Source organism: Agelaius tricolor, unplaced genomic scaffold, assembly GCF_023055355.1.
Source record: "Agelaius tricolor isolate 1412-34295 unplaced genomic scaffold, bAgeTri1.0.p SCAF_8, whole genome shotgun sequence".
Taxonomy (NCBI): Eukaryota; Metazoa; Chordata; class Aves; order Passeriformes; family Icteridae; genus Agelaius; species Agelaius tricolor.
The window spans coordinates 18,958,022-19,079,917 of NW_027269268.1; the positions used below are offsets into that span (position 1 = coordinate 18,958,022).

A 121,896-nucleotide genomic window follows, 5' to 3' on the forward strand; every position below is an offset into this window, starting at 1 on the left:
ATCTACACTACTGAAGTCTACCCCATACTCACACCTGAGTATCATAAAAAGACACTGAGAGAAAGCTTACACAGTACCTGAGCTATGTATAAAGTGGTATCTGTAAGCAACTTCCATTAACTCCATATAGGAAGAATGCCACTTCTTCCTGTGGGAACCAAAATAGTCCAAATGGGCAAAACACAATTAAGGTTTGTTGCTATTTTTCATACCTAAGAGAGAAGGAGCAGATGCTTTAAGTTTGCTAATCTTTCAATTTTTGAGAGGGTTTGTATGTCACTCATCAAGCTGACCTAGACATGTGGAAAAAAAAAAAAAAGATGGTCAGGAAAAAGAATAGTTACAGATGTTGAAGAAAACTGTGTGAGAGACAGTAAGGATTGGTGTCTACAGAAGGCAATTTTTTCTATGGCAGATTTCTAAGAGCCATCACTGTTTTTTTCCTTAGTGCCATAAGTTGTACCTATTTAAACTTATTTAAGTAACTGCACTATGAATGTCAACAAATGACACTAATACAATGTGGGGTTTCTTTAATGTTTTTGTCATTATGCACTTTTGTTTCATGCGAACCAAACAGACAAGAAAAGTGCTTTGAGTATAACAAGAAAATTCTTCCTTTCAAGTGACTTCAAGGTGTGTATATGTGAAGGAGAACAGGAATTGAGTCTGAGTAGAAAGACCAATTAATTAAAGACATATTAACACTGTAAAGAAGACAGAAGAACAGGTCCCCAGTAGATGCAGGAGCCAATTCTAGCTACTAATTCCAGTGCTAAGCCAAGGAATTGCTGCAAAACAAGTAGCTGACTTCATAGGCAGTAATAAAGACTTCAAGACAGCTTTGGTCAGACACGTTATAAAGGAAAAGAAATTGCACAGGTAAGGAATCTTACCCCTAACAAGGATTTGTCTGTATTTGCTCCTTTAGAAGCCAGGAAAACTACTCTTATTAAACCACACATCTGTTGAATCAGGTGTTAAAGCACACCTTAATGTTACCCAATAAGGACACGAAAAATGAAGTGCTACATATCACAAACTGAAACTGTCCTTTATGTCCAGCCATCCGGCTTTCCTATGCCAGTATTCAGCTTTGTGCTTAGTTATATATGCAACAAATGCACTTGGGATATGCTTCCACATGAAAATCATTGAACAACTGCATTGAAAAACAGGGAAATACACACGAACATAAGAAGCACTAGAGAAATCCTAGAAAAATCAGCTACCTGCAGATTCCCAGAAGACATTCCAATACTGAGAAAATACCAGAAGCGGTTTTGGAGCAGGAATGAAAGAAGACAGTCAGAATTTCTGATCTGGTGTTAATGATTTCTATGAATTAACTGGCTGCCTCTCTGTAATAGAAATGCAATTTGTTTATAATAAAAATTTAAAAAGAAAGCTATTCATGTCTCCTGGTTACTGAGGGGGAAGTGAGAATATAAATGATCTTTCTAGCAACTGCAACAATTTCAACATAGTCTACAGAGGATTTTTTAATTTGTTTTTTAAGGTTCATATAAAGATTTTATGACCTTCTCCTTACCTGGATGAATACGCAGTCCAGTTTGCAAAAGGAGATTTTTTTTCCCCAAAACAGATTGTTAACAATCTATTTACTCTTCCATATGCTTTTCTTATCTAGCTATTTGAACAAATGAAGAGTATTTGTGAAATCATTCATTTAAAAATGGCAACTTCTTATACTACTAAAATCAGAGGAAAAAAACCATTAGCAAGTTCACAAAAATCTGAACACCAGAAAGTCCTAAACAAGGCAAAATACGAAAATGTTTTGCATTTTTGCTCCCCCAGCATTCACTTTTTTTTGCTTAAATTTAAAGTGGATCTCAAGCCAGCAAAAATGAAGATGATTCTTTCTCCAGTGACTTTCTGTCAAAGCCACTAACCAACCAAAACATATTTGGAAGTTTAATTCCATAAAGTTTATTTTGCTATTCCAATTATATCAAGAAGACTTATATGGCATTACCTGAAAAACAAAAAAAACAGGACAGCTGACTGGCATAATTTATATGACACTTTCAATAGCAATAATGATTCTTTTACAAAACAAGTATCATATTTCAAGTACTATCTCTCATATTTTTGGAATTTTACTGCATTTTCCCCCCATATGTCAGATTCTACATCACTAGTCTAAAAGATCAGATTTTCTCTCAGTTTCAACTTCTTGTTGATTCAAACATTCTGTTAGCAGTAAACAGATTAGTAGAATAATGATAAATTCAAAGTATTGCTGTGATAGTAAGTAAGGATGGGAGAGCAATATCTTGGCAGTTTTTACTCTGAAAGTAGAGCAGATGCATGAAACAGGACCCAGAATAAATAATAACTGCAGTCACAACAGAGCAGAAATTCTGTAAAATCATAAGGAGGTTGAAGAGGGAGAAAATACCCTGACTTACAAAAAAGCACAAGCTGAGACCTACTGAATGCATGGCATCCAAGATAAGAGAGGCTGTGAAGACACAAAGGAATTTCTATTCAATTCTCAGCTTGAGGAACAATTTCAGCAAACAATTCACCATATTTCTGTGAAAAAGTATTTCCCTGTCACCCCAGAGAATGTGTGGGTACGTGTCTAACCAAGTCTCCACATCTTCACACAGGGGACAGTAATGATTCCTGGTTCCCATTTCCAGACCTGTGACACAGAATACTCCTGTATGCTGATTAAAGGTGATCCAAATGAATAAGACTCAGTGCAACATATCCTGGAAGATATAGATAATATTTTTTCCAAAGAAATAGAAAAAGAAGTTCTCAAATACTGCCACAGGAGAGACTGACAAACTTTTCTATAAAGTAATTTTGCTACCAAATAAAACTACTTGAGAAGAGTTACAAGCAACTTCCACAACAGCAGTAGCTACAGGACAAGAAATAAAATTGGTAACCCCCAGCCAAGAAATAACTTGTGTCATTCAGACCATATGCTTAGCTTGCACTTAAGCATCCATATTGCCCAAAAACAAAAAAAAAAAAGGGGGGGGGGGGGGGGGGGTCTGTCTCTAGATATTATTGTTGCTGGCAGGAAGATTTGTGAAGGTATCTTCCAAAACAGCAGTATTAGAGAACTGATTGGAATGGAAAAGAATTAAAAAAAAAAAAAACAACTCATAATCAATTGAGCAGGGTTTATTCTCCAAAGAGAAGACTGAATCATTGCTGAAAGATTAGTTCCATTAATGAGGATATGAGGGAACACAGATAAGAATAAAAGCCATGGAGCAGCAATTGCAGGGTTAAGATAGTTCAAATAGCTCTCTTGTTCAAGGTCAAATTAATAGTTCCCAAGTCAATGTTCCTGTCAAACTGGGATAGCCACTGTCTGAATCTTCTCATAGTTATATTCAAAGTCCAATTAAATCCCAAGGATTTTCTTTCTCCAGATTTTTTTCCAGGTAAAAAGCACATCTTTCAGACAGGAGAGACAGAACAAGTAATCTTTCATGCCTAAATCTGGTGTTTGCTGTAGTCATTCAATTGAGTGCACTTTTTTCCTGCATGGTTATTAAAAATCTCCTCTCTATATATTATTTGTATCATCTTTAAACATGGATTTCTACTTCAGAGGTTATTTCCCTCTTGTTCCCTTTGGTAGGCTTTTATGCACTAACCACTTAAAAAGAAGACTACAAAGTAGAAAAGAATCCTGGTAAGTCAGTTTGCTGTGTAAGTAGTAACCAGAGCTGTGAATGTCATTCTCAGACTCACTGGCTACATATTTATTCTTCACAACAACCTGCTTGCTTTTGAAAACCAAAAGCAGGACTATTTTTAAAAACCAATTATCTGTCTGCTAGAAAACCCTGCTGGTCTGCCAGCCCTATACAACTATCAGGCATAAGCCCTGTCTGGTTTGTCCCTGGATCTCTCTATTCAGCACGTAGCCTCCCATAGGGCTTATACCCCTCAAGAACATTGTATGAAGAAAAGATACCAGGTTTGGGGCACAGGCAAGACTACAGTGAGATCAAGAACTACCAACCAGGAGCTGGCAGGACAGAAAGGGGTAAAAGAGAAGAGGAGGTGGGACTGGAATGGAGATCACTGGTGAATGGCACCATACGAGTGCACAGGTACATCACAAACAATGTAAGGAAACTGCAGGGGGAGTTGACCAGCTGGAGTAGTTGAGCACTGCCAGGACATGCAGGGCAGAAGCTCCTTGAGCTCTTGCTCATCAGTGCAAGATGCCATTTGTGTTGCCAAGCACCGAGGCTTTGGAGTGCCTTGAGTTACTGTGTCAATCAGCCTGTGTCACCAGGAACCATGCATGGAACTCAGGTGGGGCTTCTCCCTCATGGCACTGCAGCCCCTGTCAGCACTGTGCTGATATTCCAGCAGCAGGCAGAACATCCTAACATCCCTTCACATCCCACACACCACTTGGCTTCACAAATACCACCCTAATTACATTTCCTTGCAAAACAGTTTGTAAGCTGCTGATGCTCCTGTCTTCAAAGTGAAGAAACCTATTTTGATGGATTTGAACACTGAATTTGGCCTGTGCCCTTGCCTCAGGCTACGTTTTTCTTTACAAAAATTCTAGAGTAAAAATTTCTAAAGCAGCTAGTAAAGTAGCTACTTTACTAGGTCTGTTCCATCTCATAGCACAATCTGTCTTCACTTTTCATGTCTGCTTCACAGCTTAGCATTTTAGAGAGCTAAACAAAAGTTGTCTTCCCTCCTATGACTTGATAGAAGTATTTACACTGCAGACTTATGCATGCTCAAGGAATCAATGCTGGTATATTCCTATTCTGAATTAATACAGACACTTCTAGCAGAGACAGATACTCAGCAATTTGTCTGCAAAAAGATTCTAAGAAAGAAAAACAGTAAAGAAATTACTTTATATATCTCCTGAATAATGCACAGGGAAAAAAAAAGCTATAAAGCATCTCCATGAAAATAATTTCCATAATTTTATAGTCACTTCTCAGGAAAAACACATTTTCATTGACGAAAAGAGCATCAAGTTCTGTCTTGCCCTTGTTCTAGAATTCCCTTGCACCAAAAAATGGAACAATTGCATTACCTTGACAAACATGTATCCAGGATACACCATCTTCCAGCAGTAAAAACGCAGAATTTAGTTGCAATGCTTTTATAATTTAAATGGTGAAGAAATAAGAACCTCCACTAGGTTGGTATAAGAGATAAAGCTTGAAATATTTAAGTCAACATGAAGTTAAAAACAAAGCCTGCCTTTAGGCTCATCATAGCACAGCACAAGGGCTAAAGGGTTGTCAAAAAATCTGCTTAGACAGAAACTGCACTGACAAAACTATTTTGTGTTTTCACCAGTTGCTACACCAAGTCTTTCAGACAATGGAGCAGAGGGTAATTGCAAAAGTGAAACCAGCAGAAACCTCCTCCTCTCAATGGACTACAGAAAATATCCAAATATGATAAAATTTCACATGGAATAATTGAATATAGCAAAAATAATGAGCTGAAAATAAAAATGCACCTTATGTGAAGTGCCCCATAGTAGCATACTCCAAAGAATGAGATTAGTTCTTGTCTGCATTCTGCAACATTAAAAAGTCCTTCTGCAAGTGATGCTCATCAAAATAGATGCCATCTTCAATTAACACAAAGACTCCTCCTTATTATAAAAATATCATTGCTTCACCCTCAGAAATAACAAAGAAGCAGCTCTGTAGACACAGCTGTTTCAGGATTCTGTGAATCCTGGCCACCAAGAAATGCAGATATATAAAGTTTACAAGATATATATATAATAACATAAACATACTGCAACTTCTTATTTTTACACTGGAGAATAATGCGCTATTCTCCAGCAAATTTCCACTTATAACCAAATCATTACAATGAAAATTCTCATCTCACACACAGCAATGGATGGACTTCATCTTTGGAAACTTCTCCAACTTAAATTTTTCTATGATTCTATATAAATTTTTAATCAAAACCTCCTGATGGTTCTATTCCATCGATCCTAAAGAGATGAAAAGGGTTCTATTTTACTGTTCCAAACACAATTATGTAACATAGTCTAAAATCAATAAATGCTTTGAAAAGAGATGCCATCATCTCACTCTCTTACCCCTGGAAGCCTCTTCTGTGTAGACACAGTTTTATGTTTGCATTAAAGTGGGCAAGGAAAACTTTACTTAAATACACCATTGCTAAATAAAGAATAAAACTATTCTGTCTCTTGGAATATGAGCACCTGTCCTTCTCAAGGGAGTTTTTAAGATTTCCACTAAATTAAATCAGTTGGTAACTGAGATACTTGAATTAAGATATTACCATTCTGTCTTCTTCCTGATTAATTCTGGTAAGATTTGAATTACTTTGTTTGAACAGCCATAATTTTCTCTTCATACACTGCCTTTGAAAATCATTCAGCACAGTTGCCTATGAACAATTTAAACTTAACCTCCAGTCTATTATTTTAAAGTTTACTATTTAAAAAAAAATCTTACCTTTAATCCTTATGATTCATTTACTGTCGAGTTATATTACTCAAAAATATAATTTCTAGCTTTGATGAATTAGTGTCTAAAGGCTGAATTGGTACATTTATATTCAAAAACAGTTCAGAAAAAAAATTTTTATCCAACAACAATAAACCTGCTGCTACTACACTATCCAAAATGTATAGCCTGCCTCTTTCTGTAGTTTTTCTCTATTCCCACTTTCTTACTTGCTCAATCTTTCTTAGTTCTTACAGATGCAAATAGAACAAAAAGCTGAAAATGACACGTGAACTCACTACAATTTCTTATGAAGGACTCCTTGCTGATGTTCATAAGTGGCTGCATTACCAGCATAGGTTTCAACCAGTACACTGTGTTCTATACTGGTGAAGTAACCTGAAGACTAAAATTAAAATGGGAGGTGAGGATTAGAGCCACACACAACTGCAAGAAAAACCAAAGAAAGAAGAAAAGGCTTTTTGTATTAATGTCATAGCATATGTCACAGTTGAGATAGCCACAATGCACAGAGTATCGTCATACCATTTCAGAAAGCTAAAACCCATACAGAACAACCCCAGACCACTGAAGAAGGCTTCAAGTGTCAGCCCTTCTTGTTCTTTAGCCCAACCTTTTATAACCCTCATTGTTCATGCATTGCACCTGTGTGCCCTCTGTTCCCTTTGGTGATGGGTCAGTGCCCCTGGGCACTCCATGGCTCATTGCTTTCAATGCTGCTCACCTGCTTTTCACAGCTGCAGCCCATTGGGGATGAGGCTCAGCCACAGTCCCACCCCAATAACCACAAACTGTGTGTACCTACAAATTAAGCTAGTTATTTATAAATATTGATAATTATTAATACATAGTAATACAACTCCACTCAATGGATTTGAGATGCATACAGGCTCTGTATTTATTTTAAAAGTCTATAGGTCACATGCCTTCTGTTTGGATCCACATAAAGGCAGTAATTCAAACCTCTATTTATAAAGACAGTTTTATCTCCTAGCCTTTCCTTGTATTTACACTCAGTTAAAAGAATTCTTTTCACAGATTAAATCTATTGCTATTGTATTGGGAATCAATGCTGCCTGCACTACTAGCAACTCTCCTGTTGCCCAATTAGGCAGCAACAAGAAATCACATAACACAACTCTACTCATAATTACTAAGCTTTAGCAGGGAAATTTCATAGACAAGGTAAAATCTGGTGCTTCTGTGAGTTTCACCTAAGCTGCTGTACTTTCCATCAGTCCAAGATTTGTTCTTACTCAGTGAAAAAGCTAGAAGAACAAACAATAGTTCAGGGTAAAATTTGACATAAACCAGCAAGTAATCCTTAAGACACAAAGCTTTATTTTAAACAGGCATTCAAATTTCAGTACTAATGACCAGATTCTTGGCTTCTAAGGATTTGACTAACAGGGCTGCAAACAATGGAACAATTATCAGCTTTTGTGTTCCAGCACCTGCTCCTTGTAGACCAGATGACAAAGGGTCTACTCCTTCACAAGTATGTAGTAGACTCTATGGACAACGGTCAATTAGAAAATGATGACCCTGGATATCATCACCTGCACTGCTAAACTAAGAATTAATTACAACTGTACATCTGTTTTGAGCTCAAGAAACGCAGACTGCTCATAGATCTCTCATTTAATGACTTCAACTCAAGCCCCTTTTCTTCATAAAGGGTGAAAACAAGAAATGGGATTCCCTTTGGCTTTATCTGGAGTGCTGCAAGCAAACCCTCCTTAGGCATTTTGTAAATCTGCAGTATGACCAGTCCTGTACTGTCCTGTAAATTAGCAGTAATTAAGCAGTTACACTGATACTAGAGGTTGACATGTCACTGAGGCTGTAACTCAGCACCTGCTATCATTAAGCCATTATTCAATAGTTACAGATTCAAGCAGAGAATATTACACCAGTGACTCACATCCTGCAGATTTATGCCTAATGACAAGGATCATACTGTTCTTTAAATAAAGACTACACTCATCATAAAATATCCACTTATTTGCTATAAGATGTTGAAATTCATTTAGCAATAATAATTTTGTCCTTTCTTCCTCCCCCCAGAAAAATTTGCATTCAAACACTCCATCATATCTTGAATTGGAATGGATAGTTGTTCTTCATGCACAATAAAAGAACTATGGTATTTTACATGTATGGTTGAGCTGTCAGGCCTCTCTCCAGCCTTCCTGACAGAAAAGCACCTTGTCCAAGTGAGTAGTGACAAGCACAAAACTTTTCCTGAACACAATGTCACTCAAACTACCTAAAAGGAAAACATGTACACATAGAATATCAATAACCATGAGAAGGAAAGGAAATTTAACCTTTCTTGAGACAGCAGAAACAAAATAAAGTTTCTTATGCATCAGCCCTCATCACACTCCCCAAACCCAAGTTGAGGGACTTCTAACCCTAATGACAAAAAAAATGTACAGTCCCCTTGCTTTCTTCAAAATAGTTCAAGTGCATTCTTTCAAGTTTTCATGCTGGGAGAATGTACAGGCTAAAGCTTTTTCTTCAGGAGTAAAGAAGAAATAATGAACAAACAGATTCAGGAAGAGGCCAACAGAGAACCAGCTGGCTATAATCTGTGTCCTTGCACATGATGACCTGCTGGTACATTTAGTTAAGGATTTAGATCAAGGCATTGTGAGGAATTGTAGCATTTATTTCATTTTAATTTTATGTTCTTCTAAATCACCTGCCTTTTATAAATGTTCTGCCTCAAATTGTCAAGCATTATATTACAGCAATAATAAAGTGACTTATTGCTGACCTGTTATCTTTGAAGTTCCAGAAAGTGAAAAAGGGCTGAAAAATGGATTTTATGACATCCATTTCCCTTGTCTGAGAACAGATCCGACTTCTCTGATTTATTGATTCTTTTTTCCAGAAAACTAATCATCATCTAACTTATCCATTCATATATCAGTTCATGACTGTTTCACATTACTACCCACATGTGAGGAAAAAGTCTATTAAGAAATAATAAGAAAAATAATTTAAAATGTGTATTGCACAAACCACAAAACTGTTTGTGTATTGCACAAACCACAAAACTGAAGAAAAGTGGAAACTGAGTAAGAACAGAATAAATTAAAGGAAAAAAATAAAACAGGAATTAATTTATATATGCAAAACCCAGAAAAACAGATTTCAACTCTAAATCAAAATGACAAATCTGAATTATTTCTATGTTGATATAAACTTTAACTACAGAATCTTAGATATTTAAATGGCAACTCAATACAACACAACTTCAACCATAGCTTGTTGCTGTTGAGATTGAGCAGTTCATTTTACATAGCAGCATAAGGAACACCACACAGCCTGAGTTTACAAGGGTTTTTCCAAGTGAGTAGTGACAATTTGTCAATCTTTTTGATAAGTAACTCTTCATAGGTTACATGTAGTGCATTTGAGAAAAGTTTACATGACTAAAGTTCATTTGAATTAAAAATTTAGAGTTATAGGAGCAACAGGTCTAGACTAAAACAATTTTTTTTTTCAAATTTCATTCATGCATTCATCTGATAAATTTTCCATATGTTCATTACTTAGCTCAAAGAAACTCCTCCTTACTCTCATAAACTCTGTTTCACAGCTTCACTTGTGACAACCACTACTTTGCTAGCTTTGCATATAACAGCAAAGTTCCCTGCATGATCATATTTTCCAGGATTTTAGTTGCCTTGTTACCCAGATGGACCTTTTCAACAGCAGAATGTTACAGTTTGCCCAAAGTTTTAATTACTCTGGTACTATTAATTGAATCATTGAATCCCCAGGCATTCCACAAAGCCAGGCTCCATTTTCACCACCCTATTCTATGAATCCTTTTAATAATCTCTTCTATCTGGATTACTTTTTTCCATTTTGCCATTTCCTCTGTCATCTTACCTTACCCTCACATCACTGTAATTTTTCACCCTATCATCAGTACTGGTAATACCACTGTTATTTATAAACATTACAGGAATAAAAATTACTCCTCACTCCCCCACTGAGACTGCTGCTTATTTTCCATTGTTAATTACCTTATGATTTTTTTTTAAAAATCTAATGAGGATGACAGTCATAATTAGGCCTTACCATATAAAGGAGTTATCTAGAACTTTATCACAACTTAATTTTACACTTTATACCCAACTGAAATGGATAATTAGCTCATCATGCAGGGAAACAGACAGCAGTGTTCAAGGGAAGTAAACAGCAGGAAAGCAAGCTTCAGCTGTCACCACAAACCATGAAACCTGACATTATACATTATGCTTTTCACTCTTCTAGTGCAGATTCCTTTTGTATACTATTACCCTTTTCCTACATTAATGACTTCCTGCATTAATTGTCAGATAGCAATATCATGCTGTTTGTGTCTTAAAACTAAAGTTCACGCAGAGACACACAGGTCTCTGGGTGTCATTTTAGTGTCATTGCTGATGAACTAAACTGGGAGAGACTGTTGACTTGACTGTCTCCAGGGAGGACAGGCCCTGCAGAGAGACCTTGACAAATTAGAGAGATGGACAATCAGCAAGTGTATGAAGATTAAAAAGGGCAAATGTCAGATTCTGCACATGGGACAGGGCAACCCTGGTGGTGTGTATAGGCTGACGACTGAGAGGCTGGAGAGCAGTGTCACAGAAAGGGACCTGGCAGTCCTGACTGATGGCTGAACATGAGTCATTGTGCCCTGCCAGCCAGGAGGGCCAAGCACGTCCAGGATGGATCAGGCACAGCACCTGCAGGGCAAGAAAGTGGGGAATTGTCTCCCTCTGCTCTGCACTGAAGCAGCCTCACCTTAAGCACTGTGTGCAATTTTGGGCTCCACAAAATAAAAACAAAAAATGTACTAAACTATTAGAGAGTCTACAAAGAAGGGCGACGAGGAGGGTGAAGGGTCTGGAGGGGAAGCCATATGAGGAGCAGCTGAGGTCACTTGGCTTGTTCAGCCTGGAGGAGACCGAGGGGCAGACACTGATCTTTTGAGTCTTGTGACCAGCGACAGGACCTGAGGGAACAGCCTGAAGCTGTGTCCGGGGAGTTTTAGGTCACATATCAGGAAAAGGTCCTTCACCCAGAGAGTGGTTGGGCACAGGAACAGGCTCCCCAGGGAAGTAGGCACAGCACAGCCTGTCCAAGTTCAAGATGCATTTGGACAATGTTCTCAAGCACATGGTGTGACTCTTGAGGTGTCCTGTGCAGAGCCAAGGGTTGGACTCAATGATCCTCATGGGTCCCATCCAACACTGCATATTCTATGCTTCTGTGGTGAGTTGCACTGGAGTGATTGTCCACTTTCTTTCCAAAGCAACGTTCATGCTAATTTTATATGCAAAACTATGCTTTGACTTTTCAGTAAGAAAAAAAAAAACTATTAAAGAGAATAGCCTCTCCAGTAAGTAATATGCAATTAGCCCAAACACAGCCAATGTCTCTGCTAAAAGGTTGTAGTAATATATGTCAGATATTGCTTCATTGCATTTCATTAGAACATTGCATTTTGTTAAACATTACTTCCACTGCAGTATTTACTTATCTCAATATGTAGAAATAAACATAGGCCAAGCTGCTAGAACATATCATTGACAGAATGATTGCTTCAATCATTAGTTTAGTTCACCAACCCCATAGCTTCAGGCTAGAAGTTCCTTCTCATTACACCTCTATGCTCATAACAATTCAGAAAACATTTACCCCTACACTTCCACAGGAAATATTAGTTTACACTGCATGAACAAAATTTGTAGCAAGTAAGTTTATTACCATAGATTCAGACAGGAATTAGAAAATTGTCTTGCAACATTTCCCACAAAATAATATTCTGCAATGCAGAAGAGAAGTGCTCTTCGCATTTAGTTACTACTCCACAGGGTTAAGTTGCTACCTGCTTTTTCTATTGGCCTGTCCACACAGCATAATCTACAGACAGAAAAGAAAATATTCCTCTTCCCTCAAACAAAGTCACACAAAGCACCTGTCAGCATTCATCTATACAGTTAGTGTGCAGCAGCAGCCAACCAGGCTTCAGAAGCTTTTCTGGTAACCATTTGGACAGTCTTTGAGGTACTGTGATGGACATGTTGGCAATCCAGAAATTGATGCATTTGTGCTTTCTCTTTACATACAGCTTTACATGTATTGACATCAACTACCTATTCCAGGAAATGCAGACTAAGACCACTGCAATGAATCTATCATCTGTCAGGTATTTTTTCACTCTGGCAAGCAACTGACAACACTTCATATAAATCCAGGTTTATTCTATAAGGTGCACTGGCCACTAAAGAAAAACCTGAACTGCAATTTAAATTTTTCCTATACTTTGGAGTTGGACTCTTGACTACTCATCTTCAGTTGCTGCTTCATATCATGGTTGGTTCTCAACAGTTTTTCACCTATTTTGTGAGGAACAGAGGGACTTGGCAACACTAAATGCTGAAGAAGGCCAGACCCTGTGCTTTGTCTGTAGGATGATATGAAAGATCTTCAGCAACAGGATTTGAAAAGTGACCATCAGCCTACTACACAAAGGCAGGGATGGACAGGGCTTCATTCCAAGAAACAGGGCTTGTGGAAAATAATCTATCCTTTTATCTTGCCAACAAATAATCAGAGATTAAAGGGAAGTGGCAAAAAAAGGATTAATTCTTCTTTTGCTTACCTAATCTCCTTCAGTCTACTGACCAGCTTCTGTATATTCTTTATGAAGAACTTTGATCTGCTTCAGGTTAAAAGAGAGTAAAGGCATGTGAAGTGAATACAAATCAGATAATTTCATTCAGAACTAACCAAAGGAAGAGACAAAAAGCCTTAAAAGTTCTGACCATTACAAAAAAACAGCTTCAGTTTTCAATGATTTAGTGGATTTGATATCAAGGCAGGCTGTGATGGACCCAGAAGCTAATGGGACTTTGAGAAAGAAAGTCCCATTGTCTAGGTGGGACACAAGTCCAAGTTTTCAACTTCTTATGACTTTTTTGCCTTTGAACAAGTAATTTCAGATTTTACTCAGGATTCACTGCAATATTTAAAAGCAAGAATTCAAACAGAAACTTGAAATGCTTTAGAGGACTAAAGAAAGCTGAGGTTTCCCAGCCAGTGTCCAAAATGACAGGGTTGTATCTGCTATCTGTGAACAGAGGAGGACTGAATTTATCTACTGTGTAATTCAAATTTCAACTTAAGGTTTTTCCAATACCACATGGCTTGGTGCAATCTGTTTAGAGTATTGTTACTCTTATCTTTTGGTTAGGTATGAGAAATTAATGATTGAGAAGTAAAAGACACTGAATCTTATTCCGTGTTCCCCAACTATACTAAGACCCTCATCCATAATTATTATATGGAGGGTAATATATATGTCTATATCCCTGTATATTTTTATACAAGAATTTATTTCTTAAGGCAACAAAGTAAGTATTTCAGGGAAGAAGAGAACTGACAGGTGCTAACATATAAAATCACGAAGTTTTCCCTTCAAAGATCTAAAATGCTACATTCATATATATGCAATTTGGGAAATGACAGCATTCAACAGAACACATCAATTTAGGCAATGACCTCTTAAAATAACGTTACAGATTTAAGATTGCTGCAGCTATTTGGAAGAATTGCCATCCAAAGACCTAAGTGCTCCTTTAGGACTTAGGAGATCTTGTTATAATTCCCTCTTTCATCAGAGGCTCTCTGTAAACAGATTCGCAAAATTATTTCATAAATCCAAATTAATGGAATAAAGACGTTTAAAAGCATCTCAGCTTCAGGGCCTCATTTTTTCCAGTGTTCACAGAAAGATGTCATCTAAGCATTCTCCCATTTCACCCGTGCTAGGAGGGAATAAATATATCAGAGAGTGAAAAGTGTTCATATCATTTGAACACATTATTTTATGTATAATAATAGGAACAAGCATTACACGTAATTTGGAAACTTACACATGTTCCAATGCAGAGGAAAGAGCAACTAGAGCCTTACTATGAAACACTGTAAACAGACAAATCACAATATGGTTCTCTATTAAAGAATTCCCAGTGCCAGATGATGCTCCTGCCATTACTTATGCATAGGCATAACTCTAAGAACATAAGTAGTCCATTTACTGATTTATGACTCCAACAAGTGTTTCCACAATCAAATCCAAACTATTTGATGACAGGCAACAAGTGGATTACCACCCAGACAGGGAGAAATAATTTCTGAATCATTTCTGAGCTGAAGCACATTAATAAAATCCCCTTTAAAACATTTTCATTTTGATTTCCCAAGAGACTACAAAATATCTATGCACCCAGGTTTTGATTTAACAGGATTCTAACTAGCAGTCTCCCAAATGCAATAATGGAATTCTCTAGCATAGAAGCTAATTATCCAAAATACTGCTAATTGTGACTTTTATGCTATACTAGTCAAATCAAAAAGAGTTCTAATTAATTCGTATTGCCCTGGAACTTGTCTGCACACAAGCAACGAAGGAAGATGCCATGTGGCACCAATGAGTATGAAAGGAGAATTACAGCACCCCCAGCTGTTCATCCACAGATAAGCTCTGCTCCTCAGGACACAATGCTGCACTGGGACTTGTCCTCTGACACTTTGTTGACACCAACACCTTTAATAATAATAACAACACCTTTATCTTCCACAACTGATGTTCAGATGTCAAAGCCTAACAAATCTCATAATGAGGAAAGAGACTAGGAGTTCTATTAATAAGACTCTCTACTGCTCTATTTATACTCATCAAGAATGTTGCAATCCCTAATTTTCAGACCAACCTTTTTCAGTAAGACCATTTTAAAACTAACATATGTTCACATCATATAAACTATGGACAGTCAATTTTCATAACTTTAAATGCATAGATGTTTTAGCACTTGTCACAGGGAGCTGTAGTAGTGTATTGGTTCTGCAATGCTTCAGAGACAACTCAAGAAATTCTGTAACACACAGTTATCTAGTAGCATCCAAGTACAGATGCTTACTTCAGGCTAGTTTATGTCATCAGTCACAAGGTTGTGAATTTAAGCCAATTCAACTGGCCTTCCCACAGCTTTTCATCACCAACCCCATATGCTTCACTTTCTCCACAGTTTCAAAATGCAGTTTACACAAACTGTTACTCAGCCTATCACATTCAGGCATTTCCTTGCTTTCCTTCCTGTCTTTCAAGTCAGGATTTCATTCTAATTCATGCAAAATACATTATTTCTTTTTGTTGTTGTTGTTCCAGTGAACACAGCTACTCTAAAAATAAGACCTCCAGACTTCCATCTCCAAGCACGATACTTTTAAAAAACAAGCTCACTCAACTCCTGTTGCAAGATGAAACCAGCTTGTATATGTGACTACCCACTGAAAATTTTTTCACTTATATTTTTCATACTGTTGCTGCTTTTTAGATAGACCATTAGTCTGTTCTTTTTCTAGTATTTACTTCTCAAATTACCTCTTTTCAATTAAAAAAAGTTACTGAAATATAAGGAACTAGGGATGGAGAACCATCATACATCTCAATATACTACTTCAAGGGTGCATTTTTGTAAAAAATAAGAGAACAATTACAAGTAAATGGCTTACTTCAGAGCTGTTAAGTGCCTTGACAACACAAACACACTAGGCCTTCCTTTTCCTATGTTTTCCCTCTCCCTGTTTGACAATTTTAATCTACAGACAGCTACAGAACCACATCAATGTGCAGTGTGGTCACTGCAGTGGCTGCACAGGTCAGTAAGAGAGGACCCCAAATGTGACTTCAGGACTCTCAGATGATTCAGGACAAGTTTCCCTGCCATTCATTCTTGTGGCTTCTGCTGCACAAATCTTTGTGCATTTAAGTATCAACAACTTAAATGTTGCTATGTTTTAATATGTTAAAATAATTACACCCAAAAGCATCAAATATATACTATCTTGATAAGACAGCAAGTTTACCACATGAAAAATATTCACAGTAATTTTTCCAAAGAATGTTCTTGAACACATTATAAATTAAATGTTTACAGATGAAGTGTCAGAAAGCAAAACAGAGCAGAAAGGCCATAAAGGACTAGAAAAATTAAGTTTACCAAGTACAGCAAGTAGAATCTCATTTATTTCACCATTTTTACGAGATTTTTGAGCTTTCTAGTAGGCAAGCAGAAACCACTATCTGATCTGAACATTTCAGAGAGCTCCTTGTTTAGTTCAGAACTGATTTCTACTATTTGTAATTATTCCATCCAAAGATCTCAGTAACATCTTCTGGAAATACCGAGTTCTCAATATGCCTCTCCCTCTTCCAGGCAGGCAGAAAACCATGAGCTTCAGTAATCAGTTACATGTAATGACTTCACTGCATTTAAAATTCCCTCCTTGCAACTAACCCTAATAAACCTTACCTGCCAGTAAGGTCAAACCATGGTCAGCTCCAATTTCTGTCTGTTATCCAACCTCCCCTGGAGTGAACATCCAGAAACATTTAAAATTCCATCCTAGCTCACTAACCAAGTGAGAAATACGAGGCCACAAAAATTGTAACTGAAAAGTAATTCAGTACTAACATTGCCAAATAATCACAAAGACCAACACAAAACTTCCACTTTGTTTTATCCATGGACAAATACAAATAAACACACCAAATATACACCATTTTAGCTGCCTGCTGGTACACCACAGTGAATAATATACCACAATACACAACATTCAACACGTACTCTGGAGCAACACACCAATGGCAAACTCCATGCAAACATTTGGCATAATCTGACTGCTGTTGATCAAGCTGAACTGAGACTTAATGTGAGAAAAAAAGCCTGTTTGTTTTTAAACACTTCATTTTCTTTGCATATATACTAAAGTCAATATGTTTTAGGTAGTCATTCAAACATGGAAATGAAATATGCAAGAAAACCTGAACAACAGAGCAGGTGCACTCTGCTTTGACATGCCCCTGTCTTAGGAGGCATCTTGCTGAGGAATACAGATTGCTTTTATTTAGTTCAAAACTTGATAAATCTGGTAAATAGGTGATGCAATTCCCATTTCTTACACAAAGTAAAACTAAGTTGAAAAAATCAAAGGTCAAATTTATGTATTAGTTTTATGTTCATGCTTCAAAGCGTAATACAACCCGAAGCTGACAGTTCTTATGTGACATACTTTTAATGTGTCCAGGGGAGCATAGAAAAATACATTATTATATTGCTTTTTTTAAAATGTGTTAAATACCTGCCCACTCTGAATAACTTACCTCCATGTGGCATTTTAACTGCTGGAAAACTGTTCTGCTATCCCTTCCCTCCATACTGCAAGGGACTTCACAAAGACAACATGAAGGAAAAGACTAACTTTCCATGAGTATGGATCAAAGCTTACTAAACTTTCAGAGTCTTTTGCTACAAACTCCACAGCAATATCTTTAGAAAGCCAAGAAACAGCATTAAAGCCATTTTCCCAAGTCACTGATAGTCAAACACAACAGCACTGGAGAAACAAAGAAAACAGTAAATCAGACTCTGTGACTGAGAAGAAACACCTGAGTTTAACACCACTTTAGCACAACTATTGACATCTTATTCTTTGCTTTCAGCAGCATGCAACATTTTAAAGAACCAGAACCTGAGCCAAGGGTAATGACAAAATGCTGTCACACCAATCACATTTTGGCAGAAGGTCTTCACACCTTTTCTTATCAACTTAGGGTGCCAAGAATTTGGGCTTTCTCACAGGCTCTTTTATATTACACTTCTCAGCTTGCCTACTATTATTAAAAAGAATTATCTCAGCTACAAGCTCCAGTTGAAGGTCTCATTGAGATCTATTTGCTTTACACCACCACTGGACATGAATTCATTAATAGCAGGGATGAGAAAGCAACCTGTATGTGACCACCAGTTCTAACTGTGTCTTGCAACACTTCCACATTCCAAGGCAAGATGACACCACTAATATGACTTAGTAACACTTTTACCACCTTGTGTGGAGTCCAAAATCAGCCAGCTATTAGAAAGCAGCAAAGCAACACTTTTTTCTTCTAAGCTACATGTATAGAGAAGCAAGTACCAATAAATTTAAAAGGCTGTAGTCTACAGACAAATAAAAAAAAATTAAAAAAAAAAGAAAAAACCCAACAAAACTGTTGTGTCTGTACGTGTTCTTTTGATAAAATGCATCTCTAAATTTGAAGATTTGATCAAATATCCTGCCAGCTTTACACAAAATTTGGCATGTACAGAGCCTGAAAGCTGACAGCAGATAAAAAAATATCAGCATTATTTTGTATTTTACTCCTCTTCTGAGAAAACTCAGTTTGTATCTTCCTCGCTTGCTAACTACTAAAACCCATGAAGTTTCTTCAGGAGACTCTTCCTGGGAAACAAAACATTCTTTTTTAGAGTAGTAGAGTACTTTGGTGGTGGGGCAGGGAAGAAACTGGATGATAGGTATGTTATTTTGAAGTTTTTCTATTCCTACCTAAGTTCTTGTCAAAACTAGGTTTCAATTTTCTAGCAATTAGGAGATTTAGGATACGTTTTCTTTCCCTTTCCTCCTCCCCAAGACACCATGTGGCTAATTTCCTTCAAGCTTCCAAGTCCTCAGCTGAGTGGCTATGCTATGCCAAGTAAACTGTGCATAATAAGTTTATGCAGCTCAAAAGCAGTGAGGTGATCTATCCTCCCTATCCTTCAGGAAAAAATGAAATACAATGTATAGTATGTAGTGGTTAACAAGTAAAATTTCCCTACAGCATTTCTATCTCAACACAAGAAACAGCAATCGAAGACTGGCCATGGCTCCTGGTAACATAGCAAACATGTTACCATATGCTTTATTCGGATAGGTAGACTAGCAACCAAGTATTGATTACATTTTTACCTCATCTGTCCTTTTGAAGAATAAGCAGTTTCAGCAAAAAGACTGGTTTATTTCCAAAAGGGAAAGAAGGAGTGAAAGCTACACAAACAAAATGTGGCAGTCACTGGAGAATGACCTTATTGGGTCTAGTGTTCTTTCTGACCACACTAGAGAAATACCCAAAACCTATATTCATGGTGCCACAATATCTGTTCATTGCAGCACATTGCTTCAGTGGAATTATTTCCATGCTTCAATTTGAGTGAGGGGATGCCTGACTGATCTCTCCCAAGCTGACATTCTACTCTGTCTGTGCTCTCTGGACAGTTCTGCTCACATTAAGCCAATTGTGCTATGTGTAGCTGTGTGGGTGCAGCTTTCAACCATAGCCTGGGTACCCCTGAATGAGGGCTGTTAGCTCAGGCTCAGAGCCACCCTCATGGAAGGATATTGTTTTGGACAGCTTGAAGGGCACATGGGGTGAGACTATCTCCAGGCAAATAACACCATGGACAGAGTATTATGTCAGAGTAAGACCACAGATCTAAACTCTAGTTTTCATACATCTTGCCCCACAGGCGAAACTGTACATGTGTCTAGAGTTTATAGATGGAAAGCCTTCCTTAATCGTGGAAAATTACCTGTCAGTCCTAGGACAAAACTCATGATGGTCTTAACTTTCTTGCTGGAAATACTAATCAATCCTATGGCTATAACTTATATATTTTTAAATTGCTACCTATCAATTGCTGCTCAGTGCTATCAGAATTGCAGCCCTACCCTTTGAAGAAGTTTGTTGGAACCCAGGAAATTCCTCTGGCTGCCCTGAAGGACTCAAGCCCCTGCCCAGGGGGCTCAGAGACCTTGTCACAGAGCCCAAGACCGCTGTGCCTTTGATTTAGCCCTTGAAAAAAAACAATTACCAAACTTTATATGAAGAATTACAAGCCACAAAATTTTAGAGTAGAATAACAGTGAAGTTATCATGGGTGAAAAACAGATTTTTTGGGGTTTTTAGAATGGGGGTTCAGGGGGCAATCTGATGGAGGAATCTGGGCATGTCCAGCCTTTCTCCTTCTTCTTCTTGGCCTCCATCTTCTGCTGTGATGCTGGCACTTACAGATTGGTTTAGAGAAGAAGCTCACTGTCTAACATAGGTGATAGGTATTGGAAAGTAATTGTAAACATTGTACACGTAGCTTTTAGTATAAAGACATAACACCGCCCCGGGGGCAGGCAGAGTGCCTTAGGCTATCTTGCTGAGCAGACCTCAGCTGGACAGGAGAAAATTTTTTATAGATAAGATAAAATAAACAACCTTGAGACAAAGAAATGAAGAGCCCTGACTCCTTCTTCAAGCACCGGGCTGGGAAAAGAGACTTTGGAACTTTTCTCGGGGTCTCTCTGACCAGCAAGAGGCCTCGAGAGAGATACACAACCATATGTATCTCAAATTCAAAGAGAGCAGCCAGATAAGTCCCTCTTTGATTAAACAATTACCATGATCCACCACCACTGAGTCCCTGTTTGATTAAACAATTACCATGATCCACCACCACTAAAAAACTGCTAATTTAGTTTAGGGCAAGTTTGAACTTGGAAGGATTTATTACATCAATTTCTCTAAATTAAGGAGACAACATAATGCACACAAGCAAAAATTTTGGCATTGGAAAAAAAAATTCAAGAGGTTTAATTTAGCAAAAATTTTTAAATCATACAACAATCAATCAAGATAATTAAGGACCTAAAAGACCGCATTAGTGAAGCTCAGGAAAATTTAAGAATTGTTTTCTTTCAGCTGGTATTCTAAGAAATTCAGTGTGTTCATAAAGAAAATCAGGATCCATACTATTATCTAAAAAAAAAAGCTTGGAACTAGAGTACGCACAGAGGACTTAAGTATAGGTGTAAAAAAAAAATCACAGCAGTCACCTGATGCTGCTAGTGCCATTTCTCAGTGTGATGTTCAGATTAATGCCCCACACATGCAGAGAACTGAGCAAGGCAGTTCAAAATTTTTGTACAAAGCCCAGGCAGTAACTGTGCTTTTTCCTGCCACTCTGCCACTGAAGTCCTCTGTGAAGTCTCACGGGGAAAAGTATGAAAGGAAAAAGAAGATAAATTAAATAGATTTTTTTTAATTATAGGGAGAGAGTGCTTTCTTCTCTATTGATCTTCTGTCAGTGTTCTTTTATTCTACACCAATTTAGATTCAGAATCAGTTCTTAGCCCTGCCAGAGCTGACTATAAGGGAGACACATTAAATTCATTGCTGAGATTCGTAGGCACAGATGGGGCCTGACATTTTAAAAGCAAAACAGAAGTTTAGTGTATTCAAGTGCAAAGGCTTCAGGACAAGCTTAGACTTCAGCTTACACCCCAAACATCCATGAAAGATACAGCAAAAGCCTCCTCTCCTCCCCAGCAGAATTAGGGCTCTAAATTATCCTGGGAGACTATAACCAACACAGCTAAGAACAGAAAATAATCACATAATTCAAACTCAAACCAATTGAAATGTTAGAAGGCAGATATTGTCTAACCAGAGGACAGCTGTGGACCAAAGAAAGGAAGACTAGGAAGGAATCATCAAATGAATTCTCACATCATAATGGTACAAATAAATAACATCCAGCCACCCACATCTGATTTTTGTGGAAGAAAAACATTTTCCTTCCAAATACTTTCCCCAAAAAGAACAGTACTCCTATCTCTTTTAATGCTTCTTTTATGTTCTGTGACAGCATTCGATATTTGTACAGACAGATCAAGGATCCTCAATATTGGATTAAGAGATTATGTGTAGCGGGTTTTGCAACCATTTTAATTTTCTCACTCCTATCATACCAGAATTTGCCAAGCTGATGTGGGCTGGAGGCAAGTTCAATTTCCATCTCTGCTCAGGGGAGTTATTAAATTTAGCTGATGCTGAGAAAAGGAAATTCAGTGTGATGAACACAGCAAGACTTGACTTGCAAGCCTGTGAGACAGAATTAGTACCACAAGTAAAGCAGAGCTACTAAAACACCAGCAGAAAATACAGGGACTTACACTTAAAAATGGCAGGGGAAAGTAGCAAGGAAATAGAAATTTAATCTTAAAAAAAAAAAAAATCAAACCCCAAACACTATCAGCCCAGGACTTAAGCACAATAAACTCAAATCTGTATTTCAATACCAAAGAGCATTCCAGTAAAATTTTAGTTTTGTGAGAATCCCCTTTAATTTTGAGACAGTTTGGAATACAATGTGAGCTTTGGATTGTGTGGCTAATATGCATCTTTTAACAGAACTGAAATGGAAACCTAAGTGAGATCCACTAGTGTTTGGAGCTAATTCAAATTTTACAGGATTTATTTATTCCTGGCAATAAGACATTCAATAGCTGCCTCTGTTAGGGAGAACTATTCAAACATTTGCTTATAGCAAACTGGAATAACCTTTCCTATAAACTGAAACTTTCCCACCAACTGAAACAGCAGGCATCTCTTCCCTCAGAGAGAAGAATGAACACTTCAAAATTAACCATGGCACAAAAAAAAAATTTCTACTCACACAGCCAACTGTACACCTTATTTTGGAGTTATATATTAGTGCAATTCCTTTTTTTTAACTTAGATTCAACTGAGAGCACCACCTTGTTGAGACTGACAAAAAAAATGTACTGACCCAGCACAACTAGTCAAAAATTTTCACTACTTTTACTATTTAGAAAGAGCATGGTGTCATCTTAATAACATGATGTTATCCCTCTTGTCAGAATGAAGGATTAGAATGTATTTTCCAAGACTGAATCAAACATATGGAAAGAAGGGATTTTTTCTTTTAAACGCTGCTTTTCCTCAATAAGGAAAGCACAAAGGTATTTTGGAATTCTCTTAGCTTTTTTTCTTTTTTATGAAAACAAGCACATCTTCTGGAGCTGAAGCCTGTTTACTTGAGTAAAAGCTAAGGAATAAAACAGGTCCAAAATTATTTAATTCAATTTTCACTAACTGTTGATTTTGAATCAGTTCAAAACTTTTCAGTTTTGAATTAGGAAAAAGATATAAGTAGTTCAGCTTAATTAAAATATAGTTGAAAATTAGATAATATTTTTTTATATTAGTATAACAACTATGTCAGATACCAGCACATTAATATCAACAAAATAACCCTGTTCATCACAAACTGCACAGAACCATTTCTACTTAAAGGCAGATCAATTTGATGAATTACCATCCACAATATGTGTGTGGATTTGTGTGTGCATTAAAGAAGGATCATATCCACAACTAATTTACTAGTTTACTGGTTTAATAATTTGAATAGTAAAACTGTATTACTGCATGGCCCACCTCCCCTAAGCAGAGTTACATTTTGTCTTTTCATTTATTCATTTTAGCAAATTCACTTGGTATGGGAAAAAACAATTAGCAGAGAAAAGAGTTCAGTTCAGCTGCACCTTCCAGATGGTTAATGTTAATATCAGCACATTGATACTATCTGCTCTTCACTTAAGACTCAAGAATTAGACTTGAAGATGCTCGAAACATTGACCATTAATCAACCATAAATCAATTCTTGCTACCATTTTGAGAATCTTGCACTCAAGAGTAAAGCTATTTCACCTGAAACTAACAGACAAGTAACAGAAATTATATATATCAAATATAAAATATCTTATACAACAGGAGCTGAGTATGTTAGAGTATCAGTATTCTAAGTCATATAAAGAGTGTTCTGGCCATAATTACACAATCTCAACACAAGAAAATGCCCCATGCTAACACAGGTGCCAGTTGGCCCAGCACCTGTTGTAAAAATGAATTCCTACCTTCTACAGGCAAGATGTGGGCTGGTGTTCCCAACCTGCATGCACATTACCACCAAAAACTAAAGCAAATATGCCTGTAATCACAAGACAAAACTACTTAATGACAAAAGGATAAGAGCTCCTTGATTTTGCATGCAGAGCCATCTCAGAAATAACGTTTGTTCTTGCAGGTCCCCAAAAGCTACAGGGTTTTCCTGACTGCCCTCTATATGAAGTTCAGAAGTACATCTCTAAAGAAATGTCTCTAATTTCTGCAACTCATCTTGTTGGAAAAGAATAAAATATTTCAATAATGAATTCTTGAGTCACAAGCAGCACCATCAGTCAGATCTTTCGCTCCTTATTTTATCTCACCGGTGTCTCATCAGACAGCATCTAGATTATATGCCATAAATATATAAATCCCAAGTAACACAAGGAAATGTCCTTCCACTTTTCCCAGGAGGTTGAGTGAACTGTCCACTGGTGAGGTTTTTACAGCATAAACATTTGTGACATCAAACCAGACAGTGAGCAAATGCTGCCCTGGTGTGCGATATTTACAAAAAGATGAAGGACAGAAAACGTTTATTTAGTTTCAGATTTGCTTTCAAGTTCCAAAACTCATTCAGTCACAGCAGAATCAGCCCAGACTTTTAAATCTAGAACTAGAGCTAATCCTCTACAAGGCTTTACTCTCTTTGGGGATTCAAATCTCCCATACAAATAGGCATACAATTTGCTAGCCCAGCTACTCCTTCACATTAAGCAAATGGGCAGTGTCAAATTTTAGAAAAACCCAAAACAGTGATTACAGTGAAGTCAAGGAAGGGAACTGTAAGAGCAAACATTCTAATTGGCTAAAAATCTAGACTAAATAAAAACTAAAATAAAGGCTGACATAAAATCCATAACAAGTAAACATTTTCACACATAACTATTCCCTGTTATATTTACTCGTGTGTATGTTAAATTAAGATTGAATACTTCCAAGCAGCTGATTTCTGGGGTTTGAGTTTTGGGAATCAAATAATTTATTTACTATTCATTTGTTAAAACATATTCCACTCTTTCCCTAAAGGTATTAGCGAAACAATCTTCAAGATCTTCCTTTCAAAGGCCCTTCTTCATAGATGAGATGTAAAAGCTCCATCAGGACAAGCATTTGATACACAGAAACTAATGAGCTATTATTTAACTTCAACCTAAGTGTCAGAAGCCAAAAGCAAAAGGCTTAATTAAGATGATGTGTGCCCCAAGTCTTCTCCCAGGAAACAGGTGAATCACAGCAGATTCCCATCACTGCCAGATACATGCACAGAATTATCTGAACACATCTGTCATCAATATATGAATGGCATGACACCTCCTGCTGTTAATTCAGACTGATTACTTGTTAAACACATTTAATTGAGGCAGAAGGGAGCTTAACTGATGTTCACATAAATATATTTAAAATAATGGAGAAAAAGTACTTGCAGCATTTAAAGAGAGACTGAAGGACTGTTTGAACATCAGATCTTACACACATTCAGATGCAACACATGAAATAACTATAACCAGGAAATAACCAAATAACCAGGAAACTAATGTTTCCTTTTTCTCTTTTACTGTTGTGTACCTACTGATTTAACAGATCAGTAGGTACACAACAGTAAAAGAGAAAAATGTTTGAATAATATAAACTAGACATGGTAGACCCTTTATTGTTTCTGACAAGAAATAAATTATATTCCTTCATCAAGCAATGACTGCTTCTAAACCCTATTACTTCACTCTACAGGCTGTTTACAGAAACAGATGCATTACTTGACAAAACTTATGCTCCTGAAAATACATTACACCTAACTAGAGACATGTTTTCTAAAACTTTTGTGTCCTGTGTTCATTGCCCTTCCATTCCATCTCAGAACCAGAAGGGATCTAGCCAGCTGAAACTGAAAGACTGCAAACACTCAGTGAGAGTCAAACCAGGTCTTTTTCAATTTTTGTAAACTCACCACAATTTTGCCTTGATCCCTCTAGGAAACCTACCAGAAAAGTCTCAGCTTCCTCTCTGGTAACTGTTGTTTATGTAGAGAGCTCTGATTCAGGAAATCCATTTTAGGAACACAGCTATTGTCACTGCAACCCCAACCTCTTTCAGCAATGTCCCCTCTACAAGTAAAATAACTATTGCCTTTATCTGCTGACTTTTAGGCAGTGTTTCAATGTCTTCTGGAATATTATTAGTCAAATCTGTTTGCCTTTCCTGAGACTTAATCAACTTGTTGATTAGTAAAAATCCATTGCTTTTGCCACTTTAATCTTATCTGCTCATCTCAAAACACTCTTGAGCCTTCATTTTAGAATTAAATAGGTCAAGAAAGGTGGAAGGGAAAAAGATAGCAAGACAGTATTAAGAATACCACAGATACCACAAGAGAGATTTTCATCTCCCAAAGGGAGATGAAGTTTTACAGATTGCAATAGAGCAGTTCTGATTCAAACCTGTTGAAAATAGCCTTCTAAGTACAACTATATCCATATAGAAATTATTACGACTATTTCTCTTCCTCTCCCTATCTTTGTCCAAAATAAAACATACAAATTTATTTCAGTTACAAACGGAACTTATTTAAATACAGTATCTTCAAATAGTGACACATTTTGTGGTTTTTTTGCTAAGAAGTGCTCTTCTGTTTTCCCCATAATTCAGGCAGTAACCTCTGTATATTAAATGAATGAAAATAGGCAAGCTTTCTGAATGATTTTTCTGTTAACACTGGATCAAAAATCTCAAATCAGGGAAAAAGGTAATTTGTGACCTTACTGCAGGAAGAGATGAGAGAGGACAAACTCCATAACAGAGTAACCGAGCTCCCCCCAGCAGGAAATTAATTATTAAACGTCCATTCCTCTCCCCACAGACCCCAGGTGAAAAGAGCTCACAGACCCTGAGTTATCAGCTCTCAGACTCACTCGAGGGTAAGTTCCACAGTCGGGAAGAGGAGATGGAATGGAAGATAGTTGTTGGTAAATGAATTTATAGCACATGCATAGAGGAAATGAACAGCCTATCAGCTGCAGATGGAAGACACACCTGGGTCAAGAGAGGCAGCTTTCAAGAAATGCCTAGGGCCACAAATGAAAAGGGGAGCAGGTAAGGCTTGGGAAAGAAATACAACTTCTGGAAAAGATCCAGAATTTCAGAAACTACACTGTTTCCCAAAAATTAGATCTATGGCAATTTGGCCATTATTGTGTCTTGATTCTTATTATATTTGGATTTCTGTGTTTCTCATAACACAGCCAGAAACCTGTAAAAATGTTAGGATTGAGAGATGTGAAATTCAAAGTACTAATACTTGTATTTAGAAGCCTTTTCCCCCCCATTTTTGTTGTACTTCAGTATTAAGCAAATGAAGAGAAAGGCAACATGAACTATACAATTTAATACTGGACCTGATTTTTTTTTTTCAGCACATCAAAATAATCCAGTTTTATTACTAATAATAATCCAATTTGCTTAGTTATCAATGGTTAACTTTCTGATCACAAAATTATTTAACACACAGAGTGAAAGGCTGATTAAGAATAAATGGCAAGAGTTGCTCAATTAATAATCATACAGATCAATACAAAGTCTATACCTCATTCAAATAAATTTCAAACTCTGGATTACCTATTAAAAGAAGCTTTGAGTCTCTAAGATCTCAGGCTGAAGAAGCAGCTTTTAAAAACAGGTCAAGCATTCACAAACCTGGTAATGAAACCACCTGGACACTATTGTCATCCCCACAGAAAGAAGAACACTTATACAATGTGTCTTCAAGTGCTGGATAAGCTAATTCAGTGTCATATGGTGCACAATTAAACCTGTTAACTCAGAATTCCACAGCCATTATATTCTTTTGAATACAAATAACAAAGTGTCTAAACCTATTCACAAAGGTTTTGATGCTTGTCTCAAAGCAGCAGGTAAAGCAGCACCTCACAACACTCAGTAGTACTTATTAATAATTATCTCAACCCAAAGCACCAATTACCATGAGCTGTCAACAAGAGTGGAAATGCAAGGTAGCAGGCATGTTGAGACTGCTGCAAGTTTTCCTGTTATGATTTATTTTCATCTGTAAATGCACCACATTGTAAGTAAGAGGCACGGTTTTCTTTTTTTAAACTCAAAGCATCATTCTTATTGCTTCACACTTATTTATAACTGTACAAAAAGCTAGTTTTTTGGGTTTTTTTAATGCATGAGCTTAGTATGTTCTTCTGTGAAATATCATAAATGAAAAAAACATAATGCATATTCCTTTCAGACAAGATTTCTGAGCCATAACTGTCTCTCTGAGATAAGGAACTCTACAAGGCAGTTTGGCTTTTTGAATGAAATCATGGTCACTTCAGGAAGCAAACCACTGTTAGACTAACAGACAGTGCTTGGACCTAAATTCCTTACAGAGAAGGTTATTTTATTCCCTGGACTTTTTGCTCCCCATGTTTTCTCTTTACAGTTATGACTCTATCCTGGAAAACCACTGTTGGCTGTCAAGTATTAGCACTCATTGTTTTCCTCTTGTCACTGATGGTACTGGAATCTCCTAAGAAATCCCTCATACCTGTAGTCCATGGTCATGGTTTCACTTCATCAAAGATGAAAAGAACAACTTGGAATATTAAGCTAGGAAAAGGTTAGCAGAATTTTGGAGTGTACCCAAGTCCCCTCCAAGAGATCCAGTTCCCTTATTTAGATGAGAGGAATATGGTTTGAGTCTTAGCCTGAAGGGAGCCGAATTCAGGTCTCTCCCCTAGTGACCTCTACCCAGGCAAACAAAAAGGGTTTGTGCCCCAGCACCTGTTCTTCAGAAAACAAGCCCTACTCATTTCTTTGGATAGTAAAGGAAAAGGCGGAAAAGGCAGAAAGTTGCCTTCTCCTTCAGCAGAAGATCAGTAAATCTGGAGCCTGAAACAGATAATTGTGACCCCTTTCTGTTATAGGAAAGGTGACTAAAGCCTGAAGAGATGCATAATTTATAGCATACGATGACAATTTCCCAATCATTCACTTAAGCAATCCTTGCTCAGGGCATGGATTGTAATGTCTTTTTAAGTTCCAAACATTTTACCCCATGCATGTTAACTCCAAGGATCAAAGAGTTCTCAGTCTCACTCCAGACAAGTGAAATGTCATAGCCCCAAAGTTTTACATACTTAAGGGCACATTTTCTGATGGTCTTACATTTTATTACTTGGAAACAATGCTTTTTCATATTTTGACAAAGGAATGCAAAAAAAAAATTATGGTTTAATATGAATGCTTTGAACACTTATTAACACTGGCAGCTAAAGAAGCTGTTTTCATCAACAAAGCATAGATGGAAACAAGTTTCAAATGCAGGTGAGCAACATACTGTTTAGAATGGTTCTATAAATATTTTGCAAGAAAAACAGACTAATAGAATCTGCAGTACTATCTAAATTCACACCATATTTTCTATGGAAAATGTATATATATGTAAAACAGGATGGAAAGACAAGACATGGCAAAGTTGTTAATATAAAGTCAGGAGAAACATCTCTGAGACACTTCATAGGTACTCTTGTTTACTTCCCCTAAATATAGTACTTCGAATGCTGATGCAAATTTTTGCTTTGTTTATCTTGTGCTTTTCAAAGAGGAGAAAAAGGACATAGTGACTAAACAACTAACTGAAAATAAAAGCTGTGTCCAACATAATAAAAAGGAAAACAAAGAAGAAAACAAAAGCAGTTTTCAAGTGAGCATGTTTGTTACTAGGAGAAGATTGTTCACAGGAAGTTCTACAAGTCTGGAAAAAAGAAAATGGGACAAAATTGTCGGCAACAATGGATACCGATCACAGACATCAAATTTACAAAGAAGGAGTATTTGAATTTGTAGAAATTATTTCCAGATAAAATGACTGATCTAATGGCATTTCATGAAAGCTCAAGGATAAAGATGGATTTCTCTTTAGGGGAAATCAAAGTCAACTTTGTAGGCTTACTTCCCCATTACGCTTTGAGTATTATTTCCAATTAAGAATGCAATTGGATTATTAACTCAGTGAATACAATTTAAACACACTATTTTGAGTATAGTGCTATCCTCAAACATGTCCACTATTATACATCACACAGTCAAAACACTGTAATATAGGACAACTTGACTGGGTGTTTATTGAAAAGCAACATGGCCTGAAAAGTTGAATTGCTTTAAAGTCATATTCAGTAGCATGAATTTCATGACAGGACTGCAATATGAAAATGGATTTTTGAGTAGAATGTCATACTTATGGAGTCTAACATGGCAAGCTCCTCCTGTTAAGAATTAAGTTGAACTTACATATATGACTAATGCTATTGAAACACTTAAACCTCTTCTATATATCCCTAACTTCCACAAAACCCTGTAGCCATTTATTTCCAGTTTCCAATAGAAACAATTCCATCTACACTTCTGAAGGATTTTGGTTTTAGAATATTTATTTCATAATTATTTGATAAATAGCAAAGAATATGCTTCTCTCCTCCTCCTAACAATCTGAAAGGGGAAAGTGTCAGGACTGGTTCTCTATTTCCCCATGATTTAGATAGTTTTGGTAAAATATTGCTGAATCCTTATACCCTGTTCTACACCACTGCTGCAGACTAGAGGGCTTACCATAGTAGGGGGGGAAAAGAAAGAATCCATTCTCTCTACAATTAAAGTGCTGTGACACACAGCTAGGGAAAACCAAAATAAGGAATGAAGTTTTTAATCATCTTGAAGTACTTGCACTTGCTCAGCTTATGTAAGAATAAAATCTTTTTACATAATCATTGTAAATTGAACACAGTATCTAATAAATATAAAAGATGGTTCAGAAATACAGCAGAAGTTCCACATCTGCAAAGCAAAAAGTGAACCTCCCTTCCAGTAATGACAATTAATTGACTCTTCACTGAAACAAAATCGCCAAGAATTTCCACAATGAACAAAACCTCCCCTTCCCTCTCCCATGTCCCCCAAAAAGGAGAAATTCACATGCACAGCAAGGAGAAAACAAGCCTGGTAAGGTTTCACAAGCCTTCAAGCAGAGGAGGTTATTTGAAGTTAAAATCCACCACACTACTGCTGCCTGGTAGTACTGCTGCAGCAAAGATCCTAAACTCTCATAGTCCAGTTTTGCACTGTTGCAACACAATGATCTTTAGGATCTATACTGCTCTGAGGAACCCAACTGGGTGTCCTCAACATAAACCACAGGATCAGTTGAGGTGAACAGTCCTGCTACACACAATTATGCATAGTCAGAACTTTCTGAGAGAAAGTCCCATCCTACCAAGACATTCAGAATTCTCTGCACACCAGCTGACAAAAACATGTAGCAGAAGCTGAGCTGGCCCTATGTGGATCCAAAACAGGCACATTTGAACCCTGTATCATGTCTGTAACATACTAGCAAGAATCACTCTGCCTTTCTTCCCACCCCACAAAGTGTCACACAACTCCAAAATCTGCAGTTGCGATCTAAGAGACTTGTAGGAAACAGACAGCTCTGAGCACCAGCACAAAGCACCTCGGCTGGCAGCGGTTAAACTCAGCATTTACTTAAAAGTTTGATGCACAACTGCCACACCCTCTTTGCCAAAAAATTCAGCTTTCTCCTCCTAAGTATCAAAACCCACCATGCTCTGATAGTACCAGCAGGTAAGAAATGATACATCAATGAAAATTATTATAAATTATAAAACACAGCATTCCATGGGACACTAATCATGCTGTCCCATGCAATTTTTAGCCAGTTATACAGTGACCAAAACCAGAGAAATGTCATCACCTTCAGCAATAGAAATCACATACCCAAAGACTTGACATACAACAGTCTAAAAATACTATCAGCATCAACTTCCTGCACTTCTCCTAAAAAAATCCTCACCATGTCACTGCAATAACATAGTTCGAACAAAAGCTTACCTTACAACAAAGCTTTAGAACTCAGATTACCAGGTGACTAAAAAAAATTTTCCCCCTTGAAACTTTCCTGGTCCATGCCAATGCTGCTGCCACTGCACCGCCACTTGTAACTTGTGGTGATTTTCTGAACTCAGGGAATGTAAAATACAGAATTCACACATCAGGATGCAAAGTCACACTCCACATTAAACACAGGAACTCTCCACCCTAAGTCAAAATTAAACCCAGTTTGTCTCGCAGCATATATCCTCACCTATGTTGAAACATGAAAATGAAATAACAAAGGACCTAATCTCACTTTCACAGAAGTCAACAGCAAAGCTTCTGCTGACTTCAATAAGAGCAAAAGCCAGCACTAGATCTCCAAAAATCATTATTATTTCCTTCAGAGCACCAAATGCATTTCCTATCAGTCCTGTGCAGAAGGATGATGGTCTCTCAGCTTTCCAATAATATTGAAAAGCATCTCAGACTGCCAGTGCTAATCTAATGTCTATGACCACCTGAGGAATACAGTTTGACTTCAGCACACAGCCCAAAGAAAATGAAAGACTCAATCTCCCTATGAGAGAAGAAAGATGTATGCCTGCAGTAATGACTCTGTGAAAACTTTGGAACCAACAAAAAAAAGTTTGTCATATTTTAAGGAGAACTTGTATGAGCATCTTTTCCTCTCTGCACCATAAACATTTAAGATTTGGGGAATAATATTTACTTTTATAGATACAAGAACTTCCTCAGATATTTAGCAGGAAATCACTATCAGAAGTGACATACAAAGAACTTTGACTCAATGGAAAACTATGAAAAAGAGATTAAAAAGTAGTTATAGACTTTTTAGTAGTTAATAGACTTTTAACAAGAATAAACAAAGGTAGCAATACAAGATCTGTACTTTTCCAGTACCTTTCCTCTTGAAGTCATTTAGAAGCAGTCAGAAAATGCATAAGAATTTAATCCCTAAACACAGTGAAAAGGAAAAGCTGAAGATAATCTTCAGACCCTCCGGAACTGGAGTCTTGACCACAGCATGCAGTTTGAAACCTATACCACAGGAAATCCAACAAGAACCTACTAATCATGCCATCCTTTTTAAAGAGCTGCCAGCACACCTGGCAGCTCTTTAAGAACAAGCTCCGAGCAGAAAGCAACAGCAGCTGCTTCCTATTATATAGGCTGGAATTAAGTTAAATTTGCCTTGCCAGCTAGACAGGAGAGACCAGCTTCACCTCATTACTTACAGGTGCTACTTAGTGGTCTGGAGATGAAGGCATTCTTCTAAGAAGACACACGTGGGACCTGAATCTGGGCTTTCCAATTCAATACTTGTTTGCAAAGAAATCAATAGAGCAGAGAAGGATTATCAGCTGAAAAGGGAAGCTTTCTTCACTATGCCTGTTGTTCCCTTCCCAGTGCAAAATTCACAAATTAACCTGTATGGAAATGCAACAGCTGTCCAGTTCTATGTGCAACTTTTTTTGGATCTTCATTTCAAAGCCAGTAACAGGTAGGAGTTCAGTTTAGGAGAAAAAAAAAAAAAGCTACTGAAAAGCAGAATTGATTCCACTGGACAAGAAACAATGGCTACCTGGGCACAGAAGAGACAATACAAACCTCCTTTGGAAAGGGAAAATGTTACTACTTTAGTTACTGTTCTGCTAATTAACCCATGCTACTGACAATGATCAGAGTATGATTATGCTGCAGTATTGCACATATCCATTTCCTACTTTTGTCTATCAACAAAAGACCATCATAGCACCTTGGTGAAACATCCTTCTGCACTGACAAGTTACTTATCCTGAGCCCTTGCACATTTCACATGTATCCTAACTTAAACAACTGCAATATAGGTGGCCCCAGTTTTCTCTCTTTGCTGAATAAAATTGAAAACACAAAGCACTTACCTTTTCTTGAGCAGCTACTTCACTCAGCACACAAGCAGAAAGATAACTTAGTTCATACGGTTTTAATAGAATTTAAATACTAAACAAATTTTCTCTCTAAATATAAGATATGTAATTCAAATAAAAAGGAATCCACAAGTAATTTGCAAGTACTGTATCGCCCTCTGCAGTCAATGGGGAAGTTCTGCAAAGTGAGCCTGGGCACATTCCTTGCAAAGATCAATTAAAAAACCTCTACAAGTAGAAACCCAGCAGAACTAACTTTTTTTATCATGTCTTACCTGTTGGAATCATAGGAACACAATGCAGAAACTTTTTAGCTCTTGATATAAATGCTCCACCCGTTAAGGATGTGGAAAAGTGTCTTCTGCTGCTCCTTCACAATGGGTCAGATGCCTCAATGATACTTCTAGCATTTACTCTCTTGGAATGTAACAGAAGTTTGCTATAGCTATTTCATTTTTTTTCTGGTTGCTTCTAATAAATAATATTAGAAATAATATTATTTATATCCAAAATAAACTATACTTTTTAAAAGCTACATTAGCTGATCCATCAATGACACAGAAGTGTATTTTACAGTTCAGGTATTGCACTACTTTATTTAACACAACTTATAACATTCATAGGGCACTCAGCTGAGATTTTAACAGCACTGTATTGGTTTCGCCTTGGCTGGATGACAGGTGTCCCACAAAGTTGATTTTCTATCACTCCCTCTTTTGAACTGGAGAGAGGAGAAGAAACACAACAGGTCAAGATAAGAGCAGGAAGATCATTCACCTATTACTGTCACTGGCAAAACAGACTTGCCTTGGAGAAACAGACCGAATCCTTTACCAAAGAAATCAAAGTAGGATAATGGGAAATAACACCAATTCTTTAAACAGTTTGAATACTGTTGCAAACACAAGTTAACTCAGATTATGGCCACCTGCTGCCTTCATTCTTCACTTTCTTGACCTGTGATAGGACTCGAGGAAACAGCATGGAGATGAGTCAGGAGAGGTTTAGGTCAGATACCAAGAAAAGGTTTTCCACCCAGAGGGTTGTTGGACATTGGAACAAGCTCCCTGGGGAAGTGGTAACAGCACTGAATCTGTCTGAGTTCACAAAGCATTTGGACAATGCACTGGGGCACGTGGTGTGACTCTCAGGGTGTCCTATGCAGGGCCAGGAGTTGGACTAAGTGAGGGGCCACCTCCAACTCAGTAGATCCTATAATTCTCTTATTAACACTGATTATGCTTTCTATCCAAGCACCTTCATTCCAACTTAACTTATAACTGCTTGGGGTTTTTTCCCCTTGGATTCAGGAATATAAATTTTTTTCTCTTAAAAGAAAAACTCCTGTACTCTATGAACAGCATATCACCACTAAAACACACGAAAGCGTTGAAGGCAAATTAACAACCTTTCAAAACAAGATTAAACTTTTGAAGAACCACTCTTTTGATCTCAGCAGACAGCTGAAAGACTCATACCACAAACGTTCAAGGGAAAGCATTAACAGCATTTCATGGCTTTACAGAACAAGACTGGTTTGGGTTGGAAGGGACATTAACCATCACCTACTTCTCACCTGATGCCAAAAGCAGGGACGCCATTCATTACACCAGGCTGCTCAGAACCCCGTACAGACCAGGCTCAAGCACCTTCCTTTCGCCATAACCCCATGGGTCGCTCTGAAAGTAGCGAAGAAGGGCGTCAAAGCGCTCTGGATGGGGGCGCGGCAGCTGGGGCGGGTCACTGGGCTGCCCTCCCTGCCCGCGGCCGCGTTCCCTCGGTGACGCCCCGCCCGCCGCCGCCGTTGCCGCTGAGGGGCCGCGCGGAGGCCCCGGGCCGGGCCGCACCCCGGGCCCTCAGCGAGCCCTCGGCCAGGCCGGCCCGCGGGAAGGGCCGCAGCGAGCCCGCCTGTGCTCCGGACACAGCTCCCACACTGCTCACCCGGCCCAGCGCGGCCCCGGGCTGCCGCCCTCCTCAGCCCCAGACGTGGGAACCGGGACCGGTTCCCTGGGAATAGCAGGAGGTAAGGTGAGGGCTGAGAAGCATCTCCCAGCCGCCTCAGGACCCGCACCGAGCACGGGAGCGCAGGGGACGTGCCGGCCGCCCCGGGCAGCAGAACAAGCTCGGTGTCGGTCACCGAGCCCCGTTGTGCATCTCGGCCCCCCAGGGCCAGCAGCGCAAGGCGCTGAGCAGCTGCAGGTGCCACCGCCAGCCATCAGCCAGAGACGCGCCGGGACAAGGCTCCCAGGGCACCGGGGGCACGGCACGGCATGGATCCGTCGCCAGAATCAGACCCTTCACACGAACCACATAGTGCCTACCCTGAAGATGCCTATGAAGGTGGCCATGGCCCTTACCAGCCACACGAACCGGGTTATGGTCTTGACGAGCCCGGATACAGCCCATATGAGGATGAGATTCCCGATGCCCAAGCCCGGATGCTGGCAATCAAGAATGCAAAAGCCTATTTACTGAAGACCAGCACAAAATCTGGCCTGAACTTGTAAGTCTGAAAAAGGATCACAATCAAATAGGGTAGGAACTATGAGTGGAGAGAAAGGTAAAAGGACAAAGGAAGGTACATATAGAATGGCATAATGTTATACATGCAATATTTCATCACTAGTGATACTTGCATGCTGGTGTCCAACATCTTTCAGAACCAAAATCCCTATTGGAATTTTATAGAGTTCGAAAACAAGTTTATATGATTGAGAATAAGTTTAAATTCAGATTCAGCTCATAGACAGGAAGGGTATCTACTAGAAATGGAGGATGGGACAGCTCTTAAGTATAATCAGACTAGTTTTAACCCTAATTTGCCTCACGGCTCCATGATCCCCTTTCTTCTAACTGTTCCAATGATTTCTCCAAAGATCCGATGATTAGCCTTTACTTTTTTTACTAAAAGTATAATATTCTAAGACTTTTGCATAGTAAGCCAACAATATTTACATTTATATGACAGATATGATCATTTTGCTACTATACTAACAAAGATCCTGGATGAACAGCCCGCAAATACAGTAGACATAATTGAGACTATCAGCCAGGATGTGAAGTGGGCGCAGTTTCGGAAAAAAATGGACACTCTTCGAGACGAACATCTGATCCCTCCAACATTTGAAGCTGCAGAAAAGTGTAAAGCTTTGTTCATCAAGGAAGCTGGAGAAGAAGAACATGAAGAACTAGATGAAGAGATGGTGAGTTATTTTCGGAGTGAAACAGATAGCAAATATACCAGGGAAGGGGTGGGCGGATGGTGTGAAGGGGAAGGAGAAAGGGAGGAAGTTGTCGTCTCTTCTGTAGTGCTGCCTCTCCTGACCGTACAGATAATTGCAGTCACAGCACGATGTAACCTCTTCACAGCTGAGCTTGTCGTCTAGTTCCGAAGAAAAAAACCCATCTGGTTACTTAGTTGAGATTTTTTCCTGTAGTAAATCTAATATCCTGAGCTGTTATAATCAGGGATGTTCTAGAGGTGATAAAAGAAAGTAAGGTTTGTAGCATCTCCCATATGCCAGTTCATTACGGAATATTGCATCCAAGTTAATTTCTTTTTATAAAAGGAAGGTTTCTTCACCTAAAGTGACCATAATTCTTGATACATTCTTCGATGTACATTCTTCTTTGAGGTATATTCTTATTGACATATTCTTCGACAATATTGTGCACTGCTGCTGCTGTAAAATAGCAGAATGCAGAATGTTGGGATTCTTCCAGCTCCTGGTGCAGTTCCAGTCTGTCCTTCTCCAACTAAAACAGAATAGGGTTTTAATGGACAACTAATACAATTGAAAAGCCACTTCTTAAAACAGGATTTTTGATGATTCAGTTGCTTATATGCAGAAGCATTTGTACCCAAGGGGAAATGAGAAATCTTATAATGAGGAATAAAAGAATATAAACAAGAATTATAATAGCCAAGGGAAATCATTCAACAAGATGTTGATTTTCATATGAAGTTAACCAGTATATATTCAAATGAATTACCATTGCAGAGTACAAATACCAACCACAGAAGAGATAGTCCTTAATCTTTGCCATGCCCTGTTACGTATCTTACATAAACAGTATAATATGCTGAAAATGGGGAAAAAGGTAGGGTATTTCAGAAAGGAATTCTGAATTTTTCACAATCCTATCAATCTTCCTTTGTTATAAGAAACCTGTCAGATCCAAAGAAATTCCACATGAAATTAGCACTAATTCTTAAAAATTCCCTACCCGGTCATGTCCAACTTCTAATAACTCTGTCTGTGTTATATGATCACCTGCCCCCATAAAATGAGAGATGGGTGGTACAGCAACTGAAAATACTTAATTATTGGCCTAGTTCTGCTTTCACTGAAGCCAGATGGAGTCTTACAATACACTTTGATAACAGAGGGGGCAATAGTTTAAAAACTGCAGGGAGCTGCAGTATGCCAAGCAACATTCACCCCAGAGAAATATTGTTGCTCTGGTGCCTAAATATATAAATCTATATTATCTACAACACAAGGCAACACAGTGTCACTGTTTGCAGGCATTAAAGGCCTCTTAGCTGACATGCCCTAGCACTGAATCTCTTGTAAATCTTGTGTAAGAATGCTGACTTTCCTTATTTTGCAGTCATTAGGAGTTTAAATTTTGAAACCCTGTGTTCTAAGAGCTGCCGTTCATCTTCTCTTCTTTGCCACTAAAATACTCTTAATTTTTCTCAATGATAGTAAAAAATGTAGTGACTGAATGTCTGCAAAGCACTTTGACATGATGAGTGGCACTACAGGAAAGTGAAGTATAAGTATCTAACTCAGAATCTTCTTTCCTAGGGAGAGCCTGCTCTACCAAATGTGATGGAAACAGCCTTTTATTTTGAACAGGCTGGAATTGGCCTGAGCAAAGATGAATGTTATTACATATTCCTTGCCTTTAAAAATCTAATTAGTGTTCAGCCAATCCAGACCTGTCGCTTCTGGGGCAAAATTTTGGGCCTGGAAATGAACTATATTATAGCTGAAGTACAGTTACAGGAAGGGGAAGAGGAGGAGGAGGAAAGAGAAGGGGAAGAAGAGGAAACTGTTGCGGAAGAGAAAGAGATGGGTGAGGGTGAGGAAGAAGAGGAACAGAAAGAAAAAGAACCTGAACCACCAAAGTCCACCTATAAACCCCCACCTGAGATCCCAAAAGAAGCAAATGGGACTGGGACGAATAAATATGTCTATTTTGTCTGTAATGAGCCAGGCAAACCCTGGGTGAAGTTGCCTCCAGTGACACCAGCCCAGATTGTCTGTGCCAGGCAAATCAAGAAGTTCTTCACTGGTCGCTTGGATGCTCCTATTGTGAGCTTCCCTCCTTTTCCTGGAAACGAGGCCAATTACCTGCGTGCACAGATAGCGCGAATCTCAGCAGGAACCCATGTCTCTCCCACTGGATTTTACCAGTTTCCAGAGGATGAAGAAGAAGAAGAAGGAGGAGATACATATGAAGAAAACCCTGAGTTTGAGCCTCCTCCTGTGGCTGAAATGGTGGAGTCCCTGGCCATGTGGGCACACCATGTCAAGGGCATTCTAAAGCAGGTGTGTGCCAGCATAGCTCACATGGGCCTTGGGTACCGCTCACACTGCTGTGCTTGTGGGGTAACAGAGTGTGAGTGACACTCCTCACATGCACATGCAAACTACTCACCAGAAATGGTGTTGGATTGAAAGATTTTTATATAGAAAATGCATTTTATATCATATATAATATCAAAATATCTTATACATAAAACATGTACTTTTATATGTTATATAAGATATAACACACATATATATATATAAAATATATATACATGTTATATAATATGTAAATATCTTGCATGTATTTACAGATACCATCTATTTTTATGTGTATGTATATGTATATATATGTATGTGTGTGTATATATATATATATATTTAGGAACCCTCTAGGTTTAGTGTTTTTTTTTTCCAGTGATGTATGCTTGAGATTGAAACCTGTCTTTAAATAACAGTATGGAGCTAGGCCCTGATAGATAACAATCATTTCTTGCAATCTTCTGTATTAGGTTTTCTGTTCTGAGATCCTTATTTGATTAAAATGTTTAAAATTCTCTTTTCTTGGGTAGGATGCTAAAACCCAGACAGCTTATGGTTGTGTGCTAAATGAAATTTACATGGTGTTTTCCTCTGGTTAATTTTTTGTTTTATACTTTCTGCTGTGAAACATTTGAATGAAAAAAAACTTTAAAACATGTTCTATCAGACTAGTGCTAGAAAGAGGTAGTACTAATTTGGTTTTTATTGCTGGATGATTTGATGGCCAGTCTACCAATTCAAGAATGCTAGTGTAAAATAACAGCAAATTGTAGGAAATAAGATTTAAACTTACTACCAGCAAAACAGTAGTTGTAAAAAATAAAATTAGTATGCAATAGAATTTTAAGAACATTCTGTTACATTCCTCTGACTGGTAGCCAAATAACAAGGCATATTTTAAAAAGAGGGAATAAGTCCATAGTTTGCAGTAACTAGTAATCTAGCAAGGATATAAACCAAACTGGCCAGGAACTGAAGAATACAAAATGACAAAAGTTGATGACAGAGGTATAAGGTTATTCTCAAACAGTAAGCAGGAATGAATGAGGGGAATATTCTGCCTAGAGGATACAATATTTTGTTAACAATATTCCAGTTAAGGAATATGTATTTTTCTTCTCCCTATCCCTTAACTGTGTGTGAATCTGAGCCAATTGTTTTAACTAGTTTTAACTTGCATTCTTTCAATGATTGTTACATGTATTTATTACTTTTCCACATCAATTATAGGGTCGCTGTGTTTGGATTAATCCTGCTCAAAAATCAGAGGAAGATGAAGAAGAAGGTGAAGAGGAGGAAGAGGAGGAGGAAGAAGAGCACCAGGAAGAAACAGGACAACCCCTTCTTACTCTGATCTCTGAAGATGAAGGTATTCTTCATGGAATATGAAGTTTATGATAGAGAGTCACTAGGAATGTTGTCATTTAGCAGTAAATATTTGAAGTTAAACTCTGACACTTCTTGGAGCAATATGCTCTGCCTCTGTAGGGTAAACACGTTCTTTTACAAAATCAATCAAAAGCAAAATGGTTAATAGTATTGACATTAAAGCTGAAATAATAAGGTTTACTAGGCAACCATCTTGTTGAGATTAAAAGGAAAAAATAATTTAGACTTGTCATGTTATTGCAAGTTCAAAACAGCTTACTACATGAAATACACTCAGCTATTTTTATCTCATCTTTTTAGGAAAAAAGAAAAATGTATGTTTATTTGTAAGTAAATAGAATAATTAATATGTACACACATACACTGATATACATTACTTGCATAAGAATTTAGATCTTTTAGCAGCAAATCACGGGAATAAGGGAGCCTCAATATTAGATTACCTCAATATTTGATTATTTTTCTACTCTCCCTTCTTTAATCAAAGTGAAATATAGCTATACAATTTATCTGTAAACGATAAAAAGTCCTTGACAAAAGACCCAGGGGTGAGTGCTACTGAATTTTTTCTGTACTTGGGGGGTCTATCAGCATTCCTGTGCAACCTACCCACTCATGCAAACCACCTTTTGGAAAATAATGCCTACACTTAGTGTTTCTGACTTCTGGCTCTTTCTGTTGTGCAACTTAACATAAACCTTGCTTGAATTCTGTGCAAGTCTTGTAGTTCAGTCTTAAGTATTTTGTAGAGGCTCGTCAAGTTCATTTATTCATAGACAGTATGTGTTTGGCTGTCTCCAGGCATGAAAAACATCCCTGCTTGGACAGCTCAGGCTTCTACAAACCTGATCCCAGAATACTCAATTGCAATCCTGCAGTCTAACCGATGGCCTGGAGCTTATGCCTTTGCATCTGGCAGGTGAGAGTCCACCTGACATGGTTACAACACTGACTGGATGTGCTACACACAGGTGCCTCTCTAATGCAGGCAGAGTTACTTTATTATTAATTCATTAACTGAGTTCCAGCTATTCCAGAGACTGATGGAAAAGGCCACTTAAATATGCACAGCAACAGTAAATAGGCATTTAAGATTGAAAACAATTAATTATTGGAAAGGCTGGCATAAAGTTAGTGGATATAAATGCTGAATTAGTATTTGAGCACAGTCCTTGATTTAAAACACATACTCTTGTGTTTGTGGGACTTTTTACAAAACCAGCTACATTCTGTGGTTCTAATGTTTGTTTGTTTGCACTACACGTGGTTATTACCTCCATGTAGATTTCCACTACACAGTACTGCAGTGCAGTGACACTTTGTCGCAGACAACTTTTATGAAAAATCCTTTCCTTAGGATTTTTCCTCCTGAGAAGCTGAGAGGCCTCAGGAACAAAATGTAAACATTGATTGTCTGCTGCTGTGGAATGCAACAGGTGGATCCGTGATTGGTCTCATAGAGTTGTTTCTAGTTAATGGCCAATCACAGTCAGCTGGCTTGGACTCTCTGTTCGAGACAGAAGCTTTTGTTATCATTCTTTCCTATTCTATTCTTAGCTAGCCTTCTGAGGAAACCTTTTCTTCTATTCTTTTAGTATAGTTTTAATGTAATATATATCATAATAAATCAAGCCTTCTGAAACATGGCGTCAGATCCTCATCCCTTCCCCAATCCGAAAAGTGTTGTGAACACTGTCACAACGCTTCATGATTTTAAACAGATGTGTTAATAACCATTAGGGCAGTTAAAAAGAGGTGCTGTGTTTAAAATTCTTCTGCTGTAGGATATCTGCACTACAGTGACTTCTTGCACAGCAGAGTAAGGATGCCTGACGGTCTCTCTGCTAATCTTTTGCCAGGAGGTGAATATGTGATCTTTCACTTCTCTTTCTCAGGAAATTTGAGAACATCTACTTTGGCTGGGGTCACAAATACAGTCCAGAAAGCCACACTCCTGCACTGCCCCCACCAGCAGAAGCAGAATTCCCCAGTGAGCCAGGAATCACTGAGGCAGCAGACCCCACTGTGGAAGAGGAGCTAGCTTTCAAGGCTGCGCAGGAAGAAGCCTTAGCTGAAGCTGAGGAAGAGGAAGAAGAGGAAGGGGAAGATGATTAAAATATGGAAGAAATCAGATTGTTTTAAAAGTTTGAACATAAAAAGTGTTTTTGTAATGTAGTAATTTTTTTGCTGACCTCAAAAGAAATTATTTTTTGAGTGTGCCTTCTTTTTTGATTTCTGTAGGCTTTTCTTTGCAGCTGTCTTTCTCTCCTTCCCCACCCCTCAAACCTGTCCACACTGGCATGAAGGCTTTTTCTGTTTGTTTGACTAAGCAAACATAGTCTGGTTCCTAACATGATGCTGCTTTGAACGAAGAACTACCACCCACAAGATGTTCACACTGTTTTTCTAGCCCTCACTTCAATACATTTTACTTAAATAAACTTTTTTTAAAATCCCATGACAGTGTCGCTCTTACGTGTAAAAGCGTACTACTCAGAGTCAGTGAGCAGCTTATTGAGGCACTGGGGGCTGAGTGCACGGCAGTGATACCGCTCATCATTGGCACTGGGGGCTGCACCTCCAATCCTGTGTTCTGGGCCCCTCGCTGAGAGACGTGGGGATGCTCGATCGCATCCAGAGAAGGGCAGTGGAGCCGGGGAAGGGTCTGGAACACGAGTCCTGTGAGGAGCGGCTGAAGGAGCTGGGGGAGCCTGGAGGAGAGGGGGCTCGGGGAAGACCTCATCCCTGTATACAAGTGCCTAACGGCAGGGTCCGTAGCCGGGTGAGTTTGACCTCTTCCCCCCCAGTCACAAGCAACAAGAGGAAGCAGCCTCAGGTTGCACCAGAGAAGGTTCACATAGCATATTAGGAAAAAAATCCTTAATGGCCTTGGAACGGCTGCCCAGGGAGGCGGCGCAGTCACCGTGCCTGGGGCTGTTTAAAAGGCCGGCAGCTGCGGCTGTGAGGACAGCGTTCGGTTCCCCGGGCACTGCCGGCAGACGGGGGCGGGGGGGCGAAGGTGTCTCAGGAGAGCTCGGGGGCTGCTCACCCGTCTGCTCCTGGCCGCGCTTCCCTCGGCCGCCCCCCCACACCTCCCCGCCAGCTTGTGCGAGTGGTGCGCTCCACGCACGGCGTGCGTCCCTCGCGGCCAATAGGGAGCGGCTGCGGGCGCAGTTCAAACTTCGGCGGCGGTTGGGGCCGGCGCTCCCGGATCTGTCCCTTGTCCCGGTCCCGCTGCTCCTGTCCCGGGCGGGCATGGCGGACGAGGGCGCCGTCACGGTGTGCGTGCGAGTGCGGCCGCTCATCGCCAGGTGAGCCGGCAGGGGAGGCTCCCTCCGCAGCCCTGGGTGCCGCCGTGCCCCGCAGCTGAGCAGGGAGGCGGACGGAGGGATCCGGGGAGAGGGTTCGCGGTAAGGGGCCCGCGTTTTGGGAGCAGAGTCCTCGCCCAATAAAGGTAACACAGTGTTTCTTCTTTTAGAGAAAATGCCTCAGATAAAGTGTCCCTGCACTGGAGAAGTGAGAATAATACTGTTTCCGACGTGAGTGGTACCAAAACATTTAGTTACGGTAAGAATGTGAAAGCAATTACTTTACGTAGATGCTTACGCGGAACTTTGCTACTGTTCTCTTGAACGTGTCGACTGTGGTGAATGCCCTGAGCTTCTTGAAATGCCCCCCAACCTTCCCAGCTTCGTAATTCCCAAGGAGGGTCATTGGGGCACACGGGATTTCTGGTACAGGCAGCACTGGGATGTGCTTTGGAAGTCAGCTTCCTGATGGACCTTACTTACTCTGTTCTGGTTCGTGCCATAGTGGCTTTGGAACACATTTTATTGATCTGAAATCCAGTTAAAAATGGACTAAACAAGGGCTAGTCCAGAGAGCATTTTGGGAGAAGGGTCCCAAAATGAGCATTTTGGGAGGAGGGTCCCATGGGAGAACACAGTCCCAAAAGTGACTAGTGTGAATGTGGGATCCTCATAACTAACTGGCTCCCTTTGAGTCTTTTCCTACTGGTCAACTCTACTTATTAATGTGAACATAGCCACTACAAATATTTTTCCCAAAATACACATTCAGTAAAAGCATGCACCAGGCTAGGAGTTGAACAATTAGCCTGTCTTGTCAGGCTTACCATCCTTGTAGATAAATTAGCCAAAACCTTTTAGGATTAAATGGGATGACTGTTTAACTGTATTCATCATTCTTAGGGTTTTTTTACTTGTCTATCATCTGTGCGTTGTGTCTTTCTTGATTTTGTGTTTAATATTTATTTTAAAACTAAATTTTAAAAGCTTGCATTAGTGCTACTACAATGATATTTATATTGGAGCTAACCTGCAGATGATTTTGCAAATGTACTGGATTTGAAGTCAGCAATACTGAATGACAGCTTGTTTTGACTTGCAATAGAGTGGATTCACATCCTTTTTTTTTTTTGTTTTTGTTTTAAGATCGTGTCTTTCACTCAAGTGACAACACTCAGCAGTTGTATGATGGTGTAGCTGTTCCAATTATACAGTCAGCTGTGCGAGGCTATAATGGTAAGTTTTAAAACTGTGTTTAAAAAACTTTTGGAATGTATTTCAGAGGTACTTAGTAAAACTTAACTATCTTTCTAGGCACAATTTTTGCTTATGGACAGACTGCTTCAGGGAAGACTTACACAATGATGGGGAATGAAGATTCTGTGGGCATTATCCCTAAGGCAATTCAACATGTGTTCAAAATTATTTGTGAGGTGAGCAATTCTATTAAATTGAAGTGACTGAAAGGACTAGTAATATTTGTGATGGTTACATAAAAATTAATTTTAGTATCAAGAGGCTTATGAAGGAAATTAACTTATATTGGACTAAATGTTGCAGTTACTTTGCCAGCCTGGCAAAGATGAGCCAGGCTCATCTTTTGATTTCAAACAAAAAGCTAATGGGACTCTATTAGTTAAAATCAAATCAGAACAAAACTGAGGAGGGTTCTGAGACATGAGGAGTCAAAAAATTAACTTTGAGTATAACCTTAACCTTCCAAATATGTTAAACTGATTACAAATACAAATAGGGACTTGTCAGGACCCAGGACATCCCTCTGGCTGTCCTGAGCAGTCGAGACTCCTGCCAGGGGTCTCAGAGACCCTGGCACAGACCCCAAAATGCCTCTGGTTTTGATTATGACCCATGGAGCAAATTACCAACCTTATATGAAGACCAGCAAGCCACAACAGTTTAGGTAGAATAATAGTCAACTTATCACAGGGTGGAAAAGTAGATTTTGGGGTTTTTGGTATGGGGGTTCAGGAGGCAAGATGGAGGGAACTGGGTGTGTCCAACCTTTCTCCTTCTTCTTCTTCTTGGCCTCCATCTTCTGCTGTAGTGTTGGTACTTACAGATTGGTTTAGAGAAGAAGCTCACTGTCTAACATAGGTGATAGGTATTGGAAAGTAATTGTAAACATTGTACATGTAGTTTTTAGTATAAAGACATAACACTGCCCCGGGGGCAGGCAGAGTGCCTTAGGCTGTCCTGCTGAGCAGACCTCAGCTGGACAGGAGAAAATATTTTATAGATAAGGAACAATAAACAGCCTCGAGACCAAGAAATGAAGAGCCCTGACTCCTTCTTCAAGTGCTGGGCTGGGAAAAGAGACTTTGGAACTTTTCTCAGGGTCACTCTGACCAGCTAGAGATCCTGACAGGCACTCACTTATTAATGTGGTAGATAAGATAATGTGAAACTTTGTGTTTATTCTGCTATTTTAAAAGTCTGAAAAACTAACAATGAAAGACTTTTTTTTAGTGGGAAGAATATGACACTATATTTACTTATTTCAGGCTTACAAAAGAATTGCTAATTGCTCAATATTAATAAAAGTAAGGAGAAAGTGTACATTAAAACAGTGATTTCCAAAACATGATTTGCAGAGTGCTTGCTTCTACCTAGAGGGTTTCAGGTAGTTGTTACCAGTGAAGTGAAATGGTCACTGCTCCTTTAAGGATGTGCGGAGTATCCTTAGAGGGTTTACAGAAGTAACTAAAGGCAAGAAGATTTTTCTGGAGTCCATTGTGCAGCCTTTCCTCATTCCAACATTCTCCACCAAGGAGGCAGGGGAAGAAGCAGCAGCAAAGTAAATCCAAGCAAGCAAAGAGAAGACAAGGTATACAGAGAGGAAAGAGCCTAAGCAGAAGGAAATTGGTTATGGAAATGGCATTTCAGTAGGAGAACTATTGTCATGCATCTGTTGGGCAGTTATCTTAATGTAATAACCTTAGAAGTGGTATACCATTAATGCAGCTGGAAAGAGGTGAGATAGAAGAAAAATTATTCTGTCTTGTTTTATGCTAATGTGCAGCAAGGATGAAGGGAAAGAAATCTGTGGAACAATATCCAAACTTTTATCCCCAATTTAAGAATATTTGTATTAAAAGATGTCCATCAGTTAGTCTGTTAATTTGTTTGATTTTTTTTTTTTCCTCCCCCTTTCAACATTAGATTCCAGACAGAGAATTCCTGCTAAGGGTTTCATACATGGAAATCTACAATGAAACAATTACTGATTTGCTTTGTGATAATAGGAAAAAGAAGCCTCTGGGAATTCGTGAGGATGTTAATGTAAGTGGATGTTATGTATAAGTACTGTATCTGCTTGGAGTAAAAGAAGTTGGGAAAAAAAGCCTTCAGAAGCACCCAGTGGAAAACTTTTCTGGGACAAACTGTGTAATTGTATCTTCAGCATTAGCGGAAGGACTCTTGATGTAGTAGAATAACAGCAGTGACTTTGAGTTTGTTATTGCTAATTCATCTTTGTAAATCTTTATAAAAGTAGACTTAATCCTCAAGGTTTCCAGGATGATCTATTTTATTTAACTTTGACAGTAAAATCTCAAGAATTGTTTAGTTAAACTCTATGTGTTTCAAGTTTCTGACAGATATACAAAGTTACATTAATATCATCTTTGTATCATCTAGCATGTGGTATACTGCTGTGATCATAGAATAACTAAGTGACTAGAGCTATTCAGTGAGATGATCACTTATAGAAAAAGAAATCTGTATTAATACCATCTTCAGTTTCTTTATAATGTAAGGTTTTGTAGGAAATAAAAATTGTTGGCATGGGTTTTGGGGTGTTTTTTCCTTTGGCTCCCTTAAATGGTCATGGTTTTGGAACATAGGAAGAAGGGAAATTTATCCGTTGTATAACTATGTCCTTAGAAGAGTTACTGAGAAATATACTCCTAAATTCCCTCAGAAAATGACAAGAAGGATATTTCACACAGCTCTTCTGTTTTTAGGAAACTTTCTAAATCTATTGTTTGATTCTTGTGCCCTTAGGCAACAATTGCCTTTGACAATTTTGGTCAAAGTCTAAACTTTACCCATCCCTTGTGTTTAGAGTAAAAAGACATTCAGCTGTTGAATGAATACCATAATAATTGCTGGTAATGTTTACTTTATGTATTGAAGTGTGTTTTGGAGTTCAGTAAAATTTATTACTGTGTTTATTCTGTAGAGGAATACATATGTAGAAGATCTGATTGAAGAAGTGGTGGTTGCCCCAGAACAAGTTATGGAATGGATCAGAAAAGGAGAAAGTAAGTATTTAGACAATGTCAGCTGATAGTATTAAAAAGTTTTGGTTAATCAGGTATATTTAGAACCATGGGGTATTCCTTAGGCTTTATATTCATATACCAAAGTTTTTCAGAGAGTTTTAAAATTGTGCTTTTTGTCTATCAGATTATAAGCAGAAGTATTCTAATGTTGCTTTTTGGCAGGAAATCGTCATTATGGAGAAACAAAAATGAATGAACACAGCAGCCGTTCTCACACTATCTTCAGAATGGTAAAAACTGCTTCACTACTGGGAGTGGTTTTATTGTTTTCTAAGTAACAAAAACTTCATTGCACTTCATTGTATTTCTAGATCATTGAAAGCAGAGAACGAAGCGACCCTGCAAATGCAAACTGTGATGGAGCAGTCATGGTTTCCCACTTGGTAAATGTCTATTTAATACATTCTTGGAGCACAGGTTAACTAGAGAATTTGCTGTTACTGCTTGTTTGAGAGACTAATGGTACTTCATAATGACTTACAAGAGCTCTTTGTTGTTAACTCTAACAGATGTTTCTTAAGTATAGAGGGAGACTCCTCTGGCATTATCTAGAGCAGATGTTCCCACCAGAGGGAGTTCAACATGAGAATTACTCATGCTGGATTGGGTAGTGTTATGTGCTATGACTTTCTTGGAGCATAAGGGACTATGTCAGAGTGCTCTTGCATTTTGTTAAATAAATCTTCCCTACAATTGTTTCTGACCACTGACAAGTCCAGTGAAATAACCTGTAAAATGGGTAACCTTAAGACTTCCCTTATCCTCAAATTTAGTTTCTTGTTAAAAGAACACATGGCCTACATCTGCAACGGCCAAAAGAGTCATTTTTTTTAGAAGTAACACCTCTTAGCATCTCTTTGGTATATGAAATACCACAAACTGGGGGGAGTACCACTGGACATCTCTAGAGAAATGTTAAGCCTTTTCTACAGCCTTTTCTTGATTCTCATAAAATTATCTGAAACAACAGGAATGGAACCAATATGAAACTATTTGAGCCTGCTAAAATCTGATGAGCACTCTTACTCAGAATTGGAAACAGCATTAAGTTAATCACATGCATTGTGGAGAGAGCTTTCTGTTCTGGCTTCATGTGAAAAAGATCTGGGGTCTGAGTGTAAACACTGCTCATGCAGTATCTCAACAAACGAATACCTACTTTTTGTGCTTACCATAACTTAGGGTATCCACTCTTCCTGCTCTGCCCCCTTCTGCCCCATCTCAGTTCCAACTGACTTTACAGTAACCACGAGTAACAGGGGTGATGGGAGAGGGATTTTGGCCCTCTTGGTCTGCTGCTGCTTGGTGGAGTTAGTACAGGATTTTACTCCTCTGAAGCAAAAATTAATTAAAGTGAGGGCTAATTGCTCATTATAGGATGCCATAATGTTCTAGTTGGCTTTTAACCAAGTTGAGAGTGAGGCTTTTCCTCTGGTAGTTCATTTATTTATTTTCCTTATCTCCACAATGATAGGCAAGGAGGGATGTACAGCCAGCTCAGGACAGGACACTAGATCATCTCACCTAGGCTCTTTCCCATGAAAGATTCCTACAGCTGGATTAGTAGTTAACACTTCTGTATTGAGAAACTGTTTATCTTTTTGCAACCAAGGGTAGAGGTTGTTGCACTGTGAGTTTGAGGCACTATTTGGGGTGGAATAATAGAGTTCATACAAACTTACTCCACACCTTTATGTACCTTTTAAAGTATTGGTTGTGTGTAGTAGCTATGCATTAATTCTAGTAATGACAGACACTTTCCTTTTTTTTTTTGAAGCTTAACTTTAGTTTATTAAATTCTTAGCAGAGATTTAGAATTATGAAGACTTCAAGTGAATTGCCTCAGAACTAACCAGTGAAATATTTAATGCATTTGCAGAACTTGGTAGATCTGGCAGGCAGTGAAAGAGCTAGTCAAACAGGATCTGAAGGTGAGTATTAAATGAGGCTCCACTGACAACAAAGTCTGTTAATTAACCCCTATGAGAAACTATGATAGGAAATTATTTGATCCATGTGCTATTGTGTTTATACTGTTTATAAATAAGGCCTTTCCCCCTTGGTAGGACAGGATCTACTCAGGAAAATACTGTAAATGCTGTAAAGTGCAAACAGTTAAATAGTAATATGCCTTTTCTAGAATTGCAGGCCTAGCAACAGTGCTGTACTGAGCTAATACAAAGGGGATGACTCAGTGAAGATGCACCTGTAATAACAAAATCACAATAAGCTTTTTAGGGACCTGTGTGTCAAGGTGAAGAGGGAATAGATGGCTCACTCTTGAGTTCAGAGGAAGCTCATCTGTTAACAGTGACAGCATGAAGCTGCACAAAAGTGCCTTCATCAGAAAAAAGTGATCTGAGAGGGACACAAGTAGTAGTCTCTCTTACAGACTGACTAACCTAAAACTTGTATCTAAGTCAGGCATGTTGTATGCATAAATGTGGGCATTTGCAAAATTTAAACAGGAAGCGAAATTGTAGTTCTTATGGCCTCAGATGCTTACTATGTAAAGGTTCCAAATGTTTATTTTTGGTTACTGTTTTATTTCAAAATTTGGCTATCATAAAGGATTGGGTACTGTCTGCCACTGGGTCAATAGTGCATTGTGGCACTTAAGGTTTAACTCTTGGACAATCAATCCCTCTGAGCATAACATAGCACAAAAGCTTGACAGGTTGAAAATGTATCTTAGTATTGTTATAAATTTAAAACAGTACTAATAAAATGTGTGGTACCTAGGTGTTCGACTGAAGGAAGGCTGCAATATAAATCGGAGCTTGTTCATTCTGGGTCAAGTTATCAAAAAACTTTGTGATGACCCCTCTGGGTAAGCAACTGTTTGTACACCTGTTATAAGATAAGGTGCTGCTAAACTAAGCACCTTAAACTAAATTAAAATCCTTTCTTTATAACCTTATGTAGATAACTGTTTCACATAACCTGTTACCTCTAGAAAATGTATTTATCATGTTTATGCAGAAATCTGACTTTTTTGTTGTTGTTGCCTCTTTTTTATTAGCTTCATAAATTACAGAGACAGCAAGCTGACTCGAATTCTGCAGAATTCCCTTGGAGGAAATGCTAAAACAGTTATTATTTGTACTATTACTCCTGTCTCTTTTGATGAGACACTCAGCACTCTTCAGGTAAAGCTTCTCACCTCTTCTCCAACACTAGTGATAGTAGACAGATTTAAGGAGTGGAAATGTAATCTGCTGGATCTTTAATGACTTGGATCTTCTGAAGGGCTTCTGTAAACTCAGAATTTGAAATACTTTTTTGTACACAGCATCTTTTCCCAATCATCTTGTGCTAGGTTGTCTACCTAGAGCTTTTTGGAAGTTGGAACAAAGCTCCTTCTCTGACTTTGCAGGCAGGAGATAACCACTCTTATCTCATTTGCCTTTTCCAAACCTAGTTAGAGAAGTCTTTGCTAGCACAAGATGTTAGGCACTACAGGAATTGAACTGTTAATAAACAGTATACATTCTTTAGGTAGGATTGTCCCCCTTTTGAGCTTTTTATTAAATAAAAAATAACTTGGGATACTCTTACTTAAATGTTATGCCTCATGCTTTAGGTATTAATATAAAGAAGGGAAAACTTCACCTTTTCAAAGCTTAGAAGACATTAAAAATAAGCTAATTCAAATATTTGTGTCCTATTACATGTTGCTCTTTATCTAATAAACTCTCCCTTTAATTCTGTTGGGAAATATGGGACAAAATAAGTCTTTAGATATTTGTTCTTCAGCTATTATCCATGAAAGACTGTTCTTCCAGTTTGCCAATACAGCCAAAGGAATGAAGAATACACCAAAAGTCAATGAAGTTCTTGATGATGATGCCCTCCTGAAGAGATACCGCAAAGAAATTCTGGACTTGAAAAAGCAGCTGGAGGAAGTATGTAATAAACTTAAATAAATCAATCCTTAGTATTGATAGCTATATTTGGAGACCAAAATAAATCAATCCTTAGCACTGATAGCTATTTGGAGACCAGCTGTTTTAAACCAAAACCAGTTAAATTTGGATGAGTCGGTGAACTCTTTGAAGTGGTATTTGCCATTTTTATTGAGAGAATAAAAATTGAATAGGTGATGAATAGTCTAGAACAACTAATGATAGTCAACATCTGTGTGCAGGCTAAGGCTAAATGAGATCAACTGACAGAATTGTTAATTGGTTACACCTAATTAGTAGGTTAACATAATTAAAAAATAGAAATTTGTGATGCCTTATAGCACACTTTAACTGATCAAAAGAAATAACAAATCATATAATTAATGATCAAAACAAATCATATAACTAATTAATCTAAGAAGTGATTGAATGTCTCTCTAAGATCCCAACTTCATATTATTTCCTTCCTTAATGATGTCTAACTTCAGCTTGAGTTGCAGGAAGTTGCAACTGCATGAATATCACTGGCAAAATTTAGGTCATGTATAGGTGGAAGTTGCATTTAGAAAATGAACAATAGTAACTTCTCACCAAACAATGTAGTCTTTGATGTTTTTCCTTCTCTAAAAATCTATGGAGCTGCAAATCTTGCAAGTCTTGTTAAACCACAGATAATAAAACATAAAGCACAGGAAAACGACAGTGCTGACCGTACTGTTCTAGTGCATTAAATCAAAGAATGCATGTTTTTTATTGCAAATCATAAATATCATTAGAAAAAAAAATTTAGAACAATTATTTCTTATTTTTAATGATAATGAATTTGCAACATGAACTTGGGAGTATGTTTTGTATCTTCTGTGATAGCAGGTAGTAGTTATATTTGGGAGAATGCTCTTTTTATACCTAGAAATATCTGAGGCTGTGTTGTTTCTGGGAGTTTTGACCACTTTTAAATACTAAGTCTACAGTCAAAATGTAGACTAAACTGTCATTTTCATTCTTAAGGATTAACGACTTCTCTTCCAGACTTAAAGGATTATATGTGTGTAGTTGTTTTTAAGTATCAGTAATTGTGTATCTTCTGTAGGAGTGGTTTCTGCTCTTAAGATGTCAGTGTGATTACTATTCTCTTTTTGGAAGGTGTCTTCAAAAACTCAGATTCATGCAATGGAAAAGGACCAACTGGCCCAGCTGTTGGAAGAAAAAAATTCTCTTCAAAAAGTACAAGAGGACAGAATACGAAACTTAACTGAGATGCTGGTGACTTCTGCTTCCTTTGCCTCAAAAGAGAATGTTAAAGTAAGCACTTGTTCAGATCTTAACCTGATAACTCTGAAATACTTTGCAAAAAGTGACATTACATACATAGGCTTTTACTGATGATGAAGAGTAAGTGTATGATGGGTAATTTTCACTCTTTCTTCATATTTTTAAAGGGCTAATTTTTAAATTCTGTCAGTTCAATGTTGCCTTGTGGTGAATAGACTGCAGGGACTTTTTTGCTTTCCAACTAATTTTGAGGAAATGGCAAAATGCTGTCTAGTTAACTGGTGATACAGGTACTGATACAGAGCTAGCCTGAGGCAACATTTACTCTCTGCCTAGTGGTTTGGTTTTATCCTTTTTTCTGTAAATAATTTTTTAAAGGCCAAGAGAAGAAGAAGAGTTACTTGGGCTCCTGGTAAAATAAACCAGGCAAACGTGAGCTTTTTTGAAGACTTTGAAAATGCAATGCCAACTGAAACAAAAAAAATGAAGTTGTCTCTGCCAGCAGTACCAGATGTGGAGGATTGTAAGTAACTACATGGTCTTTGAGGTCCTTTCCAACCCAGACCATTCTATTTCATTTTCTGTGAAATTCCCAATAAATAACTTTGCAAGCACTGCATTACATTTCCCAAAGGGAGTAAGTTGATCCTTTGATAGCACAAATTAAAAAACAAGTTAACCAGACCCAAGGGTTGATGTACACTTTTCAATGAAAAGTGCTTCTACTACCCCAACTTCACTTGATATTGAGCTTTTAATTCTTTAAACCAAAGAGGGAGAGCTGTGAGGTAAATGGCAGGGTCTATGAACACTTGCCATGCAGCCTTCCCACACCCCCTAGTATTTTGGGAAGGTGTTCTTTAGCAGACCATCCATTTCAACCCATGTTCTCTTCCCAAAAATGGAGAGGTGTGTGTGTGTAAAATCCCCAAATCCTAAACAAGAATAGAAAGTCATTACTCAAAAGAGAAATGCAAGGATTCATAAGGAGTGAACTGAAAATTGGAAAAGAAATTTTCCAAGAAAATTGAACTGAAGACAAGAGCACAATTTAGCAGTATTGATGCTGAATTACATCTTACATCCTTATTACCTCTCCTGTCAAACATGTATTTGCTTGTAAGTGGATTGTTCTGGGCTTTTTCTTCTGTATGAGGGTGGGGTGCTTTTTTTCCTTATATCTTGCAGGGTATTGTTGAGTGGTTCTTTCCTTGACACTCAAACTTCTCCTAGTCTGTACTTAAGCATATATTCTGGATTTGATTTAGACTTCATGATGAGATGGTCAACATAAGTATAGGGATTGGACTTTAGTGGTGTTCCCTTTCGTAACAGAAAATCATGAGAGTCAGAAGTCTTATCTTACTCAGTGTGCTGTGGTTTTGCCATTGAATGATTGTTTCCAATGTGGTAAAATTATTTTATGAGAAAATTTTTGATGCTCAGTTTAAAATCTACTGGTACTTTTGTTAATACATCTTTCTTTTCAGCTGCCTTAGAGAATTCTGGGTATGACAGCCATTGCCTGATGGTTCCTGATCAAATTTCAGAAGCAGAATGGGTTGCTGGTCCTAACATGAATTGGGTAACATCATAATCTGTTTTGACTTTTTGATACTTCACATATGCCTAACATGCTTCTCAGTAAGATCAGCCTTACTCTTGTGTAGAACAGCAGTGTTCTGTGTCTGCAGAATTATTGAAACTGGCTAGAAAGTCTCTTGGAATCTCTGTGAAGCTGTGGTATGGTTCTGTGCTTCTGTGGGTTTGTGGCAAATGATCCAGTCAACGTTGGTCTTTAAACAGAATTAGCTATGTGCAAAGACAAGCAACAAGGAATACAATAGTCCACTTGCTTGATCTTGTAGATCTGCTAACTGAGGGTGGTTTTTTTTCTAGACCCAGAAAGACTTTGAAGAATCTGTGCAACTCTGTGAAGCATTAGCACTAGAAAAGGTAGGTCTGTTCTGAATTTTCTAGAAATAAGGCTGATATTTCAGCAACAGCTTCTAAAGTTTCTTGTGCCACTTCTTCAGGATATTGCTGTAAACGAGGTCAACGTCCTGCAAGCTAACTTTGATAATCTAGTGCTGGAAAATGAGCAGTTGAAGTCAGAAATAAATGAACTGAAAGAGAGGCTGAAAGAAAAAACAGAAATAGATGAATTTGAAGCACTGGAAAAGCAAACACAAAAAGATCATGAGGTAAGGTGCATTGAAATAGAGAGAGATGAATCCTCTATGCTCAAATGCTTTCTGGAGTTTATTCAATGTACATAGCCTTGCATGCTGATTCACAAACAGATGGTGTTATAAGCTACATTCAGCAACAGAATGAATGAATGAACCCAGGATTTAAACTGGATTTACTTGGAGTGCAGAATTCAGACAAATTTTTGGAAAGTTACATACTGAAGCCTGGTTAAACATGTATTTATGTGTATATGTTATTTTTATAAATCTGTGATCTGAATTTCACTCTAGACTTCGGTATGGCAGTTATTTTGCTGCTTAAATACATTTTAGAACTGTTTTGAAGTTCAAGTATGGTTGCTGAACCATATTTCCTGTATTTCTTGTGTGAAACATCTTGTCTTAAATTCCAAGATAATTCATTTTGGTAATCCATGAACTACATGAGCATTAACTTTGAACATATTATTTAGCTTAGTCATGAAATTATTTTAAAACAATAGTAAGAATAGCAATAGTAAAAGCAAACGTTGTATTTTGTGCCAGGAAGTCACTAAAAATGTGGTGTTATCTACTGGGTAACTTAGAATATAGGAAATGCTGACTTTCAATTTTCTTCACTCTTAGTGTGGTTACTAGAGATGTTCCTTGTTTATCCAAATGTTTATGTTCTGATTCTATAGCCTAAGATAGTTACTACTTGTATTGGGTTCTAGCTGCCTAAAGGCTGGACTGTGAAATAAGTTATGGCAAAAAGAACCCCAGACAAAACCAGTAACTTGAGGTCTTGAGACATGGATGTATTGTTCCATTTCTTTCCTGATACCTTTGCTGGACATTACTTGTGCACATTAGTCTTTGTAATATCTTCTGATCATGACACTAATGTTGAAGTTTGTTACATCCTTTTGCATTTTTATTTCAGGTTACAATTTAAAAATGTCACTTGCATTGTGTTCCCTACAGTGATTTACAGATCTTAAAGAAATTGGCTCTATAAAATATTACCATTTAGCTTATATTTAAGATTCTATTTAGAAGACCCTTTGTATGTGCTATCTTCTTTAGCTAATGTTTAACAAATCCTAAGTTAGTTTTCCCTGCAAAGTTTTTGGGTATCTAATAGATACCGAAAACCAAAGATTTTGTGTGTCTAAAGTAGCTTCCATTGCAAGAACTGCTTTTTAAATTATTTGTTTGCAGATATCTGAAGACAGTCCATAAAATGTAAGCATTTATTGATACCTATGTAGTAGATTACTTGTAGCAATACTGATAGGTCACATACATCACCAAATACATTAGATTAAATGTATCAGTTTATACAGGTAAATGACATAGGAATACTCACAGCAGGGTGCTTGTTTTAAAGCTTTTCACTAATATTAAATTTGCAGATTGCATTTTCTTACCTTTGCTCGTGACTATACATAAGTATTTGTAGATGAGTGCTCATTGTAAAACTTTCCTAACAAAGACCAATAGAAAGAAATGGAAAAAGCTCCTATCTGGTCTTCTACTTGTGACTTCTTTCAGAGAATGCCACTGAATGTTCATGGCTTGTTTTAGTTCCATTTTGGCACCTTGTCATTCCTGTCAGTGAATAGATTAAGTCATAAATATCTGCACTGTGTCATAAAAAACTGCTTAACATGACCAGAATTTGAAGTGTCGTATCTGTACAATTTCTGCACTAATTGCTTTGATCACATTGCTCTTGCTTGTCAAACTATTGCAGATTAAATGGTACTTGAATCCTTTCTAATTACTGGGGAGCTAAAACACAGAGCTTTGCATCTCACATATCCATTTTGAAAGAATATGTAACATCTTGCTTTGTAGCTGTTTAAGTAGATGTGTGAGTATATAGTAATAAAAAAGAAAACACAAGATAGACTGGCTTGTTTTCATGGTGTTGGCAGCTAAAGCTACTGGTGTGGGTGCTTTCTAACATCCTCTGCAATTTTGCTTTAATTTGCTCCACAGATTCAACTAATGCATGAGATTACCAACTTAAAGAATCTAGTTTCAAATGCTGAAGTGTACAATGAGGAACTTGAGGTGAGCCTCTCCATGAATTTACAGATAGTAAGACTTGTGTGAAATGTGCTTGGTTTGTTTAGCTTGAAGTACCACATCTACTGATGCCAAGCTAGACATTGTTGTGCTTGGGTTAATCTTACCAGCTGTGAGGAGGGTATGTCTTAGAACCATGAATGCTTTCTGTGTAGGTTTTGATAAATTTGGATCTGAAAATCCAAACTGAACACTCCAATCTTCTTTCCTCCTTTCTTCCCCTCCAACTTTTAGGCAGAAATAAATTCCAAACTGGAACAGCTGAAAGAGAAAGAGAACAAAATAAAAATATTACAGAATCGTGTGGAAGAACTACAAAAAGCAGAAGTAGAAAAAAAGGAGACATCTTTTGCACTGGTAAACTTGAGTTTTCTACTGGGTTGAGAGACTACTTTGTTCTTCTGAGTTGGATTACATTTAGGTATAGCCTTACTATGATGAACATCTGCTTCACTACAGGTCTTGGGAAATTTTGTTTTACAAAGTTTAAAATGTTAATTACTACATATCATACAGCAGTAGTCTGGAGAAGTCAAGCTATGAGAAATGCTGCTGTTTATCCTGTCTCTCAAACAACCTGCTACTCTTCCTCTTAAAGTAAACTTACTGAGTTTTCTAAGCCTGCACTTACATTTTAGCCACATTAAAATGAACACATCAAGTTTATTATGGCTCTATCGTTTTTTGCTTCTTTGAGTGTTGTCTTTTTCAGGGAGATTGTGATAAACTAACTGAAGAAATCCAGCAGCTGAATAAATCCCTCTTAGACAGTGAAGCCATAGCCTTGGATGCCAAAAAGGAATCTGCTTTTCTCAGAAGTGAAAATTTGGAATTGAAGGAGAAGATGGCAAGTACATGTTGAACTGCATTTATAGCTGCACCAAATGCTGTTAAGGGCCTGTCTGCTTCCAGGCTTGAGAAGGAGGCCATCAGTGTGGTGGAACACTCATCATTAGCTTTCTCCAAATACTCTAAGTAATACTTTTATGATGCAATTTGTGCAAAATGGGTCTTCAGGAAAGAGATAAAAAGAAAGTAAAGGCTTTTTCCATAGGAGTGGGTGGTTAGTTTTAGGTTTACCAGGAGAGAGAGATCGAAGAAGCAGTCTTTAGTGCATTATTAGGATGTAAGATTTCAGACCTAATTTTACCAGAGAACAAAGGAGAATAAGACATATGTGGACTCAAGTGGGATGGAATTTACTTTGAGCTTTCCAAGAGTAAAGACAAAGTAGTAGCAGCAGTTATGGCCCTGAACTCTAAGGCAGGTTTTCTTAGAGGACTCTGACAGGAATGCAATTAAGTTGTGCCTTAGTCTGCCATATTTATCAAGGTCAAAGCTGGTCAGGGTGACAACAGAAAATGTACCAGATGCATTATTTAAATGTCAAGTACATAGACTTTTACTCTGTGTGACTTATATGTTGTATTGTTTTCCTGAAGAACGAACTCTTAAATAACCATAACCAAATGCAAAAGGATGTCCAGTTATATCAAAGCCAAATAGAAGCGGGAAAAACCAGTTACCGAAAAATGCAAGCTGACTTGCAGAGAGAGCTGCAATCTTTATTTCAAGAAAATACAAGACTAACTTCACTGATGGAGGGTAAAGTTCCAAAAGGTACTGTTCCAGGTGGTGCCTTTTCCCTGCTCCCTCTCTCCTCCCCTTGCCCTATAATGGTGGGAGGATAGAGGGACCATTGGGGGCTTTGGCTCTTGTCTTCTTCAATATATGGAGACTCTGGTTAGTATAAAGCAACCAAAGTACCTGATATTGCTGGCATGGAGTAACTACTTGAGCACTTCCTTGAACATTCTGGAAAATTGTAGCTTGCAAAATATTTTGCACTGTCAAGTTAATGAAGATTGTAAGAGAGAATCTAAAATAAACTGGATATCAGCCTAAGAAGTGCTGACAGATTTTCTGACCAGGAGCTTAGTCTTTTAATTGTTGGGAACAGTAAAATGTACTTTTCTGGAATTAAAATACTATAACATCCAGAATGAAATATAAATACTTTGCTTAAATTAAAATATGCTTTTTCCTCTTGCACTTGCTTATTAGTTTAAACTTCATTTTCTAGATTTGCTTTCTCATGTGGAGCTGGAAAAAAAGGCAGCTGACTTAAAAGGAGAACTAGAAAATGCTTTGAAAGAGAATGCACTTCTACAGAAACAAGTAAATGAGCTATCAGAATTTCAATCGCTACCAAATATGGTTGAGATGCAAAAAAAAGAGGTAAAAAAAATCTAACCCTTTTTCTTGGTTTTGTATTGTTCTTCACTGGTAATATACTAATGGAGGCCTATTGGATATGAAGCTTTAAAGCCAAAAGTTGTCATGAGTCAACCTGAGATTTTACATTTAAGTTTGTTAAATTGTTGCTTCTCAGATATTTGTACTGAGGAATAAGTTTGTTTAGAGACTTCCTGGGCTGATTCAGCCCTCTGATTTTTACCCGCTGCTGATACTCCAGGCTGGCAGTGATGAGATTGAAAAGAGGAGTGTCAAGGCAATTAGAATGGACTTCAGGGTACTGGGTCAGGTAGTTGATAGGGCAGGAGCACAGGTAGTGTTCTGCTCAGTCCTTTTGGTGGCGGAGGAAAATGAAGAAAGAAACAGGAGAATCTGCATCATCAAGTGGCTTAAGGGTTGGTGTCATCGGCAAAATTTTGGATTCTTTGATCATGGGGAAACATTTACAGCATCTGCTCTGCTAGAACTAAATGGGGTACATCTCTCTGTTAAGGGCAAAAGGTTTTTAGCTCATGAACTGGCAGACCTCATTGAGAGGGCTTTAAACTAGGTTTGAAGGGGGAAGGGGAAGCAGCTGAGCTATCTGAAAGCAGGCCCAAGGGTTGCAAGGCTAAGTCAGGGTCAAAGTCAGTAGCCCAGCTGAGGTGCATGTATACCAATGCACACAGCTTGGGCGACAAACAAGAAGAGCTGGAGGCCATGGTGCAACTGCAGAGCTATGATGTAGTTGCCATCATGGAAACATGGTGGGATGACACACATACCTGGAGTACTGCACTGGATGGATACAAGCTTCTCAGAAGAGACAGGAAAGGAAGAAGAGGAGGAGGGGTGGCCCTTTATATTAAGCAGACTTTCGATGCTGTAGAAATTGAAACTAAGGAAGATAGAGTTGAATGTCTATGGGTAAGAATTAAGGGGAAGGCCAACAAGGCTGACACCCTACTGGGCGTCTGTTGTCGTCCACCCAACCAGGAAGAAGAGGTAGATGACTTATTCTATAAGCAGCTAGGTAATGTTTCAAGATCATCAGCCCTTGTTCTTGTGGGTGACTTCAACCTACCAGACATCTGCTAGGAACTTAATACAGCAGTAAAGAGGCAGTCCAGGAAATTCATAGAATGTATGGAGGACAACTTTCTGTTGCAGCTGGTGGGTGAACCCACCAGGGGAGGGGCTATGTTAGATGTGCTGTTTGCAAATAGAGATGGGCTGGTGGGAGATGTGGTGGTTGGAGGTCGCTTGGGGCAGAGTGATCATGAAATAATAGAGTTCTCAATATTTGGTGAAGTCAGGAGGAGCACCAGTAAGACTTTTACATTGAACTTCCGGAGGGCAGACCTTGGCCTGTTTAGGAGACTTATTCAGAGCGTCCCTTGGGAAACAGCCCTTAAAAACAAAGGAGTTCAGGAAAGGTGGGCATGCCTCAAAACAGAGATCTTAAGGGCACAGGAACAGACTGTCCCTGTGTGCCGAAAGATCGGTCAACGGGGTAAACGTCCAGCCTGGCTGGGCAAGGAGGTTTTGGAGGTACTTAGGAATGAAAAGAGGATGTATCAGCGTTGGAAGGAGGGTCAGGTCTCTAAGGAAGTATTCAAGAAGGCTGCTGGAGCATGTAGAAAAAAAATGAGGGAGGCCAAAGCTCATTTTGAACTTAGAATGGCGACTTCTGTAAAGAATAATAAAAAATGTTTTTACAAATACCTTAATGCTAGAAGGAAGGGTAAGACCAGCCTTTGTTCTTTATTGGACAAGGGAGGGAACTTAGCATCTGCAGATGAGGAGAAGGCAGAAGTGCTTAATGCCTACTTTGCCGCAGTTTTTAGTGGGAAGATGACTTGCCCTCAAGACACCTGCCTGCCTGGAATGGTTGATGGTGTCAGGGAGCAGAATGGTCCCCCCATTATCCAAGAAGAGGCAGTCAAAGAGCTACTGAAATGTTTAAAATGTTCACAAATCTATGGGACCAGACGGGATCCACCCCAGGGTAATGAGAGAGCTGGCAAATGAGCTTGCAAAGCCACTCTCCATCATTTACCAACAGTCCTGGCTCACTGGTGAGGTTCCGGATGACTGGAAGCTGCCCAATGTGATACCCATTCACAAATAGGGTGCAAAGGAGGATCGTGGTAATTATAGACCAGTCAGCCTGACCTCAGTACCTGGCAAGATAATGGAACAGTTTATATTAAGTGCCATCACACAGAATTTACAGGATGGCCAGGGTATCAGACCCACTCAGCATGGGTTTAGGAGGGGTAGGTCATGTTTGACCAACCTGGTCACCTTTTATGACCAGGTAACCCGCCTAGTGGATGCAGGGAAGGCTGTAGATGTTGTTTATTTGGATTTCAGCAGGGCCTTTGGCACTGTCTCCCACAGCACACTCCTAGACAAGCTGGCAGCCCGTGGCTTGGACAGGAGCACTCTTTGCTGGTTCAGAACTGGCTGGATGGCCGGGCCCAGAGAGTGGTGGTGAATGGTGCTGCATCCAGCTGGGGCCAGTCACCAGTGGTGTCCCTCAGGGGTCTGTGCTGGGGCCAGCTCTGTTCAATATTTTTATTGATGACATGGATGAGGGTTTAGAGTCTTTCATTAGCAAATTTGCAGACGACACTAAGCTGGGAGCATGTGTCGATCTGTTAGAGGGACGGAGGGCTTTGCAGAGGGATTGGAACGGTTGGATGGATGGGCAGAATCTAATGGGATGAAGTTCAGTAAGTCCAAGTGCCGAGTCCTGCATTTTGGCCACAATAACCCCCTGCAATGTCACAGGCTGGGGACGGTGTGGCTGGACAGTGCTCAGGAGGAAAGGGACCTGGGCGTGCTGGTTGGCAGCCAGCTGAACATGAGCCAGCAGTGTGCCCAGGTGGCCAAGGAGGCCAATGGCATCCTGGGCTGTGTCAGGGATGGTGTGGCCAGCAGGAGCAGGAGGTCACTCTTCCCCTGTACTGGGCACTGGTGAGGCCACACCTTGAGTGCTGTGTCCAGTTCTGGGCCCTCAGTTTGGGAGGGACGTTGAGATGCTGGAGCGTGTCCAGAGGAGAGCAACGAGGCTGGTGAGGGGCTTGGAACACAAGCCGTATGAAGAACGACTGAGGGAGCTGGGCTTGTTCAGCCTGGAGAAAAGGAGACTCAGAGGTGACCTTATCACTCTCTTCAACTTCCTGAAGGGTGACAGTGGTGAGCTGGGGGTCGGTCTCTTTCTCCGGGCAACAACAGACAGAACAAGAGGACACAGTCTCAAGCTGCGCCAAGGGAGATACAGGGTAGAATTAAGGAGGAAGTTTTTCACAGAAAGAGTGGTCAAATACTGGAATCATCTACCCAGGGAGGTGGTGGAGTCACCATCCCTCGATGTGTTTAAAAAAATACTGGATGTGGCACTTGGTGCCATGATCTAGTTGAGGTGTTAGAACATGGGTTGGACTTGATGATCTTAAAGGTCTCTTCCAACCTAGAAATTCTGTGATTCTGTAATATGTTTAGTCACTGACTACTATAATTATGCATTATTTTCTAGTCCAACCTTTGCATATCTATTTGCTGTGGTCACCACTGACAACTGAATGTAGAAATATAATGGTGTTTGATCCTGGGCACTATTTTAGGACTGATTTTTTTTTTTTTTTTTTGTCTAACTGGGCAAAGAGAAAATGTCAAGATCTCTTAGCAGAAATTCTGCTTGAGAAGTTAGAGATGTACCTTGCAAATTCTGGAAAACTTGTTAGAAACTTTTTTATTTCCTAGCAGGTAAGGGATTAGTAGACTAAGTATGCTGTAAAGGTTTTAAAGGGTTGGTGTGCAAACACTTTCTAGCTTTCTTTGTTCTAAGAACCACTTGCACAGTGAAAATTATGCAGGGCAAGTAATCTACAAACTCATTAATGCTTTGTCTACTCCCACTAAGCAACAAAATGTAATTAAATGTTAACAACTTTCTCTCTGTTGATGCCTTAAGGTTTTAGCGTTTATATTGTTCAGATTCTGTACTGCATTAGTGTATAACTCTGAACTCTATATGAAACACTAGTTAGCTTTCTTCACATTTTGGTCAGACTGAACAATCCTTCTGGGCTTGGGAACCAAGGTCACACCATTTACCTCAGGCCCTGGAAAATATAAACAAAAGTGAATCAGGTAGGGGAGGGAAAGGCAAACCAGGGGAATGTGACTTTTACCTGAAGCTATAGTTGGACAATTAACCTCTGATATGCAAACAGACCAAACTTCTATCTGTCTGAGAAAACTTGTGACTGTTGTTCATCTTGGGTGTAGCCTCTGCCAGTCTTTTGCGCTGCCCAAGGTGAATCCTTCAAAGGCCTTTAATAAATACCTACTTTATTCTCTAACTCTGTCTTGCCTCTGTTCTCGGTAGCCAGTCCAAGGCATCAGTATCATCAAGAAAGTATTGATAAATGTAAAAATTCAGTTTAGGAGTCCAGTCTTAGCTCAAACATAGGAAATAGGAAGTATTGAAGAACATCTAAAGAGTTAGAAGAGAGATTTCAGGACTTGGGAATCCTTCTATTTTAAGGATTCTTTGCTAGACAGCTGTCTCCCAACAGAGCAAAACCCAATGTATTGTGTATGTTTGCCTGCACTTTATTCCCTACATCTTCACATGTACCTGGTTTTTATCATTTAGTTCTGACAAATACTCATTTAGAAACCGCTATATATTAATATTGTTTTCTTTTGGCAGATTGTTGAAAAATGTGAGGAGTTACGCTTATTAAAGTTGGAAAATGAAAAGCTGCTTTCTGAAGTAGCTGATAATGAAATGAGATTTAAACGTATGTCTGAAGAAATTGAAAAATCACAAGACAATCTCACAGATTTGCAATTGAAATATACAAAGTCTGATGAGGAATATGTAGCACTTAAACAGCTCCATGAAGAAACAGAACAAAAATACATCGCTGCATCAGAAACTAATGAACAAATGAAGCTCCAAATAGAATGCCTATCTAAAGAAGCACAAGAGTCTAAAACAATTTTGGAGGAAGTGAAATTAGAGGTCAGTGTCAGCTTGCTCCTTTTTACATATGAGACTTGAGGAATTAATTCATAGTGCTAAAAAAACTGTATAAAAGGTTTTTGGAGAAATATTCTGAAAGGTATAAATGACACGATCACTGGCTTCCTCTGGCATGAGTGGGTGCTACTTACTCTGTGCCAGGACTATATTGAAGGCTTAGTCAGCTCAATGGACTCTTTTTGTAGGAAAATATAATTGCTCTAGATTCTTCTGTAATTGACCTTTTAATTCTTCTTTTTCCATTCTTAAGTAATACCTTTATTATGTAAGTTTTTTTCTATCAATGCTGCTCTCACCTACTCTATATAAAAGCATAGAAACAAAGTTTCCTCATTGGGAACTGGAGACCTTTTAGAACCTGAGTTCTTTCAAACCAGAGAGAATAGCAACAGAAATTGACCATTTGGCCAGAATAGAAAAAGAAATATAAAAAAATTTTAAAGAAAGGGAAGTGAACCATACATACTTTTGACAAAGCTTTGGGCACTGCTCTGGCTGTCATATTCCAGCTATGGTTTTGATAATTCCTAAGCTATGCTACAGTTTGATGTGTATGTTTTAGTAAGACTTTTGCTACTAAGTAGCCATCACAGGAAAGTTCCATAAACAAATGCTTATTTATTGTGGGCAAGAGTATAAGTAATGACTTACAGAGAAATTATGACCTTGCTAGCTAGCATCTTTCTTCCTTTCTAAGCTCATAAAAGCTCATTATATGTACTGTGAGAACATGTACATATAATGGAGCTCTGCATTACAATGCAAGTGTCTGTTCTTTTCCTTTGCAAACTAAAGCTCTCTAGCAAAATGAAAGAACTGGAAGAGAAGGAAGCAGAGCAAAAACAACTTCTTGAGCTAAGAGAAAATCTTGTTCGGACTCAGCAGAAGTTAAACGAACTGGAGCAATTAAAAGAGAAGGAAAGGATTAGTGAAGTGAGACTGGAGGCCAAAGATTTGGAGATCCAGGCAGTCTTGCAGCAGCTTACAGAATGCCAGGAAGAAATAAAAGCTCTAACCCAGGAAAGAGATGACCTGAAGCAAAAAGAAGAGTTTCTCCAAGCTGAAACAGAGCAACTCAGAGAGGATATAAAGGACACTGTTTCAATGGTAGGAGAAGGACTTTTAAACTGTATTAATATTTAGGAGAATATAGGAGTGGGAGTTTGTGTGGTTGTTTTTAATCAAGGAATGCTTACTAATATTACAAAATACATGTATTTTCTTTGTGGATTTTCTCTCTTGTGTTCTAAAGAACATCTTGGCACATGAAGATCTGAGAAATACACAAGATTCTCTGAAGGAATCCCAAAAAACTGTCAAGAAGTTGGAACAAAGTATTTCTGAAAAAGAATCTCAGATTCTGAGTGTGGAAGAGGCACTAGGGAAAACCATTAAAGAACTCCAAATACAGGTAAAACTTTATGCAATAATTAAAACAAGCTCAGTTAATCTGCTTCTAGTCTCTTCTGCATCTCTCTTTCTTAAAAACTTTCTGGGCTCTTGATAGCAAGTGGGCAGGAAAAGAGTACTGCCTAATCCAAGTCTTGACCAGCTGCTGCTGTTTCTGTAGAGCTTCAAGGGGTAATGTACAGTCAAATTAACTTGCTTAACTTGTGTGCCCAATGGTTGTGGATTTGAGTGGTGGCATTGGATAGGAGATGGAAGAGGAGATGAGAGTTACTTAAGTGTAGAAATGAGGCTGATTCATATTTAAAATAGAAATTTCATTAATTATAACAATCCCAATGAGAACTGTAAGCCATGATTGTCGATGGCAATCAGATCCCATCCCAAAGTATCACAGAACCCTGTTACAATATATACTGTAGGAGAGTGAATCAAACAAAACTTTGGCATTTAATTTTATATTGAATTGATGAAAACGCTGTCTTTGCATATTTTTTTAATAGATCTCAGAAATGACAGAAGAAATGAAAATCATCACATCAGAGAGAGATCAGCTTGCTGAGGAAAAATCAGAAAGTAATACCTGTAGAGAAAGTGATCAGCTTCAGGTGCAAAAGGAACAAATAATTTTCCTTACACAAGAGAACCGTTCATTGCAGGAGAAGCTGGACAGTTTACTTTTGAAAACAGAGGAGTTTGGGGAAAGAACTGGGGTAATTATGCTAAAGCTGTAATGGGAAGCTTGCTTATTTAAACTTTTGCTTGAGTGAAATAATTGCAAAACACACAGCAGAAAAGACTCGTGGTACTTTACTGCACCGCATTAAACTCCAAGTTTATTATGGTTTACTAGTGATATAGGCCACCCATATCGTTGACATAAATATGTATATATGTACATATATGGACCTCCAGTAGGAGAATGACTATAAATAGAACATTAACTTGATATAGGATAGTAATGATATGTACTGTTCTGCACAGGAATGTTCTATAATTAAGTAGATGAAGCTAAAAACTCATTTGAAAAGGGTGGAATAGCTCTTCTAAAGCAAAGGTAGAACTTGCTTTTTTACTGACACTGAAAGGGATATTGCACAGATCACTTGTTGTAATTGTAATTGGATGTGCTGATTACACTTCTCTGTGTGTGCTTTTATAGCAATGATTCTGATTGTTGTACATAATCAACCTGTCAAAGGTGTCAGATAAGTTTTTCCTAAAGCTGCATTCTGAATATGTTTATTTGAATCTCTTGCAAAATAGATACCACAGATTCAAGGACAATCTATGGAGCAAGAGTTACTGCTTCTGAGAGAAGAGCTGAGCCAGGCACAACAGAAATTGCATGAAATGGAGGAAGCAAAGGCCAGTGAATATCAAGGGGAATCTGAAAAAATGGAGAGAACAGATGTTATTCCAAAACCACATGACTCCCAGGAAATCAGCATCCAGACTGAAAGAGGAGATGATGAATTTCAAATGCAACTGGAAAATCTCCAGAATGAGAGAGACCAGCTAAGAGAAATGCTACAGGAGACAATTAGCAAGGTAATAAAAGTACCTCTCTTCCCATAGGAGAGCAGCTCTAGTAGATTTCTTTGATTTTTGGAAGTGTGGTTCAGGTGTCAATGTGTTAATGTACTTTAATTGTGTCCAAAGAACTCAGAGATGCAGGAGGAGTTGAGATGTACTTGTGAATCTCTCGCACAGCATCAGGAGAAGATTGTGGAGCTGCAAGGAAGTATTTCAGAGAAAGAAAACCAGCTCTCAAAGGTGCAAGAGGCATTGAAGGAAAAAACTGATGAGCTGCAGCAGAAGGTCAGAAGCAGTTTTGTCAAGAAAATTACAAGTTCTGCTTGGTTTGGTACTCCATGTCTACCGCAAACTCCAGTTTGTAGGGCTCCAGTAGATGTACTAAAGGAAACCCATTATTTATAACTGAAGATGTCTTGGTGCTAAATGAAGGAATATTATTTAGAATCAACAATGGCCTTTAACTTCTCTCCATTTTCCTAGTCTTAAATTTTATGCATTCCAGTAATGTCATTTAGCTATCTCATTCTGAAGATCCTTGAGCAACTTTAGGAGAGCTTAGGTCATGCTTTAATTTATTACTCTATTATCAATTGGTTCTCTACTTTTTGTTTTCATGTCCGAAGCCAGTGTGGATGGTAGACTTCAATTTAATATATAGAAATGTCTCCTTTCTACTATGGATAGAGTAACTGAGGCATTTTTATGGATTTAGAATGTCTTGCATGTTTTCCCACATTTTCCTTTTGCCTTCCACTGAGACAGTAGCACTGACATTTGGCTGGCTCTTAAGCAAAATTTTGGCTTACTACAGCAGGAAGCAACTGGGGGGGTATTATTTTCCCTAAAACAATCCATTTACAACAACCCATATGTACAGACACTGCTTCTGAAGGATGATCCAACAACACTCTTCAATCTAAACTTCATTGCTGGGACAAGAAACCTTAGGAACATATAATGTTATTGGTTGTATTTTCTCCAAAGCATCAAATTATTTTTGCCTGTGCAAGAGGTGATTACAAATACCAATCCTGCTTTGGATTTGTTCTTTCCAGCTCACTGAAGTCACTGAAAACCTGACTCGTGTCTCAGCTGAGTATGGCGACCTCCTGGCAGAAAAGCAGCAAACTGAAAGGGCAATGAGTGAGCAGCTTGAGAGAATCACTTCACTTAACAAGGAGAAGGATGAGCTTCAGCACATGATAGTGATTTGTAAAGAAAGGGAAGAACACTTGTTAAAGGTTCAGAGGCAGGCAGAGATTTTGAAGGACAGCCTGACAAACAAGGTGAGGAGTTTTGGTTTTTAGTCACTATTTTGTATTCTGATGTTTTCTCAATGGTGTGCCAAATTCTTCCTCCACTTAAATCCTATTTAATTCTTAATTCTGAGAGGATCATCTTTGTGTTGGCAAGCAAACATGAACCATGGGCAAAGGATTTTGTCTAAGTTTGTTTTCTCCTGATATTTAGCAATAACATGCTCAACTTCTCTCAGCCTTGTAACCCATTGGATTGGTCCTTCTTTGGAATGGATGTGAATTTGCCTGAGTGCCTATTCAATACAATAATCAGTAATTGAACACATACTCCACCTTTTTAAAAGGCACTGTGTACACAGCATGAACCTAACAGGGTTTTGAATCCTTAGTGCTTTGCATGCTCTTTGAATAACAGGTTTGGTTTGGAAGATGTTCTACTTTGGTTGTACTGGTTTAACGTTAAGAACACTGTAGGAGAGTGAATCAAACAAAACTTTGGCATTTAATTTTATATTGAATTGATGAAAACGCTGTCTTTGCATATTTTTTTAATAGATCTCAGAAATGACAGAAGAAATGAAAATCATCACATCAGAGAGAGATCAGCTTGCTGAGGAAAAATCAGAAAGTAATACCTGTAGAGAAAGTGATCAGCTTCAGGTGCAAAAGGAACAAATAATTTTCCTTACACAAGAGAACCGTTCATTGCAGGAGAAGCTGGACAGTTTACTTTTGAAAACAGAGGAGTTTGGGGAAGGAACTGGGGTAATTATGCTAAAGCTGTAATGGGAAGCTTGCTTATTTAAACTTTTGCTTGAGTGAAATATCTTGTAAAAGCTGCAGACCATTAAAGAGCAAATTTATTGTTTACTTGAGATATAACTCCCCATATATTTATGAATGGACCTCTAGTACCAGAATGTGACAGATGTTTTTGTCAGTATTGACTTGATTTCCATGCACATGGATATAGTTCTTATAACCAAGTATGGTGAAGCTAAAATTTGCTCATCTGTAGAGTAATTCTGCCTTTTTAAATCATAGCTAGAACTGACTTTGTCCTTTTTCAATGGAAGGGACATAGCAACCAACACTTTGTATAACTGCATGTGCTGATGGTACATTTGTGGGCGGGGTGGGTGTGTGTATATATACAAACACAGGCATACATATATATATAATGTAAACTTCAAAAGAAAAGTATTGTATGTGCATTTATTTTAATATTGAAAAGGCCGTGGACAGATTTCAAGTAAATAATTTTCTGGGCCTACCTAGCATGTTATACTTTTGAGACTACAAATAGAGATAAGGTCTCTAGTTTTAAGATGGTTTGTTGTTGGGCTTTTTTGTTGCTGATATTCCCTCTATGCTTAAACTATTACAGTGAAATACTACTTCTGATAACTTCTAAAAGAAGTTTTTGCTTCAAGTTTTATTTTCACATGTCTCTTATTTTATTCAAGAAACTTAAATTGAATATGGACTTTGGTCAAATTGTAATATTCTAAAAGAAGTACAAATCTGTCTAAAGCAGTGTTGCTGTCTGTTGTACATAATCAACCTGTCAAAGGTGTCAGATAAGGTTTTCCTAAAGCTGCATTCTGAATATGTTTATTTGAATCTCTTACAAAATAGATACCACAGATTCAAGGACAATCTATGGAGCAAGAGTTACTGCTTCTGAGAGAAGAGCTGAGCCAGGCACAACAGAAATTGCATGAAATGGAGGAAGCAAAGGCCAGTGAATATCAAGGGGAATCTGAAAAAATGGAGAGAACAGATGTTATTCCAAAACCACATGACTCCCAGGAAATCAGCATCCAGACTGAAAGAGGAGATGATGAATTTCAAATGCAACTGGAAAATCTCCAGAATGAGAGAGACCAGCTAAGAGAAATGCTACAGGAGACAATTAGCAAGGTAATAAAAGTACCTCTCTTCCCATAGGAGAGCAGCTCTAGTAGATTTCTTTGATTTTTGGAAGTGTGGTTCAGGTGTCAATGTGTTAATGTACTTTAATTGTGTCCAAAGAACTCAGAGATGCAGGAGGAGTTGAGATGTACTTGTGAATCTCTCGCACAGCATCAGGAGAAGATTGTGGAGCTGCAAGGAAGTATTTCAGAGAAAGAAAACCAGCTCTCAAAGGTGCAAGAGGCATTGAAGGAAAAAACTGATGAGCTGCAGCAGAAGGTCAGAAGCAGTTTTGTCAAGAAAATTACAAGTTCTGCTGGGTTTGGTACTCCATGTCTACTGCAAACTTCAGTTTGTACGGCTCCAGTAGATGTACTAAAGGAAACCCATTATTTATAACTGAAGATGTCTTGGTGCTAAATGAAGGAATATTATTTAGAATCAACAATGGCCTTTAACTTCTCTCCATTTTCCTAGTCTTAAATTTTATGCATTCCAGTAATGTCATTTAGCTATCTCATTCTGAAGATCCTTGAGCAACTTTAGGAGAGCTTAGGTCATGCTTTAATTTATTACTCTATTATCAATTGGTTCTCTACTTTTTGTTTTCATGTCCGAAGCCAGTGTGGATGGTAGACTTCAATTTAATATATAGAAATGTCTCCTTTCTACTATGGATAGAGTAACTGAGGCATTTTTATGGATTTAGAATGTCTTGCATGTTTTCCCACATTTTCCTTTTGCCTTCCACTGAGACAGTAGCACTGACATTTGGCTGGCTCTTAAGCAAAATTTTGGCTTACTACAGCAGGAAGCAACTGGGGGGGTATTATTTTCCCTAAAACAATCCATTTACAACAACCCATATGTACAGACACTGCTTCTGAAGGATGATCCAACAACACTCTTCAATCTAAACTTCATTGCTGGGACAAGAAACCTTAGGAACATATAATGTTATTGGTTGTATTTTCTCCAAAGCATCAAATTATTTTTGCCTGTGCAAGAGGTGATTACAAATACCAATCCTGCTTTGGATTTGTTCTTTCCAGCTCACTGAAGTCACTGAAAACCTGACTCGTGTCTCAGCTGAGTATGGCGACCTCCTGGCAGAAAAGCAGCAAACTGAAAGGGCAATGAGTGAGCAGCTTGAGAGAATCACTTCACTTAACAAGGAGAAGGATGAGCTTCAGCACATGATAGTGATTTGTAAAGAAAGGGAAGAACACTTGTTAAAGGTTCAGAGGCAGGCAGAGATTTTGAAGGACAGCCTGACAAACGAGGTGAGGAGTTTTGGTTTTTAGTCACTATTTTGTATTCTGATGTTTTATTACTCATATGCTAATCATTTGCACAAACTCTTTGATTTTTATTCTCAGCCCATCAGCTTTATGGTTGGTAAACATACATGAACCACGGGCAAAGTATTTTGTCTACGTTTCTTTATTGATTTTTAGGAATAACATTGTCCACTGATCTCAGCCTCGTACCCCATTGGGTTGGTCCAGTTTTAGAATGAACTTGAATTTATCATATGTGTGCATTTTTAATATAATTATCAGTATTTGAACATGCCTTCCTCCTTTTTTAAAAAGCACTGTGGTAGACAGTGTGGACTTAACTGGGTTTTGAATAGTTGGTGCTTTGCACACTTTCTGAATGCCAGACAATGTTTGAAAGTCTTGCACTTAGTTCTGGCCTACTCATGCTTTTCATAGTGTTTACTTTGCAGCTTTTCACCCATCAATTTTTTCTTTTGTAGATCAAAAAGTATAATTGAGGATTGCTTCAGTTTAGCAAATATTACTCTCCAGTTGAGGCAGTATAAAGATATTGTCCATCTTTTGTGCTCATCCTCTATTTATTTTAATTTTCTTATATAGACATAGGTTGATTGCCTTTTCCTTTGATTCCACTTGAACTTTGAGAAAACCAAAGTTGACTGATGTTAACTTTTTGGGTGTCATGCTGTTCCTCTTCCTTGTAAATTTTTTTCTATGTGATTAGAACACCAGAATTATTTTTTAACTTTTTTTTTTCTGCTAGTATGAATTTTAGTAATTAAGAATTCTGATTTTTGTATTTGACACAACTGATTTTACTACTTCATAGGGTGTATAAAGACCACAACCACCAAATTGTGATTTGCATTTTTCTCCACTGTTCACTGTAGATTCAACAGTTAACTGAGACGTTAAATAGTGTCTCATGTGAGAAGGACCAGTTATTAACTGAAAGAGCTAATCACTGTTTACAACTTAAAGAACAAATCTCATCAGTTAATCGAGAAAAAGATGAGCTACAAAAACTTCTTCAGGATGCCAGGTCTGAGCAGGACCAGCTCAAGACAGAATTGCAAAGAAATTCTGAGATGGTGAGTGTTGCAATTTGCATACTTGAGTCATTCATAACTTCTCATCTCAAGTGGTACTTAAATATGTGGTTTTATTTTAGTGTGTTGAAACAAAGGCAAAACTGGAAGATGCTTTAGAACAACTGAAGCAGAGTAACCTGAACAATAACTCCATTCAGGTAAACCCAGTGGATATTGCAGAGCAGGTGGCCAATGACAGCTTGACAGACAAAACCTTGAAAATTAAGGTAAGCTTATTTTTCTGTTTGTTTTAAGGATGCACATAGAAACTTAATGACACTTGTCATGGAGCATAAGCTTTTTGTGCATTATGTAAAACGTGGTTAGAATATCTTGCTAAGACGCTGCCTACCATGGGATCAGCTGATTTGCTGTTGTTGTTCAGTAGTTGCACATCAACTTAATGCTCACAGAATATCTCACTTGCTTTCATTACTGTGCAGCCACCCCAATGAAAATAACTAGTCATACAGGCTCATAGAATCATTTAGGTTGGAAGAGACCTCTTAGATTCTAGATTTCAGCCCTTAAACCAGCACTGCCATGATCACTGCTAAACCGTGTCCCTAAGTGCCAGGTGTACACATCTTTGAAGTAGCTCCAGGGATGGTGATTCCACCACTTCCCTGGGCAGCCTGTTCCAGTACTTGGCAGCCTTTTCAATTCAGAAATTTTTCCTAATAACCAGTCTAAACCTCCCTTAGTGCAACTTATCACATATTACTGAAGAGAAGAGGCTGACCCCCAAAGAGGGCTATGCCCTCCTTTCAGGCAGTTGTAGAGTGATAAGGTCTTCCTGCAGTCTCCTTTTCTCCAGGCTGAAACACCCCCAACTCCCTCACCCACTCCACAGGACTTGTGCTCCAGACCCTTCCCCAGCTCCATTGCCCTTCTCTGGACACTCCCCAGCACCACCATGTTCTTTTTGTAGTGAGGGGCCCAGAGCTGAACACAGGATTTGAGGTGTGGCCTTGCTAGTGCTGATCCCTTTCACAGTCCTGCTGGCCACACTATTCCTGACACAAGCCAGGATGCCCTTGGCCTTCTTGGCCACTGGGGAACACCCTGGCTCATGTTCTGCCAGCTGTTGACTTGAACTACCAGTTCCTTTCCTGCTGGGAAGCTTTCCAGACACTATTCCCCCAGCCTGTAGCACTGCATGGGGTGTCTTGTGACTTTGCAGTTCAGCTCTTGAACCTCAAACAGAAGCACTTTGCCTGGGTAATTATCTGGGTTTGTGCCTGGATTGGTGTTTTTGTCATATCCACATAGCAAGTCAAAACTGAAGTCTTAATCATAATAACTTTTCCTGTTGTAAAACCAGTACATACTGTAGGGGTTAGTCCTGGAGTCAGGTAATTTATTTTATGGTTCTGTTTATAGCTAATCACACTTTTCCTCATTGTGAACAAATTAATTTGTTTCTCTCGCATTTAGGAGCTTCTTGAGAAATTCCCAAGTATGGGGAAGAGATATGAATGTCTCTCTACAGTGTCTCTTAAGCTAAAGAGTGAACTGAACAGGCAGAAAGCACTGATAGCTGTGATACTGCCTCAGCTTACACTGGAGCAGAGTAAACAAGTCAAAATGCTTCAAACTAAAAATGAGGAAATGAACACTCGTCTCCAGAAATTATTGACCAAATTGAAGGTATACCAACTTATAATGCTGAATATGTGGATGCTTCATATTGTTTGGATTTGGGTTTGGGGTTTTTTTAAATAAACTCTCAATGGTAACAGCTAGGATTCTATATACTCTAGTTTTGGGTTTTGAGAATCCATACATTGGAGAAAATAAGCTGAGAGTAATTGCTTTACAATCTTAGAAAATGCAAATCAAACTTAGTTTTTAACTGTAGTTCAGCTGCTTTGCACAGAATTATTTTATTAATATTATTCCATTTTAATTGGAAAATGGAATTTCCTTTCTGTACTCTATAAATCAAATAATAGATGACTATTTCTCTGTGGGGGAAAGAGACATGCAAGATGGCTTGGGGATGCATCCTTACTCTGCAAAACTGCCCAGGTAGTTTGATTTTACAGCCTTCCCCAGTTTGGAATCAGTTTCTCCATTGGGATAAAATTATTAGTAAAAAGGTTAAGGGTAGTTGGGGAAGAATTCCTGTTAACATATGCAGAAGTACTGTGAATGACAGAGTTTTTTCTGTTTCTTTTATTTATCATGAAATATTAAGGGCTGGGGTTTTTTTGATTGGAGCATGGAAAGGAAACATGCACAGGCCTAGAGAGAGGGGCTGAGGTTCTTGAGAGTCAGTCATGTCTACAAATAACCATTAACTTGGAGGCTGAACTAATATTCCAAAGGGTCTCATTTTATAACTTAACACAGCCATTTTAGGTTTAATTTTTTCCATAGTTGGCTTTTAACTTTCATGGTTAAAGATGTTTAAGATTCAACTAGTGAGCTCTGCTAGAATAAAGTTTTAAATCAGCACAATTATATTATTATTATAGATCATCTGCACCTTTCACAACTCCAAGAGAAAATAAATATAACAAAGAACACTTTGTTTTTCAAAGTTTAGATTTGTGTAAGACTGTCTAGGGCCTTTTAGACTTCTTGGCTTTTTTGGAGTCTACAGCAAAAAGCATACTGGAAAAGTGCTATCTCAGCTAAAAGGCTTACATGCCATTCCTATAATGCACATGTGAACCTGATTTTCTTAGTCATGTGTTAGTTATCCTGGACATTTAGAGGCTCAGAGACTAAGTAGATTCAATTATAAAATACTGTATTTTAGCTGGATGCAGGGTACCATTTTAAAACAGGCTCACTGATAGATTCTGTGCTTCTGCAACAGCTTCTGTTCAGCTCTGTTTGCACAAAGAGAAGAGAATATCACACTACTGTTCACAAGTATGAAATGGAATTGCTGGAGGAAAAGAGAAAACAAGGTCACCTACAGTCCCAGATTCAGTATCTCAGGAAGATTAATTTGAAGCACAATGAAGTATCATCTCAAGAGTTAAACAGCTGTGAAGGACTGCAGAGTTTCCACTTGGATGCAGAGGTAATATTTGGGGGAAAAAATAGACAGTAAAAACCCATTCCAAGGCATGGGGTCATGTGGTGGTGGGAATCTAATGGCATTGGCTTTATCTGTTAAAACTTCTCTTAAGGGGGGCGGGGGGGGTGAAAGAATAGAGATATTTTTTATGCTGCTAGTTCTATAATAAGAAGGTTTTGCTTCGTAAAGCAGCTGAAAATAAAACTATTAGGTTCGAAAATAGTTGGGACTGTTATTTACTTATTTGCCCTCTACAATACATACTATTCAATACCAAGATGACTTGTTCTAAAACAATGGAATAAACTTTTGCTAATAAGCACATTTTTTCCCCTCCTTTCCACCTGCCCCAGGAACATGGATTGTCTTCTTGCTTTCCCAATAGGGTGTAATTTTAAGTCTAGCAAAACTCCTTTTATATGATAATTAGATGCTAAAACAGACTTCCTGCTATACTGATAAGTGAGAGGACAGAAGGTATATTTAGACATGTGATAATCAAAACAGTACTTAAATTTTAATTCCCCTTTTTTTTTTTAAGAGCATTCTCAAAGATGTATCAGAAATGGAAAACGAACTTCTCTGCATAGAAGCAGAGTTAGAGCAGGAAGAAAGTGCTAGAAAAGAAACAATACAGTTCTGGGAAGCTTGTTCAGGAACTCACTGGGATACAGAGGAACTGAAAGAAGAACTAAAGAAAGATAATGAAAGACTCCTGCAAGTCTTTAAATTCTGGACGCCTAAAGTGAAGGTAAAATTAAATGTTATAGAATCAGAGATGTATTTTGTGTACGCACTCTGCAAATGCCTATGATTGAAAACAAAACACAAAAAAGGCTCTTAAATCATCATTGATTTATTATCAGCATTTACTCATACTTAACTGTAAAATGTAGGAATATTTAGAAGATTTTCAAAGATTTTTTTAAACTTGAAAAGTTGCTTTCTAAAAGACTTCCTAGGTAATAAATGGGAATAGGGTTGTTTATTTGCAGTTTTATTACTCTGAATTCTGGAAAATGTTGCTTTTCTTGCCAAACTTTATCAAAACTACTGTAGCCATTTTTGACTCAGTCAAATTTATATTTGCACTCCTTTCTTTCTCATGCTTACTGCTTGCCTCTTTTGGAAATCTGGAGAGCATTTTTCAGGCTTTAGTGCACTATGAATACAATTTCACAAGATTTCATCTTTCTGATTAAATCTTAAGTTTAGCCTATTTTTAAAAGTTTCTTCTGTAGAATCAATAGTCTGTCTTGACATTTTTGGGATTTTGCAGTGTTGGCAAGGTTTCACAAGAATTCCCTACCCTAATATTATGTAGATTGAAGCTTTTAAGAAACAAAAATCTAGTAAACATTGTCATTTCCTGACAATTGTAAAGTTTTTATTTATCTGTCATGTTAAACGTGGGTTTTCTGGAATAGTCCAATGTGTAGGTTTAATTTCCTTTCGTCAGTGAATACATTCTAGTTAGAAAAATCTGTGAATAATTATGGCTTTCTCTGGCTGACTTTCAAGAAGTCTTCCCATTATAGTTCATTTTCTTTCTTTAATATTAGGGTTTGAGTTAATGCAGAAATACTGGTAAATCTGCAATACATTATCTTGTCTTGTGCCCCTTCCTGCCTCCTGTTCTTCTGTAAATGAAACTGTTCTTTGAGTGATAACGATAGTATTTCTGACAGCAAGCATTGTCAAATGGGACACTGAAACAAGAATGTGATAATAATGCAGGCTAAGGTACTTCCTGTTTCTTCACTTGCCATATCCCTAGCAGATTAAAAAATTGTTTTGTGTGATGCTTCTGATTTTCAGATACTCCTTGAACTTTCTTCAGAGCTGGATGCCAGAAATGCTGATTATAGTAAAAATGCTGATGTTGAATTAAAACAGAGAAAAGAAAAAAATGAAGAGTTGCTTCAGGATCTAAACACTCTAAAAGAAAAACTGGCCCCTGGTGGCTCTGCCAGTCTGGCATTAGAAGAAGAAAATTATAGGCTTCATAATAAGTTAAAGGCTGCAGAACAAGATAAAAAGGTACCAATACTTGCTTCTAAGGAAAGCTTCTTTAATGCTTGCTTTTTAAGGAAGAGTACTCCCAACTGAAAATAAGGATTGATGGCAACTGTAAATCTATGCCACCACAATACAAATAGAGTACACTTTATTTCAGTAGCTCTTTTATTTCCAAAGTGGAATTTTGAGCTCTTGCCTGTAACATGATTATTTTAATGGCCTGATCTCTGTACACAAATAGATGTTGAATTTAGAAATTCATATGAAAGCTTTTATTTGCTTTTGAAGTATTGACTTTAATAGGGTGATACTCTTGATGCTTTCTGTCAGTATATGGTATTCACTATACATGAAGCTGGAGAAGAATTCTCTATTTAATCACAAGAATTGAGAATTCATTTTCTCTCTTTTTTTATGCCACAGTTACCCTTCTCCAAAACACTTTTTCTTTTCTTAACTTGAGTGTTCTAAACTATTAAAAGGTGACATAAAACAGTGACTTGGACATGAAGAGTTGCTATAGAGCCTGTAGTGTTGGAATTTTTTTGTGTGGTTTGGGTTTTTGCTAGTTCTTGCTAAGAATATGACCATGTGCTTTTACTGTTACTGCTCATAACTGATTGATTGATGTATCTCAATAGGCTATGGAAGTAAAAATTCAGGAGCTAGAAAATGTAATAAATGAAGTGGGAGAAAGTGTCAAAGAGAGAGATGACAGGATAAGCAAGTTACAAGCACAGATAAGAATAAGAACAGAGACAAGTGAGCTCACCCAACTGCAAGCCAGACTGAATGAGGTGGATAAATGCCTCAGAACTGCCTTAACAGAGAAACAGAGTCTTCAGGTATGAGCAAAATACTTCACTCTTCTTTCTCCTCTGATTACAGACACAAAGCATGCTTGACAACAGTTGTAGGTGAAACATAGCTCTCCATATCTCCAGTCAATGTATTTGTTCTGTATGGCATTCCTAGAGTAAATTCCACTTGCTTGTTTAGCAGCCAGTTTCACATTCTACCAGTGCAACCATCAGTGGCAACATTTAGAATCCATATTACGATACTAGAAACTAAATGTGTCACTTGTATGTGATGCATTTCTGAAACACTTGAAACATCTTAAAACTTTTTAAACTGAAGCATGAGCTATTTACTCAACATTTGCATGCTAATTTAGAATTCCCAGATTTATATCTGCACAGAAGTCAGCAAAACTTCCTAAAATATGGTAGCAGGTATAGTGTAGGATACCAACTGCTACTATAGTGCTAGTTGGTAATGTGAGCCACCTTAGTGGAAAATAACTTCCTGCTCCTGGTCTTGTCCTGCAAAATCTAGCAGATCATAGTAAAGATACAAGGTAAACATCCCTTAATTTCATTGCTAAGTAAAAAGCCCTTATTTGTACTAAATATTTTATTTTCAGGCAAAATTAGATAAAGGTGCTGAGCTGTACAAAGAAGAAATTGATCATCTCAAAACACAATTGGTAAAATGTGATCTGGAAAGAATGAAACAATCCAACTCCTTTGAAGTGAAGTAAGTTCAAATTTTATCTTACAATTCTCAACTACTTCATTCTTAGCTTCTACTTTGCTCTTTTCCTACATAATAAGTAGTAAGCATTCAGCTTGAGGTGTTGTAAGTTTTTATAGTGGTTAGAGAAAGTAAAATCTCTGCATACCTTGGGTTGCTTACAAAACTTCTTCCCTATACACCCACCAAAATTTCTCAGTCAACTGTGTTCAGCCATAAATGAAATAACTGTTCTCACAACAGAAGGTAAGGGGAAAGCAATAACTGAAAGTACTCTCTACTTTGCTAGAGAGAAGGATACACCAAAAATAATTAGTCCAACTTTTGGGTGCACTTTATCCAAAATCTAACTGACAACCAGGTTTATCTAGTTTTTCTTGTAAAACATGGGTGTGTCTTGTATTTAATAGGTCATTGGAATTCAGCTGAAACTGTAATAACTATTAAACTGAGGTTTTCTGTGGTTTTTTTTTCCCTTCCCTTTCTGCTTCATATAGACTTGCTAATTATAAAGCCCTTGCAGAGCACCGAGAACAGCAGTTAACAAAGCTAAAAGAAGAACTGAGGAGAGCACACCAAGAGCAAGATGTTACTGGTAAATTCAAGATAAATAGAAGGGACTCTTTCATGTTAAACTCTGAGTTTTGAGGCTAAATCTTTGAAGACCAGATTGAGATGCCTAGTACTCAAAGGGTATGAGGAGAACTGGGTGCACTGGAAGATGAGATGGAAAGTAGATTCCATCAGCTGCATATGAACTGCACAATCATATTACAATCACAGCAGCTCTTGTGTTTTTCTCCAGCCACGTTTGCCCTTGTGGAGGGATAAGCTGCAGTGGTAGTAGCTCATGTTCCCACTTTCTCCTTGACATATGAATACCTAGTTCTAATCAAAGCTATGACATACCTGGAACAATAACTAGTTTACCTCTAAGTGGCCCAGTGAAGAATCTGTCATGTTTCTTATTATCTCCCTGGCAGTGTGAATAGTGAGAGGGAGGTGTATTTTTTGTAGAAAGAAGAGTAACTGTTGGAATGGCACTTGTAACCCCGTGAAGTTTGACATATAAGACCACAAGAAGGAATAGGCTAAAAAATGTATTGGTTTGATTTTAAGCACTCTCCAAATTATGCACACACATGTATAAATCTGTTTTCTAGTGCTGAAAGAAGCAGATCCTCAGCAATCCCAAATACCCCTTACTTGTGGTGGTGGCAGTGGTATTGTGCAGAGCACACAAATACTCGTTCTAAAATCTGAACAAGCCAAGCTACAGAAAGAGAACTTGCAGCTGAAGAAACAAAATGACCTTCTATTGAGGTAAGTGGACAGCTGCTAGCAGCATGTAAAATCATTTATGTACATTTATGTATTTGTTTATTTATTTATATACATTTATGTATTTATTAGTGTTTGTTTCTGGGAGACCTATGGAAGTGAGTAACCATTAATTTTGGATTTCACATCATAAACTTTTATTTAAAGCTAGTGTTTTATGGCTTATAAAGCCATAAAGGCCTTTTGAACTTTAAATTGCTTACTTTCTTAAGAATCTTTTAAATGATGGAAGCTACACTTGAATTGGACATTGGAAGGAATTTCAGTTTAAAAAAAATCCTCTGAAACCAAGATACACAACTATTGTACTGCCATGTTTGTCACACATCATCTGAAAATACACGAACTCTCTGTTCTTCAGGAATTTTTAAGAAATCGCTTTAAACTTTTCTTAATTGAATGCTGGGGTTCTTTTCTCTGCAGTGATGAACTTCAACTGAAAGAGGAACTCAGGAAATGGAAAGAAAGAGCACTAAAATGGAGAGAACGATCCTCAAGGGAAACTACTCGAGAGACAATACCAAAGTCTCCTAAGAAGGCAGTGTCATACTTCTTTAAAGAGCAAATGCCTTCACCCTGCAAGGAAACTGTTTCTCAGGAAACAGTGACTCAGAACCTACCAAAACCTCTGCCTCTGACTTGTCCAACAAATTTCTTTGATAATTCCAACTTGGGCGTGCTAACAGGTACGTAACACAGTGGTAGTGTCCTATATGATTTGAAGATGCAAAATGTAAGGGATGGCCTGAGATCTGAAACTTGCATGATAACAGTTTTCCTGAATGGTTTGTCATATGACTGTTGAAAAGCTGACCATCTGAGCTGTGAAGCTTCTGTATGCTCTACAGAATCAAAATACCAAAATGAATCCTTCACCTGCAGAAGAATATACAAACCTTTTTTTCCTTTTCTGCAGTGGAAGTGTTGATGAGTAACTTTTAGAAGTGAATCAGCAAAATATTGTTATTAGATAACTGGTGCTCTAAAATGTTTTACTTTTTTAACTTTACATTGGTTAAGCACAGATTTCTGGTAAAACTATATAAAGTTAACTGGTTAGCTTTTTTCTGAAGTTTTTCAAGATGGTAGACTTCAGCCTTTGATGTTGCATTTGCTACTCTGCCTGGTCCCAGCTGCAATAATAGCTGTTTTGATGAGAACTTCTGTTCCTCAGCATCACTTCAGATTTCTTATTTCTGGCCTGATGACTTTTAGTGACCTTCTGCCCTCATGCTTCTCACAGCTTTTAGAAGGCCCCAGCAGACATGTTGAAGAGTAGCCAGTTTTTGAGGTATTAGTAGCAGGCTTCCAGAAAGAACATGACTCATTATTTGGTTTTGTGATGGCCAACTTGGTAACAGCACAGCTTTCCTCACAACACAAAGCTCCCCAGAGGGAAGCTTTCATAGCTGACAGACAAAACACTAATCAAGATTAAATTGCTGTATTCCTGCTGCTTGTCTAACTAAGAAAGGCTTTAATGTCCTTGTCTTCTGTACAGATACACGACCTGAGGGCACAGAGTCCACAGAAGAACATCTTAGGCACTTGTTTGGGACTTCAGACAGAGATAAAGCCCCTGACTGCAGCACCCAGTAAAGATGCTCTGTTGTAAGCTGCCCTTACAGTGCCTACAGCCAGGATCTGCATATACAAAAGAAAACTGCTTCAGGTTAAAAACCATCAGCTGCTTCCATCTTTGCTGTCTTGGAGTTTCTACTTCCCACAACTAGGAAAGCTGGAATATGAGGACAAAGGTGGAAAATCAGATGTTGCTCCACAACCTGCTAAGCTGCTGATGTTCTACTTTGGTTTTTGGTGTGGATTTTTTTCATAGGAAAGAGAAGCTAATGTATTAAAAAAAAAGGAAAAAGGAATGGATCACAAACTAATATACTGTGAGACTTCTCAGTCTCAAACTTTTCTTTCTGTCATTCCTAAAACAGCCCTTTTCTGAGGTGTTGATATTTCTATCTTCAGAGTGCTGTTGACTTGGCAAGAAATATTCTTTTTGTTTCTTAGCATGTGGTTTTTATACCATACGTTCTTTAGGCCAACAAAAACTGCATTTTCACCACAATCTTGACTTCTTTGGTCACTGCAACCGAAGTTACTGATCTTGTGTTTGTAGAGCACACAATCAAGGGTTCCTCCTAAACTCCTTAAAAGTTTCTGCAGCTCAGCCAATTATGGTACAGTGAGTAACTTTGAATTTTGCATCATTTTTAATATACCTGTCTGAAGTTGTCTATTGGACTTTTTTTAAATAGTAAGCAATGGACTTCACACTCTTCTGCTTCTCTAGTGAAGGGAAAACAAACCAGATCATTGGGGCAAGATGGACTCTTATTAACCTACTTATTTGTATTGTGAGACCTACATTTTGTATGTTTTATATAAGAAATTTTAACTTGACAATAAAGTTTATTGTGTTAAATATGTAAAAATGGTTTTGCTGTTCACTTGTGCTATGATCCAGGGATGCTGATTGCAACATTGTGTCTAAATGTTACCAAATTAGCTTTTATACTGATTTCATCACTTCCATCATTATTATTCTTCTTGTCTCCATCCTCTATAACCTTCTGCAGTAATTACTTGTGCAGAAATTTACTATTGTCAGAGTTTTATTTAATTCTTTGGGTCTATCAGAAAATGGTTGAAGTCTAAAATATAGATCCTCCTCTCTTTCCTGCCCTCCATTACCAACTAAACAGGAATTGGGCACTCAGAACCTGTGATCAACTCCATTAAGGATGAAATCATCACCATGAGAGGAGAAAGGATACCTAAGGAAGATACCTGCATCAAAAGCATCATCCTTATTTTATAGGAATAAATCTCTGTGATGCTAGGTCCTGTTAGGGTCCACCCAAACTGACAAGCAGATGGCTCCACTGACATGTTCCTGAGCATTCAGCAGTTACTGGAACTGGAGGAGGCACACAAGGATGAATCAACCTTCTATTTACTTTGAATGGCTGAAAACTACCAACTACTGTACCTGTAAGTTGCAAGGATTTATCTCAATATCTGGCCTGGAATGTGTTTTGGAAAGCTTTTAAAAGCATGATGATATACAGGTTCCAATACCATTACAGAGTTGGGCACTGCAATGTCTTCTTTCTGACCATAGCCACAGGTATTTATTTTCTGACAAGGATAAGGATAAATGCAAAGTGCTGGTAGGTCTGTGGTGGTTTCTTTTTTTTTTTTTTTTTTTGGAGGTTTTTTTTTGGAGGGTTTTGGTTTTTTTTTTGTTTTTTTTTGTTTTTTTGAGGTTGGTTGGGAGTTTTCTGGGTTTGTTTTCGGTTGGTTTCTTTTTGTTTGGTTTGTTACTTTTTTTTTTCCCACTATGATGAACGAGATTTCCTTTGGCCATCAGCATTTTGTTGTTCTAATAAATGAATTAGATTGATTTGTTTTTTCTTCCAAAATTGGGAAAGAAGGTGTATATATAGATCTACCTCTTCTATATACAATTTCCATTGTTTTTTTGTTAATTATTTCTTGCTTGGAACAACTAGGTTTGGTGATTTTTCTGGTGATTGAACTTAAAAAAGCAGGAACTTATTGCAACAGGTGGCAAAAGCTTAGGGGCAGAAGGATAAATGCTTTTAGCAAATTAAGTCATTACAGTTTTTGTTTACTGGGGAGCTGATTTAGAAAGCTTTAAAAAGAAAGAAAACCTTAGCAGAAAGACAGGATAAACTGAACTTTTGTGTATGTGTGTCCCATTTTACCCACAGAAGTGGCTTTTCTGAGAACTAACTGATGTTTAGGCAGGACACCAAATTCCTTAATAATACTATCATGTAGCTATAAGTCTGGTGTGAGCTTATAGCTAAATTAGTTTGTTCTAGAATTTTTCAGTCTAATGACAGTAATTCTGCTTTAACATATGCAAGTTAAACCACTAGAAACAAAAGATATGTTGGCAAATCTCCAGTTTAACAACAATAAAAAAAAGTCACATAAGTTTTGTCCTGGTTTGGAATTCGATAATTTACATTGCAGAAAGACATTGCTTGGAAAAACAGGTTTGTGGCCTTTTGGTGGAATCCTACTGATCTCTTGAATTCCCATTGTAAGAGTCAGCTAGTGCTGGTGATACTTTTGTGTCCTTTCGTGTGCAGGAGAAAAATCACACTTTTTTAAAATCCTCAGTTTCACTAGATGGCAGCATCTCAGTATTTCAACAGGAAATTACGTTCATCTAGAGAAACTTAGCAGTTGGACTACAAATCCCAACAAGCACAGGGGAAAAAAAAAAAAACACAGAACTTCCCTTTGTACAAGGGTCGATGAATATAGCAAAGCTGTTCTAGATCTCTTGGTGAGTGACTGTATTAATATTTATTTGTAAAGGCTTCATAGAATCCGTATGGCAAATGTTCATAAAACCTGACTGTTAGATTGAAAAATGTATTTATAATGCATTTTGCTTCCCACGTGTCAAGGCATTTTGGGGAAGTACTTGAACTGGTCCAGGTGGCTTTTGGAAAGAAAAAAAAATTCTTCCATTACGTTGCTTCAGAAGTCTCATTTGTTGAATGTGTAACCTTCAGGAAACAGTTTTGGTGCAACTTTTGTTAGGAAAAACATCTAACAAAACAGAATTTCTGATCAAAGTAAGAGAAAAGAATAATTTATTCAAAAAGTAGGATACTAAATTTGACTCAGTAATCTGAGTCACAGCATAGATTTGAACATCTCTAGAGGACAGCACTGGCTGCTAACATAGGGAAGATTATGGTACCTTTATTTTAATTTCCCAGTGAAGTACTTGGTGTGTTGGATTTATGTGTATATTTAAGGACTTTGTTCTTATGACACCTTTCTACACCCATATCTACATAGACAAAGTTGCTTGGAGGAGTATGAGAATGCAGCAGTTTTGCTTATGGGGAACCCAATTAACAAACTCCATATATTTCACTGTGACTAGAACACAGGGACCTCACTTTTTAGGAAGTTCTTTGAGATTTGGTATTTGTTTTCACTTGTATGCCTGCATTTTTGTATGCTGTATTTCGTTAAACCTAACACAGCACTTGAACAAGGCTGTATTTTGCCTTTTGGCTGCTCCACCTAGGCTAAGGTAGCAACTCCTAGAGGTTCCCTACTGCCCCAGGCACACTCAGTGTTCCCTGAAAACAGGGAACAAGAGGCAAGACTGGGGGCTTCACTCCCCCCTCACTTTCCTGCCTCACTGGGACTGGGAGCCTGCTGTGCTGGAGGATTCCCGAGACAACTGAGGGCAGATACCAAGGCCAGGGCATTGTGTGGAATGTATTGCAGTCTAGGACATGGAGAAGTTTGTAGAGAAACAGAAGACAGACCTGCTTTCTGAGAATACCACGGATAGTGGAAACACTAGATTATGAATTATTGTACTGCTGTTTCATCCTGGCTTTTTTTTTTTGCATTTAAGAAAAAATAAAATCCAATTTCTGTTATAATGAAGCTTAACTTCTGAGCTCAAATGCCTTTTGACTTCTTGAGACCCTTTATGTACAACTAAAAAAAATAAATAGAGGGGGCAGCCCTGCCTCTCGGAACTCTGGAAAACTGAGGGTCACAGGACAATTGTGATGGCAGAGGTACACCCTGGATTGTGTCTAGTTTTGGAAATGTGTTTGCATCTGGTTCCAGGGGGCGGGGGGGAGGCGGTGGGGATGGTGTTGGCCTCTGTTTGTTAAATGTCTGTGCCATCCTGTGCAGGTCAGCACCATGGGGCGGCTGGATGGGAAGATCATCCTGTTGTCTGCAGCAGCACAGGGCATTGGCCGAGCAGCTGCTATTGTAAGTTGGAAAATGTTTGTTCTGCTGGGCCTGTGCAAGGTCTCTCATTCTAGCTTGTCCAGTGACACCTGCACCAAACCAGTTCTTGAATTAATAAACCACAGATGATGCTAGAAGCACACAGTGAAAAAATCAGGGAATAATGTAGCCACTATGCTGTATCATGCAGGCTTTGTGCTGTTTCAATTTATGAAAATCTTCAACTCTGAGTGGAGATGTTAGACAAGGATAAGAACCAGATTTGAGGACAGCTGCATCTGCTTTTTTAACAATATATGGTTGTACTGCCTGTACCTTTTATTCAATATCTCTGTTGCTTTGTTCTGGGAGAAAATAGAGATGATAGAGGGAATATTTCCTGGTCCAAGGCTGGTTACTGTGAGGATCCCTTACAGTAAAGCCAAGGTATTTTACCTGTATTCATGACTGAAATAACCAAGTTCACATGATACTAGCACATTGTTCACAATGAGCAACTGTAAGAAACTCTTCACGAATTTTGTTTGATTACTGTTAAACAGAATTTAAGGTATGTATTAACTTTCCAGTTAGCTTTTAACTCCTTTTGACCAGTTCTTCTCCTGCTACTTTCCTTTTCCATGGCAAATAAAAAACCCAGTAGAATTATCTTGTTATCTCTGTAATGTAATTAACAGCTCAGGAAAAGCTCCTGTAGCGTTTTTGCCAGACTGGTTAGTTTCTCATGCATGTGGCAGAGAACACAGAAGACTGCTGATCTTGGATCTTACATTAATTACTCAGTCCAAGGAGCAGGTAATCCTCCTGATGGTTTCACTTTGTAAATACCCAACCAACCATGGAAGGCTGGTATGGTTAATGTCACTATGCTCTTAAGCTGCACCTGGGACACCTATTTTGAAGATAAGGGGCTACAGTCCAAGATGTCAGAGTACTTTTGACAGACTTTACTTCCTTAGCTGTTGATTTATCAGCGCTGAATCACAATAAAAACAGGCTTTTGAGGAGTCTGTCAAGAATGAGCCAGTGTCTCTGGTTAAATATCAAAAGTTATGCTGCTTTTAATATTGTTCTATTCCAATTACTTGGATACAAAGGATTTTGTTTTAAAAATCCTGGTTTACAACTTCTGCCTTTACCTGTCAAATTTTGTGACTTTTAATTTAAATCTAACAATAGATTTAAATTAGATTTAAATCTAACAATACAGACAGTTCTAGCCCCATTGCTTACTACTGCAGCTAATAAGGGCATTAATAATTTCCATTATCTTAGTCTGGTTACTGTTCTTATACTTTATTTATGGATTCCTTCCTTTAGGGAAAACACCTTAAATCTGTCTTATCACACAAAGTTAAATAGTTGTCTGCAACTCCCTGAAATGCCCAGAATGAAAACTTAGAGATCAGCTCCCTTCAGCTTGGCTTGGCTCCTATTTCAAGCCAAAAAGCACCTGAAAAGAAAACAGATTTTATTTCTGGTATGACCTGGAATATCTAAATATAAACTGTTTCTGTGTTCTCCAGGCTTTTGCTAAAGAAGGAGCCAAAGTCATTGCTACAGATATCAATGAGTCTAAACTGCAAGAACTGGGGGAATATCCAGGTAAATGGCCCTACATCAGGCATTAGTTCAGCTCTTACAAGTTTTGTGTAGGCTATCTGAGATACATTTTGAGGATAGGAAAGCTTGAAAAAGACAGGAAGAAAGAAAATATCCAGACTAGTTTTTCTGATGTTTGCATTGCTTTATGCTGCGGTGTGAAAGAACAGAGATTTGCCATGTAAAATATTGCAACATCAGAGTATTATTCCAGACATGTGGAATAACTGATTTTCTTGTGTCACAGAAGAAGTTGATGTTTGCTGGAACAGCACCCATTTCAGTTACCTTTTGCTTTCACTAGGCTAATTATCAGGTGCATCACTCTGGAAGGCATGGGATGTTTTTTTCTCTGATCAAGAGAACATCCCACTATACAAAAAGGTAGACCTAGTGTCTTGCATTTCTATGGTCCATACTTGGCTTGTCCTTTTAATGCATTCCTTACTGTCCTATAGAATCCATATGTCTTCAGAAATGTAATTCTAGCAACACTAGATATGCCTATTCTGTTGGTATAAACGTTCAGGACTGAAGGTTGTTTTTGTACTGCCACCACAGGAACATGCTTCAAGGAGCAGGTTTTGCACAGGTGTGTTTCTAATCACAAGTGGGATATTAGGTTAAAAAGTACTTTTTCAATATTGAAATAAAAATAAGACTTGGGTATAGTTCACAGCTCACAATGCTTCTAACTTGATTTGAGAGAAGAAAGTGGATTTAAAGAATTCCTACTAAAGGCTGACAGTAAAATACACAAAACCACAGCGGGCACAACTTTTAGCATGACTATGAGGCTCTGCCAACTGGAGCTCACAACAAGAAATCCCTTTGTAATTGTTTGGGAACTTGAGGGCTTTTCAGGTTCCTTCTGAGGGTATTTGGGAAAATGTTATGTTTTTTTCCTCTGCTAGTATGCTCACAAGGAAAGAAATAATTTTCCATATACTCAGAGCCATTTCCATCCTTTAGACATAAGATTAGTCAATCTATAATTCATCAAGACTTGGCACTTTGAGGTCTTTGAATTTTATCCAGGAGAGGTAATTCCAATGTGATGTTAATCACCAGCCTGTAGTCTGATCGAATGCACAAATCTCTTCAAAAGTGTCTCTACATTTAACTAAGGCACAGAAAGCCTTTTCATGGAAACCAAAGCTTGTTGCTTTGGTATCAAAAAACCCAGGATTTTATCCATTTCAAATCAAATTCTCCTTTGACAGTACTCAGATGCTTTACAGACAGCTTTACAGTGTTTCATGGAATCATATCTGTTGGGTTAGACTTTGGGAGGCTGTGTAGTTCCATCTAGTGCTCAAAGTGGCACTGGTTAGAGGAGGTTGCTCAGGGCTATGTTTAATTAAGTTCTGAGCATCTCTAAGGATGGAATTTCATCTGCAGGACCCTGTTCCAGTGTGACTGCCCTCATAATTTTAATAGTTTATGCAAAATAATTTTTCTTTATTAATTAAATTATATGAAGCTCATTCATAATATTCATAATATCATCAACTACACATGAGAATGTGGCATGTAGTGGGACTGTAAGGCACATATAACTAGTTCCAGGTGTTATTCTATGGTAATGAGTGTGAAAGTTTATTATGATTATATAAGTTCTCTAATTCTGTGTGAGACTATAGTGGAATTCAAATTTATTTGGAATGTTTTTATAGTAAATTAAGCTAGCTCATCTGCTTGTCATGCTGTATAGCAATTAAAACAGTTGATCATTTTAATTCTCTCCTGAAATTTTAAATAGCATCATATGCTGTCCCAGATTAACCGCTGCACTAACTTAATCATTGAGTGAATTGAATTGTAAGTGCTATCCTCAGCACATCAGAAAAATACTCAGCTAATCCTCAATTAAATACATTGAAACAAATGCTGTGTTTTTTCTAGGCATTCAGATACGGGTTCTGGATGTCACCAAAAAGGAGCAGATAGAAAATCTGGCCAAGGAGATTGAAAAGATTGATGTCCTCTGTAACATTGCAGGGTAACCAGAATCTCTTTGATACTACTGTTTTTCCAGTTTTCCCTGTCCTCCAGAACTACCTTCTATTATTTCAATGCATTTTATTTGTTATGTTTTAATGGATTTTATACTCTTAATAGAAACCTCCATGTGTTTCCATCAAAACTGAACTTGTTTGCACAACCACATAACCCAGGCCAGTATAAAACAGCTCTGGAACTTGTGTTTTCCTCACTCTATAGGTACCCTGTACTGATGGCTTTGGCCCTTCTAGCACAACAGTGAACAAAGCCTGTCAGTCTGCTAGTGCTTTTTTTTTCTTTTTTTTGGTTCTTCTGTTGCCAATCATTTCATTGCACGTATTGAGTCTGCTTTGTATCCTTGATATTTACCAGAAGAAATACACTGCTGCTTGCATTCTTCAAAGGAGCTCTTATCTCCCTCCTTTAAAGGTTGGAAAAGTTAATTGCTACAAAACAGCGGTGGGAAAAGAGTCACAGGAATGTAAGCCACAGACAGTAATCCACTTCATGCACTCATTCTAGGTTTGTTCATCATGGAACCATTCTGGAGTGTGAGGAGCAAGACTGGGACTTCACGATGAACCTCAATGTTCGCAGCATGTACCTGATGATCAAGACATTCCTCCCCAAGGCAAGGCTTGGCTGCCCATGACTTTTAGTCTCTGCTGCATTGTTTAAAGTGTGACAGATCAGAGTTGCTGCCACTGTGGCAGTGCACAAAATACAAGTGTGCCACTTTGGATAGGGGGGCCCTTAGAGTACAGTAATCCTACTATTAAACATTCTCTTCAATGCATAATATTTCAAGTAGACAATTTATCTAAAGGATATGGTAGAGAGGATTTATCTGGGGAGTTGGCATATGTAAACTAGCTAAAATACTTCAGACTTTATGCAGAGCAGTGATGGGGTCATTGCAATACAGTGCTAATGTATTCTACTACAGCACACAGCTGCACAATACCACTGCTACAAAGTATTAATAAACCATCTATATTAATATGAATTTTGTACAGCTCTGGAGACTATCTTGTGAAGAAATTCAGGGATGCTGATTAGAGGACAACAGCCCAGTGAATGTAGCAGCTCCAAGATGCTTCTCGGTTTTTCCATAATCACTAGGTTTGGGTCTACAAAACCTTGTGGACTGAATGAGGTGCTTGCATTCCCATAAATGCTAAGGCCAGATTTGAAAGCTGTGACTATGACTGGATGACAACTACTATTTTCAGTATTGTTCCAGTTCCTTTTGCTTGGTTGGTTTGGTTTTTAGTTTGTTTGGGGGTGGTGTTTTTCTTAGCTGAACTTAATTTTCAAAGTTTGGGGGTTTTTAAGAACTTCAGGCATATCAGATTTTAGGATGCCTAAAAAGGTCGTAAGTTGAAGAAAATTACAATTCATAGATGCTAGAGTGTTGTGCTTTAGTCTTCTCCAAAACAAGAAGAGTTTGAGTGGGATCAGTGAGTTGCTGCATTGGTAGATGGTATGGGCAGATGTCTGTGTGGTGTAACTTCTGTCGTGACAGAGGGCAATGACTGAGAGGTGGCAACCTAGGAAAAAATCCTTTCCTGGCATAGTGTTCAATCCTGACATGGCTCAGGGGAACTGAGGGAGAATTTCAGACTCTGCTTTACTGCTTCAGTCAATGGCACCTACCCATGCCAACTGAGCTTTGTTGCCCTGTGTATCAAGTAGGGCTGTTCTGGGTGTTGCTGTGGGCTGTTTTGCTGAACCTGCAGATGACAAAACAGTTTGCATTTGAGTGACATAAGTACTCTCTTTGCAGATGCTTAAACAGAAGTCTGGAAATATTATAAATATGTCTTCTGTGGCATCCAGCATCAAAGGTCAGTAGCTTGCTAGAGTTCCTTATATAAATCCTTATATAAATACGTAAATTTATATAGAATTCCTTATATAAATAAAGGTGATGGATATACAATATAAATATTGTGCCACCTTGAACTTAGAGGACATTCTAAATTCAAAGCTATTTCTAAATCCTGTGGAGGGATCAGTTAGGAAAAAAAAAAAGGGAACACATTCAACTCAAACATAAATGCAAGGAGACAGAAAATTGTAGACACTCCAAGATCCTTATCTCTGAGCTTTTGTAATATTTTGTAGCATCCTTTTTACCAGTATGTATTAACTAAAAAGGTATTACTTCCTGTGATATCTTCATACATATGTTCTTCAGAGATATAATGAAGAAATGACAATTATATATAAGTGCTGTAACTATGCTTTCAAAAGAAGCCTGATCATGACTAACAGATGGATTTCTACTGTTCCTAAGTCTTTGCTGCTTGTTACATTTTCTAGACAAGTCCCCAGGCTTACACTATTGAAAGATTGTGTGCTTTCCTCTGGTCTATACCTGAGTAGAATTCTGGCAGGTGGCATTCCAGCTAGCCTGCCCTTATGGAGAGGCTACAGCTGCTACAGGAAATGCTGGAGTCCAGAAGCAGGTGTATATTGAACAATCTTGGCTCTTTTTTTCCTTTATAACTCTGTTTCTGTGCTGCCTTGACATGGACCTTCTGTTAGGAGTTGTGAACAGGTGTGCCTACAGTACCTCAAAGGCAGCAGTTATTGGGCTAACAAAGGCTGTGGCTGCTGATTTCATTGAACAAGGCATCAGATGCAACTGCGTATGTCCTGGTAAGTGTTCTTATTGTGATCACATTATCCTGTGATCTAGGAGCAGATGCTAGAAGGCCAGAACGAGTCTGGCTTTTTTAACAAAAAATAGACTTGCAAGTGTTAACTGATGTTACCAGCAGTCTACAAGAACATAGCAGGCTTGAAAGGTTTAATATAGAAAAGTAGTTGTTCTGTGGTTAAACTGGATGTTTAGTCTGATTAACCTAGTAGCTGCACTTTACACATACATTACACAGTAATTGAATGGTTCTTTTCAAAGATGCAGTCTCAGAAGTTAGAAGCAGGCAAGAGCTAGCTAACAGTCTGACCATTGTTTAACCATACAAAAAGTATTGAAACTAATTCTCAAAACTCTTGCCTTCTACAGAAATTTAAAACTCTGTGCTCTGTTGGTGGCTTTGTAGTCTTTCTCCTGAACTATATTGCAAAGTTACACATAGGTGTTAAGACATACAAATAGAACAAATAAACTTTTGTTGTGATAGCTGATGCAGTTGATTTTTAACACTGAATTTAAAATTTTGCTTAGGAACTGTTGACACACCATCTTTACAGGAAAGAATCCAAGCCCGGCCTAACCCAGAACAGGTGAGAAAGCAATTTATTAGCTTGGTCACAAGTATATATGTTTAACTCTCTTTTAAAAAAGAACATATAGTTGCACTTCTGCCCATATTCAAGAATGTCCTCAATTTCAGAGTACTGTGCATAACTTAACATTGCTGTCTCCTTTGAAAGTGTGGTCAGCTTAAACTCGAGACAGAAGCCTTACAGCCAGACCAGAACTGAAGCCTCAGAAGGATAATATTGGTTAGTGAAGGCACAGGGGATCTCATCCAGGGAAGCAACTTCAAGTGTTGGTTACAGTATCCAGTGCAAAAGCAGAGGACATTTTCCATTGTGGCATGTGTCAGCCACAAGGAAGTGCAAAAATAGCACAGACAGAGCATTCTGGCCTGTGCATTTCCACATTATTTGGCATGCTTAACCATCATTATTAGATAATGGTAAGTTTTCATTTGAAGGACATGGGAATATCTACCACCAAAGGAAGAAGGATTTAATGTTGGCTTTATTCTAGAATCAGAGATTTTGCTGCTTTCTAAAAGTCTCCTTATTTTTTTCAACCTGAAATTCACATCCCTGTTGATTTTATGTTTTTCCAGCTTTAATTCCCTACTTAGTGTCCTAAAGGAAGTTATGACTAGAAGCCTGTTTCCAATACTGCTTTGTAGATGTCAGTAGGTAAAAATAATTGGGTTTTATTTTTGATATACCAAATGCTCTTGCATATCCAGGCACTGAAGGACTTTCTGGCTAGACAGAAGACTGGCAGGATGGCTACTGCGGAAGAAGTGGCCCATCTCTTTGTGTACCTGGCCTCTGATGAAGTAGGTATAGACAATGAAATGTCCTGTCATAGATTCCCATACTACTTTGTAACTTCCCAGTAAAGAGGGTATTTGTTTCAGGACAATTTCCATTCTCTTTGAGCTGGATTATAACAAAAATAAAAACCAAACTATGTTCTTTTACTGAGTTCATCCTGCAATACAAAAGGTGTTCAGAATGTTGACAGCGATTGCAAGGCATTATGTATTTGGTGCCATAGCCTGGTGGTTGCATGTCACCTGAGCAAACTGACTGACCCCAGGTCATCCTGAATGGTGAACAAAATGAGCTTGTCAGCTTTACCAAGCTTGCACCATGGCTAGATCATGTTTTAAGGAGGTAGAATTAGTAGAGCTGCTGGAGATTTTAGCTAATGCTCAGGGTGAATCTGCCATCCCAGCATAAGGAAAACAACAGACCCACTGTGGATGTTACACACCAGATTCCAGATGACCACTGCAAACAGCACCAACACTAACAAGCACACACCAATGTTATTTCAGCTGCTATGAATTTACTGAGACTAGAAACTGGACTGGATTTGTCTAGACATGTCCAGCAGTCCTAATGTCCATGTCAAAATACTTCAGTGGATTTAGTTCAGTATTAACGTTGCTATCTATCAGTAGTCTGTTTCTCAATTTCATCTTGGGTTTAGTATTTCCATAATGCTAATAATTTTTTCCAGTCTGCTCATAGGGTTTTCAATGGTGTGTAAACAGAATTCCATTTTTTCAATGTATTCAGCATGTTTCAGCAGTGACATAAGGAAGAATGTCAACAGTTCAGTTGCTTACCCCACTATCCATATAATCTAAGTTTTTAGTTAGGTCCCATTATAATTATTGGCTGACCTGGTCAGATTCTGCTCAGCTGAACAGACCTAATAACATCACAGTGTGAGGTATTTACTCCTGCAGGTAAGATATCTAAAGTCTAGCTTTTTTAAATTTGTACTCTCAGGATGCATTCTCATCTTAATGCCTCTAGTAATACTTTTGCCACACTTCCTTGAATTAAGTAAAAGGCTTCAATTTCTGTTTGTTTCTATATAGATATTATATTACTTACTCAGGTATTTTTGTAAAACAAAAAAAAGCATATTTTTTAATTTAAAGAAAATGTTTCCCTATAACTAATAGCCATGAAAAATTACTTGAAATCATTGTTTATTTTATGTAATTTCAGTCTGCCTATGTGACTGGTAATGAGCTAATCATCGATGGAGGATGGAGCTTGTGATTGACTCTACCTGCAAATGGAAATTCATGCTATGATGGGCAAAAAATGAGGATGGTGTTTCTTGCCAAGATTGAGATCATGCATGTGATGTCTTTCCAAACAAATTTGCTATTTCTAGATTGATCTTACTGATTAACTTTTCCTTAAATAGAGAAATAGTGGAGTAAAACATACTTCATGTGGCTTCAAATTATGGCAGCTCCAAAAACATGAAAGAACAGCAGTTTAATGTTTAAGATTTCAGGAGGCCAAAAATATTGTTCAAGTTACAAAATCTGAGTTGTGTTTTAAGCAAAAGCTGAGTGAAAGGAATTAACTATTATATTTAGTCTCATCTTACTAGGTATTTGGAAATTAAATACAATTAAATACTTACAAGAACAACTATGGAAGGGCAATACTCTAGCAGGTATGGATGGGGGTATATGTGAGAGGAGTACTCTTAAATATATGGGTGGATTTTCAAGAATATGCTTGACTTGAAGCACAAAAGCAAAAGGAGTGGATTTTACCACTCTAGATAGAGCCAATATATTTGTCTCCAAAATGATGTACTAATATTGGACAAATTCTGTAAAATCTGTTGCTAGGTGCTACACTGTGGTGCTCTATGCCTTATTCTCAAGTACCAATACAGCTCACACTAAAGCACAAGGCAAAATTTCTCTGCAAAGGACTGTTTCTACAAGAGTATGTGCTGATGTTTTTATTGTGATAGAACATGGTAGCTTTGATTAATGAAATAGAAACCTATTATTGTCAAGTTTCATACTCTGGGAAAAAACATATGTCCTGTCCCAGAGATCTAAGGCAAGGAATAACCTGAATTCATAAAGCATTTGTTTTGCTAACACACTGCTTAAAACCAACATGAATTACATGGTGTGACTGTCATGGTTACCTTTAACATTTATCTAGTTCATAAATGCAACTCTATGTCATTTAATACATATCTTCATATATATTATAAACATATATATGTGAGGGAGCAATTAAGGACTAAATGCTACTTAATATGATTCATCAGTAATCAAAGCACAGGAAAAATGTACAATGTTGTTTGTGTGTTTCTGTAACAACTGCCATGTTTATAAAATTATTGCTTAAGCTTTTCAATATCAGCTGAAACATTAATATAAATTACTTGATTTCAAAGAGAATGAAACACATCTAGTTAACATCTTGCCTCTTATTTTAAAATTATTGTATGTAAATCTAAATTTTACTAATGAGAAAAATATTGTGAATGTTGGCTTCATTGGGCTCATTATGGGCTTAACATTTACCTTTAATCATGGTTGGAGCATTCTGACCTTGTGTAGTTTGTTTATGGGGTTTTAGAGAATCTAACATTTCAATCAAGTGACCCTGGCAGCCACGCAGGATCAAGTTGGGGCACAAATCCAAAATGGCTCCAAAAATGTTCACTGACATAAATGCAAAATATTAAAAATTGAGGCTGGCAGGACACAATTTCAATGGTTTCAGAGTTTAATATGAAGGCCTAAGTCCTTTTGTAGTAGGTGCATAGGCTTACCTTGAAAAGAGAATTTCCCTATTGCAGTAAGACGGGGAACATGTACTGTGTATTCTGAAAATATAATTAAGAATATGAGATAAAATTCATTATACTTATTGCACATTAACCATCCTTATTTAACATTTCTAAACTCGCTTAGAATTGTAGTATAGGGTTGCTGCTCAAAAATAGTTGCTGCTGCTGTTGTGGTCAAAGTACTTGTGCAAGAAAATAAGTACCACTTGCCTTTAAATTGCACTAAAAGGCACAAAAGGGTTTTTTTTAGTGGTAGGCCAAAAATCTGGTGGACCAGAAAAGTATACATCAGCAGAGCTTGCTGCCTCTTGCCTTATTAGCAGTGCTTTTCATGGAGGTGTTAACAGTTGCAACTCTGAAATGTGTTCCAATGTCATGAGGTTTTTCAGCAGACTTGCAGGAATTATTAAAGGAAAATGCTTCTTAATGCTCTCATGACCTAATTCCCTGGTCTGTTTTTAATGGAATTGGGAATTCTCTTTGTTTTCCTTCCACCCTAGTGATAATATAAAGAGGCTTTTTGACTTTTCAGATTCTAGGTCAAACTTTTCTCTTATGGGGGCGGGAGAAATAGACTTCCCTAATTCTGAGTCCTTCTGGAAAATTTAATCTGATCAAAAATGCTTTCATTTTCTCTTGGATTTGTAGTCAGCTTAGTTCTGTGTGATGATACCAGGAGCAAACTAGCAACATGTGGCATTTGACTCTGCTTTCACATGGACTGAGTGCAGCTTGCAAATTTAGAGTTGAGAAAAAGAGAAGGTCTGAGAGAACATCTCATTACCTCATGTGCACTTACAAATGGCGTGGATGAACTTGCTTTAGGAAGTCAAAATGCTGGGATGGGAACAACATAAATATGCAAGTTGTGTTTGTTTGGGGTGGTTTTGGGGATTGGTTGGTTGGGTGGGGTTTTTTTTAAAATCTCCTGCCTGCCCCAGTGCATTTTGTCTGTGCGTACCCAGAGCAGAATCAGCAACAGCTCCTTACCCTTTCCTTGCACCTCATCTCCAACCTCTCCAGTGCTGAAGTCTGGGTTAAAGGATGGTGTGTAGCTTCCCTATGCATTCTCCCACAGCCATGGGAAAGGCAGCACAGAAAGCCTTTCTCGTGTGTAGCAGATGCAGTGAATCTCATGGGGGACTGGCTACAAAAGAGACAGAAATCTTCCTCCTGGGTGCCCTGACGGCTGTCCAGAGCCTTGGCTGGGCTCAGGATCGTCCCATCGCTCTCACCAACCTGACAGCACGGACCATGGCCCGTCTCCTGCCGCCTTTCCCGCGGTGACCCATTCAGCAAGGCCTGCGGGAAGCCCTTGGGGGCATCCCCAGCTGCAGCTGCCGGCCTGGGGGAGCTGTGGCGGTGGAGGGAGGGCCTGTTGCGCCAGCAGCAGCATTAGCAGCGGGGGAGGAGGAGCCGGAGCCGAGCAGCGGGGCTGTCCCCGCTCGGGCCACGCCGGCAGAGGCTGAGGGGAGCGGGTCCCTGGCTGAGGCCCCGCTGTGCCTCGGGTGAGTGCTGTGAGTGCTGTGCCCCCCTGGTCTCGCTGCAGCCCATCCCCTGAGCAGGAGGGGTGACCGGGGGTGCGAGCGGAGAGCGGGCTTGGCCGGCAGGAGACTGCTCCCGGGTCTACTTGGCGCCTTTTTGTGGATAATGATGGTTTGGGTGTTTAATCGTTGTTTACTCTGAGTGCCGGTTGCTGCGGTGGGGTTTGCGGTATTTCGTGTGCGTGGCTTTCTGTACTTGCTGTGTGCAAAGCAGAGCGCTGACAGTCACCGACGGCTCCTGCTGTAGGCGTGCATGTGCTGTCCCTGTCAATCTGCTCTCCCTCACTACCCGTTCAAAAACAACTGGAACGAGCGGATCTAGTGCAAACCTTTCCGCTTTCCATACGAGAAAAGTGTCTTTTACAGAGAGGTACTAAAATAGGTCTCTTACTGGCTGGTTTCCATGGGATAGCCTTAACCCTGAGATATAAATTCCTCTCAGTGATTTCTCAATCACTGATTTTTGTTGGCATAGAAGGTGGAATTGAAAAACGAAAACAACCCCCCTACCCCACAAAACACCCAAAATCTGTGAGTTTCCCAAAGACCCATGCTGGCATAAGTACAGTAACTACTCACTTTGGTCCTGTTGATCCAAAGGACAGTTCTTGGAGGTAGGTTCTTGATCCTGCCAACAGGGTGAAGACCTGCCACAAACCAGATAAGGACAGCACTGTCAGGTTTGTTATTCATTCCCTGAAGCCATTCTTGTTAAACAGAACATTCGATATCCCTGCTTAGTCCGTCTTGCCTGTCCCACACACTGCTGTGAACAGCACTTGCAGGAGCTGAAGCTGTGGCGAGGTAGACTTGCCCTTCTCAGAAGTGTTAATTAATCAGTTAACTCTTAGAAGCATTAATTAATTTTGTGTCAACAGCTATGTGACTGATCTGGGATGTTGCCTGTGCAGAGCTGGATGGAGAATGATATCCTTCTGTCCTTTGCTTGCACACAAACCAAGTGCAAAATTAAGTATATAAAACCACCCTGGGAAAGTGGTCAGTGAAGGGAAGGAGGGAGGCACTGGTAGCTGGTACTTTTTGTTCCAGTTAGGAGGATTGGCATTTGTGGATTCCCAGTCCCAATGAGAGGATAAAAAAAAACAAATCAAAAGTATCACCAAAGTCATTAAAAAGCCTAAAATTCTAAAACCACAACTATTTGGTTCTGCAAGTATTAATTAAAAATACAGAAAAGTACTGAAAATTGGGTAAATAAGCACTTTACCTTTAAATAGGAAAGAAGGAAAAAGCAGAACTATTAACTTATAACACACTGAAAGTGTTTGCCTATAGCTCTGTATTCTGCTGTGCCTTGGTCATGCCTCAGGCCAGAGGCATAACCAAGCTGTTCATATCAGAACAGCTCAAACAAAACCTCATAGGTGTTAGAATGGCCCTTTTCTTTATGATATCAGCCCTTCCCAAATATCAAATATTTCATTTTAAACTTGAGGCTTGATAATTGTGAGAATCAGCTCTGACTTCCTTCCAACTATCTAGCAAGGAAGGAATTTCTTGGCTCAGAAGTTCTGGCTTAACTTCACTGATGTTTTATATGGCCAGAGGAGTGTAAAAGACTTCAAAGAGATTTAGCTGATGGAGAATATGTGCCAGCCTTTGCTGTAAGAGAGAACACTATCAAGTCTTGTCTCCAGATATAAGCCTGCCCTCCTTGATGGCTCACACTTGTGAAACTACAGTAAATATGTGCACCAAAAAAATCTGACATACAAAACAGTGCACTGCCATATTTCTTGTTAGAATCTATGGGACAAGTAGTGGACCAGTTAGAGTTGAGCAAATACAATGGTAACTATCCACAATTTACTTGGATCTTACTTCCTACTCTGAGAAGTACCTCCATGGGATATAATCAGTAAAAAAAGAGCCATGTTTGTTCAGGCTTCAAGCTGTGAAAAGTCCTGATCTTTATTCAAACAGGCATCTTCACTTTCTTAGATACTCAGTCAATGTGTTTGTAACTAGTAGCATCTAGAGAAAACACATTGTTAAAATTCCTCTGAAAATCAACCAGGATCAATCAGGCTTAATTTAGGGGAAAAGTGTCCCCTCTTGAAGCATTAGAAACCTCTCAGGAGTTTTAGAAACTATAGTAGTTCTAATTTCATTAAATGGTCACTTGCACTGATATGTACACAGGACCTGTGACACTTTCAGAATGGTCCTAATGGTCCTGCTAAGTGGACAGCAAATAACCTTTAATATGTGCTGAAAGGAGGCACAAATAGATAAAGATTACAGCTGTGGTTTTAAGAAGGAATGAAGAGGTTAGCACAGATAATTGTGATTCTAAAACTTTTTTTTTGGTTTTGTGGGTTTTTACTGGGGTTTTTTGTGCTTGAATTTCTAAGCTTAATACAGTTCTTCAGTTAGTTTCTGTCTCTTGTTCTTAGGCACAGCATACAGAGGGACACAAAAATCATTAAACTTGAAATTTGATGGGCTGAGAAGATTTTTTTCTACATGGTCTGTGGAAAAAGACATCACTGAGAAGTCATCCATTTGGAAAACAGTGTTTATTTGCTTCCCTATAACTTTTCCCCCTTTATTTCTTTCTCTAGGTTTGCAACAATGGTAAGGGAAGATGTAAATGACGGTGAAGATTCTGAACCATCAGTGTGTGAGAGAAATGGCATGATTCCCATGCATGAGCAAAGTGAGGTAATTAACTAAGATCCCCAAGTATTATTCTAGTCAGAGAGAACTCTCCTTTCCTTTTTTCCTTTTTTAAGAATAAAATTCTTAATCTAAAAGGCGGCACTTAAAAGTAAGCATATAGTATTGAGTGTATCTCAGAGATGTCTGTATGGCACATCTTTATGCACATGGTGATCACAGAATCATGGGGTAAACAAGTCACTCCATTCTGAAAGCTCATGAGATTTGTGTTCCAGTCATGACACTGAGTAAGGAAAAAAAAAAGATACATAAATATACAGAGAGAGAGAGAGGGAAGAGACAGAAAAATAATCAGAAATGTGGAACTACTACTGGAGAAGAGCCAAACCACATTATAAGCAGAATTCCATGTCTACAGTATGACAATATGCTGACATGAATAATCATACAGGAAGGCAGATGATTAACTTGTCAAAAATAATGCTAAAATTAAGTGAGACATATCCAAAAATGGTCAAAAAGTGCTTTGCTTATGAATATGGATAAGTAGATGTACAAGTATAAGAGAACAGCTTCAAGGGAATGACTCCCAGTTACAGTATTTCTCCATCTCTACTTTGACTTACCAGCTTGACCCTTCCAGCAATGGATCATGTGAGTAAAGCTTGTGCTGGCCAGCTGTGCTGTTTCTTTCATCTTTGTTTTGTTATTTTGGTTCCAGACTTTGCAACAGTAGTTATTAAGGAGTTATATTAAAAGTACCATCTCACTAGAATGATGCTAATCATTAATTCTATTGTGAAATCCAGTCTGGAAGCAGAATATTAACAAATTGTAGAAAATATTAATAAATGTTTAGTTGTGTATACAAGACAAGCTGAGCCTGGCCTGCTATTATTGTTTCTTCATCAAATATGCAAATATTTTTATTGCACAGGTGCTATATCTGTTGGGACAGGAGCCCTGTCAGGTGCAGATAAAAAGGCAAATGTCCTGCAATTTCTCACATACAGTTCTTGGTGCAATGCAGAAAAACAAACACAGGGCCAAAAATGCCAGAATTACATCAAAGCTGGGCATTCCTATAGTGGTTGTTCAGTTAATGTGGTTGCCTGTAGCCAGTGTGGATCCAGTGCATCTCAGCAGACTTCAGGTTGTGCTCACTGCTTCAAACACACACAGTGTCACTTCTGAGGGAGTCTCCTTGTTTGCCTTCAGCAGGAACCAACAGCAGGTGCCAAAGGTACTGATGGGAATGCACAAACAGAAGAAACTGCTCTCTTAAACCACTGCACTCAGCAACCTCCAGAGCCAACAGCAGGGTCTTCAATACCTGCAAGAACATGGAGGCAAATATTTGCTTGTCCTCCTCAGGGTTTACTGGCCCAAACAGTGACAAATGGTAGGTAAGAGACACAGAGTTTAATTAAAATGAGAAGTGGCGAAAGAAGTACTTGTTTCTCTGAATGGGATGATATCTGTCCACTGTCCTTGAAAATAGAAATAGCTGTGTTTTACTTATCACACCATTGTTTGAATGTTTGAGCCAGAGGGGAAAAAAAAAGATGAAACAAATGTTTGAATGTACAGTTTTTGTTTCTCCAGTCTCATATGTTTACTATGGTAGGAATGTTTTTGCACTGCAAACTATTTTTATCAGAAGAAAGACCTCCTAATTTTTGTCTTGATAGTTTGTCCTTAGTACTACAGGCTTGCAAAGGCAAACTGGTCTATTTTATTTAGAATTTGTTCTAAACTGAGAACTCCCAAAAGAGATGCCTGGCTAGCTAATTATTTGAGATTTTTCCTAACAAAAGACATTTCATGTGTCTTTGATTGCTTCCACAGCCACTTGGAATTCTTAAGCTTTTATGTTTGGAAATCTACTGGTCTTCCTTTGCCCCCTGTCACTCTCAAGTAAGATTAAGAAAACTCCAATTTGAAAATGCAGGACATTTATTCAACACATTTTTTTCTTCTCCTTCAGTCTCCTGTTTTATATGTACGCATGCCTGTTCTCGTTGGGCAACTGTTGGAACAGATTTGTGAACCTTGAAAGAGCAAATGTTTTCACGTATTTTATAATATTTTCACACACTGTTCCCATAATATTTTTCAGAATTTTTCCCCCTCTGTATTATCCTGCTTTGATTGCTGTATCAAGGAAAGTATTTGTACTCCAGATGTCCAGAGACATGACCCTCTTCACAATTTTTTTCCCAGGGAAAACAATGTATTGCACAAACACATTCAGCCAAAAAATTATGCTTCAATTATTTTAAAAATTAGACTGGAGCTGCATTCATCAGCTTGAAGATAGAGCCAGGCTATTCAACAGTAGATTTTACTGTGGTTCTGAAGTAGCTGAAAGAAGATAAGCAAATTCAAGATAAGTTAGTGAAAGTCTTTGCTTTAAGTTTGGAACCTGTGAAGTGCTTTTCACAGCAGACAAAGGCTCACTAAATTTATTTAATGATGTTCTTGTTGTTACCAATTTTAAAATACTTTAGCATCTATAAAACCAGAACATCAGTTTGGGGACCATCAAAGATTAACTACATTGTTATGAGTAAATTAATTTTTAAGGTAAGTTTTATTTCTAAAAGTCATGGCTAACATTTTTCTTCAATAGCAAAACAAATATGACCTAACAGCAAAGTTGTTGCTAAGAGATTATTAAGTGTTAATTATTTTTTGTTTTGTTCCAGTTGCATTTGTGGTTCTGGTTTGGGCAGTGGTTTGGTCCATAACTGGGGCTGAGTGTCTCCCAGGTGGAAATCTCTTTGGAATTCTGTTTCTTTATTTCTTTGCTGTCATCGGAGGTAAAATTTTTGGATTCATTAAAATAGGAACACTACCCCCTCTCCCCGCTCTTCTGGGTAAGACATCCTTCCTTCTTTTCTTCCTGCATATTTTGTGTTGTCAAGTAGTATCTGTATGGGTAGATGTGTTTGGATTGGGAACAAATAAACTGTGTCACATTCAAAATCTGTAGCATTTCCAAATGACTTTTTCTGGTCCTCCCTGAGAAGGTGCAAAATTCCCCAGACTGGCTCAGGTAAAATTACCCAAGGCTCTCTTCTTAATTCTTTGTGGGTCAGAGAACTGCTTGCCTACAGACTTAAAGTTTATTGTCTTTGGGGTTAATAATACCAAACAGGAATCTTAATCCAGACATCATTTTACAGTAATCTCTTTGTAAAATTATTGCTGAGCTGTTTCTTTAGTATCTCACACAATGAAAATGTTTCCCAAAGAGAACTTTATGACAATTCCCTGCTACTGGTAGTCCAAAGGATTTCTTTCTTCACCTTCATCTCAAGAGAATTGAAACCTGAGAAAATAAATTCACAACAAGGAATAGATCTTCTGCAGAGAGTTATTCTGATTAAATCATAACTTTTTTTTTTCACATCAACATCCTATTTTATGTTACATAGAAATGCAAAATAGAAATGGGAGATGAAAATAATCCTAACATCTTTAGAATCTTTTCTGGTTTCTTTCCTAGAGGAGGTTTTATCCTCACTTAGATAAGTACAATATTTTGAAGTGCTGTGATGTCAGTGGAGCTGGAAATGAAGCTCCAGGTTCTTCTCCCCAGCTGTATGCTGTCCCCTTGCTATGTTTAGTGCATAAATGAGTAAAGCTGCTGACAGACAGCAAAACTGCTTGGCAGGGTGGGCCAGGTGTGGCTCTGTAGCCTGCACAGCTGGTGCTGTGCCTCACACAGGAGCTCCTCACATGGCTCTGTCCAGGCAGCCTGTGTGCTCTTGTGCTGTTTAGTTTCACCAGAGGAAAGAAATTCAAATGAGAGGGAGGGAGGTTTTGCATATGGCATGCATGCCTGCAGTATGAACACGGAATGTCACATGCAGAGAGTCTGCCCTTTCTAAGTAAACACCCCTCTTAAACAAATAAAAGTATTTCTGACCATTTGGGTTCTGCTTGTTTGGGAGTTTTTTAATTACATCTGTATCTGAAAGTTACGAGTTGAGCATGAAACTGCTTGTCAGACAGGTAATACTGGACAGCAGAAACTTCAGCATGACAGCACATGTCTCTTGGGTTGTTTAGGGCAGAGTTCATTGTTCTTATCCCCAGTCTTTGAGGAAAACTGGAGAAATCTATGACTCAGAAGACAAGCAGACAATGTCTACAAATATTCTGATTTTACATTAGAAATTCAAACCACGTCCTCTTACATGCCTATAATCCACTTTTGCTAGGTCCAGTAGAGTGTAAGGTGGCTGGCTGAGCACTTAAGCACCTTATGGTGAGCATCTCTCAGGAAAAAAGAAATGATATTAATACTGAAACAACCATTTTAGGTGCACATTGCAGAGAGGTTTCTGCAGCAGGAGCCATGGAGCAAATCAATTAAGGTATCCTTTGAGGTGGAGATTTTTGCTTTGTTAAATAGATTCCTGGATCAGGGTAGCTCCAGTGACTTGGACCTCATGCAAATGTTGCAAACAGCATGTGATCACGCTGCCAGCCTCGTATAATTGTCATGAGGTACCACAAATTAATTATGACACTGGGTTTTTTTTCCAAGATGTGGTGGAAAGAACAATGTCTGAAAGTTTAGCATCCCAGGACAAATCAAGTTCACAGTCAAGGCTCACACTGAGCTGGGACCAACCTGAGCACAGTGATTTGTTTACTTTTTGGGTTTTTTTAGTTTCCTGTTTCTAAACATGACTAATATAAAATTATGCCACAAAAATGTACCTTTGAATCATCAGGACTCACAATGAATCCTCTGTAGATCCGTATTTGAAGTCAACTTTTCCAGTACTTTTCCATATACTTCCAGAGCTGTGGCTTCAATAGCTTTGCAGGAAGTCTCTGCTTGGATAGTTTTACTAGTATTTGTAAAATGTTGTGTCTTTCAAGTAGCTCAAATAGAGAATAAAACAAAGTTTCTGATTTCCCTTCCCTTCTTTGTCCCCTCTTTGTGTAAGAGTCCTATTGCCAGAGCACTTGAAAATGTTTAAATTAGTCCATGATGAGCTGGTTTAGATTATATATCCTAGTGAATGCAGCATTATGGTTCCTGTGTTACCTGCATTTCTTACACCTAAGAGGATTTTTAACAATTCCCAACTTCTGAGATAAATGCACAATATTAGATGATCTTCCTATTTTTATATTAAAATAAGCTAACAAGAAAAGAATCTAAGAATGCAGAGGTGTCTTTGCTTATGCTAAGTATGACCTGCACCTGGTAAACAAAGTTCTTTTGACTCAGACTAAAGCTGTGGATCAGCATCTTGCTAATTTATTAATTGATGACCTGCTGGGTTCTGAGGCCACTTTCACTGCTTTAAATGTGTTCATCTCTTCTCATGCCTCAGTCCCATTGTTAAAACATGGCTAATAATTTGGGATACAAATTATTTCTTTTTCTCTCATAAAAACATGATATGGTGTCTGTTTAAGAGTGCTTTTCTTGTGCAATAAAAAATAATTTGACAGGAGCTTATTTGTTTTGACTTAAGGGATGCTACTTGCTGGTTTCCTAATCCGAAATACCCCGTTCATCAGTGACTTTGTCCAGATAAACCTACGCTGGTCTGCAGCACTGAGGAACATCGCTCTTTCCATTATCCTGACCCGAGCAGGACTTGGCCTGGATCCAAAGGTATGGCACCAGCCATTTGTGTGTGGCAGACTATACAACAGCAATCAAAAAAACCTGAATAATTGGTTCCATTAAAAATATTGAACTGCTCGGTCTTGGAGCATCTGGAAATTAGATCATTACAGAAAGCATAATTTCTGTTGTATAATTATATTCTATGGTAATATTGGTAGTTGGATTTGTACAGTAGGCAAGCAATAAAAAAAAAAAAAAAAGAAGAAAAAATTTTATTATTCTTTTAATTTCCTGAATTTTGTGAGTGGAACATATGGAGGATGTGTGCACTGTCAGGGTCTGTCAGGAAGAGTTTACATTCCCTGACCAACTCTCTGTTAGTTTATATTGAAAATTTGAAGCAATGCCAGGGATCCCCAGTCCTTGAAAGACAATGTTTTTGAAATCCCAACCAAACAAAAAAGTCCCTGTGGGACTTTTTTATACTTTTTTTTTTGATCATTGCCATTTTAATGCAAATATGTTAATTACAAAGATGAATCCTGCTGCACTACTGAAATAATGATTCTCATCACAATGAAGCCAATAGCAGTCCTGTGAACAAAAAAAAGTCTCTGCACCCTGAGAAACATGATACTTCATAAATTGATGAAGGCAAGGTTTTGCTTATTTAAAATGAGCTGGCTGCAGTAAAGCTGTGCCATACTGTTGAAACAGCCTTCCTGTTGAAGGAACAGCACAGAGTTTATATAAAACTTAGATAAAGTGTGGGTAGTTTAGAATATCTAAACTCATTTCTCTTAACCAAGAAAAACTACAGGGAAAAACTACATTTGCTACAGTTATTTAGGAAAATAAGGTTTTGTCAATATTGAAAAATATCTGTTGTCCTGTATTATCATCATCCTCTTTTCCAAGACATTGAGGCTTGTAGGAGCATGAACTCTGTGTTGTTAGACACAGTTTGGTTGCCCAGTTCTGTGAGACTGCATTTCTATTTATAACAACTTTTTTTGCTGAGGGAACTTCATTTTTGACTCCTTTTTCTTCCATGTGGTAAAAAAACTGTTGCTTGGACTCTGTATGTGGCAATGCTTTGATGCAGTTACAATTTTTCCTCGTGTAATTGAAACTCTGAAGACAAAGAAGTCAGTTTCTCTTCTCAGTCCCGATTATGCTGGGATAAACTGGACCGGTAAAAAATGGAACTCACGGATTTTTTATTTCTTTTTTTTTGTTAATTTCATATCAAAATTAGGGACCTGTCCTAGCAGACTCATGTTTGTGACTAACTGTTAAAGCCAGCTGTTAGAAGCAAATATCCCAGTTTTTTTAGAAGAAGAAAACTTTTTTTTAAAAAGTTACTGAGCCCAAAAGGAGCTTAATCTCTGAATATCAGGTGAGAGACAGCTGAAAGATGCTTGGCTCCTTGTGCCAAGTTGATGTAGTTCTATAACTTTTCATGATTTGTTCATAGATTTTGGGGCAATTTTGGGGGCTGCTCATCCAACTTCTGGGATTATAGTAAAATCTTTTGTGGATGGAGTAAATGACAAGAAGCCAAACAGAATTTTCTGTTACTCTTTCCTGTGACATTCAGGAACCTTATCAAACCTAGATTCACTGCCACACTTAAAATTTTATATCCAAATCTGGTTGGGCTTGGGCTTATCTCTAGTTTAGGCCATGTCATGTCCTATAGTGCAGCTCAGACAGGATTCTTTAACAAGCCATGTCAGATTGTAAATGTTTTTCCTCTCTGTAAAGCCAAGGGTTCTGACACTGTTGTGCCTGTATGATTGCAGGCTCTTAAGAAGCTCAAAGCTGTCTGTTTACGGCTTGCTTTTGGACCATGCCTCTCAGAAACAGGCACAGCTGCTGTCCTTGCCTACTTGTTCCTGCATTTGCCATGGCAATGGGGATTTATATTAGGGTAATGTACTGCCTTTTCTCCTCTATGACAAAAGTGCTGGTTTCCAGGCTGCAGCTCAGTGATCCAACTGTGGTTAGTTCTCTGTGCCAAGCAGAGACCTCAGTTCAGTGCCATTTGGGAAGCTGCACTCAGCCCCTCTGGTCTTCTGCTTACCCTTTATGTCTGGCTCTGTGGCTTATTTAAAGGTCATATTTTCAGGCTGCAGAGGAGTACTTGCATCATTACTTTTCTGTGTTTGTGACCTGAGCACTTGAAGAAAGAAGGATGGTGCAATCCCTGAGTCTTGAACCACAACAAAGGGGGCTTTTAGGGACAGCAAATTATACCACAGTTTGGACAATCTTCATACTGGAATTCAGAACTTCCATACAGAGAGATACACATAGGACAGCCTTCCTGTCACAAGTCAAGGACAAGGATATGGCATAATACGTTCTAGAGTAACACCCTTGAAGAGAAGACCTTTTCCATCTAGTCCTGTCTAAATTGGTGGAGTTGGGCCAGACCCATACACTAGAACAAGATGGGTGAACTCCTCCTCTGACACATGCTGAATTTTATGAGAAGGAACTGGGCTGCTGAGTCATAAGCACGTCTAGACCAGGTTTCCAAATGGGACAATCCAGGCATCTGTCAGGGAGCATAACTGGCCTGCAGTGGAAACTCCAGTTTTATCCTGTGGAGCCTTTTACTTTTAATGTTACTGAGTTGGGCAGAAAGTAAGAGCTGATTGCAGATCTGCATAGAAATATCCCTGCGTGTAATTAGAGGGGAAAGGTTAGGAAAATGCTTTACATAAAGGTCTACTTATTTATACTTCAAAAGAATTAAGGTCAGAACATTTTGAAGTTTTTTTTAGTTCAGTACTTTCTTTTTGAGATGCTGAACCTGTGTTTTTTCAGTTTTGTTCTAGGTGCAGTCTCCCCTGCTGTGGTGGTTCCCTCCATGCTGATTTTACAAGCTGGGGGATACGGGGTGGAGAAAGGTGTCCCAACTTTGCTAATGGCAGCTGGCAGCATCGATGACATTCTGGCTATCACAGGCTTCAACACTTGCCTTGGGATGGCTTTCTCTTCTGGTATGCTGGTTAATCTGTACATGATGAAATGCAGAACAGTGATATTTTGGAGAATGTGTGCTCTGTTATGGCTGACTGGTTTAATGGCATCTCGTTATAAAAGTCATGTATAGCCTTAAATTCTGAGATGGAAATTACCCATGTTCAAAAGTTGGTGTAACATGGTCAGCTCTGAGTTGTGGGTCACAACAACTTTTAGAGAACATTTTTCCCTGACTGCTCCCTTACTTGCCAAGTCTGGGCCCTGCATGCCCAACATGATGCTTTGAAATTTCACTGGGTTTGGCAATGTTCTTACAGTGGCTCTTTCTCTGACTTCTCTTGCACACTTTCTTGGCATGAGCTTTCAGAGAAAGAAAGTTGCACCATCCAGTTCCTTCAGGCCCATAGGTTCCCTCCTGAACTCCTTTGCCCCAAGTAATTTAAAGCAGACACTGTCCTGGAATCACTTCATAGGTCTGGAGCATGGTTTGAGTGAAGCTCTGTGAATGGTTTACTGAATGTATTTTCCTTTTGCAAAATAGGTTCTACTCTGTACAATGTGCTCCGTGGAGTGCTGGAGGTCACTGTTGGAATAGCAGCTGGGGGAATTCTGGGAATGTTTGTTCGATATTTCCCAAGCCATGATCAGGTAAAAACCTAGTTTAAAAAAAAATTACAATCAAGTGATTCTTTGCTAAGGGATTATTTTCTGTAGTTATTAATTTCCAACTTCCTGTGAAGCTGGTTTTGGGGAAAGCTTTTTACAGTGCTAGCAGCTTCCAGATTGCAAACCTATCAAGTGAGGATGTGTTTTAAAGGTGATTATTTATTTACTGCACCAATAATAATGTATGATCTCATAGTCCTCCCTGATAGAAGTTAGGAACCCAGCTCACCATCCTGCTCTCATTGAAGGTAGTGGAAATGGAGGAAGGGTCTGATACCCATTTCAGACAGTAAAATAATTCATTAGATTGATAAAGACACATGTACTTCTTTAGGATGTATCCAGTAGGATTAACAAAGCAGATGTATTAGAGGTTTTAAGTGATTGAACATATCGTAAGTATTAATTACAATGTGTTACTTTCCATAAAAATTACATCTATAGAAAGTGCTATAGATGAATTTTCTATTGAGGGGTAATTAAATGAACAGAAAATTGTGGAAGAATGTAGATACGCTCTGGACTACCAAAGTCGATATTCAGAGCATCTATTGCCCTCAGTGGCATCAAATTTGTTATTAAATAATGTAAGAAGTGTGATATGAGAGCTAAAGAGTTAGATAGATATGAGGAACAATGGTAGATAACTGTCTGCTGTGAGACTGAATGAAATAAAACTAGATTATTCCTGGCAAATGTTTGACTTGTCCTTAAAAACATCTGGTGGCAAAGATTTCACCTTTCCTTGGATAAACTTGTAATACTTGACTACACAGGTAGAAAATCCTGCTATCAGAGAGTTGAGGCAGAGCTGCTGGAACAGAGCATCATGTTCCTTGTGATAAATATAGCCTAGTGGCAATAAGAACTTGGGTGTGCAGAGGGAAAAAAAATTACATTTTCAAAATTTGTATTCTTAGGAATTAATGTCTGAAAAAAATCCTCAATTGAACTGAGCAGTTCAATTCTACTTGGAAGCTTTGATTCCTTCAGAATTATTAATTTTTAATTTTCTTTTCAAGTTCTTAATTTCAAAATTAAGAGTAACTTTTTTCCCCCATTTCTGGAAGAAATTCACTTTTTTGTCTTTTTCCTTGGCTGCAGGCATCTTTGGCATGGAAGAGATCATATTTTATACTTGGACTGTCCATGTTTGCTGTTTTTGGCAGCATCTACTTTGGCTTCCCTGGATCAGGAGGACTTTGCACATTAGTCTTAGCTTTTGTTGCAGGTGTGGGATGGTCTGATGAAAAGGTGAATGTTTACATAAGAAGCATACCATATCCAAAGTCTGGTGAATGTACAGCCTGACAGGAGCTTGAATTTCTGTCTGGAGTGGTAATGGTATATTTGTGAAGCGGTAGAGGGTGTACAGATTTAAAAAACAAACAAACAAGAAAAAAAAAACAAAACCCCGCCAAACCAAGCAGCACATTGTACATTTGTTTTGGAAGTGTTTAGCATTTCCTGTGACAGAAAGTGACCATGTATGTCAGTAGAGCAATATGTCTGCCAATACAGAGCCTGGTGTACTGATTGAGAAATGCTCAGCTTTTCTTAGACATCTTAAGCCATATGAAGGAGACTTAGGCACTTGACAGTAGCAATCCAAAGCTTCAGTTCCCAGCTCTGGGAGTGTCTGTACACAGTCACTTTATGGTTAAGTTTACAAATGGGTGTCCAAGATGCAGTTGTGTACATGGCCTGAATACCCTGAGGGTTTGTTCCCTGTGGTTTGGAGGAGGTGAAATGAAAAGCAGTGATTAACTATCCTCTCTCATCTTTCCCAAATCTCAGCCAGTGTAATTTGGATAACTTAGAGAGCAGGGTGCACACAATAAATGATGATGTAAGGCCATACAAAAACCATACAAAAGATTTTAGTCACTTTTTAGTCACTTTCTCTTAGGCCTAGCCTACTTCATCTTACTGCGCTGCCTTGCTATGTCTGACTGCCTCTTTTGCTTGATCCCATCTACATTTAATGTTTTGAGGGCATCTTTCTCTCCACAGCAATAGCTTTGTGACATTCAGTAGAAGGAGGGGAAGAAAAAGGAAAGGGGGTTAGATATAGTAGAGTCCATGTTATTATCCCCATCTTGACCCTGACTTTACAAAGATACCAAGGTTTGTTATAACAATGAAAAGGAACTAAGATTGTCCAATTTTAAAGGATGAAAAGCTCTTCTTGGGACTTAACTAGTTAAGGACATTACAACTGATAAAGCTCTCTACTGAAAAGCTTTTAAACCATTATAGGAGGAAGAACCTTAAAAGAGTATATGCAGTCTGTAAAGGCTTAGTTTAAATTCTTTTAATCTGTGAATGAAGCTTCATGGCCTTAAGTATATTGATGTCAAATGCCTTAGCTCTTTTTTTTCTCAGATAAAGATAGAGGTGCGTGTGTACTCAATATATTACCGAGGTTTTCCTGCTGAACTTCTCAAAGGCCACTGCCTTCCACTGTCCATGGTGGAAGGCACTTGACAAACACTGTCTACAGAGAACAGTGAACATTGGACCTATTCCTGGGACAGTCAAATGGGCAGTAAATAGGCTGAAATCCCTAAAGAGGGGATTTCTGGGGGCTCTTTTTTATTTTTTTTTAATTTAATTATATTTTGCCAGAACTGAAAAGGGGGAAATAACAAGGAGAAATGAGGCAAAAAATGTTTACATGTGTATATATATATATATATATATATATATATATATATATATATATATTTCCACCTCATTTTCTTTATGGCTACAGAAGTTTTTGTCTTACTGTAACCTACCATTCCTTGACAGAAGAGCAAGAGGTGTTGCAGGATCAGTCCCAAAGAAAATACCAAGGATGGGACATGTCTAGGCCCTGGATTGATTACTAAGTGACAGAGCACTGCACTTATATTTTCCACACACTCCTGCCTGAAGGTTCATTTGTTATTGTAGAACCCACTTAATTGAAAGACAAGTGCTATTTGATATACTATGTGTACCTTGTCATGTAAGTGGAAGATTCCTGTTTACTCTGGCAGCAGTTGTTTTAGGAAAATTGTGTAAAGTTCAAACGTGAGGAGAAAAGATGGGTTTGCCTTTATACACTATATTGCAGTGGAAAGTTCAGCACTTGTTCCTGCTATGTGATTTCAGATTTTTTCAGGCTGACTTTGCTCCTGCTGACATGGAGAGAGGCCTCTGACTGAGTGTAGCATGAACAGAGATCGTGACTGAAACTTGGGAGAGTCAGACTCTGCTCAGCTACAAATGGAAGAACATGTTTAGACATGCAGTTCCCAAAGGCTCAGAAACTTCATGGCAAAGCTGTTGAAATGACATCTTTCTAAATACTGAAAATCAACAATGCTTTATTTTCTTCTTCTTGTGTGCAAACTGCTCTCTTACTGTTCAAACACCAGTGCTTTTTATTTCTCCTCTCAAGACATCAAACATTTATTTACTAGGACAGCCAGACTCAGTCTGACCTTCAAAAGGTGTGCAACTGATTTTGAATGTTTTAGTATTAGGTCAAAGAAAGTTGAGCAATTCTGGATAATCTTTATGAAACATTTTCACTTTGTCCTATGATTACTTAACTGTTGTGTTGGCCATCTTTTTGTGAATTTACAGATTCATTTTGTTTTTATTGCAGAGAGAAATAGAAAAAATTGTGGCAGTTGCATGGAATATCTTTCAACCTTTTCTTTTTGGTTTAATTGGAGCAGAAGTATCCATTACATCTCTTAGGCCTGAAACTGTTGGTAAGATCATTCACAAATTATTATCATTCATTCATTATCCAGTTTTCATTACTGGCTTCGAAAGAATCTCTATAAAGAAATCTAAAACAAAGCAGATTATGGCTGACCCCCCCAAAAAATAAAAAAACCAGAAGCACCTATGCACAAAAGCACTGAGAAGTGTTTGTCTGTTGCAGGGCTCTGTGTTGCTATATTAGGCATCGCCCTAGTTGTGCGAATCATAGCAACGTTCCTGATGGTGTCCTTTGCTGGGTTTAATTTCAAGGAGAAGGTATTTGTCTCACTGGCATGGATTCCCAAAGCCACTGTCCAGGTAAACAATCCAACATCACTTTCATTCCAGGCTAAATCTATTTTCTTTAGCAAAGCTCCCTAACTAGTACCACAGTAAGCAGGGAAAGGTTCAGGCCCAATGAGGGCTGAATGTAGAATATTGACTGTTCATACTCGAAAACACTCTAACTGCTTGAAAAGTGTGTGGAGAACCTTCTGTGTGCAAGTGTTTTGCTTGCATCCTGGGCTTACTCTTTTTAATGACAGTGAATTGCATATATACCACAGGAAATGTAACCACTTCTCAGCCATTGCTGATTATTGTGCCTTCACATACAGATTCTGAGAACTCTCAAAGGTAAAAGCATTTCCCTCTTACACATAAGTGTCTGCAAGGACAGTCACATCCGAACTCAGAATGGGTTTCAGTTTGTGATTATTTTGGTAAGGAGTAGTCTGAGAGCCATATTAACAGAGATGCCTCTGGCTGGCTACATTCCTGCTCCTTTATTTCAGTGATTGTCATGTCATTTGGACTTTGCCTCAATAGCATGATTACTTGCAAACAAAAGTTAATAATCAAAACAGGCAAGGCTTATTACATTATCAGTGATATAAATTTTCAGAAGCTGCCACTAATTGACTAATGTCAGGATACATTCTCCAAGTGAGGCATTTTCACAACTGCAATACACAATATACTGGCCTGTTTAATTAATCACACATTCCCCAGAAATGTGGATAAAATGGCAGCTAAGCAATGTTCTTCACAGGAGGAAGCCACACAGATAAACTCACTGGCTTAGGAAATTCTAAGCATAGTCAAGTGAAAATTGTCCTCACAGGTGTAATACAATGTTTACTTCGCTATGTACAGCCTAAAAACAGGTTGAATGTATTAAAAATGTCAAATTTCTATGAAATGTTGACTAATGATAGGTTTGCTTTTTTCCTCATTCAGTACTAAAGATTACTTTCTCCATCTCAGCAATGTTTTCTTCCCTGCAGGCTGCAATAGGTTCTCTTGCCCTGGATACAGCAAGACAACATCAAGATGAGCAAAAGGAAAAGTATGGAATGGATGTACTGACAGTAGCTTTCTTGGCTATCTTGATCACTGCTCCAATTGGAGCCCTGGTTATCGGCTTGGCAGGGCCCAGACTTCTGCAGAAGGCTCAGATAAAGAGCAAGGAGGATGAGGAAGGTGGAGAGGTTGGAGAAGAGGCAGAGGCCTGTGAACCTTCGTAAGACGGACAACTGCAGCAGTCTGGTCCTTCAACCCTGACACTTCTGCTGTGTAAAGATGGCATGTCTGATCTTGCTGGAGGAACCTAAAACTATCAGTCACCCCTGCTATTTTTAAAGCAGCCCTGGTGGAGTTCTATGAAATATTTTTATGTGAAGATGATGCCTTGAGATGAAATAGCTGAACATACAGTGAATAAGATGACCTGGCAGTGAGTCACTGAGAAGTTAGCAGTCAAGAGTTACTTGAAATGTGTGGGTGGTGAGGCCAAGGAGAGGGTCAGAATTGTTGAGGTGTGGAGTGGAGTCATGAGGCAGAATATAAGCAAAAAAAAATGGAGACTAATGTGAATAACTTCTTGATGGTTGAAACTGGGCTGTGAGATGACGAGTTATACAACTCAAAGAAAGCAACTTCAAAGTAAGTGGTTGTTGACACATAGTGAACAAGTCCTGCCATCAGTTAGTTAATGATTGGTGATTGATCAGTTGGTGATTCTCTCTCCTTCCTCAGTTGTGTTCCAAAACTTGTCTTTCCCTATTGCTGTTCTTCCTCACAGCTGATGCACTCCTTTGTGCCTTCAAGGACTGTCAGCTCTGGTCGTACAGCAACTGGTACTTACATGCTCAAAGAGACAGTTGGGGTCATCATAGACTGGTAATAAAGATGTTGGTGCCAGCAGAAAAAAGGACGGAGCCTGATAATGAGATGAGGGTTGTGGGATGGCTGTAAGGACTGGGGGAGGGTTGTATGGGATTGGGATTGCTGCTTCTTCACCTGTGTACCTCAGCCTTCACACAACGTGATGTCAAGAGAGAGATGCTGTTCTACAGCCAGGAGTAACCTCTGTTGATCAAAATCCTACTCTCGCCTTTCAGGTTTGGTATCACTTGACAGATACCAGCAAATCTGTCTGCCTCCAAGGAAGTTGTTGGTAACTCTATTCTGAGGCACAGGGTCAGTACAGCATCCCTCAAAAACTGGAACTTACTGTGTTATTTTTTGGAAAGGCTATTAGATTGTGCCTGTAACTGAGGTGGACAACACTCTCCTGCAGATTGCTACACTACAGTTCACTGAACTCATTTTACTGCATCCTGTGTAGAATACATTTGATGGTGTCTAGGTTTTGGCATTAGTAAGAACAAATAATTGCTATTTTAGCTTTTAGATTTTTAATATGCAAAACAAAAAAGATGTACAAAAATACTTTTAACTACTTAAATACTTCTAATGTTGACACTGTACTATTTGCGGAGAGTCATATGCCATACAGATGAGCTGTATATGTAGCTGTACATGAATGCCTTTGCCTTACTCTCTAAGCAAAAAGAAAATTTCCTGAGAAATACTTCAATTTCATAGCCTGCAGTTCCAGCACAATGATAAAAATGTCAGGAAATTATCTGTTAAGTTTTCCCCTAACAGTTATCAAGTACATTATATTTCTCTAACTGTGCACACTGCTGTTCTCTCTGCTTCCTCGGGATTGTACCATCTTCAGTTCAGTTCAAGTTTGTCTCCTGACCCGAAAGGAAGATGCTTTCAAACTGCACCTGATGGGTTTGAAGCTGGAGCAATGGTTAAGGGTGCTGTGCTTGGTCTTTATTGTGACATACCTGGCCTCCTGTGCCTGTTCTGCCTACTTCACGTGCACTCCTGGTGTCCACCTGGCCCAGTCCTGTTCAGTATCTTTACTGATGATCTGGATAAGGGGATTGAGTGCACTCCCAGCAAATTTGTGGACAACACAAAGTTGGGTGGCAGTGTTGATCTGCTGGAGGGCAGGAAGTCTCTGCAGGGGATCTGGACTGGCTGGATCAATGGCCTGAGACCAGCAGAATGAGGTTCAACAAGGCCAAGTGCCGAGTCCTGCCCTTGGGCCACAGCAGCCCCAGGCAGTGCCACAGGCAGGGACAGAGTGGCTGGGAAGCTGCCCAGTGGAAAAGGACCTGGGGGTGCTGGTGACAGCGGCTGAACGTGGGCCAGGGTGTGCCCAGGGGGCCAAGAAGGCCAAGGGCATCCTGGCCTGTGTCAGCAGTGGTGTGGCCAGCAGGAGCAGTGACTGTCCCCCTGTACTGGGCACTGGTGAGGCCACAGCTCAAAGCTGTGTCCATTTCTGGGCCCCTCACTGCAAGAAGGACATTGAGGTGCTGGAGCGTGTCCAGAGAAGGGCAATGGAGCTGGGGCAGGGTCTGGAGCACAGGTCCTGTGAGGAGTGGCTGAGGGAGCTGGGGGTGTTTATCCTGGAGAAGAGGCAGCTCAGGGGGCACCTTAGTGCTCTGCAGCTCCCTGACAGGAGGGTGTAGCCAGGTGGGGGTCGGACTCCTCTGGCATGCTGCCAGTGATAGGATGAGAGGAAGAGTCGTAAGCTTTACTAGGGAAGTTTTAAGTTGGACATTAGGAGGAATTTCTTCACAGAAGGGGTTGTTAAACAGTGTAATGGTCTGCCCAGGAAGGTGGAATCATCTTCCCTGGAAGTGTTTAAGCAAAGACTGGACATGGCACTGAGAGTCGTGGTCTGGTTGACATGGTGGTCATAGGTTGGATTCAGTGATCTCAGAGGTCTTTTCCAACCTCATTGATTCTGTTTTGTGAAATGCATGTAGTTTTAATAGGAGGCTAAGTAATTGGAAATTGTAATGTTGGTAAAGTTAATTGACAAGGTGAGGAAATACAGTGTTCAGTTCATCAGTAGCTGTCTATAAAATAGTTCTACTTGAATAAAACTTAAAGGAGTTCACTTTTTTGTAAAGCTTTATAAAAAGTAGAATCCTCACAGAGGGATCACTATGCCAAATTTGGAATGTGTTCAATAACAGAAGTGTGATGTTGTAAGGATTACAGCCCTTTAAATTTGGACACAACCTTAAGTACAAAAGCAAACCTCTGATGAAGAGCTCTTGTTTGTGATAGCCTCTAATACTTCCTCCCCGGCAAAACAGCATGTCATAAATGGGATTTGCCTGTTCCTGTAACCTCAGTGTGCTCTCAGTTATACATTAGATCACTTCCACAATTCTGAATGCCTGAATAAGCTATACCAATGAAAACTTGCCATCTTTTTTGTTAATCTAAGTGAGATTGAATAGATTTTTCTTTTCTTGCCATTTTATGTCCATATTTCTCATGAGACTCCATTCCCCCAGCTTTTATTAAATCTTCAAAAAGTATCAGGTTGGAATTATTATAGGGACCTTGAGATCTAAAATTAAAAGCTTTAATGCTTTATAATGCTCCCTCTCCTTATCTTCCAGAAAGAAAGCATCTTTTCATTAAATGATATGTCAGGACTAAGAACTTAAGAGACTGAGGTTTTTTAGTAAGTATCATGACAGTTTCAGCTGCTTTTGAACAGCAACTAACTTTGAGATTAGATTTCAGTTTTTATCAGAGTACAAGTGAAGCCCGACATTAAAGAACACCTCCTTTTTAACAAAAAGCCTTGAAAATCATTAATGAATAAGGTATAAATTCAAGCCAATTAAATAATTATGCCATGGTATTCTCTTATTTGCAGGAAATAAAATAAGAGCACAATGTGCAGTAACTGATAAGCCAAGTCCCGCTGTCATGCAGACATAATCACAGGCATAGTGTGGGGGAAGTCTGAGTGTGCTGTTCCAGAAGGTTCACAAGAACCTCTGCAGCAGAAAGGTCTGACAGCAGAAAGTGTTCCCAGCAGCCAGCATCCAGCAGTTACAGCAGGCAGCATATGGGAAAAGTCAGAAATTGTCTATCTATCTGCAAGCAGGGAGTCCAACAGGCCAGGGGATGTGATGATGATGTGATTATAATCACTGCTTATTCTCTCTTTTTCAGCCAAACTGAGCTTTTTATGGAATTTTAAACTGAATTCTAAAATTAGCTGTGAAAGAGTCATGGTGTAATACAGCCACAAAATGGATGATAGTTTCTGTATCTTGCTTTTTAAATAGAGTGCAAGAGATCAAATTTTTGGTCAATTGCACTTCAGTTATATTTACTTTGTCTAGTAGTTGCCCCAAGTCAGACACCTTTCTCCAAACCTATTTTACAAGTTGATTTGTATTCTATTATAACCATGTTCAAATTAATTATGAAGACAGGAAAACATTGCTGTTCTTGTAGAGTAAATAGGTGTCACAAAATGCTGATTTCAATTTCCCCAGATTTTCCATCAACACTGAAGACCTGGTCCTATGACCTTCATTCCGGTCTTTATTGGTATTTAGGGCAAATTTATTCCTGTGTATGGAGCTTCCCAATTAGATTAGAAAAGTCAGGTAATTAGTTCAACTTCTCAGTTGCTGGTGAGACACAGAGCTGTACAGGCACTTCAGCTTTTAGCTATCTATCTCTGACTTCAGATAGAAAAGATTAGTAAATTCTTTAATATTTTCTATAGGAAGTTCTGTGGACATGAGAGAGTATTACCTTGACAGATTTTGAAATCCAAGGAAAGTATGATTTATCTTGCTTGTGATTCTCATTAAATTATCTTGTGGAAATTATAAAGTGTGCTTTCTACAGAAGAACTGTGACTTGCTCTTGCAACACTACAAATTTGTTCCATGCCCTTACAGATATAAGCACAAACAAAAAAACTGTCCCTGTTTATCTATAGCCATGTCTGTAGATTGCTGTTAAACTATCTCATCTAAGAGCAAGTAGGGAGAAAAAAAAATAATTCCATCTTTAACACAGCTTGATTAAGTAATGAAGAGGTTAAACCTTGCATTGTTCTTCTCTTCAAGGAGTTTTTAGGGAGAAACAAAACCATGTTGCTGTATTACTCACTTTAACAAGGTTTCCCTTAATTTAACAGGTTTGGTTGTGATTTCAGAGGAAACCAATCTGTTTGAATACAGAAATATCCTAATAAAAGCTAGAAGCACATACAGGCCTGTGTCTAATAAGTCTGCTATAGTAGACTGTGGTTTTTAGACCCTGAAAAAAATGTCAAAGACAGGGCTTTAACTTTCACAGTAATTTCTTCACCAAACCCAAGAATTGGGGATTGGTATTCTATATACATCTATAAGTGAAAACAGTATAAGACACTTACCTTTATATATTTTTCTCTGTTATAAATGTTTATATCCTAATACATTTATGGTTTGCTCATCCATTAAGGCAAGACCACCATGAAGCATTTAAACAATAAACATTATACCATGATAGTGTTACACA

At 38.5% G+C, this 121,896-nt stretch overlaps 4 protein-coding genes across 5 annotated transcripts; all 4 read left to right on the forward strand.

The window, feature by feature from the left end:
* Positions 1 to 35,814: 35,814 nt before the first annotated feature.
* Positions 35,815 to 43,445, forward strand: LOC139592246 (radial spoke head protein 4 homolog A-like). Its single transcript, XM_071431819.1, has 6 exons — positions 35,815 to 36,519; positions 36,985 to 37,219; positions 38,831 to 39,577; positions 40,829 to 40,967; positions 41,789 to 41,906; positions 42,883 to 43,445. The coding sequence occupies exons 1-6, from the start codon at positions 36,287 to 36,289 to the stop codon at positions 43,100 to 43,102; spliced, it is 1,692 nt and encodes a 563-aa protein (XP_071287920.1). The 5' UTR covers positions 35,815 to 36,286; the 3' UTR covers positions 43,103 to 43,445.
* A 425-nt stretch (positions 43,446 to 43,870) lies between these two features.
* On the forward strand, positions 43,871 to 84,113 carry CENPE (centromere protein E). Its single transcript, XM_071432673.1, has 45 exons — positions 43,871 to 44,298; positions 44,466 to 44,554; positions 45,442 to 45,531; positions 45,610 to 45,728; positions 47,476 to 47,595; positions 48,497 to 48,578; positions 48,762 to 48,829; positions 48,911 to 48,982; positions 50,479 to 50,530; positions 51,342 to 51,429; positions 51,622 to 51,748; positions 52,385 to 52,504; positions 53,648 to 53,806; positions 54,155 to 54,299; positions 55,267 to 55,361; positions 55,676 to 55,732; positions 55,813 to 55,980; positions 57,955 to 58,029; positions 58,279 to 58,401; positions 58,757 to 58,891; positions 59,487 to 59,664; positions 60,128 to 60,282; positions 65,006 to 65,320; positions 66,137 to 66,448; positions 66,594 to 66,752; positions 67,252 to 67,461; positions 68,015 to 68,299; positions 68,411 to 68,569; positions 69,343 to 69,573; positions 70,102 to 70,311; positions 71,185 to 71,469; positions 71,581 to 71,739; positions 72,513 to 72,743; positions 73,634 to 73,834; positions 73,915 to 74,061; positions 75,272 to 75,484; positions 76,662 to 76,871; positions 77,410 to 77,619; positions 78,687 to 78,908; positions 79,529 to 79,732; positions 80,314 to 80,426; positions 80,921 to 81,018; positions 81,587 to 81,746; positions 82,188 to 82,450; positions 83,266 to 84,113. Exons 1-45 carry the CDS (start codon positions 43,871 to 43,873, stop codon positions 83,361 to 83,363), a joined length of 7,440 nt encoding a protein of 2,479 aa, XP_071288774.1. The 3' UTR covers positions 83,364 to 84,113.
* A 1,837-nt stretch (positions 84,114 to 85,950) lies between these two features.
* BDH2 (3-hydroxybutyrate dehydrogenase 2) lies at positions 85,951 to 98,445 on the forward strand. Its single transcript, XM_071431822.1, has 10 exons — positions 85,951 to 86,100; positions 87,489 to 87,569; positions 89,075 to 89,153; positions 91,056 to 91,152; positions 91,677 to 91,785; positions 92,941 to 93,001; positions 93,705 to 93,818; positions 94,351 to 94,409; positions 95,120 to 95,212; positions 96,402 to 98,445. Exons 2-10 carry the CDS (start codon positions 87,498 to 87,500, stop codon positions 96,453 to 96,455), a joined length of 738 nt encoding a protein of 245 aa, XP_071287923.1. The 5' UTR covers positions 85,951 to 86,100; positions 87,489 to 87,497; the 3' UTR covers positions 96,456 to 98,445.
* A 124-nt stretch (positions 98,446 to 98,569) lies between these two features.
* LOC139592247 (sodium/hydrogen exchanger 9B2-like) lies at positions 98,570 to 121,528 on the forward strand. Of its 2 annotated transcripts, none has more exons than XM_071431820.1 (12): positions 98,570 to 99,518; positions 102,140 to 102,239; positions 103,416 to 103,599; positions 104,906 to 105,076; positions 107,702 to 107,844; positions 109,605 to 109,732; positions 110,635 to 110,810; positions 111,335 to 111,441; positions 112,564 to 112,713; positions 115,097 to 115,205; positions 115,382 to 115,518; positions 116,487 to 121,528. In XM_071431820.1, exons 2-12 carry the CDS (start codon positions 102,150 to 102,152, stop codon positions 116,724 to 116,726), a joined length of 1,635 nt encoding a protein of 544 aa, XP_071287921.1. In that variant the 5' UTR covers positions 98,570 to 99,518; positions 102,140 to 102,149; the 3' UTR covers positions 116,727 to 121,528. The 2 variants fall into 2 exon arrangements, with proteins under 2 accessions (XP_071287921.1, XP_071287922.1); XM_071431821.1 differs by having other exon boundaries at positions 103,419 to 103,599.
* The last annotated feature ends 368 nt before the right edge of the window (positions 121,529 to 121,896 follow it).

Coding starts and splice junctions, on each gene's coding strand:
- LOC139592246 (XM_071431819.1), top strand. CDS start 36,287: ATGGATCCGTCGCCAGAATCAGACCCTTCACACGAACCACATAGTGCC. Junction 37,220..38,830: donor AAGAACTAGATGAAGAGATG/GTGAGTTATTTT, acceptor CTTCTTTCCTAG/GGAGAGCCTGCTCTACCAAA. Junction 39,578..40,828: donor TCAAGGGCATTCTAAAGCAG/GTGTGTGCCAGC, acceptor CATCAATTATAG/GGTCGCTGTGTTTGGATTAA.
- CENPE (XM_071432673.1), top strand. CDS start 43,871: ATGGCCTTGGAACGGCTGCCCAGGGAGGCGGCGCAGTCACCGTGCCTG. Junction 52,505..53,647: donor TGAAAAAGCAGCTGGAGGAA/GTATGTAATAAA, acceptor TCTTTTTGGAAG/GTGTCTTCAAAAACTCAGAT. Junction 72,744..73,633: donor AGGACAGCCTGACAAACGAG/GTGAGGAGTTTT, acceptor TGTTCACTGTAG/ATTCAACAGTTAACTGAGAC.
- BDH2 (XM_071431822.1), top strand. CDS start 87,498: ATGGGGCGGCTGGATGGGAAGATCATCCTGTTGTCTGCAGCAGCACAG. Junction 87,570..89,074: donor TTGGCCGAGCAGCTGCTATT/GTAAGTTGGAAA, acceptor TGTGTTCTCCAG/GCTTTTGCTAAAGAAGGAGC. Junction 93,819..94,350: donor ATGCAACTGCGTATGTCCTG/GTAAGTGTTCTT, acceptor AATTTTGCTTAG/GAACTGTTGACACACCATCT.
- LOC139592247 (XM_071431820.1), top strand. CDS start 102,150: ATGGTAAGGGAAGATGTAAATGACGGTGAAGATTCTGAACCATCAGTG. Junction 102,240..103,415: donor CCATGCATGAGCAAAGTGAG/GTAATTAACTAA, acceptor GTTTGCCTTCAG/CAGGAACCAACAGCAGGTGC. Junction 115,206..115,381: donor TCTTAGGCCTGAAACTGTTG/GTAAGATCATTC, acceptor TGTCTGTTGCAG/GGCTCTGTGTTGCTATATTA.